The sequence below is a fragment of the Paralichthys olivaceus genome, chromosome 9, assembly GCF_024713975.1.
Source record: "Paralichthys olivaceus isolate ysfri-2021 chromosome 9, ASM2471397v2, whole genome shotgun sequence".
In the NCBI taxonomy this organism is placed as follows: domain Eukaryota; kingdom Metazoa; phylum Chordata; class Actinopteri; order Pleuronectiformes; family Paralichthyidae; genus Paralichthys; species Paralichthys olivaceus.
Window position 1 is genome coordinate 11,571,633 of NC_091101.1, and position 105,547 is coordinate 11,677,179.

At 42.0% G+C, this 105,547-nt stretch overlaps 4 protein-coding genes across 5 annotated transcripts; 3 read left to right on the top strand and 1 right to left on the bottom strand.

The window, feature by feature from the left end:
- The first annotated feature begins 3,102 nt into the window (after positions 1–3,102).
- On the top strand, positions 3,103–44,707 carry flt4 (fms related receptor tyrosine kinase 4). Its single transcript, XM_020079434.2, has 30 exons — positions 3,103–3,445; positions 18,652–18,748; positions 20,319–20,593; positions 22,763–22,908; positions 23,032–23,197; positions 24,697–24,836; positions 24,910–25,081; positions 25,884–26,001; positions 26,169–26,353; positions 27,304–27,469; positions 28,957–29,092; positions 29,623–29,731; positions 30,990–31,349; positions 31,877–32,023; positions 33,278–33,409; positions 34,189–34,295; positions 34,856–34,991; positions 35,479–35,583; positions 35,732–35,845; positions 37,143–37,231; positions 37,739–37,901; positions 37,986–38,080; positions 39,644–39,766; positions 39,943–40,054; positions 40,316–40,415; positions 40,640–40,745; positions 40,850–40,974; positions 43,085–43,205; positions 43,370–43,455; positions 44,356–44,707. Exons 1-30 carry the CDS (start codon positions 3,388–3,390, stop codon positions 44,564–44,566), a joined length of 4,200 nt encoding a protein of 1,399 aa, XP_019934993.2. The 5' UTR covers positions 3,103–3,387; the 3' UTR covers positions 44,567–44,707.
- Positions 44,708–45,531: 824 nt separating this feature from the next.
- On the bottom strand, positions 45,532–62,568 carry ergic1 (endoplasmic reticulum-golgi intermediate compartment 1). Its single transcript, XM_020083648.2, has 10 exons — positions 62,396–62,568; positions 57,158–57,219; positions 54,268–54,340; positions 53,672–53,766; positions 50,459–50,583; positions 49,480–49,584; positions 49,324–49,384; positions 48,965–49,065; positions 48,090–48,212; positions 45,532–46,889 (listed from the first exon to the last, which is right to left on the bottom strand). The coding sequence occupies exons 1-10, from the start codon at positions 62,413–62,415 to the stop codon at positions 46,782–46,784; spliced, it is 873 nt and encodes a 290-aa protein (XP_019939207.2). The 5' UTR covers positions 62,416–62,568; the 3' UTR covers positions 45,532–46,781.
- Positions 62,569–66,522: 3,954 nt separating this feature from the next.
- dusp1 (dual specificity phosphatase 1) lies at positions 66,523–69,832 on the top strand. Its single transcript, XM_020113110.2, has 4 exons — positions 66,523–67,144; positions 67,387–67,532; positions 67,646–67,865; positions 68,560–69,832. The coding sequence occupies exons 1-4, from the start codon at positions 66,736–66,738 to the stop codon at positions 68,913–68,915; spliced, it is 1,131 nt and encodes a 376-aa protein (XP_019968669.1). The 5' UTR covers positions 66,523–66,735; the 3' UTR covers positions 68,916–69,832.
- A 7,808-nt stretch (positions 69,833–77,640) lies between these two features.
- neurl1b (neuralized E3 ubiquitin protein ligase 1B) lies at positions 77,641–102,954 on the top strand. 2 transcript variants are annotated; one of them, XM_020084786.2, is made up of 6 exons: positions 77,641–77,814; positions 97,690–97,928; positions 98,010–98,343; positions 99,734–100,471; positions 101,129–101,254; positions 102,074–102,954. In XM_020084786.2, the coding sequence occupies exons 1-6, from the start codon at positions 77,730–77,732 to the stop codon at positions 102,319–102,321; spliced, it is 1,770 nt and encodes a 589-aa protein (XP_019940345.1). In that variant the 5' UTR covers positions 77,641–77,729; the 3' UTR covers positions 102,322–102,954. The 2 variants fall into 2 exon arrangements, with proteins under 2 accessions (XP_019940345.1, XP_019940353.1); XM_020084794.2 differs by lacking the exon at positions 77,641–77,814 and adding an exon at positions 92,627–93,194.
- Positions 102,955–105,547: the final 2,593 nt, after the last annotated feature.

The window sequence follows — 105,547 nt, forward strand, 5'->3', positions numbered from 1 at the left end:
AATGCATTCGCTTCATGGGTAATTAGTTGGTAAAAAATGTACATGCTGCTGTGCTGCTCCTTCATAATTGAAAGCTGACATGACCTACAACTGAAGAGAAATTTTGGCCGCAACTATCAAAACAAAACAGAAAAAAGGTCCACTTGAACAGAGACATCCACTTCAAAGTTGCTTGGCATGAAGGCTTCGCAGCACACAGGCCCATGGGTGTGAACTTGGGCAGTGAACAGCAGGCTACATGCGTGCACCACATCCTTCCTATGATCGTACCCGCGGATCTGTAATGTGTTTCCTGACCTGAGGATGGGCCGGACAGAGTGCTGGCACTTCAAGGACGGGTCCTTGAGTCCTCAGCTGTCTCTCAGGAGCCAGTAGGATTATAAACTCAACCCTTTTCATCTGGCGCATTAGGGGCCATCATGCTGTCCTGCATGACAAGTTATCGTTTTTTATGTTGCCTGAATGCTTATGTGTGCAGATTATTATTACACTGGACACTCAGGTGTTTTTATTGCGTTTTTGACCTTATTGGTTTTTACATTCATAATGAGATTTGGTTACTCTCAGGACAAAGCTTCGTTAGGCTATCAGCAAGATTGAGTGCGTTTATTTTCGAGGGCACTGCAGGGCTCGGACCAGGGGAACATTTTAATTACAACCATTCAATCACAGCATTGTGTGTTGAGGTCACAGAGGTGCATTGCTGTAAGAGATCTGAAGGGATACGCATTTCCACACAAAACACAAAATGTTCTTTTGACCCCTGTTATTCCGCACACTGCTGATGTTAGCTCTTCCGTTGCTCAGAAATCACAGAATAACAACACAGTCATACTGAGAGAAAAATATTTGTTTCGCAGTTGTCTTATCGACAGCTGCTTGATGGGGGTTTTCAGCACAGTGAAGGCACAGTCAGCAGAGAGTCTGGAGTCAGCCATTGTTGTTATTGTTGTAATGGATTTCCAGATACAGAATTCTATTGATTTTACAGTGCACTGCTGGTGCTAGAAAGCAGAGCTGCCTGGGATTGATTGCACTGGCTAGAATAGGCAAACTGGTTCTAAAGTGACTCCAACACACATCTGACTGGACTGGATTTATAGATGCAAAATACTCTTAATTAATGAAACACACACGCCTGCCACTGACATCTGTGTGGGTGTGTGTGTGTAAACACTGACCTTGTCACAACCAGTAATCCTCATAGAGACCAAATCCAAGTCATCAAGTGGCAAAATATCATTTCTTAGGTCCCGGTTAAAGGGTTAGCTATGAAGTCAATGCAAAGTCTTAAATGACATAGTATACTAAGCTCTATAGAACAGTCCACTTATGAAACCACATTTAAATTCACTAGGTCCAGATACCTATTTGGATCAGCACCAAATTGCACACAATGATAAATAGGTCCCCCACACATGTCTGTGGATGTGTGTGTACAGGTTTTTGCAGGATTGGTTGCATGCATTGTTTCCACCTCGTTTTCACTAATTAGTGATTTACAGATATGATTTGAAGCAAGCAAATAAGAAATCTCAAGTGTGTGTTTGTGTTTGTGTGTGTATGTGTGTGCATCTGTGTGCGGGAGAGAGAAAGAGTGATCACCCAAGTGCCCACACTTCATACCCTCTTTTGACTTTTCATTTCCCAGTGTATATGGTACATGAGTTTTCAATTTCCAAAATCTGTCTCTGTAAAATAAGACAGGGTTGACAGCACCTCATCGTTGGCACACTGTGCTCTTAGTACATGATTTTCATCCACACTCTGAAGACTCCCTGAGGAGGATGAACATGGGCATGGAGGGGGGGGGGTGAATGGGACTTGGACAAGGCTGGAGGAACTCTGCACAGTTAAGCTGTTGCTCCGAGTCATTGAACCATCTGACCCTTTGCAAGATTAAATACAAGCTTTTATAGAGCGACTCCCAGGGCCCCTCTGTTCAGCTTGTAGAATATGAAGAATAATTTGTGCTCTTAATAGGAAAAGAACCACTTAACTCAAATGAATAACAAGCATTTGATATAAACTGGTCAAATTACACTGCCATTAAAATGTGTCAGAGGAGTTACAGACTAGATCTATTTGACCGAAGGTAATATTCTTCTTATTTCCCTCCAGAGGCCGTGTCTCTGTTCTCTCAGGGTTGTTTGTCTGCCTCATGTGGTGACGACACTGACATATCCCTGTGGTGGATTCAGAAGAATTTCTGATTTTATTAAGATTACCTGCCGAACTATTTGGAGGCATTTGAAAATCAGAGGACGAGAATAATAATCGTGATGAAAACAAATCTGAAGCCTGCGCCCAAAACGTTTCCTACCCGTATAATTTTCTGAAAGCATCAGCTGGTGTAGACGTCTTCTGATTTTCATCACTTCTGTTCAGCACTAAGTGTTTATCAAGTTTGGATGTGTGTGTATCTTCTGTCTTCTTCCAGGAGGCATTTAAACACTCACAAAATATGAGAATAAACTCAATATCAAATGATTTGTACTAAAGAAATTCTGCTTCTCTTTCTGAGCATTATAAATTCTTTCATCATTGAAGCTGAACCGTGTGACCGTGTGTCCTTTATAATCATACAAAATGTATAATATGCTTATTGAAGGTATTAAACACAGAAGATGTCACAAATCTCAATTGATGCCCCCTATTATTCAGATGATATATTAGCATATATATAATATACAGATATAAAATGCTTTCCCAGTCTCGCTTATGCTCCATATCATGTTGGAAACATCATATTGCAATATTTGAATGGCTATCTATCTATCTATCTATCTATCTATCTATCTATCTATCTATCTATCTGTATTGATTGTTATATTTTCTATGATCATAAAAATATATATGTGTCAAAAACCATACAACCTATAATGCCTTGTGTTCATAATGAGATATTTTCCACCACCATCAGAAGTATGAAGGCGCCAAGCTATGTAAAGAGGGAACACGTGCACGCACGTACCACGCACACAGCTTGTTTTATGAACTGCATGGACGCGTGTGCATGCGCTCCAGTCACGAGCGCAGGAAAGGGAAATCATTGTAAATCCCATTGAGAGCCTGATGCATCCTTTAACCAAGCAGGAGGGAGAAGGAGTTGTTTTGACTCTTTTCCTCAGTTTCTGCTCCCTCCTCCTCTCTGACACACACACACACACACGCGCACACACACACGCACACACTGACTGACATCCACCTGAGTTTGTCCCCCCATCCGCGCACATTCATTCAAACCACCTCTCCTCTCTCGCTCCAGCGAAGTTAAAACTTGAAACAGCCTTGATTTCTTTCTTCCTTTTCTCTTCGTTGTTCTCACTCTCACATTAGAAACCTGAGGACTGAAGACTGCTGCTCTTCTGGACCGGAGATCTGGAGATGAAGACAGACTCTACGTTTCTCTGTCGGACTTGGATTGGATTAGCGTTTGTCTCAGGTGAGGAGGCTTCTCAGGCTCAAAGTTTCCAGCGCACTACTTTTTTACGTGGAGGTCGAGCTGTCTGTTGACTCTGACTTCAAGTAAATAATTGATGCTGTATTTAGTTTTACAGAGCTCAAAGTTTTATGCATGTTAAGCTGAGGGTTTAAACTGAAGCTGGGTGGATCCTGAATTTGAGACTTTTCAGATTTTTAATGACTTGTTTTCGTGACGTTGTATTCAGTGTAACTTCGAGGTTATTTTGTGATGCACATTGAAAAGTCCTTCAAATCCCTCATGTTTGCAAATAAGAAACATTTTTTGAAGATCCACTGAATTTACAAGACTCCACTTGCAGATAGGCACTAGGGGGAGGCATGCTGATATTGTGTTTGATAAAGATGCAGCCGATCATTAGTGATGCTCAACTCAAGCAGGAATAAACAGCAACTTTGTTTAGTTATTCACAGTTTTACACTTCAGTGTATGTGAGCCTATGTAGGTCAAGATTTTAAGAGGCAGAGTGGGAGTTGACTCTTGTACTGGACATGTGGAAGATATAGGGACCGAGAGGGGAAAGAGTCCTTCACATCTCAGAGTGGGGCCTTCAATATAATTTCATTTCTGTAAAGCAGGTAAAAAGTGGGAGAATATCACTTGTGTCCAGTATAAACCAATTTATTGCAAGGATTTCTGGGTTATTTTCTATGTGATCTGCCCCCACATCAGGGAACAAGCTACAACTACAATAACAGACTTAATGATTCTAGGCACTTTGTGTTAATTGCAGTTTTACATTATTTACTTGGAAGAGCGCCTTCTAATTCACTATATTACTTGGAAATCTGGCTGAGAATAGTTTGCAGTTTTCCCAAGAGACTGAATGTAGGGCTGGGCAATATGGCGGAAAATGATACAGAGATAATAAGAGATAGTTCATATCAGTTTATATCGATAATGATCCCAATAAATGTCAAATTATTATATATTTTCAGTTTAAAGACAGTGGATTTAAACTCGTCTTTATGAGAATGACAAACACTTACTGTGTTTGGACACTGTATAAGTGTTTTATCGATATACATTGTGGTTCTGTGGATGAGGATTGTACTGAGAATGTGTATGTTTAAGTTGTGCATCACTGATTTGTGTTGAACAGCTGTTTTCATAAAGACCAGGGAATATGTTTTAGAGCAGCAGACACCACATGGCTGCTCAAATCATAACTTCAGGGTGGAGGCATTGGGGCTCGCTCCTCTCATAAATATCACTGAGCTGTGTGCTGGGTGGGTCACTTTACATTCAGAGGAACAGATACACAGTGGCTCTGTTTTCAGCATCACAGAATCCATTTCACAGAATTCATTCCAATCGCTGACCTCAGTCACAGTAAACGTTATCGAGCCTCTGCGTTGATATAGATTTTCTAACGTGTGACTAATAGTTTTGAGAGCTGGAGGTCTGAGGTCTCTCTTCTCTTTTCACCTCGCTACGTGTTCTTTCGAGACGATATCCAAACCTTTGCAGAACCCAAAGCAAAGTAAAAACACACAAACTAGAGTTTCTGATTCGTCCACAGTGTGTGTCTTGGAAATGTGTAGCTCTTTCTGACAGTTGTGTCATCAACACAAACCTGTTTTACCTGCAGAAAGATTTACTTTTTTAACCCTGTTAATTAAGCCACACAGAGCTGCCGCCTTCCTCGGCTGATGCTTAACAGTTTAAAGAGGCACAATATCCTGGAGGCAGAAAAAACAATACTTTCATATCAGAGACTCACCTTTTTCAATTACACCCTCACAGTGTGAGTGCCACATAGGGGAGAGAAAGAGGCCATGTGATTGTGTGCATGTGTGTGTGTGTGTGTTTGTGTGTGGGGGGCTTTTGTGTGTAAAGTCCAGAACTGACCCAACTCAAATGTAGAGAAGCTATAAATTACCTTTTGTTTACCTTCTGACTTTTAAAGTATCTTGTTGAATTAGTTATCTGTTAGCTTTTTATTTATCAATAAATCTTTATCAAATGTTCAATTGTAACAGTCGCTCTAGTGGAAGACATGGTCAATAGAAAACCGAAATTTTTTTATGATAAGAAATAAATGAATCACATGTCACATATAAAGAAGTGAGGAAGTCAATTCAAACAACGGAACGAAGTGTTCTGCATTCAGTCACTGGTCCTCAAAATACTTTATCCCTCAAATGGTATCTTAAAATCCCTGATATGTCTTCAGCTCGGGGAGTGCGACATTTCGATCATGATGAGAGCCCTGGTTTCCCATCGTTATAATCAGCGGGAAGGATTGAAGGAAAGACTGCAGACCTGCCAGCCCACAAGTCACTGTCCTTGGTAGAGGGGGGGTAAACGCAGCAGCTGCATTTTTTGGGGGCTTTGAGATTTCACCCCGAGCCATTTTCTACCATCCTCCTGTCACGCTCTGTCTCTGGTTTGAATTAGGCTGGTTAGAAAACATTTATTACACAGCTACAGACCCTCTGCCTCATTTTAAAAAAGGACACGTTGGTGCATCTTCTCTGGTTGAGGGTACTACTTAAATGAGTTGTGAATCTGATTGATTCATCTCCTCTTGTTTGTGTTGCGTGGTAATTAACTGTTAACATTCCTAGTCAAAGAGGCCACATATGAAAGCAGCAAATCTTTCCTTTTTTTTGTTTAAAGCTGAGCTCTAGAGCCAAATGATCTTTGGCTTACCCTGGGTCTTGGGTACATATTGTTGATATTGCTTTTAGCAGAGTGTTTTCTGTACGCATACCTCTGCTTGATCAGATCATCCCAGAAATCTGACTCTTGACTTTGGGTATTATTCTTGTCGTCCACTTATAGTGGTTGAGTTGTTTTAGCCAACAATAGCCCCCTATTCTCAGCACTGATCTCAGGATTCAACCTCAGGACTCTGAGGAGCGGACCCTCGGTGTCTGTCCTTGAGTATCTTGTTCTATCAGCTGGAGAGCAGCTCGGATGAGAGAGGAATGCTGCTGCCGCTGCTCTGTGTGGGAAGCTCTCTGCAGTAAAGTCCAAATAAATAGGGAGTCCGGTGCCTCACTCATCACTGGCATGGCGCAGTAAGGCCCTTTGGGCATTCAGATGTCTGGTCACTCACTTTCTCATCGTGCTAAAGACCCAACACCCCAAATATGGCTAGAGCTGAGAGATAAGCTCTTTCAACACCAGCAATCTGCAGCAGAAGCCAAATATGTCTAAGCTGGTGTTAGTAAGTTGATGAAAACCATCTGTGGTATTGCTGTTGCTGGATTTCTGACCCCTTCATGTTTTCTGTGCCCAGTTTCTTGCAGCATGGCTCTTTGGATGGCACAGTCAGTTGGTTGGTCCAAGATGTGGGTCAAAACAGAAAATCTCAATAACCGCTGGATGTATTGCCATTCACAAAAATCTGTATTTCTTCAAGAAATAATTGCCTGAAAAAAACTCTATTTCTAATAACTATTACTATCTACTATATGGTTGATGATTGTGTTGGTGCGGCCAAAAACTTTGCACCTTTTCAATGTACAGTGAGCAGACACATCCTGAGGGAAAACTCAGCTCGCCACAGTTTGGTTCATTAGTTCTGAATGTCTTCCTTCACATGCCTCTGAGTGCTGCAGTACATTTCAGCGTTGACTGTCTGACCCTGCGTTAAATGGAATACTGACTGAATACCTGCTGCAGTCACATTGCAGTGCCACATTGCGCTCTGTCTCTTCTCTATGTCCAGATCTTTATGTGGATTATTCATTGCAGCTATTCACTTGAATGTTTTACATTACTCTACTACTGCTTGTTTCATTTGGTTGATATTGTTGTGCAGGTTTGCCCCCAAACATCTCAAAGTGGACATGTGTGTATATAAAGAAATCAGACTAACAGAATAGAAATGGTTTGAGCAAGTTGTCATGTTGTCATTAGATGGCAGACGTGTGTTATTTTAGTTATTAAAGAGAAGGCAGAGATGAGATATCACTTAGATTTTGGGCTTAAGACATATTTTATAACCGTTTCTCATGGGAGGTATTCATAGCGTTGGAATATTTGTGCAAAGAACGAAAAAACAGAGCTCAAACAAAGACTCCTTGCTCAACATTTCACAGAGGCCAAATCATTCTGTGAAATTAGTGATTGGTAGCTTCGGGAAACTACAGAAGTTATCAGACACAGCCTCCACCACCATCATTTCTTACAACAAAGTATGTTAAAGAATGAGTTACACAAAAAAATTGAGGTTTTGAGGTGCTCATTCAGAATCTTCCCTTCATGGTCACTTTCAGCATCCTGACAAATGAAATGAAAGGTTGGACACAGCAGGCTCCCTTTTAGCTCCAAGCTTTTCATTGCATTCTTCAACCACTCTTGCACACTAAATAACGATGCCGAGGAGGTCTGACCTATTGATTTTATTATTTTTTCCTCCTTTCTGTCAGGTTATGAGTTTCATATAGGTAGCAGAGAGCACAGAGGAATTCATTTTAGTTATGCTATGCTCACAGAGTGCTTGGACTATGCCTCTGAGTATATTAGCCCACACATGATGTTATAAGAGTGAGCATAATTAAGCACATGAGTGCTTTTAGCAGGAAGATGAAATAGGTTCTATATTGCTTTTTGGTTATGACTGACAGTGGACTTTGAACATGTTTCTGTTTAGCTTAACGTTTGGCAAGCTGCTACAATTTGGATTTTTGTTTGTACAACGAGTATTAGGGCCATGTTGAATAAATATGAGATTTTGAGAATCATTTTGTAAGATTACGAGGGTTAAGTCGTAATTGAGAGGAAAGTCATAATATTATAAGTTGTAATTCAATTAGAAAAATTCATATATCTCAAGAAAAAGACGTCAGATGAATAATATTTAGCACAGAAAAAGTCAAAATATTTTCACAAAAAAAAATATTGTGACATAACACCAAGGAAACCATGTACTCAATGGACCTTCACTCCCTCTGGATCCAAACTCTACAAAACAGTTTTTGAATAGCACACACACACACACACAAACACACACACACACACACACCAAACATTTCCTCCATGACTGTATGGTTACTTTTTCAGAAAAGACACAGTTTCTTGCACAATCTTTTCAATGTCTTGATATTTATTGTTGTACTGATGTGGCAAAAGTATTTTGTTATTACTGATAAATAACTTAACAATACAATAACATTAATTTTAACTCAGGCTGATCCTTTGATATTTATGATTTATGATATCTTTGTATCATAAAATTACAAACTTAATTATTGTAGAATTATGACTTTGTTCTCATTATATTTCAGCTTTAATCTTGTAAAATTATAACTTTACTAATGTTATGACTTTATTCTTATACTATTATGACATTGTTCTTGAAATCTCATTGTTTCCCCTTTAATTGGACCTATTACTAAGTGGTATGTTTAGGAGATGCATCACCAAATTAGAGAATCCAGAATAATATGGGGTTTGCAGTCACAGCCACGGATAACTTGAGTTGGATTTGTCTTTTGATGCACTAATGCAAAACTAATAACTAACTAATAGAGTGAAGTTACATTGTGCCATCTATTGCCTTTAATGGTTGATCACACATGTTCTGAGGGCAGAAACTGGATCCTGGGACATTTTGCCTATTACAAGGATATTACAACACACCAAATACGTTGCGTTGCTTAGAAACAAGCATCATTTAGAGCGCTTATCAGATTCAAAGGAGCCACTGTTGCTATCATGTGTCAGAGAGCTGTGTGTTGGAAGTCTGCATAGCATTTGTCTGGTCACTCACACCTCTTTCCTTGCCTTTGGAGGTCGCTTGAGGTTCATGGGAAAGGGACCATTGGCCAAGCCTGAGGAAATTGCCAGCTTCCCTCCTTTAGTTATTCAGCACCATAATTGTTGACCCGGCACTCCATACTTTGACCTTGTTTTCAGCTGCTGCATTGATTTAGCTCACTACGGCACATCTGACTTAGCAGCAGACACTTGTTTATTACCTAAATCAACAAGTAACAAGTGCAGTTAAAGTGCTCCTTAAAGCTTGGCCTCTGAACAGTCACAGCATGAGTTTTAGGTGCGTGCAAGTCACCACAACAGGCCTGGATCGCATTAATCTGTGGCTTGTAGTCAAAAAGATGATTGTTTTTTTTATCAACAGAAATGTCATCGCCAGGAGCCAAGACAAAGCATTTACCACAATATGCTATTGGTTTCTTTCTCAGCATGGGAAACCATTTCTCACTGATAAAAATGATGACATGCAAAAAATGAATAAAAGGTTCAGCAGAGAGGATGAGTTTGAGCTGTCCGGTGTGCCTGTGAGGCAGGTACAGGAAGATTTGGTCAGGGACACAGGAAGTTGGCCCAGATGGCTTGTTGTCACGTCCTTAATTTCGCTCCCCTCCTCTGGCAGGATGTTGGAAAGGCCTAACTCCTCCACCATCGGAGAGGACAGGGATGTCATCCTCCTCAGTGGTAACAATGAAATCAAAGCCAGGTTGGCAGTCAGTCTGTCGCCTGGCTTTGGCCTGGCCTTGTGTCCAGATGACAGAGGAAGTGGACTTAATTTCTCTCAGATAGAGAGAGAGGGAGTATGTTATAGCCTGGGGCCGACTGACTCCACATCCAGAGAGCAGGTCTGCTGCGTGGCCTGCCTGGCCTCCAGTCCCTCGCCGGACACGGGGTGTTTCTATTTCAGATGTCTCGGCCTTGGCCCTTTGCCACATACTGTGCCACTCAAATAACTGCGTAGCTCTATTGTCGCCCACACAACGCTGCTTGTCTCTGTAAAAAGTGTAGTTAACCTCCAGTTATGACATTTGTTGTCTCATCCAAGACTGTTTAAACCTTAGAGTGTCAGGGAAGTGCATATATATCGACATTCAAATGGCCTTCAGGCGTTTCACTCATGTATCCTGTATATAACCACGCAGCAACTGCACAAGTGCCTAATTACAATCCCTCTATCTGTGAAAATCTTTTGTATTTTTTAAATGACTCCCATGTCGCATCCTTTCTGCCAAACCGACGCTCTGGAAAAAGCTTTATTTGTTTACACAAGGTTCCTCTTTTCCTGTTCTGGTCACATGACTGATCAGAGACACAACTACAGAGGGAGCGAGGAAACACTCACGGCAACATCTCCTTCACTGTCCATGAAAAACGGAAGTGGGAGAATCGTGAACTTGATAAAGAAAACAGGAAATTTGCTCGCAATGAAAAACATTGTGCTGCCTTTCACACGGGCTTCAATGTAGCCCGGTGTCATACCCGTGGAGAGAAGCACGCTCGTCTTCATCTGTACCTTTGATGCTCTCCACTTGTATCTGTCAACTTGTCAGAGAAGCTTTGCATTTTAATTAGCTTAGGCTGCCGTATGGAAGTTAGGCCTCTCCCCAATGTGTGTGTGTGTATATGATTTATCCAGTTGTCCTCCATAGGCTCGGAAGTCCAGCTTCAGTTCTCCCTGACTGCAACACAGCCACCAATATGAGCCCTGAAGAGAACTCAGCATAAGACGAAGGTGTACATGTGCAGTGGATTTTAAAGGGATAAAATATCCTCTGTGTATACGACTGCAGTCCCAAGTCCTCACGTACTTGAGCAATTCGACATTTCATTTTGCCATAACCCCTAAAAATACCAGCACATAATGCATTGAAATAGAAACTATCATTGGCTCTGTAACGCTGTAGAGCTACTTTTACTTCCGGTTGTATTTTTTTCCCCATTGTTTTCCCATTTACAGCATGAGACAGATGTATGGCTGTTCACAAACACATCCAGCCATTAGTAGGGGCAGCAGATGTGGGAACAAGTGATTTGAGTTTCACATTTGTTTGATTTGTGTATTTTTTCTGCCACTTGTAACAAAACAGTTTTCCAGTTTTCCTTTTTATGACTGTTGTAGGTTTGCTTTTTTGTTGATAGGGTACAGCAGAGAATGAGACACTGGATGATGTGCATAATAGGTCTCTGGCTGGAGTTGAACAGTCGAACGTTACAGTTACATCGTATGCGTTCCGTGTGCTCATGATTTTCTAGATTTATGTCAGCTTTACTGTGCATCTGCATATGTTTTGCAGGAGCTGGGGGATTAGATTTTTCACCGTTATCAATATCACATTTCCAGCATATCTCACAGCACTAAACTGTTGGAGAACTCTGAGCTGCCGCAGCAGCAGCAGTCCTCTGCACTTTTGTATTCTGGCCCTTCAAACCTACGTAACCCTGAAGGTGTTCCTCTGGAATGCTGTTTAAACATTTTCTACTGACATGTAAGCAGTGGCACATCTTTCCTCTTTGTCAATCACGTATGTGGAGCTAACACATGAAAGTGCAGCCTGACACTGAAAAGACCAGATTGTCCTTGAAAAACTCTGTCTTCTGACACTTGGCTCACATATATAGATACATCTGGCACTTCCATCATGACAGAGGCACGCAGCACTGAACAGACAGAAAGGCCCAGATGTGTCGGATGTAGTCGTCTCTATATGATCACATGGTTAGCATGTCTGTTAACAACATAAACCAAACTGTTTTCACTGCCTCCTACTTATCTGAATTACATTTTACCTAAAGCATTTATCATTTCCTCTCTTTTATTACCGGTTTAAAACAAATCTCTGAAACGTTGTTTCAGGCCTCTTGACCCGCCACGTTTGGTTGACACATCCAGCTGGACCTATTGCATTGTACACACACACACGGCTCCCATAGTGAGAATGGGTTTTCACAACAACAGAGAAAAAAAAATTCTCAAGAGCAGTCATGTTTTTTTACAAGGACACGTTCAATTTCCCTCAGTCAATACCAAACCAAATAGCTTCCAATGAAGAGTTGAACCTTCAGTAATTGTCCCAGTCAGAGTTTAATTACTTTTGCAAAACCCCCAATGATCAGAGTGTCAGATATTATGAATGCAATGAACCAGATCGAAAAGTTTAGAAAGTCATCGTCATTTCAAGTGCTTGGAACATAGGAAATTGGCAACAAGATTAATAATATTTAGTCAGGGGCTGTAAATGATGCATTTACGTCTCTGAAGGAGTATAGACATGAAAACGTGCCTGTGTAATCATACGATAAAAGCAGGGGTAGATCAACTTTGGAAATACTCTTGTTTTATGTTGGGGGTTTTTCATTGGTAGAGGCTTGTCATCCAAACACTGTGGCTTATCTCTGCACCAGCAGCTGGAATGCACGGGAAAAAGAAGGGAACCCAGCTCAAATGTTCTTTTGGCTCGCTGCCCCGTTTTCACATTTCAATAATGGTCTATGGCAGTGATTTATCAAATCTTCAACAAATTAGGCTACACATGTTACTTTTAGACATGCCTTAAACTATGTGGACATTGGGCCTGTGTGAGGCAGAAGGAAAATATCTGAGGGCGCGCATGTGAGAATACAGCTGGAAAATGTCCGGAGAATTCACAACGATGGAGAGGGCATGTTGCCGCTGTTTTCGAACACAACACGGATACGAGACTGGAAGAAAACAAATATCTCTGGATGAAGGGGGAGGACGTCGATGTCGATATGCTGTAAAGACAAACACATGGAATTTCAGCAGCAGAATTTCCATGTCCTGCCCTCCTGCATGTGCTACCCACCCTCATCAGAATGATTCGGAAAATCTCCCGCTGCGTTCTTCATTTGTGAAAGACAAGCTCCGGGAAAAGTCTGGACCCAATGTTCCAGACATTTTCCAGAGTTCATGTTTGAAAACAGCTCTTTACTTTACATTACTTCCAGCCACTTTCAATATGCTGCCGCTGTGTTTTGAGCTTTTATTATGTATCTTTCTAACCATCAAGGCTTCCACTGACCTCCACTGATCCCTGCTAAGTTTGAAAATCAGTCTCGAATGAGCAGAGTCTGCAAATGTAGAATATATAATCATCAAATCGATTTATTTAGTTTTGTCACAGTTACATTGTTATTAAGGAGTTAATGCATTGTGCACTTTTCATGTCAATCTCCATTTATTAGCAAGCAACGGTAACATAGGCTGCCGCTGACAGAAATGAATGCAGACAAGCTGTCCGCTGTGATGAATTAAATAACTCAAGGGTGTCTCAAGAGTTTACTATTGATTGGATGGATTTTCCAGTTCTCGCATATGAATCGAAAACAGTGGCTGTGTGTAAAAATGGAAAGATTAGTTTCAGAAGAGCCTCCCTTGGAAATTTACCAGGAATAATCATATAAACTGGTGTGAAGGAGCTAAAACCTGACCATCAATAAAGTAAACGAAAGAAAATGTAGTTAAAACTGAACTGGAACATGTCGTTGTTGCAGCGCTGTGTGCAGAGAGCACTCTTCTAAAACAGCAGCTCTGCTTTCTCACTGTCCACCTACCTCGCTGTTTGTGCTGACTGGCCTCAGGCTCAGACTGCTGTTCAGGAACTACACTTCCAACAATACATGGAGACTGTCAACATTTTTTCTTACTTCACTATTAAATGGGTAATAAGACAAATGAGCTAATAGAGTGATAACGGTCAGCAATCTGTCGCTAAGCCCGGCAGGAAAGGTCATGGCAGGAAAATGTGTTTATTATCATGACAAGATACGTTATCAGCCACAAACTTGCATGAATTGATGTGTTTGGTTTTCTTTGGCATTCGCTTCACATCGCAGCAACGTGTGCTTCTAATTATATTTGACAGAATTCAAACAGTTACTAATGGGATTATGTTTTCTCAAACCATTTATGTAGCTGACAGGCTGACATGCCTTCATATCTGGTGTCTCGCAGATTGGAAACACAGCGCATACATCATGTAGCACATCCATATGGAAGATATTGACATTTGGCACCAGGCATTTTGATCATTGTGAAACATAGGGAGAGAACTCATAGCATCAAGGCTGAGCGTCTCCGACAGTATGTGAGGCGTAGAAGTGCCCTCTTCCCACCTCTCATCAATCTAGTGTCCAAACAGCAGATACGTCGGCAGCTGTTTTGGCCCGCAGCCATGTGTAGCCCAGCGCACATTAAGTTATGACTTTGTGGCACCTCCTTCAGCAGTTACGAGCGCGCTACTTAGGATGACAAATGATGTATAAGAGACTCCAAAGTCTTGACAAGTAATGTGCTGCACATTAGCCTCAAACTCACCCTGCAAATAGACCGTGTCAGGAGTGCAGAGCTCGGAGTACACCAGCGTATTTGTCATGAACTGTATCAGTTTGCATGATCTATGAAATGTTTTTCTCAGTTTGACTTTGTGTGGGTGTAGGGCCTTCTTTGCCCTCTGGAGTTTGACACCCGTGCTGCACTGTGATAGACATATCAGTTGATCCTATTGTACGTTGGATTGATTGCATTTCAAAAAGCCAAAGCTATCGTCCTCTTTTTTTATGGTAAAATGCTTCTCTTGCAGGTTTCCCTCCCAAATACAAACATGTTGAGGTCTTGTCTCTCAGGGTTTGCCAGTCAGTCGTGAATTTTCAAAAAATGGTTTACAATTTGCTTTCTGTCTGTCAGCGTGCAATTTCTCAACAGATTGTGAGAGAAGCATCAATCATTGAGACTTAGCTGCAGTCAGGATTTAGCTCAGAGCTCATCACTCTCAGTCTGTGCGATGGAGTCTGGTTCACTTTCCCATGAGCTCTCAAATTTGTGCAGAAAAATATAGAAAGTTATACAGGATCTGTGAAGGTGTTGTTACGCTATTACTGGAGGGTGCAAACATTTTCTAAATTCTCAATTACATTGCCTTTAAAAAATATTATGCTGATACACAGGATTACATTATTTTTCACTTAATTCCAAAACTGTCACAAACAAGTTTTTTCTGATCTTTTGAAGGTGAAGGAGGTCCAGCATTCACCTGTACAGCCACTTTCATACATGAACTTAATCCAGAAAATGTCCAAAATATTGGGTCAGGACATTTTACGAAGTTTGCCATTAACAAAGAAGAATGCAGCGGGAAACGGAAGTTCACAACAACAGGGAAATCTGTTCTGTCTGGGTAGAGCATGCAGGATGCAGGACATAATTTAAAATGTTCTACTGTGGATATCACATGTTCGTGTTGCATATCGACAATGATGTTGGCCCTTATGACCAAAAGCTCTCGAATTTCGTTGTCTTTCTAAATTGACATCTTCGTCTGCATCTTCAGCCTGTATGACATCTCTTTTTCATGAGACATTGTATATTTTTGTTTATTTTAATTCCAGACTTGGACATTTGCATTCTCACATGCAGCTCCTCCAAATTTCAAGGAAATGTCTGTAGTATTTTGAAAGCAGCTTATACTTCTCCTTAAAGATTCAACTAGGATGCAAGGAGATGAACTTTCATGCTTCCTGCCTGTGTGAAGGAAAACAGTGAACCTATGAGCTGTCCGGACACAAAAAATATCTCTTGGGGTCGGTGGGTGGATGGACAGGCTGTGCCGGCCACTGTGTTTGTCTTCACAGCATTTCAGGTGTGAGGAAGAGTGGATGTGTTGTGTTGCAGCGGGGTGGTGATGGGACTGAAGCTGGAGGCAGGGTCACATCTGAGCCGAGACAATATGTCTGGGAAGCTGCTTCTCCTCTGGGGTTATGAGTTATAGAACTGTGAAGGTTTAGGGAAGGAATAACCTGCTGTGAGCCAAGCTGGGAAAGATTCATATAATGCCACCACTTCCACAAATCCTCAATATGTTTGTTTTGTGTCAGTATGGCAATATTAGCTGTCACACTTATACTCAAGTGTTATTTTGTAGGTGGTATGGGGTTTTAGATAATAGTCCTTACATGTCTTTAATAACCGCACAAAGATAGAAACAGTGATGCTTGATGGTTTTGTTTCCTCAACAAGGCCTCAGGACAGCAACTCTTTTTCAGTCATTTTTGTTGGTAAATGTGAGACATCCATGTCACATGTGTTCATCTTTTCAACAAGAAACAAGGAAGTTAGTTTTAGGACATACTTGTGTTTTGATTTGTGAAACGTGGGAAACCACGATGTGTGATCAAATCTGAGGAAAACTTGCAGGGGTTGGACAACGTTTGGTCGCAGAAAAAAGGTCGTACAGAATTCACATGGATTGGTTGAATCTGAGTCAGTTGTTGTGATTGGGATATCACAATATACTGTTGAAATGTTTTAATGTGGGAAAATGCCCATTTGCACATGTTGTCATATCTAAACTCTCTACATATTTTATCTCTCTCTCTCTGTTTAATCCTCACATAAACAGTAAAGTGTGGAATCATGTTGCAGTGACTCCAGAAAGTCGATAATGCCCCAAAGAAATATGATTCATCCAGGATATAACACAATGCTTCAGTTTCATATGGTTAAAACAAATGAGATATAAAGTGTATATGAGTCTAGAGTTAGGGGGTGAGGCAATTCTCATTGTTTCTAGTCTTTATGCTTGTCTAGCTAACCACCTGCTGGTTGTAACTTTGAATGTAGTATTGACGGTGGGATGAATCTTTTCAGCTACATCTTGGCATATTTCTCAAAATGTTGATTGATTTATTTCCTATTGCCAGAGCGGTTAGCCTTGGAGAGTTGTGCTCGACATCACAAACATGGTGGAAACTGAGAAGCTCTCTCATCTTGCATGATATTAAGGGAAATATATAACACCCTTATTCACAATCATGGCACCAACACCTCGAAGTTTAAATTGCTTCGTAACCTTGGGCAGAAAAAGCACAGCATCAACATCTAGACTTTTAAAATTGCAGACAAAAGCCAGATGTTAGTGATTGTTAATATGATTGTTAATATGACCAGTGGAGAAGGGACTACAAGGGAAATTTGATCGTAAAATCGTACTCAAAGTTGAAAGCTTAATTTGGTTCTTCCTCATTGATAGTCCATCCATCCACCCATCCATTATCTATACCGCTTGTCCTGCAAGTGTCTCGGGGGGAAGCTGGAGCCAATCCCAGCTGATAATGGGCGAGAGGCGGGCTGGGCCCCCTGCACAGGTAGTCATTTATAGCACAGTTTTATTGAAACACGTTTTTGGTTATAGAAATCAAAAGTAAACAAATGTAATTTAATTCAAAATCAGGAGCAGCAGACAAGTGGTCTGAGTATTGTCATGTGTAAAAATGGTCGGCCGGTGTTTAATATCATTCTGGGTAATTTAGAACTTAAGTAGAAATACACCAGGTTGAAGGACAGTATAAAAATAGAAGCTTTTTGATCTGACTTGCAGTGTTAAAGTTTGTCATAATCACATTCTGTATATTGTCTCCTCCCTTTAGTCAAGACAACATTCTTGAACTTTGAGTTTCTGTCTGTTTGCAGTATTGGAGGAAACCCCAGGCCGATGAGTCTGGTTCCATTGGGACCAGCCTTTACTGTAAACATGATTAAGAAAATATTTACATAAGAAGAGCCTTGCTCTATTGTGCTCCCTGGGCAGCAGGATGTGTCAGAGGAATGAGCTTTGTATACAAGAGTTGCAGCTGTCCAGAACGCTGGGTTTTGATTGGCACAAGGTCATGACTGACTGTCGTGAACTGGCTCTTGCTGCTGATGTCTGTTGTCTGACCTGTATTACACATGTATGAAGATGCGCGAGTGGATAATGGAAAAAAAAAAATCTCTTTTGCACATGCCCCCTAGCACTGCCTTTCTCTTTCTGTGCAGGACAGAATATTGATTAGAAGTATGAAAAATATTGAATGTAGGCTTTCAGGTGGTAATGTTGCTGCACACGTATCACGATCACTTTCAGGACAAACACTCCACTGTGAGTCTGTGCTGCGTGTGTTTTCATCTCTAATGATATCCAGGTGGGGTGCAGGTCACAGTGACACTTTTATATATGATAGACTGTAGGTGTGTCTGACTGGGGTCTAACGGCACCCCAAGGGGACTGTGGGACGGTAATGACATTCAAGACTGGCCGTGGTAACCAAGCAGAAGTCAGTGAAGTGAATGCATTAGTTATGAATCAAGGGCGAATGTTCTTTGTGGCTATTCCAGAGCTCAGAGCAGCATCGCCTAATGCGTGGGCCTTGACTTCTCTGTCTGGGTGTTCTCGTCGCCAGGGAACTGGGCTCTTTACCGGCTTTTTGCCTCACAGCTTGTAAATGTAATGAACAACGTGCTATCTGAGCCGCTGTCGTGTCGGATTTCAGATTCCTGATGTGTTGCAGAGATTTGACAGCCTAACCAGCAGCTCTGTCAAAACCACTAGGTCCTGACTGACCTGTGTAATATGAATCTAATGCAGTTGCCTTGTTCACTCCCTCAGGTCTGGTGATTGGCTTTTCTATGACTCCACCCATCCTTGACAGCTCCAGAGGCGACTTAGTGATTCCAGTCTACGAAACGCTGACTATTACATGCAGGTACTATATGTGTGTGTGCACATTAACAATGTTATAAAACCAGATTTATAGTATGCAGAACATTGCAGTGGCTGTGTGTGATTTATTACATTTGATCAAGCACTAATTTGAGATACTTACATTTGTATAAACGTATTACACCTACACATTTCATTTCACCAGATACTTATGCTCATCTGCAATTCAGAGAGAAATATTATCATTTAAAAAGTTATTGACAGATATAGTCACTGGTTATTTACATAAACAAAGCTATTACAATGTGATGCATTGTTATATAGATTATATTTTACCATGGTTTCACTTACTCGCCTTAAATAAACAAGCACATTTGGAAAATGATTGATTGACTTATTGATACTGAAAATAATCATTAGTTGCAGCCCAATCTGAAATAGTTAGCCTCAAGCAACTATAACAGTAAAAGGTTTTTTTTTCCAGTCAAACAAACAAACCGAGAACTAGTGTGACCATCACAACATTGTTTTGGCCGATGTCCAAGCTGCTCTCTCATGGCTGCCGAGCACAAGAGGTTCACTTAACGGTCACTGGTGTCATTAATATCAAGGGTTTTCTGAATGTTTAAGTTACATGTTTAATGCAACACTTTTACTTGTAACTGAGTATTTTAAAAGGATGTTACCTTCATAAAGGATCTGACTACTTCATGCACCAGTGACTGCATTTTGTCTTTGTGCTCTGATGGAAAATAGTCGCATGAATTTTATTATGCCCATAATAACAGGTTTACTCAGAGACATTTATTGTCAGAGGCAATACAAAAAAGACCATATTCTATAAGACACAGTGGGATTTTTTGTTCTAAAACAAAGCCAACGATGATAATAACCAAGGCTATGTGAGATATGAATTCACTCATAATAACCATCCTTTATCCTTATGAAATCTCTGCTCCACTATCCACTGCCAAGATGTCATTCCATTAACCATTTTGTTTCTGTGCCACAAAAAAAAGCTGTCTTTGGAAAGCTGTCGATACCTTTGGACTTCTCCCAATGCTTGTCTTAAATAATTGTTTGCATTTAAACCTCAAATTTTCACCAAGCCCAAAGATCTTCAGGGAGAGGAAGTCAGTTCCATTTTAGTCAATTAAGTCTTCCCAGTGAACAATTTTCCAGATTCTAGATAGATGGACGCTATTCATAAAGGCTAGAAAATAACCCCCAGAATCTTTCCATTGCCCTCAGTTATTTTTGCAGATATTTCCAGTCATCACATTTTGGCACTGTCTGCAAAATGTAGACATTTGTTGTTGGCGGAGGCAGGTGGTGAAAGCACAGCTATCAGTTTTCAGGCAGCAATTACTCACTCATAGTGCCTCCAGGTTAACATGTCCACCCGTAATTGCATTTATGTGGCACAGCACAAAACAAGCACAGACACAGGCACAAAACTTTGTTCTCAGCTGTTACAGTTAAATGACAAACATGATGCCTTGGATCTTTTAATATGATTATGATGATAAAAAATAAATAAATAAACCGGTTGATGTTGATTTATTATCGTGACCCTGATTCTAATATCAAAATATGTTTAAAAATCTCCTCAGGGGACACCGCACTCTGGCCTGGGCCTGGCCTGATCAGACCCTGGTGGGACAGGAGCTAACCGACCGTCATGCCCAGCTGTCGACCCCCAGGGCCCCCGGGCAGAGGGTCGTGTTAGTCAGCGAGTGCCCGGGGCAGCCCGGACGGTCGTACTGCAAGAGGCTGGTCTTGAACGGCGCGTGGGGCAATGACACAGGGTACTATCGCTGCTACTACAAGGATGTCAAGGCCATTATTGACGGCACCACCGCCGTCAGCGTTTACGTCTTCATCAGGGGTGAGCTGAACTCATGACTCACTTACCTCGGTGGTGAATGAGTCATTTGAAGATGTCCTTTAGGACTGTTTCATTATTTCTCAAATTTTTTAAGGTGTCAGAGCCCAGTGCATAAAATGTTTTCAGCTCAGAAAAATATTTTTCTGTTGTTAGCAACTCAAGAAGGTTTACAGTTAGATTCCCAGCTTGGTTGCAATTAGAGAAGCAAAATTAGGTGTCAACGTGGTCGTGAATGGTTGTGTGTCTCTGCATGTTGGACCTGGCCTTTGTGTCCCCCGCTTCTCGCCCATTGTCAGCTGGGATTGACTCCAGCTCCCCTCTCGTCCCTCAAAGGATAAGCAGTATAGATGATGGATGGATCTTTTTATCCAGCTGTCATTCCCAGTCATTGCATGTCATCATGAGTCTGCAGCTTGTGGGGCCATCCTCAGAACTTGTTCTGTGTTTGATGAGAATGTGTTTAATCAGCTGCTTGTGCTGGTCTGCAGCTCTTTTGCTTGGCTGTGTGGACCATTTAGTCTTTTGCTTTTCTTTTCCTTGGGAGCTTCTCAAGAAAACCATAGCGCTCTTACCCGAAACACATCTCCTGTTTGAATATGACTTTAATATCGAAGCCACTCATGCGTTATTAGAAGTGCAAGTTGTTGATTTTGCCTCAGCAGCACCCTGGAAGCTGGCAGGATCAATGTTTCGGAAATTAGAGATGTAAAGCCTCTGATAAAGGTAGGAATGAGCAGTTCATTCACTTTTTCTAATTAGAGAAAGGATATAATATTCATATATAAGTATTGAAACATAGCAGCATCTCTCTCTTTTAACCCACCTTCTCATCAGGCTTTTGATTGTGATATCTTCAAATCTGATTAGACCTGCACAATAGTACAAAACCCTGTGTTTCATGGGCAGTGTACTCGCTTTGGCTCAATTTGTTGCATGTGCTATCGCAGAGTAGTAGATGGAGGAGTGGATAGAGAGACCGATGGTTGTCATGTAGGGGGAATCATGCTGACCGATCCACTCATGTGAAATGGCTGTTTATCCCTGCTGACAAGGTGCCAAAACAGTTTCCACAGATCTAACCAGGGGGCTGATCAGAAGCAGATGAGATTGTGGCCGTAAATTAGGCCCAGTGTGTGGGGAGATGAGAAGGTCCGCATGTGGATTCAGTTAGACGGGCAGACCTTGACCCTTTACCCCGTCTGTGCTCCAAACATACTGTCCTAAACACTCAAACACACATGTGAATGTACAGCAATGCACCAATGTATATTGGCTTGCATGCACGCACACAGGCACATGCAAACTATATAAACACTCCCTCTGACACATTTTCACCTATCCACACACACACACACACACACACACACACACACACACACATATACGTCATACTCTGCAGACTTGCCTTGCCCCGGGCTCTCTCCTCTTCTGAGAGTGTCTGCAGTCAAATGCTTACAGTGATTTACTGTGAAAAACGTACACTGTGAGAAGTTGTGTATTATTTCTATTACCTGCTCATATTGAGGCAGCCGCAGGGCAGAAATATAATCCTCTCGATAGGACTCTTTGTTCGCCCTCCATACAGCAGCTTGAAATTATATGCAGAGAGAAAGTGTGAGAATAATAAAGGGCTTATCGGAACAAAAAAAAGAATAAGAGAAGAAGTGAGCAGGTTGTAGTCATACAGAAGTTGCTGTCGGTGACAGTAAAGCCTGGGAGATTAGCATTTTAACAGAGGGCGCTCATGTTGTGGGAATATTGAGGTTTTGTCATGATAACCGATGGAATGTAAATTGGTGACAATCCCTGTGATGTTTATCAAAAAGCTTTGTGTGACAGTAGCTGAGTCTCTGACGATAAAATGATAAAGGTCTTAAAGGATAAAGCACAGGAGAGATATTTCCCACCAGCAAACATCTTGGAAGATTAAACCCCTTGGCTGTCTGTTTCTCCGCTGACATGTAATAGAGGCTCCTAATGCTATTTACTGTGTGGGGACAGAGTGAGCTGCTGCATTGCACGATAATCATGATAAAGTCCATGCTGTGCGTGTCATTATCTAGCTGTGAGATATCTGTCTGTCCGTTCATGAAGTTAACTCCGTAATAGCCGCCATTGTCTCGGCTACCATGAGGATTAACAACTTCCTGTTTCGGTATCTGCATCCAGACCCAGAGAACCCCTTCCTCAAGCGGAGCAGCCACAGCGAGGGCCACGGGAATAACCTGGGGACCATTTTGATCACCCGCTTCTCCACGTATGTCACAGTGCCCTGTCTGGTCACAGTGCCGGATCTGAACGTCACTCTCGTTGCGGTTTGTACAACACCACAGAGTCCTCTTTGTTTCTCCAGCTGAATCTGTCAATTTGAGCTTTAATTCACGATTTGAACTCATGTAATTTCTTTTATTTCATTTTTTTTACGTGTGTCATTTCAGTATCCTTTGCCTCTAGAGAGCAGAGGGATGACATGGGACAACAAGCGGGGCTGGTCCATTCCCAGACACACCATAGACAGTGCGCAGATGCTCCTTGGAGTCTTGTGTGTTGCTACTCTGGGCGGCAAAGAATTTCAATCTACCCACTACCTAATCCACACTACAGGTACACAAACACTATATTTACAGGGTTCAGTCTCCTGTGGTATTTCAGTCAAATATGGGGAATCATGAAAACCTGTTATAATATGTAACAATTCTTCTTAGAAAATGTCAAAGAAACGATTAGACCCGTAATAGATTTTGTTGACATGTCTACTTACATCATCCAAAATGTTTCTACCACAACCCAGAGATTTTAGCAGGCTCATATCTGCTTTACCCGTTACTTTGCCCGACTCCTCCGGTTTGAATGACGTATGCCAAAGGAAAAAAACACTCTGTTAGCCAGTTCGCTGTTTTTCTTTCCTCTGTTTGTATTGGTCACCCATTGCGTGCACCTTCAGTCGCCAACGCTCTCCCAGTAAAAAAGTGTAAACGCACAGGGGAACCAGGTGACTCAAGAAGATTATGAGACAAGAATTGGTGGCGAAGACGAGAACTCCCATGATCCCACGCTACTTCACAACATCATCAAATGACAATTTTTTTTGTTTGTTTTGATTAAGAGTGCCCTAGTGGCCAAAGTTACATAAGCTGCTTTCAGACATGTACTGAACTCTAGAGAGCCTCTGGACATTTTCCAGAGTTTCTGTGGCCATTCTCCTTGGGTGTGTTGATGAAGTATCCAACAGACGCAAAAATTAAACAAAATAAAGAACACAAATATCTCAGGCTGAGAAAGTGGTGCAGTACGGTTAGTAGACACAGAAGAAGAGAGTTTTTGGGTGAACAAACACACAATCTCTGCAGTGAGATAATATGTAACAACCTGCCCCCAGATCAGTAGATTTTAGGTGGTGCCCTCGTTGAAAGAGGCTTATAGAACCACATAACTCTGCATGGCCATTACAGCTTAACATTGTCAATTTGAAGAATTTCCTTTAACTTTTCATATGATGATGAAAAGAAGTATGAAAAGAAAATTGAGAGAAATGAAAGGAACAGACAGCGAGGCATAATTAAATTGCAGGAAATTAAGATGATGAGGCGAGGTTTTACGTCTCGTTAAGAGTGAATTCTGTGTGAGATCAGTCACTTCTCACTTCAGACAGCCAAAGGACACATATAGTGTACCCACAAAATTGCTACATCAGACAGAGGAGAAACTGAGAGTGAGGCTTTACTCAGAAAACTAATGGAGCATTTGAACCACACAGTCTGCCGCACAGACTCATGTGTCCAGTGACTTCAAAGATAGGTGGCTTGAATATCAGACATCTTGGCTCTGCTTTGTTAGCTCTGAGCTTCTCTCTCTTATCTTGAGCCTTTGCTGTATTCCACTTTCATTTCCCTCGCTGATATACAGCATGGCACATGAATAGACACAGTGTGAACTTTTTTTATGGTGGGATGGCTCCTGTGGTCCAAAGGAAAGTCACTTCCTCCGGTTGAACGAGGAAGGAAAAACTGCTGACGATGTCACCGTGACCTCTCTCACTGTTCTCCTCCCTCTGTCCCTCTGTTTCTCCCTCACCCTTTTTTCTTATTTTTTGCCCCGGACAGGAACTCAGATTTACAATGTCAAGCTGTTTCCTGAGGACCCAGTGGAGCTGATAGTGGGGGAGGCCCTCACCCTGAACTGCACAGCGTTGGTGGAGTTCAGCACAGGGGTGGCCATTGAGTGGTCGTACCCCGGCAAAGAGGTACGTAGCAGCAACTGTCATTTGCCTGAAGTAAATGAAAACCTACGTTTCAGAGTCTGTTTCTTCTCACCAGACAAACAGCTGGGTGGCCACGAAGCCCTATCGTGAAATTCTGTCTCACGCCACGGAGACTGTCAGCATCCTGACCATCCACAGTGTGAATGTCACAGACACCGGCCCATACATCTGCAATGTCACCAGCATGGGCGGAACTCAAACCCAACAAACTCAGGTCATAGTTTACGGTAAGCACTGGCTCTGAAACATCCATCATCCACATCCACATTTACCACCAGGCCCTTTATTTCATATCAGCCTGTAGGCCTAAATGTCATATTAACCATGGGTATCAGTAAATACATATTATCCAGTGAGATGGTACAGCAGGGCTTTGATCTAAATGCTTAATGGTTACAATATGCTAACATGCTAACACTAAGTAGGTATAATGTTTACTATGTTTTTATTTATCTTCCTGGATATCTTGAATTTCAATGTCATGTGGTGACATTGACCACAGACCATAGACTGTGTATAAAGATGGACAACGTGTCTCACTTCCTCCCACTATCCAGAAATACATATTCCCCAGGCCAACACTGCCACCCCAGCATTGGTAACTTTTAAATTTGGTTTAACAATAACACAGAGTAACAGTCTTTGTTATCATCAGCCTTGGTCAAAACTACTGATGCTACATGAAAAAAACCTTCAGAGCAGTGAATTGAGCCGTGGATTTTGCTTTAGCTTTTCATTTGGATAAACAATTTAGCAATATAGGCTTGAGGTTGACTCGCAGCATTTTCGTAGCAAGTGCTGAAATATCCATAAAAACAGAAGTTACTGGACATCACATGTGTGAATAGATTGGATATGTCTATCGATGTTTTGGACAAATACTTGTTTAGTGCTGTACCCTGGGTCCCAACCTTCTGCAAATGTAGAATGCTTGATGCATAAAAGGTTTTCAGTGGAGTGCTAAGCTTTGATATTCAGACTTGAAGCAATATCGACTTCATATAAACATTTAAATGTATCTTTCTCTAGAAAGGCCATTTATTAACCTCGACTACAGGAGTGGGCCCCTGGTGGAAGTAACCGCTGGCCAGAAGTCCTTCAAATTACAAATCAATGTGTCTGCCTACCCCACGCCTGAAACACAATGGTAAGATCAGACTGTCTGGTGTATCCATTAAATGTTATGGGCCAATTCAAAGAGCATAATTAGGCCTCCTATAGCTGAGGTTTACATTTTACTTTAGGGCAAAGCACCTCAGCAGGAGTGTGTGTGTGTGTGTGTGTGTGTGTGTGTGTGTTTGTTTGTGTGGCCAGGTATAAAGATGGAAAGCTGATGAACCATCGCCCAGAGTTAAAGATGAAGCGGATGAGGATTCACCTGAACCATGCTTTGGAGATTAAAGATGTTTGTCAGGAGGATTCTGGGATCTATATGGTGGTGCTAAGAAATGCAGCTGCTGCGCTGGAGAGGAGGCTCAACATCACACTTGTCGTCAACGGTAACTTGTGTTTCAGTCTGACTCACACCATTTGTTCTGTGTACAGTAATTGTGCAACAGATAAGTTTCCTGTCACAAAACCAAGGTCAAAGCACATAAATTGGAGCTGTTACAGACACAGTAATGGAGGTGTAGTGGTAAGTGCTTGGCCTTAAACAAATCCTGATGTTCTGTCGTGAGGTTTGGATCTTTTTTCTCACTTAACAAAAGATACAGAAAAGGTTAATGGTGACAGATTCAATTGTAATCGGCCCTGTTGATTTTACTGTTGTTCCGTCTTAGAAGTCAATGCAAAAAAAGGTTGTTTTTTTATTTTATTTGCACAGCGTGTTGGTGTAATCTGTTGCCAAATTTGTTGTCTTCTTGTGCATTATAGTTTTCAGACATTCAGGCTACATCCACACTATGTTGTATTCTCAAGAATGTTGTTTAGAATGGACTGAAGTTGAGACATTTGACAACAGACAATAGAGACATTTATCATGTCATATTTGTCAGTCATGCCTCGACCACTAGCTGATGCATTGTGCATAAGAGATTTGCCTCATCACTGTTAAAAATAAATCCTTGCACTTGCTTTTTACCATTGCTGTTTTTTATTTGCATTGTTTTCTGCAACTAAGCAACCAACTGCAAATGGTTATTTGATTTGCATTTTCAGTTGTGTTATAAACAGTTTACTTCTGATACAGAGCTAAATTACTAATTTGGATTTTTCATTTTGAAATTATCATTATAAAATTAAAAGGAATTTGTATGGATGTAGCCTCAGACCAAAGCACTATGATCATTTCAATGTCACATAGCTATGAATGGAAGTAATGGGAGTGATAACTTGTCGTGGTGGTTGTCCTGTTCTGCTCTGTGTGAACATGAACTGGGACAGGTCGATTGCCCTAAATATCATGTGCGGCTAAATGGATGAGTTAATTGCATCTCCTCTTCCCCAGAGCCCCCACAGATCCATGAGAAAGAAGTGGCAGAGCCGTCCAGTCCGTACCCAAGTGGCAGCAGCCAGACTCTCACATGCACCGCCTATGGTCTCCCAGCACCCAACATCAGCTGGCAGTGGAGGGCCTGGGGCCCATGTGTTCTCAACAGCACCCGAAGCAGACAGTAAGAAAAACTTCTCTCACTCTCAAACTCAGGACAGATTTCTTTCTATTTGGAAACTTTTTTTAAACAAACGTAGGAGTAGATAAGGTTTGATCGAGTGGGATGCAGTGCGTGAAGGGTTATGTGAGAACCAAATAACAGGAAGAGGTCAGCGTGAAATTAGTGGCTCAGTGAAGACGAAAGGGAAGCGACATGGAAGATAGAGCTAGTGGAGAAAGAGAGGTGGAGGTGGATGAAAAGAGAAAAGATAGAGAGGAAGGTGGAGAAGTAAATCCAGCAAAGTCTGCTGCACACAGTAATAACAGAGTAATAGTAATAATATCCCTGTTTGATCTGCCATGGTTCAGCTCTATCACTGCAGTCTCACTCTCACATACACACACACACACAAACACACACACACACACACACACACACACAGACACACACACACACACACACACACACACACACACACGCTATTGTCAGGTTTTGCCCCAGGGCTTTTTCACTCCCCTTTTCCCATCACTGCTGAATCCCACAAGATGATATAATGGATTATCTCGACGGGCAATATAAAATTGATTTAATTTATTTCCTTTTCCTTTAAGCCCCAGTGTTGTGGCCATTGTCTACCTGCACTCTGAATATCCTTCAAATATTCACCTGACCCCTCCATCTTCCTCCAAGGCTTAATTTCTTAAGTTATTGCTGTTTCCTTGACCTTTCCATGTGGGCAAAAATCAACACTGCGCCCGGCCTGTCCTCATAGATGGCACACACTGAAACACACAACAACTTCAGCTGCAGTCCAGTTTGTGATCTGTCTGTGCTCGGTACATCTAATATGACATTTCGTGGGCGCTGACTGACGCACAGCTGTGTTGACCTTTTCTAGTCGATGAGAATTGAAGTCTTTTTTATTTGATGGTCAAATGTGTAGTGGAGGAATTTCAAACAAATCTGTCTTGGGTCACAGCAGCCTGTTTAGTGCACCAAAAATCCATCTAAAAAATATGAAGCTAAAATATTGTAGATACAGGTACTATCTTGACGTCATTTTGTCGTAGTTATCAGGATGGAGCCATCGTAGTGACGTCCCACCGATACATGGATATACATACTGTTTGTTAACTATGAAGCGAATAAATGAGACTGATCCTGGCCTCTTACTAAAGCTGAGCTATGCCTTTAGGAGAAAACAACATTTCATTTCATGTTTCATTAGCTCTGCTGTGATGTTCTCACTGAGGATCTTCATAATAGCAGTTGATACTGTAGTTTTTCCATTGGTTGCCAGGACACAGCATAATTGCCTTGGCTTTGGGTCATGAGCTGATGCACAGTTGTGAAACGCAATCCAGAGAGTGGCGAAAATATATTTCTCATAAAACCCCAGGATGTCTGGTGTGATGTACTTCTGAATTCTCTCCCTCTGCCCACTCTCTGCTGTGCATGTCGATGAGGGGACATGTCACGAGTGTGTCTCCCTTTCTCTATCTCTCCAGGGTCCGACGAGACAGGAAGGGCAGGAGTGACGGGATTGCCGACTGTCAGAACTGGCAGGACATTAACTCAGAAAACGCAATGAATGAAATCGAGGCTATTGAAACGTCCGTGGAAGTGGTGGATGGGCAAGAAAAGGTTCATTGCGGACATTTGATTGTCTCTGTCACTGTTTATATGCATATTCAAATATATATAGGGTTTGAATTTCTGTAAAAGAATGACAGAATGTGATCAGGGTACAACCTGGATAAAAAGATCTTTATGTAAGTGGACTCATCCATGAATTGTGATGTTTTTATGTAAGCGTCCCAAATTCTGAGCTCCATAACAAAATTTGTCAATCAAGAGCCATTTCCACAGTAGAAATATTTAGAACAGTCTTCCTCTGCAGCCTTCCTGTGTGGACTGGTTATAAACACACCCAGACACACATACAATACACATGCCTGCCAAATTACCACATGAGGACATACACACATACACACACTCGCCCTGATGTTTTTTCAGTCGCACCTGAGTGAGTTCACTTCTCGTTGGCTCGTCAGCACAAAATCTTTTCTGTGTCAGCTCACAAAGACTCACATGACAATGAACCTTACTTCCTTTTCAAAACATGTGTCTTTCTAATTGAATTAAAATCTCATCCACCCTCTGTCACCCCACAGATAGTGAGCAGGCTTCAGATCCACAACGCCAGCGTCTCTGTCATGTACAAGTGCTCTGCAGAGAACAGGGTCGGCAAAGACGAGCGGCTGATCTACTTCTATGTAACCAGTGAGTGTGCTGGGGCTCCCTCCAAGCCCTCTCTAATGCATGTATTTATCTAGGTCTGAAATATCTGCCTACACCCACAATACAATGGAGGTGAATAGAATTTAATTCGTGCTGCTCACAGCCTTAGAAAATTAGATTCAACCATAGTCAGACCCAACATTACTTACAGTTTCTTCAATAGGACATGTATTGATTATTTAATGAGCTCAGAAACTGCAGCCCGAAGCAAGAGTGACTGCTTCTCATTGTTTAACTCACCGAGCTCAGTTAGAAATAAGTTAATATTGAGTCTCAGATTTTGTGCTTATTGTTAATTTTTCATAATGGTCCCCAACCAACCAACAGTGAACCTACATCAATAACTCTACTACTGCTCGAGGTAAAACTAGAACTTGTTTATTTATTTTGTGTGTATTCATGAAAACATTTTTTTTATCAGTATCATCAGTTTTGAATTTAAGCTTCAGTATCAGATAAAACGTGAAGATCACTGTGATTAATGTTGTAGTGGGTGCGGTAGTTGGGACAGCAGCATGTCTGCCCCTGCAAAAGCAATAGTAATGAAAGCTGCTCACAGTGAGGTTGGTCTTCAGGTTATTCAGAGTAATGTTATGTTATGTTATGTTTCCAAACCCATCCATTTGTTATTGTGAGGTTTTATCCTGATCAGAGAGGAGATCCAGGATTTTCTTTTCATTTTCTTTAACATTGTGAAATGGTGCATTTTTCATGGAGAATAATTAATGGATTTTGATGAACAAAATCAGGCGTGTTTAAGGGGATTCCAGGTTCGGGTGTGTTGTTTGCATGTTCTCCCTGTGCGTGTTTTCTCCAGGTAATCTGGATTTGTCCGATTGATCTTAGATTGATTGGAGACTCTAAATTGACAGTAGGTGTGAATGGTTGTATCTGTATGTTGGCCCTGTCATAAACTCCTGACCTGTCCAGAGTCTAACCCACCAATTTAAATGTAGTTTCATGAGGGGACTGTTGGGCCTTGGCAGAGGTATGAACCCTGTGTGCCATTCTAGTTGTTGAGATTTTTAAAAGCCATTCATTGCTCTGAGCACCACAAACAAATATGTCATTGCTTATTATTTCATTAGATTGCAGGGGGAAATCTCAAGATGAGAATAGAAAACCCTTACTACCTGTTGAAGCAACACTTGAAGTAATACTTGTCATGAATGTCTAGTGCACATGCTTCTAGTTGTAAGTCTACCTAACCGTTTCACCTGCCCTTTTCTCTAACTTCAAGCCATCCCAGAGGGCTTCAGCGTGGACGTCCGTCCCTCAGAGAACCCCTTGGAGCAGGAGAAAGTGTCCCTGTGCTGCAGCGCTGACAATTACACTTATGAGCAGCTGCAGTGGTACCGCCTCGACCCCCAGGCCCTGCAGGATGAGCAAGGCAAGCCCCAGGAGCTGGACTGCAGGAGTGTGCATCTCTACGCAGACTCGCTTGATGGCCAGCTCTCCTTCCAGGAGCCCTCCAACAGCTGGGTCCTGGACTTCACCATCCCCTCCGTGCAGCTGCCAGACGAGGGTCATTATGTGTGTGAGGCTCAGAGCCGGCGCAGCGGGGAGAAACAGTGCCTCTTCAGATACATCTCAGTCAAAGGTTAGAGATAAAAGAGACGAACGCCCCAGACACACACATCCCACATCGCCGGCGTGGAGAACAGTCACTCCAGCAGCAGCTAATTATAGAGAAAATCTCAACCTTTGGCTGCAGAAACACACGCACTGTTTCACAGAGGAGCTGAGGCAGAGATGTTGTAGGCTAAAATACACTCACTCACAAGAGAAGTGCCCACGCAGCCCAATACCCATGTCCACACAAAATTGAGAGAGAGACCACCGAGTGTTTGCACAGCCTCATTATGGAATAGCAGAAAACAGGGCTGAGAGTCTGTAGAGTCGAAACGCACAAACCAATCCATTTTTCATTCATGATGTGTTTTATAAGCTTACATCAGTGCCTGAAGCATAGACGTGCATTTTAAATGGATTTTTTGACTCTTGCTCTTTCTTCAGTCCTGCGAGGTCCTTCAGTAAATATCACATACATACGAGTCAGTGAGTTGATGTCCCTCGTCCTTCCTTATGCTCCATCTCTGTCTTTTTGTCCCCTTCCTTTCATTGTAGCCCTGGAGGCACCTCGGTACAAGCGCAGCCTCACCAATCAGACGGTGAATGTGACCGAGTCCCTGCGGATGGAGTGCGACGCAGAGGGCAGACCCCTGCCCCGCCTCTCCTGGTTCAAAGACAACCAACCTCTCCACCAAATGTCAGGTTCGTGAAAACACCTACACAGGTGACACACACGTTTACACAACATTGCAGCCGCCCACCTGACAACCCAGCAGCTGCATGCACACAGACACACACACACACACATGCTCAACAGCTGATCTTAAAGTTTGGCCCTCTGGATCTTGATTTAGCAGGTCTCGTATCCACCCATCGGGTTAATGTGTTCAGGTCAGTTCCCAGAAAAATGATGGCTTCATATCAGATGAAAGAACAGATGTTTAATAAAACAATAAACATTTTAAACTTAGATACCGACAACTTTTGGCAGATTTGCCATATTTCTTTTTTGTTATAATTTCCATAATGATGAACACATGATGATAACACAACCACCACACACACACACACACACACACACACACACTCTCTCTCTCTCTCTCTCTTGTACTCACAAATACAAGTCAGAGATTGGACTAAAACTCAAAACAACTGAAATCACAAACTTGAACAACTCACTCCCCAGATCCAACCTGAGCGACTAAACGTGAGTCATAGATATGATTTGATCTGTAGGTGATATGGGGATGGAGAGCTATTGAATGACGTACGTTGGCCAGTGCATTTCAACTGCTCAGTCATAGGACAAGGCAGGAGGAATCATTCCGATAACTTAATACTCCCCAACCGTTATCCTAACCCTGACCTAAATCTAATTCTAACCAAGAATTAACCCTCAAACTGCTCTTTGAAAATGTCCTCACTCTGTAAGGTCTTCAATCAAAATGCGCACACAACCACCCACCAGCTCACACACACATTCTTACTGTTGAGACAACATGTCATGCAGAACCAGTGACACATACATGTGCGGGTGTGTTTTCTACACAAGTGTACATATGCACATACACGCACACACACACATAAAAACCCTGCAGGCCGATGGATAAGGCTCATTAGTTTTCTCCGGGTGCGTCTCCTCTTAACATCTGAATGAGCTGAGGAGAGGGTGAGAGGGGGAGGAGAGGGGGAGGAGAGGTGGTCAGCATGGGTATGAGCGACAGCTGTTGCTTTGGGACGTGTGGCTTGACGTGCAGGACGAGGGGATTATAAATGAGAACCGCAGTGACGTCCAGAGGTGTGATGAGAATTGAAGAAACATTGCTGAAAATCTTGCTGGATTTATGATGTGAGAGGTAAAAGGGGTGGCAGCGAGTCACAGCACATTGTTTCATGTGTGTGTGTGTGTGTGTCTGTGTGTGTGTGTGCTACTAATCATCCCGTGCCTCCTCGCAGGGATCCAGCTGCAGGATGCAAACCGCACTCTGAGTATCCAGCGGGTGCGAGAGGAGGACGCCGGGCTTTACACCTGCACAGCCTGCAACCAGCGTGGATGTGTCCACTCCTCAGCTGCCATCAAGGTCATCGGTGAGACAGCCAAACACACACACACACACACACACACACACACACACACACACACACACACACACACACACACACACACACACACACACACACACACACACACACACAAACACTCTGCTTGTACTTTTATCTTTGTTGACACTTGCCCCTATACCTTAACACCCACTCATCACAACTAAACATCTGACCTCAGCATCTTAACCCTTTGAAGGATGTGTGTGAAAGTAGGGACACTACATTCCCATAATGTCCCCACTAGCTGGTCTTCACAGAGATAGAAGCACACTCAGACTCGGAAATATACAGAGAGCGACTGTTAAACACAATCACAGAAACACTTCTATCTGCTCACGTGCTCTCACCGCTCACATGTTTTTCAAGTTCACTCAGGCTTAAAACCCCAGTCGCATATCTTCTCACACACACACACACTGAGCACAGGTCTGGAATTCACCTCTCACACGTACGTTTCACTGGAGCTGTAACCTTTATGCATTTGTGCCCCTGAAAGCAAAGTCATCGACTGCTGCAACATTTCACATTCTAAATAGATAATTAAAGCGGTTTGCTGGATGCAGTTTCATAATGAAAGCTGAATGCAGGATTTTTGATCACATTAGGGTAACTTAAAGATTTCATCTGCAAGAACCGACTGCAGCAATAGTTTGTGATACAGCACCTTCTACAGTTGGTAAAGAGTAATATCATAAAAGAGAGAGCATTTTCTAAAAAACATATTTGCTTTTAAAAATGACTTAACATATTTTTTTTTTGTCAAGGTTCCAGTGACAAGGCCAACGTGGAGATCGTGATCCTCATCGGAACCGGAGTCATCGCCGTTTTCTTCTGGGCCCTGCTCATCGTCATTTTCTGCAACGTGAAACGGGTCAGGAAAAGGCCACTTCTGTTTTCTGTGTTTGTCTCTCATTTGTGAGAGAAACTGTCAGACCATGATGGTGACACTTTAACCTCTGGCCCACAACACGTCTGTCAGCGTTTGAACACAACCTGTTTGATGTCAGGGAGAAGAGAGTGTGTAATTTACTGTGAAGAGAGGGCTCCTGATATCTTCTGGGAACGAGCCCAATTAGTCGCTGTTACACGATCGGCTCCATCAACCACAAGAGTTCCCCTAATGAGGCTCAAACAGCTTTTTATTTTTCCACACTTGTCCCAAAATTCACTGGGTAGCACCATCATTATCAAATTAATTTAGAGATTCTCCTCTCACTCACAGCATCTCTTTCTTTGAGTGTCTACTTCTACATTTCCTTTGCCCATCTGACCTTTTCTTTCTTTTCCACATTCATGATTTTATTTTTCTGCCGTGCATCCACTTCCTCATTTATTTTTTCAAGCTCACTCGCAGTTCAGCCCAGCATTCCTCACCTTACGCTGCCACTCTCACTCTATTCACTCTATTCTCTCTCTCTCTGCGTATTGCAGGTTAACCCTGCAGACATAAAGACGGGCTATTTGTCCATAATCATGGATCCGGGGGAGGTGCCGCTGGACGAGCAGTGTGAATACCTGCCCTATGATTCCTCGCAGTGGGAGATCTCCAGAGACAGACTGCGACTGGGTGAGCCACGGGGGCAAGTGGGAGAAATAGAGGGGATGGATTGATGAATGGTCAGACAAAGAGAGGGAGGGAGGAGGCGTGTGTGTGAAGGAATATCAGGGCGTGGAGGAGATGGAATAGATGTATGAAACCAAATTACTTTTCCATTTCCAGAATCCTTAATGGCATGAGGTTGGATTGCAGCCAGCTGGGCAAAGTGCTGCCAAGTAAAGTGCTAATGTTAAATATGTGCTCATTCCTAGCACAGCTTTTTTTTAAATGCCCTGAGGAAAAGCATCTGTTCCACAATTGCAACTTATGGGAACATGTTTTCCAAATGCTGCAATTCAGGTTATAATTTCTCTCCCTTGTGTGTATGGATTCCAGATGCATTTATATTTTGCAACTGTTGCAGCAGTGTGTTTTCCAGTGAGAACAAAAAAGCAAACCTGGGTCAAATATATTTGTATATATTATTTATATATTTTTGTTCTTTTTCCTGACATAGGAAAAGTTTTAGGTCACGGAGCTTTTGGGAAAGTAATTGAGGCATCAATCTACGGCATCAGCAAGAGTAACAGTTTGGACACAGTGGCTGTCAAGATGCTGAAGGGTGAGATTTGTCTTCATGCTCTTCAAACTGTGTATTATGAGAACTGCAGGAGAAATATGTATAGCGTACTACGACTAGGTTGATGTGCATATATAATGATAAAAACACATGCAAAAATAAACACTTCGACTCTGTGTGCACATTTCAGATGGAGCCACAGCCAGCGAGCACAAGGCCTTGATGTCAGAGTTAAAGATATTGATTCACATTGGAAATCATCTGAATGTAGTGAACCTGTTGGGAGCTTGCACCAAACCAAACGGTGAGTAAACACATTCACACTGATTACAGGTTATGTACCATGTCCCATCCACTAACATGGAGGAGGCAGGGTTTATTACGTATGCTGCATCCAGCGACATACAACAGTAACTGACTGCCTGGGGACATATGCTCTGGGTTTGAGCGTAAACAAGTAGAAGGATGAAAAGTTTACTTGAGTCGGAGTACACTCTGGAATATGAACAAAATATTCTATAAACAACTCATGTCAACTCAGGTGTTCAGGTGTTCAGGTGTTTGTGTACACCTGAAAAATAACTGCAGTACTGTTTATGTTGTTCTTGTCACAGTTACTGCTTCTATCTATCTCCTTTGCCCCTGCAGTCATTCTGTTGTGAAAGATATATTGTTATGATGCTGGTATCGTCACATAAAATAAAACATCAGGGAGTGTTGTACCTTTTCTTTTTTTTGAAGACATACACCTACAGTTTGACCTCCTCGGAGCAGTGCTGCTGGCGCTGTTGTTACTTCACAGCGAATTCCTTTTTCCTTTTTAATGAAGTGTTTACATAATTTCGTCTGCCCCCTGCAGCTTTCACACAACTTCTCTTTTTAGCAGCCAACCACATGTGAAAGTACAACAGCTGCCTCTTTGTCCCCTCTTTGTCCACACATCAATCTGACCCATAGGGCACATTTTTGAAGGGTGTACATCTGAAAATGTTTATGCTGTTTACCTTAAACTAAAGCAGCCAGGCAGATCATCTCAGACAGGAAGTGTTTAAAGAACGCAGCCCTGCCCCATGACTTAGAATATAGTGTGAGAGAAAAAATGAGTTCCTCAACAAGAGGCAGAAATCATGTTAATGTTTTTTATCAAGTTAGAAATAATGTAAAATGTGGGAATTCAATTGTAGATTTTTTACTGGGGGATTGAGCCACAGTAGAGGTTCTGTGGATACACAGGCTTGACCAATCAGGAGTCAGTATGAACTGTCAATCATGATGTTTCATTCTGTTTATAGCATCAAATAACTGATAAAAAACAAATTCACTGATTTGCACTTGGACATACATCAGTGTGATAACAGAGACCTAAGACCAGAAACCTTTGTTGAACAAAATGATTTGACATGAACTCTGACCTTTTTAGTTTGGTCTGTGTCCCATCCACTAACATGGAGAGGGCGTGATTTACGTCCTGTGCTGCAAGATACTTTGGCTTCACTTTTGAGGAGACATAATCTTGTCCATCTTTATAAACATTCCTGTCTTGTATCTATGTTATGATTAGATAAGAAACCAGTAGATATTCAAACTGTCTGTATCACCAGGTCCACTGATGGTAATAGTGGAATACTGCAAGTATGGGAACCTGTCCAACTTCCTGCGAGCCAAGAGAGAGTTCTTCCTCCCATACAGGGTATGAAAACATTGACGTGGCGTCTACTCTTTTATATTTGTTCTGCAGTGATAATGTGTTGGCAGCTTAATCTTCAGAAATAATATTTTTTATGTTCACTGATAAATCCGTCTTTCCTTTATTGAGCAACACTCTTAAAAACTCTTTTTAACTCATGACCCATTTTCAGACATGAACTTAAGAAAAAAAACTCTGAAATCTGGCTGTCTTTCCAATTTGACATATCAGCTTCTTCTTTGTGTATTTCACCTCTTTTTCATCCTAAGATTATTTTTTTTCAGTTTTGCGTCCGTCACGGGTTAGAAACACGTCCACTGTGACATGCTCACAGAGTTTTATTTTCCTTCTGTATTCCCTCAAGGGTTCACTCTGGTATTTTCTGGAGATTTTACTGAGGGGCTGGCAGGAAAAACTCCAGAAAAGGTGTAGAGCAACTGACTAAGACACGACCTCAGTGCATGTGTGAATTTGCAGCTTCGTTCTCTTGCTCCCCCCCCCCCCCCTCAGGATCGCTCTCCAAAAACTCAGAGCCAGGTGAGACGGATGATCGAAGCGGGTCAAATGGACCAAAGAGCTCATCAGCCACCTTCTCCGCCCTCCTCCCCTACGCTCACAAGTCCACAGCCTCCAACATCCAACACGTCCAATCAGAGTCCTGCTGTGGATAAAAGTGAGTTACACAGGAGTCAATTCCATAATTTATTTTCAAGTCTGAAATGTGGCTTCATGGCAGCCTCTCTCTTCCTCTCTCCAGTGGAGGACTTGTGGAAGACTCCTCTGACGATAGAAGATCTAATTTGCTACAGTTTCCAGGTGGCTCGTGGGATGGACTTCTTGGCCTCCAGAAAGGTTAATTGTCAGCGTTATACAGACAGTGTGTTAATGAGCTGTGATGAATCGCTGCGGAGGTCGGCAGCAGAGACAGGAGGTTGTAACCCGCATCATTCAGCTTCTCGGTGCTTTGTTAGTTAATCACGTGACCATTTATAACACTTTTATATTTGAATGTGACAAGGAAGCTTAAATTAAAATGTATTAAATCAAGACTGATGCGGACTCCTATTGAAACATTATAGTGAGCAGTGCAGAACAACTTGCCCCACTCTCACAGAGAGACACTGGCTTTGTGTCAGCAGTGGCAGTGATTGCGTAAGACTGCCACCAGCAGAGGGCAACAATAGGTTGTAATTTATTGTTTGTCATTTTATGCTACCATATAATTTGGTAAATTGCTGTTGTGTCATTATAGTCTCGCAATGCAATGCACCGTGGAAAGAAGCTACCCACAACAGCAAAACATTAGAACAACTCTCAGTTGTCGGCACCACATCAAACTCATTACTAGATTAAATGAGGTTGGATTCAAACTGCAGAACATTTGAAAAGTCAAAGTATAGATTTAATTCAATTAAATTAAACGGCCATTTCTATATTTGTATAATAAAGGTGCATCCAAAGACAAAGTAAAAGGAGTCGGTCATTGTGATTAAACTACAGAGAATAATCACCTGAATCTGCTGCTGCAAATCAGCTTCCAAAACCCAACGTGCACACACACACATATATATATATCTTATATATAGAAAGATAGATAGATCGACAGAGATATAGATAGATGGATAGATCGATGTATAAAACTTTGAAACAAAGTAAAATATGAACCCGTTTCACGTCTCATCAGATCTCCGTCCTTTGATGAGGGTAATTACATTTAGTGCATATTCTGAAATCAGCTTTATTTATTTATTTAATTCATGAGGTGATTATTTATATCTATATTCAGCTGCAGTCTGTCTGTGTGTAATGAATAATGGAAATTCAAATAGTGAGAACTAAAGCAGCTATAAGTGATAAAGGAAGCTGATGGGACGCTGTGAGCTGACTGTCTGGCCCCCTTAAGGCGAGTTTACGTGACAGCTTTGTGAATGATGTCAGGTCTCTTGCAGTGACTCCACAGAGCTGAGACACAGTCCAGTCATTAATTGTTACAGGGACACACACACACACACACACAGACACATACATATTTTAAGGCAAGCAATTATTAAACTTCTAATTTGTTAATTACTTGTTCCAAATCATATCTGTAAATCACTAATTAGAAAACAATGCATCCATGCAATCCTGCAAATGCACACACACAAACACACGTCTCCCTCTAGTTGAGAGGACACACATTGATATAATGCATCCCCTAGTCCCTAACCCTAATTCTAACCCTAACCCTAAAACCAAGTCTTAACCCTCAAACAGTCCTGAGTACCAGACAAAATGTCCTCACAATGATAATATTGAAACAAAATTGGCCCTCATAACCATAGAAAGACACACACACAAACACACACACAGACACACACACCTACCTGTCTGCAGGGTTATGACGCATGTGTGGTTATGTGTGTGTATCTGCAGTGTATCCACAGAGACCTGGCCGCCCGGAACATTCTCCTGTCTGAGAACAACATTGTGAAGATCTGTGACTTTGGCCTGGCCAGAGACATATACAAAGACCCCGACTACGTCAGGAAAGGCAATGTACGGCATGCACACAGGTTTATCATCCATCTCCGTTTACTGCGGGGAAACATCAAACTCCTCTTTTTTGTTGTTGTTCTTTTAAACCACGCATATAATCACTACATTTAAAGGCAGGTGTCATTTCTGCTTACGTAACCGTCTCGTAATGTCCCGTCTGGTGTTTTAATGCTCAGGCTCGGCTGCCTTTAAAGTGGATGGCTCCGGAGAGCATCTTCGACAAAGTGTACACCAGCCAGAGTGATGTGTGGTCCTTTGGAGTTCTCCTCTGGGAAATCTTTTCACTGGGTAATGACAAAATCAAAGCACGTTCATTTCATCTTTTAAGAAAGTCATTTAGAGGAGCAGAGTTTCGGTGCAGGCTCATCTGGAGTCGCTGTTTAAATGTCTCTCTTCCTGCCAAAAGCAATTTGGAACTTATCCTTTGTTAACATTTAGAAGGAGAGTGAGTCATCATCGCCGCTATCCAAAAACATCAACTTGCTTTTCCCATCCCTGAAATTCTGACACATTACCCGAGAACCCGTCTTCCTTTCTGTCCACCTGCAGGTGCGTCTCCGTACCCGGGGGTACAGATTGACGAGGATTTCTGCAAACGATTAAAAGATGGCGTCAGGATGCGAGCACCAGAGACTGCCTCCCCTGAAATGTAAGCACACATTTTCATTTATTCGTTTTCTCTTTTCTTTTCCTGTCAAATGAAGATTTGTTGCCCTGAGTCCATTTAATTTACTTGAGCCCCATGCTCATAAATATTCAGTGACTTCCGAGGACGATACAGTTTGATCAAACATTCAGGTGCTTCACTGAGTCAGGGAAGTTGAAGGCTTCTTGTGTCATTGATGTTGTGATGGTGCTGCCCTCTGCTGGTAGATACGGCATCATGCTGGCCTGCTGGCAGGGTGAACCCAAAGAGAGGCCGACCTTTCCTGCTCTGATGCAGATCCTGGGAGACCTGCTGCAGGACAACAGTCTACCTGCAAGTTCACTGCTGCACACACGTTCATCAGAACAAAATCATTTCTTTTTTTATAAGTTCTGTAAAGAGGTTTGACGTGTAAATCTTCTCGGCCTTCTCTTCAGGATGGGAAGGACTACATCCCCCTGAATCACTCACAGAGCTCAGAGGACGATGGGTTCTCACAGGCGTCGTCACGGCCTGCGTCTGAAGAGGAGCTGAGAATGGCCTGCAACACTCTCCCCACCAGGTACTAATATATTCTCCTCTGTTTTCCTTAAAGGCTCAGGACCCCAACAGTATTTTATTAATAAGCTTCTTGCTGTTATTATTCAGTCTTCTTCTCAATGCTTTAAATTAGGATTGACTCAGAGACTGTGTTTGAAGAGGGACGATATGACGGCTCTTCAGAAGTGAAGCCAAAGCGTGGCTGGCTGCAGTACTGGTCATATATCCAGCCTCCTCCGTGTTTACAGATAGAACGTGGGCCAAGTTAAAAAGACAAAGAGCATGTTGAATAAGGATGGTTGAAGGTAGTGTTTATCTCACTCGTGTTTGCTCAAGTGCTGATTTTTGGTTTTAATAAGTTATTTAATGCTATAAAAACTGGGTGAATCGTCATGATTGATCTGGCTACGGCCCAGACTCTGGCTCCAAATGGCGGCGTTTGTATCTGGGATATTTTAGCTTCATTTCTAGGTCGTGGGAGGTAGTGGAGACATGTCGACCATCTTTAAACACAGTCTGTGGTTGGATTTTTTAGGAAAAAGGTGATTCCATGTGCCTGTGTCAACAATATCAATGTGATGACAGTTTCAAAGTCATTTCCCAGAAAATAATCTCTCTCTCTCTGTGATAACATCTAAATGTACCTTGTGCTGTGGTGATAAAAACTCTTTGCACCATAAAACCATCACAGCTTAGCGTTTTATAAGAATTCCCTCTTTGCACCGAATCAAACCTTTCACTCTCTATTTCAAACTTACATGTTCAGTTTCTTACAGACTTTATTCTGTAGGTTTAAGTAATGATTAGAAAAGCAAAAGATATTAATTCCATGGAAAAGAAATGGTTGTTTAGAATGAAGTTCACTGTCAGGTCTTGAAAATGGAAAATATGATCTGTAATCTTGATGTATTTTATGTAATGCATGTTTGTAGTTTTAAAATTTGCTGTGTATCTTGTGTGCTGAATAGTTTTCAGATAATTCCTTTACAGATAATTAATTTTTGAGGAAGAGAATATCACACAGGAGTATGTTTAAAGAAGAAAGTCACACCGCTAAAATCTTTATTAATTTAAACAAATTGCTGTTTTCTACTTGCCTGCATCATATTTGTCTATATACATATACACTGCTCAAAGGAATTAAGGGAACGCTTAATGTCACAGTATAACAGCAAGTCAGTTCAATGTCAGGGATATCGATCTGTCCATTGAGGAAGCACAAGTGACGATGGATCAGTTTCACCTGCTTTGGTGCAAATTAAAGTGACAACAGGTGCAATGGAGAAGTTAAATAAAGACCCCCCCCCCCAACAGGGAATGGTTTTGCATGTGGTGGCCACAGACAGCCGCTCTCTCTTTATCCTTCCTGACTAATTCTTCTTTGAATGGCATTTGCCAGAGAACACCAGAACTGGCAGGTCCGCCATTAGCGCCCTGTTCTCTTCACAGAAGAGAGCCGGTTCACACTGAGCACATGTGACAGGCGTGAAAGAGTCTGGAGAAGCTGTGGTGAATGTTATGCTGCTGTAACATCATCCAGCATGACCAGGTTGGCAGTGGGTCAGTGAGGGTCTGGGGAGGCATATCTTTGGACGGTTCCCTGACTGATGTTAGTTACTGGGATGAAGTCCTCAGAGAGATTGCCAGACCTTATGGTGGTGCAGTGGTTCCTCCTGGTGCAGGACAAAGCCCGGGTCTGGGAGGAGATCCCCCAGGACACCATCCGCCAACTCATCAGGAGCATGTCCAGATGTTGTCGGGTGTGCATACAGGCACATTGAGGCCGTACACAGTACTGAGTAACATTATGAGTTGCTGTGATAAAAGTCACGCAAGTTGGATCAGCCTGGAGTTTCAGTATTTTCCTTAGCTTTTCTCTATGATTTTTGAATCCAACGCTCAGTGGGTTCATGATTTTGGTTTTCATTGACTGTAGTTATGTAATTTTGCTCCCAACAAATTTTAGAATGTAAATCAGTAAAGATTTTCAACTTGAATAATTTGTTCATCAAGATCAGATTTGTGATCCCTTCATTTTTTTGAGCAGTGGAAATAGTCACATCCGTCCAGGTTTTCTTCTCATCTTTCTCTTGGCATTTGGATTGAATTGATCTGATAATCTTCCTGACCAGGTATTATAACTGCGTGCCCTTTGCCGGCTGTGTGTTTGTCGGACCCTCTAAAGTCTGCCAGCCCACAGTGAAGACGTTTGAAGAGTCGCCCCTGGAGATGCACCCACATAAAGCTCCTCAGGTAATCTGCTTATCACTTGTGGAAAATGTGAACCGACTGGGGACATTTTCTATACAGCACTGGAGTTAGGGAATGTTCCCCTCAGATAATTTACATGAAATAGCGGCGGGGTCGACTAAATGTCATTTCATTCACATGATGTCAAACTGTTTGTCTCCTCCCAGGATAACCAGACGGACAGCGGGATGGTTCTGGCCTCTGAAGAATTTGAGAGAATTGAGCACAAGCACAGGGGTGCCGCCTCCAAAAGGTTATTCTTCAAAAAAAGCAATGATCGTTTTTTAATGCGGAACAGTTCCACACTTATCACTCACTGTGTCAGGTCTGTCAGATATCTATTTTTATAGATGCTACACATCAAAGTCAATAAGAGGAAACAACCGCTATCTACTTCTCGGAAACATGATGGGTTGAGTCAGTCACAGTGAAACTACTGTAGATTTGCAAATGATGTGAGCATGAGCAGAGTCTTGATTTGTGCAAGAACAAGTCTGAGTCATTGAAACACACAGGACTCATTTTTAGAATTACATTTAACAGCTCAGCACTTGAAGTTTGAGTCAAAAGAAACAAACCAGCTGCTAAAACTGGAAGGATCTATACTATCCTAGACTGAATTATTCACTCACATATTTTTAACAATATTAATGATAATACTACGAAGAAGAATGGACTTCATTTATGTAATATTTTTGTTTGATGCTTTAAAGGAAGAAGCAATGAGAGCTAGAATGACAGAGTGCATCAGTCCAATCAAGCTGGTTTCACGCAATCATAGACATCAGTCTGATTTTTCATCAAGGTCTGAATTATTCTCTGGGACTTCTTATCTCACACTGTTAAAGATAGTGAAAAAATATTCCTGTATTCGTACCCTAATCTGGATCCTGACCAAAATTGAACGTGTTCCTGACACCCTGCAGCCTTCTGAGTTTCATGGAATAAAAATGAAAGATTTAGAAGCTTGAGAATTAGTTTGTCAAAGTTTAATGAGAAGGGTAATATGAGGGCTCGGAAAAAAAATGCTTAGTCACTCATAACCAGTTTAGGGAGGTAAGCACAGGTGACGTGATCATGCCTTTTTTTGTCCCAGATGATAAATGTGATATATCCTGTTCCAATGAGCTTTTTATTTTTGTTCTGTCCCCAGTCGTATGGGCAGCAGCAGCAGCACAGAGCCTCTGACGGCCTCCCATTGTTCCCTGGGCCGAAGCAGCGATGCCAGGCACCGTCCCGCCTTCTTCAGCCAGCTGTCAGGACAGACCTTCTACAACAACGAGTACGGACACCTGTCCGAGGAGGGCTTCTGTGACTTCTTCTCCTCGCCAGACGCCCCCCGTCTGGCCTCCTCCAATGTTTAACCTTATCAAAGATGCAGCCTGAAAAGAACTGAAGGGGTTAAATGAAGGGGGCTCAGGTCGTGGGAGGTGTGTGGGATTTACTAACATCCCAGTGTTGACATGTAACTAGTCATTTATTAATGATCAACAGGTTATTTTGACCAGATCTAAACTCTACTCATCTCAAAGTTTGTTCTGTGGCCTCAACAGACTCAGCTGTGTGTGCCTGAAGTTTATCTAACCAGCCACTGGGTGGCAGCATTACAACAACAACTCACCGAGTATTGTCTATTCACACATTTATATTTTTTATCTTTTATATTCAGAGTATTCTGCCTATATTTGTACAAATTATGACTTGTATGGGAAGAAATAAAAGTTTATCTTCTTCTCACTCTTCTCTCTATCATTCAAGCATAAATGTTCCACTGAAGTGCAGCTTTTAAGAGTAAATTTGCAGTTGTCATGTGGTGACACACCCTGTGACTATCCATGTAATGGACCCGTCCATGACAGAGGCAGATATTTGTGGTATCCGTCATTTAGTGGAGGTGGAGATGCTGATTCACAACACCTTAAGCAAGGAATAGGTGACGGAGGTAAACAGAGGGATGTAGGGCAAATGAAAGAGTGACTCACACTAAGCAGCTCTTATCAGAGCTGGACATAAGCATGATGACAGCTGTGGCAGCTTAACACCCTTTTACACAGTCGCATCACAAATGACAAGCTGCAGGTCGTGGAAATGAGCATCTCGAGTGCAAAGTACATTTCATGCAAACACAATTACAGCCAATATCGCTGCGTTAGTGTGATGAGATCAGACGTTCGTCAACGTTCCATTTTCAGTTTCTGTAAATGATTGTTGTGAAGGGAACCTGGAGACAGTTTGTATACAGTCATAAAAGTTTGAATCCCTTTCTGATTTTAAAAGAGATCCTTCTTTACGTAAAAGAAGTTTAAAGGAACAAATCGACAACAGTCAGTGTCTTCTATGGTACCTTTACTTGAGGAACACATAGCGTTACAGTCATTTGAGAACAAGAAATGGATGACCTTTGTAATAGAAAGACCAGTTCTGAGGGCTTGTGATTATCACCGTCCTTGATCAGAAAAGCTGTGCTGACAATAGTATAAAAACAACAAAAAAACAATGACTCAAGAGGAAGAAAAAAAACATTTGGTCTACAAATTCTCTCCTTACAAAACCAAACTTCATTGAGTAACTCTGTAAATAAGTTTGTGTACCTTGAAAAAAAATTACATTTATCTCAGCAAAAACTATATTTACTCAAATTATTCCAAGCACTGAAATGAAATGGAAAAAGTCAAAACTAGGACCTTTAACAGCGTTGATGAAATGTATAAATGGAATAAGAAGAAATCAATGACCCCCTTTTATAAAAAGAAAGAAAATGCAGATACAGTAGCTCTAACATGAAGGAAAGAAAAACACTGGTTTTAGTGGCAGTCACTGAAACAGACTAATAAGATCATAATCCTCTAAGATGGAGCAGTAAACCTAAAGGCACAGTTTTAATTTCAAGAAATAAAATGACAGGATGGATGATATAAATCTCATGTTATGTAATGTAGTTTTGTGGTACAGGTACAGTTTTACAAAAAAAAAAAAAAGTACTTCCTTCAAATAATCAGTCCCTTTTTGCAGTACTGGGGGAATAAACGCAGCACAGTTAAAGTGAGATTCAAGAACAATAGATCGGTCTGAAAATAGAAACTCGTAGATTTTGAATTCACCCCCTTTTTTAATCTATAAATCATTGAATTGAAAATGACTGAATCCATGTTGCACAGATTTTTGTCACACATTGACCGTCAGCACAAATCCCAGCTATTTTTTGTTTTACTTCATTCTAAAAATATATCAGCCTTCAAAAACACCCATACTGCTTGAACCCTGTCACAAGATACTTCATCTCCACAGTAACAAAAGAGCTTTCCTCTCCTCTCCTCGCTCTGGAAACACAGGAAGCGGACATGTGATAGTTGGTGTCCACACGTCAGTGGAGCAGATGGAGCCTGAAAGGAGCTGCAGTAACTGAGATGCAGTAGTGGCGTGTAGCCTGGTAGTTACATCGAGTGCCGGAGCCACTTCATAGGTGATACAATCCCCCCCCCTCCAAAGAAGTTGCTTCAGGCAGGACTGGATTTAGCTAACAGGCTAGCAACTTTGCACTTATAAATAAGACGTGTTGGGGGATGTGAGGAGTGATCCTCATGACATTTTCCCGATCTGGATCTTCTTCCAGGCCTCTGAAGCGGTGAATATACAGGAGTCGATGATGCCTGCCACAGTGAACGTCCCACCAACAATAGCACAGATCTGCAGAGAACAAAGCAGTCTGTCAGTGTCGAGGTTTAAAAGCTTCACGTTATTTTCCTGGTTACGAACGGCTCAATATCAGCTGGCTTTAATCAAAACAATAGTTTACACTCACACCTCACAATGTGCTGGAATTCAGCAGAGCTCTGTCGCTGCTTGACTCACAATCTTTCACCATGACTCACGATCACAATCCAAAGCACAGTCATCTCCGACCTTAAGTCACGATATAATTAACACTAAAAGACAAATAATAGTGTACATCATCAGCGAAGCAGCCATTTTACTTCTGACCGCATTGTCAGTCAGCAGAAAACTTTCCTGATGAGGTGGTGTTGGCAATAAATTCCACAACACACAGGGTCAGGTGGGAAGATGAGTCACAGAAGAGGAATTTAAAGAAAATATAGACTTGAATTAGTTTTAAAGTTGCTGTAGAATCATTTTGAAAGCTTTTAATAGCTGTTTTTATGCTGCTTTGAAATCGATATTTTACTTGTATATTTTTATGTCGGGTTAGGTTCAATATTCTGATCTTACTCTTCTTTGTTCAAATCTAAGATCCCCAAAAAGATCTGTCATGAGAACAGGATCTTTCCTGTTCTCATGACAGATCTTTTAAAACAAATGTACGTAATTGTGAAAAGAGAAAAACTTCAGTAGTTGTCACATTTTAAGTTTTGAATTTTCACTCAATTTGTAGTAAGACAGAGTTGAGTTCGAGTTTGAGTTCTTTTGATGAAATTGTTACTTGCTATGAGTTGATGAGAGCTTCAAAAAGTGAGACGATAAATGGAAAGAACCAAAACACCCTAAAGGGGAACTGCAGGTTTGAGTGATAGTTATATATACGTCTGTTCCACATAATAAAACATTACAAGTCTACAGCTAAACTAGCAGCTCAGTGAGGCTGTAGATAAACGTACACACATATGATAACAGTGATGGCTAGGAGGAATGTTTGCCATGTTAGCATTTGTTTTCCAGGTATTTGGTCAAAAACCAAAGTATTAGACATTTTCAACTTGATGGTGGACAGCAAACCAATTATCCAGGGTTAAAATAGAGAGTATAAAAAAGAAAACCTTCAGTGTTTACAACCCCAAATTCCCCCATTTCGTTTTTAAGACTTTAAAAGCTTTTTAATTTAAGGGGTTTTGGCCACATTCTAGTTCCTGGCAAGAAGGTGAATCCACTCACTGTTGTGACGAAGCGGTAGAAGGGCTGCCTCCTCTCTGTGTACTTGACTGTGATTGGACTGAGGTCATATCTGAACCAGATGGCGGGGATGATCCTGCCTGTGTGGCTGTACGCTACATATTCCTGTGAGGGATGGAAAAAGAGAGCGTGTTATACATTTTTTAGAGCCTCGATTTAATGAACAGTGTGGCAGTAATTCCCATTAGCTTTAAAAAAATCTATTTAGAGCAATTAATAACTTCCTTCTTACCGGCAAGGGTTGCAGTGGTGGTTATTAGTCATTAGAGTATTGGTTTTGGGTTAAGTCACACAAAGATCCTGAATGATTACGCACAAATGAGTGCTCAACTAAAACATCTAAAACCCAGATGAAGTAAGCAGGAGGAGGTTACAGTGTGTTTTGAGTAACAGTTACAGGATGTGATAACGGGGCAATCCAAGTTTCTACAAATCCCAATTCTGCTAAACATTACAAACTGACAATAAATTAAAATAAATTCAGACTGTTGTTGAGGTGCAGGCACCGATGTGTGCCTCAGCTGGACCTTTATTTACGCTGGCGATGAGGTTTTTGAAGATTTTGCTCAGGCCCTCTTCCTCCCTGCTTCACAGCTGACCTGCGCTGTTATTACTCGAAACCCCAAACTCAGCTGTCAGTGAACACAATTCCAGGAAGTGTGTTTATGGTTTGTTGATAACCAAGAAACCTTTCCAGTAACCAGGGGTGAGCTTTCACTTCTGGGTGAGTGCATAAGTTATCGTGGCAAAAACCTGCAGGAGCCATATGTTGGGATGGTCATGGTGCTTCCATGATACGTATCAGGACATAAGGGTATGATCTAATGGGAAGGATGGTAAGATCAGGGAAACAGCACCTTGTTGGCTACGGTGTACTGGTAGGAGAACCTCTGTCTGCCTGAGAGGTCTTCATACACTGTTGGAACAATCTTCAGTATGTAGTCATGTGAGGCCAGAGCTGCAGGGGGAAACAAAGTTATTTTAATAACAAAAGTGCTGCTTCAGTGTCCAAAAATGGATTTAGATGTGATCATGATGCAACTGGCTGGAGTCAAGTCTATCTGAGATGCAGTGTCAGCTGCGTGAATCAAGTTTCGACTCAGTTTGGTTTCAATTGCCGGCCACTAGGTGTCTCATTTCTTAGCACCACTCTGGCAGCCTTAAATAAATGTCACACAGAGGTTCTGATGAGTACGTGTGCTGTGTGTGGACATACGATTAGACGAGAGCTTGTCAGCCCCTCCCAACGCATTGAAGGCTCCTTGCACTTTTTGTACCTTTGGGACAAAACAGAGGGAGGAGACGTGTGTTTGGTCTCGTTACTGCAGATCTTATCAAGTGCTCTACGTGGTGTTTTGTTCTGTGACCTGACCTGAAGCTTTTCCCCAAATGCCAGCTTGTGGATGGTGTGGGTCATGTCGGGGCTTTGGGGCTGCGCTGTGGCACTGTGTGTAGAAACGTGGAAGTTTCCTGGTACCTGGAGACAGACAGATGTGTGGTTAACAGTACGGGCACACATTTAGTTAACTAATGACCAAGCCGGATTACACACACACGCACGCACGGCTGGAAACTAAATGGTCCATGCCTCCGGAAGACAAATCTACCCACTTTAACACGTTTCACATATTATTCCACAAGCAAGAGTGTTGAGTGTACATCTGCTGGGTTAATCATTTTAAATGCACTGGAAAGACTGACGCACAAAGCGGTGGTGGGACACGAAGGACTTTGCGGGACTCACACTTGAGTGTGCTGTCAGAAGTAACTGAATCTCTGAGCTCTTTCATTTAACATAACTCAATTTAGCAAGAGGAGGAAGCAGGTCGGCCTCATTTGTCTCAGACGGGGAGGGGATCTGCCCCTATGTTTAACTCAGGTCCAAGACAAATACACATCATGTAGTTCGTGGGCTTAGGTCCCACAATCTGATTCATTATATTGTAATTACTGCACAAAAGTAAGACTGTTGCCATTTTGTGTGTGGCAGCAGCGTTGCCAGATGTACAATAAACATAGTTTTTGTACAATAATCTTGCGTCTGTACATTCAAAAATGCCCAATTCCCATAGTATATGATAATTTAATAGTTTAGTGACAGTATTAGGAGTCATAATAATCAGTATAGTAAAATATAGATCCTACGTTTGTGTTTATGCATTCTTCTTGTCTTGATGAATGGGCATATGGACCATGTGTCTCTTTTTTTTTTTTTTCACATCTTCTCTCACGCAAACTCAATCATGTTTGGTGGATGATGTAGGAGACGGAGACAGCGATGCATGCATTTCCCTTCTGGCAAAGCAGTGTGGCGGTCGTTCTTCTTCTGCACTTATGTGATGGAGACTTACTTTGTTGATGGTGAACTCTCCCTCAAAGCGACAACCGTCCCCCTGGTTGAGAGGGACCTTCATCGAGTTGTCTATGTGACCGACCTCATGGCGGCCCATCTCATCCTGGATGTCCAGACCCACCACTTAAAGAAATGACAGAGACAAGGAAGAAAATTATTTAATGAATGAGAATGAAAATTAAATAAAATATCAAACAGTTTCCTCTGCCAGATTCAAACTTTATTTTACTAAAATGAGTCCATTAGTTAACTAATAAAACTAAATAAATGACTAAATAACATTTCAGAAAGCAGATAAATCCCTGAAACCATTAACTGCAACCAACAACTTATTCATTATGGATGAATCTATTCTTATTATTCTCAAATAACATTAGAGATTATTTTAGTCTAAATGACACTTTTCTGTTTTTCATCTTTGAGTACAATGCAATAAAAAAGAAAAATGAAATCATAAGTTCTCAGTGACAAAATTAAGCATGAATGTCAAAACAAACATCTGCAGACTATTGGTCAGAGAAAGACGTCACCATCCTGTGACTAAACTATTCATCTGTTAATTAAATAAGTAAATGATAGATTTAGTGATGACGAGAATATCATTTGCTATTTTGTTAACATTCCAGACAAACAGTCACATTTCTATCAACAGAGAAAGATTAAGAGAGAAATCCTCGATATGGCTGCAGAGTGTGGCGCAGAGAGTAAACACACAGAGTCCAAACAGACCCCCTCTCGCGGTCTGTGTTTTTCCATCTAGACTCCACCGAGCCCCCCACCCCCCTTGCACGCCGCTGTGCGCTGGCACACTGACAGCGGCTGGTTTTCAGAGGCTAGCCTGAGCTGTGTGTTGGTGGAGGGGGGGGGGGGGGGGGGGGGGGGGTCTGCTGGATCTAAAACCTCCACATGGCGTCTGTCTGACCTTTGACATTCAAGACAAATTTGACCCACCTCACCCCCCACGCCGTCAATCCTGATCTCAAAATACAGTGGGCGAATGTAAGTGAAGTTGGGCCCGAGTGAGGGTGAGAGCTGCTTGTTTCTCCTTTTTAAGACATTTAGAACTGGAAGTGAGTTTGTGTAAAGTGACTGGGGAGGGAGAGAATTATTATAAGCGTATTACACGCGGTTCTGCTTTTCCATGAAGTCACAAATCAAGACCTGGCAACCTGTAAAGGTCAGTGGAGGAAGAGTGGAGAGGAAGTGTTTAACTTTGGAACACCGCAGAAAAGCAGATAAATAATGCCAGGCTTTCCATGATGATAATCATTTCTCTCTCTCAAGTAAATTTGTAATGGATGACAACCTGTTTGGAGGTCTGGAAAATGAACTGGTACAATATTAACTCGCAGGGAGACGGGTTGAGGAGCTCATTACATGCAGCTGCTCTTTGGTTAGACCGACGTGTTTGGGCCAGTTTTTAAGAAGGCCCCACATTTCTGCAAATAAGAAGTTTAAATTCTGCAAATAAACAAAACCACCATACACACAATCATCAAGGGCTTAAATTGGAAACAGCGGGGGACGACCTTTGTTTAGGCATGCCATGAGCCAGCTTGTCTAAACACATGGCCAACAGCTGTGTCTGCATGCCGCAGCCTCACACGCTCAAATCTGGATTTTTCACACAAGCATTTATTGGCTTTGCCATTTTTGGATATCGTTCGAACTGAATGAGCGTGTGTGTTTTCTGACGCTGCCAGAGCCTCGCCGGTGTGCGCGCATTGGATGTGGAGTGTGTGTGTGTTTGATTTGTCCCTGGGCATAGTTTCTGCAGGGTGTCATGACGAGCAAAATAACCAGTGACTGCTCTCCGCCCTGGCTCATTTTGAAGCGGCCTGCCCACTGCTCTGACATCGAGGGACAGAACACGAGCCAACACAGGCAACTTTATGACAATCTCAGATCGCAGCTGTGAGGCAGCACAGGATACAACAGAGGGAACACAGATCAGAGGTTTGGTGTGGTGTTGTGTAACCCGGTACAGACCTGGTATTAAATACATCCTGAGGGATCCGATCACATGGAAGTGAAAATTAAATGGTCTGTATTTATATAGCAGCTTTTCTAGTCTTGGTGACCACTCAGAGCACTTTACAGTACAGTTCATTACCATTCACACACACATTCATACAGTGCATCAATGAGCAGCCCTTTTTTTTCATTAAGGGGGGAATTTAAGGTTCAGTATCTTGCCCAAAGACACTTCAGCATGCAGATGGGGAAGACTAGGATCGAAACCGCCGACTTTCTGGTTAGAGTACGACCGCTCTACCCCTTCAGCCACAGTCAGGTCAGTCTCAATGCCTGAGAGACAATCACAAAGCGTCCTGGACCATACGGGAAGGACCGCCCACTCAGCTGACATTTCTGACTCTTCTTAGTGTTCATATGTTAATTTGTTTGTCACCACAGCCACAATATAAACACTGATCACCACATACTGTAATGACTGATGCTTTTCTTAAATTGGTTAACTCTTTCTTCATTGTGCACATTCACTCCCTCTTGACTCCACTTGCTCGCTCGGCCTTTATCTATCTCTCTCTCAAACGCACTAACACAGAGACTGTCAACAGACACATCTGTAAACTCAGACTGGGTAAAAACAACATATTTTTGTATTTATGTAATTGTTTGCGTAAAGAACAGGGAAGTGAGATCAGATCACCAGTGTTCACGGGAGGAGACACATTTAAATGCCAGATATGAAGAGATGAACTTATGTTGTCCACCTGCGATCAGATCTCTCAGGACGGATGTTGATACCAGTTCTGAAAAAGGGGCCTCACACCACATTTGGAGGTGGTTTCAGACACATATTGCCACATTCCTTTTGCTGTGTGAACACAAATGCTTCATGGGCCACAAAAACCCATTGACTACTGACACATCCATAAACTCAGACTGGGTAAAAACAACATAATTGGATCTTGAATCAAAGTGGTCACAAGAGGCACATTCAGGACACATTTTAACCGCGTGAATGGACACACACACAACACTATCAACTTGTGATCAAATCTCTGAGGACAGATGTTAACACCAGGTCTGAACAGGGGCTAAGGAGCATTGAGTCTATTCTTTAGAGCATCATTTTATTTCTGCTAATATGTTTAATGATGAGCGAGTGCAGGAAAAACAGTGAGAGAAAGATAAACAAACAAAAGGGAAGTGTAATGTAGAGAGTTGTATATGTATATATACTCACAATCACAGTGTAAGTTTGGCAAACTGATGTTTAAACTCACATCTATCTTCCCACCACTGTCTTTATCAGGATCATCCACATACAGTTCATTTACACTGTGAGGGACAGAAAGGAGAGAAAGGTTAGAGAAGCTGGAACCAAACTCCTCTTGAGATGTGGGGGAAAAAAGCCAATTAAAATAAGAAAGAGTCAATCTCCTGCACAGAGAACATGTCATTTACACTAAACAGTGAAGGAGTCATTTTCTGTTCTATTGCGAGGAGAGAACATTTGTGTATCTCTGTCAGGGTAATTTCCTTTCTGTCACACCCTCCCAAACTCATCCCTTATTACACATCGCCAGGAGGTTGACGCATACACAATACCAATTTCCTGTAAGAAAATTGACCCCATTCATTGGTTACAACACAGAGTACAACATAATGTGGGCAATAACATTTGTGATGAAGTTCCTGTCCTGTCTATTTCAGACAGCATGTCCTGTCTCTTTGTGGCAACAGGAGGGACTCTCTATGCGACTGTAAGACTGCGTTTACGGCTACAGGATATTGTGAGATACATGGTTGCTGGGAGGGATGTGATTGTGAGATACCTACATTTCAGTGGCTATGAATCCCGTCAGCTCAGACAGGAACAGGAAAAGTATGAAGAGGCAGCAGAGAATGGAAACTGCGGGCAAAGAGGAAGAGAGTTATATTGAATATATCTTATATATCAAAGTCACAGCTGAGCTTAAGAATGGCACGTCTTTCACATTCATCTCAAATTTCATGGACTGATGCATGAGGCTCCCCCAGCGTTTAGGAATGGCTGAGCTAAGATACTGAAATTAATGAAATCACAGCAACCGTGACATTTTTTCCTTAATAGCTGTTTTACTGGCGGTGTCAAAGCTGCCATTACGCAGGTTTTTAAGGATCCTCCTACACTAATTACACATTAAATACCAGCACAACAGGCAGCCATGACACCATCTCTGCTTCAAGAGAGGTGAGCTCATGCTACGAACGTCCTACAAACAGCTCTGTCTGAGTTTCCTTAGAAAAACCTTCACACAATCACCGGAGAAGCTCCACACTGAGGGGTTTAGACAAAACTAGAAAGAAACCAGATTATTAACATTAACCTTAAATGTTAGGTTTTTTTATTCAGTCTGAGCCTAGATAAAGTCTGAGTTTATAAAAAGATGAAGCAACGCTTTCATTTTACGTGTCAAAGTAATTGACAAACTAACCATACGCCTCATGTAAAACAGTCATGTGTTTACGGATATGAATATGGAAGGAGCTGATCTGTGTCTAAGCAACTGTGGTTTATCTGGTATGGCAAGAGTGTCAGTAAGAAAGCCCTCGCTCAGCAGGAGAGACGTGTTTACATGACAACTGTCTCGTGTGCTCACAGTCATGTGACCTTGTGGTTGTCCGGGCGTCAGAGCCCTACTTGTGGTTGACAGAGGCTTTACAGAGAGTCATGTTTAACCAACAAACAACAGGGAGTGTCACTATGACACACAGGTCACCAAATCAAGTTCATCAAAAGCTCTGTTGGCTTCACAGGGTGCAATAATGGAAAGAGATTACTAAATATGAGTGTGAAGGGCTGCTAATAAGTAAATGAGTGTTGTTTTTATTCAAGCTCAAAGGCAAACAGGCTCAAAGATTGATTTCAACAAAAGCTTTTTTTCTCACGGCTGTGACACAATGAAAAGGATGTAGAGTAACAGCATGAATCAGTCTGTGACATACGAAACTAGCACATTGCCGTAATCAGAGGTTCTCTCTTCTCTTCCAAAAGCTCATTTTCCCTTCACAGCACAATAAAAAATTACAAATCTTTTGTTCTGGTCATCAAACCTCAGATTATTATGTCCACAGCGAGAAGGGCTCTGGAAAACCATGGTAGCAAAAGACCAGAGGTATTGTTCAAAGTAAATACCTTAAAACTGAACCCATAGGAATGTGACCCTAAACCACAATAACAAAAGCAGACCAGGTCAAATATTTGGCCTTTTGTGAAAAGGGGGAGTCTGGTTCTGGTTGAACCTGAACCACGCAAATCAAAATGTTAGTGGAGCTGCGGCGGACGAAGAAATAACAGTCGCCCAACATCCAAATCCACCGAATGCGCTCACCCCTAGACAGAGGATGGAGACAGGAAGGGAGTCGACTGCATACAGGAAGAAACTTCCATCCACTTCCTCATGGGTGGAAACCGTGTGTATATCTTTAGCAAATTCATTCTCTTTCCTGTCATCCACAAAGGTGTTAAGACTCTGTAAAACACTGCTCACTATTGTGAATTCTGTCATCAGCTTGGTGCTGACATTTTAGTCCTCGCTGTCATCAGCTGACCAATGAGTAACAAAGCTGAACAATGACAGATGAGCCCAAGGTGTGTCATCAGGTGTTTTGTATGCTATTAAACAGTGAATAATCAATACCATCCCTGATTACACAATGACTTTTTGGTCACAAGACGGAAACACATGACCTGACAGGAAAAACCATTCAGATTTCCACTGATGACTTCTCAGGTGCCTGTGGCAATGAAAGAGCGCAATCGTTAACATTCCTACCATACTCGCTGTGCTCAAACATGTACTGATCAGTACTGACTGACTCTGTGAGGATGGACCACCAGGACAAGCAGGTACTTGAAGTACAGCTGTCATCTCTAGGTCACTTGTTGGCGCCATTGAGGAGCCACTGGGTTTAGGATAAAGTAAATTGTGAAATGCACATGAATATCAGTCTATTGAAACACAAACAAAGCTTCAGGGAGGATTTTGGAAAAATTGTTTTTATTTAAATTTTTAAATATGCTTGTAATTCTTTTTTGGCTGTTTTGGTTTTGATAAAATATACTATAAAACAAAATGCTGTAAGCATTAATATATACATATTTCATACATATATTATATATTTATTTCTTGCCCAGTTAGATAAAAAAAAAAATAATGATAATGAATCAATTGTAAAAATGACTGATTGTGCTGTAGCGTCTTAGCTCGGCTTACAATGAAGACTATAAACAGCTTGCTGGCTCTGTCTGTACACAAATATGACCACCAGCACAACAACCACTCACCAATACATCACATTTAGTTTGTTTAATCTGTACAAAATTAAAAAAGTTTGAAAACCACAAGAAATGTAATGAGACTGTTAGCTTTGGACAGACTCAGTCGAAGTTGTTTCTCCTTTTTCTGTCTTTATGTAAAGCTGAGACTTGACTTTCTTTAGCATGAAAGGAAAATAAGCCTGGTTTAAGTTAGTGACAGAAGTAGAACTGTATTTAAATAATGTACACAAACAACTTTGCACATTGTTGTACATTTAATTTAACTATCTTTGAAGAAGCGAAGTACAGATTTCAAGAACATATGTGGACAACTGGATGACTCAGACTTGATTTATCAACACATCAACAAAGAACCAAAAACAGAGCCACGTATTTTTGGCCTGAACAGTGTGAAGAACTACTCACTGAAAGCTCCTGTGTATGTGGGCTGGGTGAGATCTTTTGGCACTTTCCTGTAGATATCGAATCTGAGGAGAGAGGGGGAGAAAAAGAAACAAAGAAAAAAGAAGGAAAGGCGGGGTGAGAAGAAAAATAACAAATGCAAACACTACGTGCTGAGAAAAGGAGCACATTCTGTACCCGGCAGGCTTTGCAATATTACAGAAGACTGGTGGAATGTTAGCTGTGGACCACGGCCATTACACATAACAGGTCCAGACAGCCAGCTGCAACACACACACCTTTGTACATCTACATTCGTGAGGACATTCATTGGCATAACGCATTCCCTAGCCCCTTATCATCATCAGAACTAAATGTCTAACCCATACCCTAACCTAAAACCAAGTCTTAACTCTGAAACAGCCCATTAGAAGTAGGACAGAAAGTGAGGACCGGCCAAAATGTCCTCACTTTCCCAAAATGTCCTCACTCTGTAGGTTGTAGGCTCAAAATTGTCCTCACAAAGATATCTGTACAAGTACACACACACACGCGCACACGGTTACACCTCTTCCTTTGAATGTGTGTTCTGTATTCTGACCTGACCACCCCCCCCCCCCCCAAAAAAGGTTTCTCACACTCAAAATATTCACAGAAAAACAAGAAGCCAACATAAACACAGACACAAACAGATGAAAAGACACACACACAGGAATATAAACACAACTGTACTTCAAACTTTCTTTGGCACGAAGCGGAACTTGCAGGACAATGGAGCAGAGATGGATTCAGTCTGACAGCCGACTGTAGATTTATCCTCAGTTATATCTTCCACTTAATATCTTCACATCAACTTAGATGGTGAAGAAAAAGATGGAATTGTGTGCAACTCAGTGAATCAGAAGCGGAGGAGGATCGTGACCACCTGACACGACCAACTATCCTCTTGTGAAATGCTGTTGTTGCCTATTTGGGGAGCCGAGTAGGGGGGAAAACTACTCAACACCGAAACTATTTAGGTTCACGAGTTCTTGCGCATGTCCTTTTTGGGCAGTGAAAGATTTTCAACCCCAAACTCCATCGCTGACTGCACAAACGCCACCCACTTTTTCCCTACTCATTTCCCCTCACACACTCCCTCTCTCTCTCTCTCTCTCTCCTTTGTTTCCACTTCTCCTTCCAAACACTCACAAGAAATGATCGCAGCTGATGCGAACTCGGGGGGGGGGGGGGATTCTTGTCCAGCTTCAACCGTGCTGCTTCTCTTGTTTTGGTTTTTGGTTTTATCTACTACACGAGCAATCCCTGGATCCTAAACACCTCAGCCAGCTTCCTATCATCTGCTCTGCCTCTCTCTCAGATTCACATCCATCTATAACTACCTGCACACATGTCCCATTAGTATTAGATGTGCTAAAAGCTGGCCTGGCAGGATATGTAGGGCAGGGAGGGGTTGCCTGTATCGGGATCAGAATAGATTCTACAGTAACACACTTCCTCAATGATGAGCTTTCATGTGCAGAGGCTGAGTCTCCTTCCTCACATGCCCTCCACCCAGCCATGGTACTGATCCCTTGAGACAGCCAAACAGGTGGAGCACAGTGATGTAGCCCTGCTGTTACGTGAAAACCTTGAAACTCTAGTTTTCAGATCGGGGATTGCATCCTCGCCAGACGACCGTGGGTTCACGACCTGTGTTGTTTGGGAAACTGTGTCCACACTCTTTGTTCGAGCTCCAAACTGCAATATGTGGTCAGAGTGGTCAGGAAGGAAACAAAAGGTTTGTTTGTTGAAATGTTGTCAAGCCGATGAGGTGACGTATTTACACTGCGTCAACTATATGATAGACTATAGAAAGGACAACATGTCTCTTCAAAACAGTTTCAGTTTCAGGGCTTCATCTCTATCTGTATGTAGGAGTACATGCACATACATATGGGTGAGGAAACGAAATCTTAGTCATGTGGTTTGAACCGAGATGGACTCTGACGATCCTTGTGAACAGTAAATAGTCTCAGATTGATGTAAGTAGATATGCAGGGTACATCTGATAATGACAATGACTCATCACAATTTCCATAATGTCAGCATTTACAATCAGACAAATAAATACATACATACAAGAATTACTAAAAGTTGAATTCATGTAGGCTGTATTGATAAAGAAGCTTCTTATATTGTGTATGATCTCATCTGTGACTTCAATGGTAATAACATCTGTTCATTTAGTCATATTACAAAAAGCATTTTCTCCGTATTTCAATGTAACATTTAAACTATAGTCATGTATATGCAGTTGTCAATAATATATAATTATAGACATTCATGTACATTTACAGTTGTGAACATAAGCTTACAATATGGTATGGCATCATTTACAATAGATTATAACACAGTATTAAATGAATTAATTTAAATATACCTCATAATACACTAAAGTTATTATGATAATTGGTGTTATATATGTGTTTTGTGAAATAAGAACCACATTGAGTGGGTCCATTCAAGTACTGTACCACATAATTAAAACAGTAGTGATGTAATTTATATTTTGTAAAATATATTACATTTAATCACACCCTTCTCAGAAGTTCCCAGCAGACAGTAAACTTAAACAGTCCATGAACACCTCTGACACACTTATATATTTAGGTTGATGAGAACTCAGTTTCACTTTAATTTCCTCCGCTCAGAACATTTTGTATTCATGAATATTGATGTTGAGTCTCGAGAGTTCATCTCTTGGTCTAACGCTGACGTTTGTAATTTCCTGCATTACAGTCAACACGTCTCTATCCGTCACTTCCCACTGCTCAGTCTTCTGTGAAAGGTCGCAGATGTTTTGTGTCTGGTGAGGACGCCGTGTACCAGTATCTCTCCTCTGACACCGTTAAATGAAAGCACAGGGGCCGCTTTTGAAAGAAGGCGGCCTTACTAAATGAACAATATCTCGCAAATGAGTCAGAGTGAGTCAATGTTTCATCCGTTCGATGTGCTGCTCTTTGTTAACGGACAGGTTTAGATTTCCTCTCACATGTGATCATCTCCCAGCACCAGCTTCAACATAACACATCTGCTGCTCTGTAGGTTTCAATTCAAGTCATCTGCTGGCAGCGTACGTCAGGTATCAAACAAACAGTCACCCATCGCTGTCAGGTTTAAAACGTGTGACATGTGTTGACAAAGCTCTGACAGCATCCTTACTGAAGCTCTAAGTCAACAGCATCTCATAAACACAGCAGCATCAGGTGGAGCCAAACCAAATAAATGATGTAATCTGAAGGATGATTTAACTTCGGGATAGAAGCCTTTCAGTTATTCACTCATTCATTCAGAGGAGCAGCTGCTCAGGCGTTATGAGTGAGGTTATGCTTATGATTAGATGCTGATCGTTGTCTGTGCAGTATGTTTAATCATATCCTAGTGTTGTGGCCTTTTTAGGAAATAGTCCAAGAAAAGAACCAGCTCAGAACATGAGTCTGACTTTCAGTCCATATTTTACACTACACAATAACATGTGCATCACTGCCTCACTACAAGAAACTGTTGAATAATCAAGCAAAATTCCCAACAGGGATTATAGAGTTCTGAGCTTTTAAATAATAGAACGTTTCTACCAAACAAACCAAGACTGTCTGACATGATTATAGCTGCAGGCAATAATTTTCTGTTGAGGGACTATTCAATAAATTTACAAATCATTTTGGCTAGATGCAGTTTCACTTTGGCTGCACCAAAATAGTATAAATGTTACATTTTTAATATTAAAAGAAGAAAGATTCTATTCCAAATTCGAGATGCAAAACCAAATAATTAATGACTGCTCCCACATAACAAACACTTTGTTGTGACGGTAGAATGAATTTCCTTTCAATTCAAATTAGGACAAAAACAAGAAAACACTATATTAGATACAGCACTTTAAAGTATGGTGTCTCTATAGAGTTTCTGGGTGAAACAACAGGTTAGTTGGTCAAAGGAGTCCCAGGTGTTGTAATATCAGTGTTGCATGATCAGGGCATCGAGACAGCGACGCATCGAAACAAAACAGGAACTCTTGATGACCTCAAAACAGATTCACTGTCAGGAAAGCGCAGATCATCATCACACCAGATATAAACAAGATCGTTTCATAAATTCAGTTGCTTATTGCAACACGGCTGTGGTCTGTCGGAAAGATCACAGCGGATGTTTGAGAGATCGACAACAAACAATCATTATCAGTTACCAAGGTTACATCAATAAATCCCTGATATAGTTAAATATTAAACAATATAAAACAGAGACAAGCAGCAAATATTCACATTTGAGAAACTAAAGGAAGTAAATGTTCAGCAGTGATTATTCAGTTCCTAAAGTTAAGATTAAACTATTATCAAGATTTAGAAGTTTTCTACAAGTGTGATTACTAACAAAAAAATATTCATTTTAAACAGGACATCATACAATTGGCAAAACCAATTATTACTAAGGGCCTATATCCTGGACTTTGTGGCTATTTGGCTTTTTTTGGCAGTTTTTATTCTTGTAGACTAAACAGTTCACTTAAAAAATGACAGCTAATTACTACCTGTAACTAAAACCAAGTATTACCCATTATTTTTAATTTGAAATGAATAGTTTGCAGTGTAATTTAAGGATCGAGTGTCCTTGACTATTGTGATCGTGACATACCAGCAGTCAGTATCTGTCCCTGTGAGCACAGAGCAAACATCCTGCCCTTTATTTTGACTTGGGTGTGCTCTATTGACAGTTTCAACAGCTGACTGTCCGCTCTGTGCACAGACACCACAGACCACCTGAATGGTCTGTGGTGTCTGTACACACGTATTGCTCCCACTGTTTATTGGAGGGTACTGAGTCTGAATGCTTTGACACATGTGTGTGTGTGTATTGATCATCTTTGATTTGTAAGTAAGGCTGGAGTCAGTGTTGACAGTCTGTAACCAACATGCCCTGAGGTGACGTCTAATAAGGAAACGTGAGGACATGTTCTGCACATGCGCAGAAGGGAGCACCAACCCTGAGCATCAGTCCAGCGGCTCGACCATCACTCTGCAGCCCACCGCCCCCCCCCACCACCACCACCACCCAGCGACAACGTGGCCCATTCATGCCCGACGTGAGGCAGCTCTGCTCCGGCTCTCACTCGCCCCTTAGCCGGCCTTTAATTCATCCGCCACAGCTCAGCTCACCGACTGACCGACCCCCGCCACCGTCCCTCCACAGCCGAGCCCCAATGAACGGACGCCCCGTACTCACCTCCTAACATCGAAAGGCATGGTGTTGGCGGGGTGCTCTGAGGGGGAGGGGGTCGGCGGACCAGGCTACAAACGGCACGGATCTTCTCCTCAACGCTGCCGCTCGTTCATCGGTACCGGGTTGACGTCAGCTTAGGACGCTTTGCACAAGCCCATTGGCTGAGAGCTACTTCCGGTTCGCTGATTCTACTTCCGGCAAGAGCCGTTCGTCGGTTTTTACTTTTTCTTATAACTCGAGTGAAGAAAACGATCCGTTTTCAGAAATATCGTAAAAACCCATTAAAATAAAATACTGCAAATAATACTTTAAAACAAGCTGTACGTCTGTTCTTTCAGTCGTTTTTTTCTTTCTGTGAAGCACTTTGTAACTTCATTTATACCACACTTTTCTTAACAAATTATATACTATTTGTATATAATAATAAAATAGTATAATTACATTTAAATCTTAATAGACTACAAACTATATATTGATGCTATCTGGAGGGATTTCTTTTATTAAAACACTAAATAATATATTATGTTTTGTTTATTGTACCATGTGCAAGAAAAAAACCATTAACGTCATGGTATTACATTCTTCCTATTAAGAATATATAAGTATAAACATTTAATGGTTTATAACACACTTTATTTTAGTTATGTACAGGACATTTTTATACATATTTGAAAACATCAATTGTATCATATATTCTCCCATAAAAACATATTTTATAATATTTCTAGTGTCATTATGTGTTTATACAGCTGTCTTACTAATGGGTGCTCTCACGTGGAAGTGTGGTTGATAATAAAATTATATTACCTTACAAGTACATTGTAGTGTTGTATGTTTATATACCGTTTAGAAATGATATATATACAGGGAGGCATGGTGTGAATCATTAACAATTTCATATTTTATTTGCTTACTTTCACATGCAGTCCTGAGAGAATTCATGATTCATCTGTGGTACAGGAGCAGTATAGGCCATGACAATACTTTTCCATTTCCCCAGATGTTAAATGCACAACATGATAACATCAAACAGTAGCCCAAAGTACACATTCTACCATAACTACTGTAACAGTATAAACACATGGTAGTCAAAGAATTATGAATATTGTCTTTCTCTTTTCTTACACACTCATTGTGAGCCCACATGTGATATATGTTATGATTGAATAAGTGATTAAACTTGTTGTTTTTATTTTGTATATCCATACACCAATGTTACTTAGGCCCTTGGGTTAGTGAGGATATGTGACAGCCTCAAACTGCAGGACATAAATCATGTAGCCTTTTCGAGAAATTTGCCTGAAGCCATTTTGTCATTAAAGTTCCTGCTGTGAAATGTCTATCAACTGCACAGTTTGGCTGACACAAAAAGTCTTCGCACATTGTCAGAATTGCACGCAAATAATTAATCAAGATCAATAACATACCAAACCTGAAGTGATGTGTCAGCAAGTTACTTCTGCTTTCACCAGACTCAAAAATTAAGAGAAGGAAACCAAATGTTTTCTCAGCTGATGTATATGCCATGCTTTGTTGTGGCAGAAATATTTATCTATCTAGAAGATCTTTATGTTTTTTCTTACAGAAACGTGAGGGGGGTTTTTTGGTTTCCCAAACATACATGCAGTATATGAAATGAAACAGATGGTTGACAACACATCTGGTGTTTAGACACTGGACAAGAGGATAAGCCCTGTGTTTTCCCACTGATGGCTCAGCTGTTGCCAGTGGTGACAATGACAGTAAATAGGCAAGGGGGGGGGGGGGGGGAGCAAGTGACAGCAAGACCAGACCCCAGGAAATGCCTCTGTCATCATCTGTACCACTTCCCTTTCTGGACGAGAACCACAGTTGGTTGAGGACCATAATTATGGGAAATAAAAAGAGAGCCAAAATTTGGACTCTATTTTCAGACCTCAATTTCAATATTCTGTCACACAACCGAAACACTATTACACAGTCTGGGAGATTTGCACTGATAGATATTGTCACCTAGGGAACAGGAGTTTTTGTGTAACTGAAATGTACAGATTGATATTTATAGTTTCTCTTCTACTTCAGTTTTTTCTAATCTATGAGGGTAAGTGAACATTTTCTGCCACATCATGATGTTTAGAATTTGATTCTGGCTGTTATTGGTTTATGCTCACCTCTTACATCAGGTGTCTAATTTCCTTCCCACGCAAGTTCATAACTTCATAACATGGCTCAGGGGGGGAGACGTGTTCACAGCAAGCACAAAATGTTTTGGGACAGACTGTTTTCAGAGCCCGTTTGACCCTCCTTCCCTGTGTAGTGTGTGTAACATTCCTGCTTTCTGGCATGAGCCTCACAGTTGACTCATCTCACAGCAGTGTGAGGTTAAACCGGCTGGAGAGTTTTTGCACTCTGTTGTGATTGGTTGAAGTTTCTTTTTCGTTTCAGATTGCCCTCCCCTCCCCCTCTTCCTTTCTCACATAACACATCCATCTTCCCTTTTTTGCTTGAAGTAAAACACAAAACAGTGTGGATGAGGATCCACCTCGCTTGTTCAAGTTACTGTCAGGTGAGAATGACATCACGGCCTGTGGTGTATGTCGTCCTAATCTCGGGACCAAAAGCAGTTTAAAACTTTAACAGCAAAGTCCTAAATACAAACAATGAATAACATGTTTAAGACAGTGGGATAAATCAATGTGAGTAATGAAACTCTAATGGGCTTTTGAATGGAGGTCATTGTTGCTTCCTGTTTTTTTTCAGTTTGCTTAGTAAACATTTCAAAACAACCCTTGGATGTTTCTGCTGTGTAGTTTCAAGACACACACCCTCCTGTCCTGTAAACGATCATCCGTCGCCTGTAAATAATCATCCTCCTGGTTCAGACAGCAGTGTTGTCAGCACTGAGTCAGAAAATTACTTGCCACCAAAAGGGTTTCCCAGGGTCATTGTGATCATTGTTTTTTTCAATTTAAATGTATGATTTTTTTTGGGGGGGGGGGAAACCACCTCATCCATTTGTTTCAATGAGGTCACAAATGAAACATAATTTACAGGTCAGGAGATCTCCATCTGCTGTTGTCTTCCTGGTAGACCAATGTTTTTGTTTCTCAGCATGTGGAAATTTACTGGACTTCAGATTTCTATACAGTGATTAACTTTTATGGTCAGCCTTTGCTCTCGGGGCATTGAACACTATGTACCTCTGCCCAATAAAAACAAAGAATAAACTTTTATGGCACCTGTGGCAGATATTTACTTATTATCTTGTTATTTGTCAACTCTCAGGTGAAGAGGCAAAATTGAAATCCAATTAAACACTAACATCATGGAAAATTTGGCAAATTCCTTATTTGCTGACTTACAGATACTTTATACAAACACTTGATATTAAATATAAGATTAGATATTATTAAGTGTGACAAAAGTATGATAATTATGAAAACAATAAGACTTTCTGTAACAGGATACGACAAAATAATGCTGATGTTAATATCCAATAAATGAATATTTAGTTGAAGTAACCTAAACATTAGAATAGAAGTGTTATGAAGCTAGAATAAAAATGAAAATTTTACTAACTTTAACAAGTAAACAAATCTAGTGACAGATATTTGTAACATGTCCACTCACATGACATATATGAGTCTATGGAATGTGGAAAAAAAGGTTTGGGCAGTGAAGTTATGAGATCATCAGTGTATGACTAAATTGGTATGTTTCAGTCATTTGGGCCCTACCCATTAAGTAATGGATCAATTCTGTCTCTGAAGTCTTTGACCTGAATAAATGAAGTAAAAAATGTGTCATAGGAACGTTTCTGTAAACAAACGTACAATACCTTTGTACCACTTATTAATATTATTTACATTCATTGGTGTGAACGGGTGTAAAATAGAAAGAGAAGAAAGGCAGACAGTAAGAAAGAAAAAGAAAAGTAGAAAGAAAGAGAGAAAGAAAAGCCTCTCTCTCCCTGTTTCACCGCGTGCCCGCGTACGTGAAAAAGTGCCGAAATCTCTCGCACGTGCGCGCGAGCTCCGCCGTGTACTTTGAGGCGGGCGGTTTGACGTCAGTGCATCTGGCACGGGGCCAGGAGGGGCGGGCCTTGACGTCAGCGGCTTCTCATTCACAAGCACGAGCCGTATATAAGCGGCAGTCAGGACGCTCACTGACAGAAGCGCGTCACCATAAAGAAGTTGTGTGGAAGTTTGACGGAAGAGGCGCAGCTGCCGGATACAAACAAGAAGAAGAAGAAGAAGAGTGTCACACGTTTTTTACTGGTTTTCTTCTTTTTACGAACCGTAAGAAAGGAGCTTCAAGTGCCACAGAGTAGCTTTGGAAGAGAGTTTAGCTGCCTCTCACGCTTTATGTATCTGGATTTACTTCTTCTATCCCGCCGTCCTACTATGGTCATAATGGAGGTCCCCACCATCGACTCTGCGTCCCTGCGTGCCTTGTTGGAGCGCGCCGTCCCGGGCTGCCTGCTGCTGGACTGCCGCTCCTTCCTCTCCTTTAACTCGTCGCACATATCGGGCTCCACCAACGTGCGCTTCAGCACCATAGTGCGCCGGAGAGCCAGGGGGGGTCTCGGACTCGAGCACATCGTCCCGAACGAGGACACCAGGAACCGGCTGCTCTCCGGAGACTACCAGTCCGTGGTGCTGCTCGACGACCGCAGTTTGGACTTAAGTCAGGCGAAGAAAGACGGGACGCTGATGCTCGCTGTCGGCGCTCTGTGCCGCGACCCCTCCGGAGCAAGTGTTTTCATCCTCAAAGGTAAGAAAAAGTGTGTAATGGTTCACAACACAATCGTGTTACTGTGTCTTAACGACGGGACAACAAATGTGGATTACAGCTGTCACCACACCAGCTGGTGTTGGGAGTAAGCGGTGCTCCAAAATAGCCCCATGAGCAGTTGTCACCATTTTGGAGAGCCGTGTTTAAATGTGGATGTGTCTCTGTGCTGTCTGTGATCTGTGATCTGACCTTGCTGTCTTCTTTTCCATCTGGTTTTGTAGGTGGGTTTGACACATTTTCCACAGAGTATCCAGAGATGTGCACCAAACCCTCCCCTCCTCAAGGTCTCAGTCTGCCCCTGAGCTCCAGTCACCCTGGGAGTGCAGACCCAAGCTGTAGTCCATGCAATACCCCTTTATACGATCAGGTTTGTGTGTTTTTATTACAATATAACCTAAGAGTCATTACTTTTTTCTCTACCTGATGTTCTGTCATGGAGCCAATGTTGACCTGGTTGTGTTGTTTATTTTTTGCTTTTAGGGCGGCCCTGTTGAGATCCTGCCTTTCCTGTACCTGGGCAGTGCTTACCATGCCTCCAGAAAAGACATGCTGGACATGCTGGGGATCACCGCTCTGATCAATGTCTCTGCCAACTGCCCCAATCATTTTGAGGACTCCTTCCTCTACAAGAGCATCCCCGTGGAGGACAACCACAAAGCCGATATCAGCTCCTGGTTCAATGAGGCAATCGATTTTATCGGTGAGTACATCCGCTGCTTTTTACGCCTTCCTCCATCAACTGCCAAATGTGATCTCCTGTCACAGCTGTTACCTCCTAAGCCCATTGGTGGCCAGCAACACAAACACCCAACCCCCTACCCCCTCTTACTTCACTTCAATCCTTGACTCCCGGATTTAAATTTTAAAAAGTTCCCTCCAAAACTGACCAGCTGGCTCGGCACAGGCTCCCCACTCCACCACAATGGCAGTTACATCATCGCCACCTCTGAGGCGTAGATAAAAGGATGCCCCCTTTTAATGAATCGTAAGGCAGCACCCCCCCCAAGCTAGCTCCGAGGTGGGCAGGATGGCTGGGCTTGAATAGCTCACTCCACGCCGCTCTTTGTTCTGGCAGAACAAAAGGCGATTTCTCCTCACTCACACTGTCGGCCTTCCTCCCAGATCAATACCCCCAGCAGGGGTCTGTTCCCCTCCTTTGTCCATTCAGACTGCCCCCCCTTTGGGAATAACCCCCACAAGCTCACACCCTGCACCCCTATTAACTGTGTTCCTGTGTTATAATGAGCGCTCTTAAATTTAAATGGGAACTAAAAGTGTTGCTAGTACCTTTTTGAGTTTGTGGTTTCCTGTCACTGGTAGCGTTATAACCTCAGCTTTTCAACACCCCACAGATATGTACTTTGAACTAATCTTTCTTCCTCTTTATCCCCCAGACTCGGTGAGAAATAAAGGTGGTCGTGTGTTTGTGCACTGTCAAGCTGGCATCTCCCGCTCTGCCACTATTTGCCTGGCCTACCTCATGCGAACCAACCGTGTGAAGCTGGACGAGGCCTTTGAGTTTGTCAAGCAGCGTCGCAGCATCATCTCCCCCAACTTTAGCTTCATGGGGCAGCTCCTCCAGTTTGAATCGCAGGTCCTGGCCTCGTCCACGTGCTCCTCAGAGGCGGGAAGTCCGGCTATTGGCAAGAGCTCCACGGTCTTCAACTTCCCCGTCTCCATCCCTGTACACACCTCCGCTGGGCAGCTCTCATTCCTCCACAGTCCCATCACAACCTCTCCCAGCTGCTGAGGCCGGTGTGGGCGACACAGACTCTGTTTGGACTTGAGCAGCACCTCACGAGTGACTTTGCACGGAGCACGGCACAACACACAGTCCTGACTCTAATTCATTTTGTGGTGATGCTGGTATCACCAGGCAGAATGTGAGCTTTTGTGTAAGATCAGCACATTTGACTCTGATCTGCTGGCCACATCACTGTGGGTCAGCCTTATAATTTCAAGGGGAAGTTTGATAACTACCAACAAGCAGTATTGATGTTAAAACTCCTTAATGTGAGTGTAAAATCCTGGATGACTTGGGATATGACTGAAAAATTTGTTGCGGTTATTCCCTAAGAGGAAACAATGTGTATCTGAATATTCTTTATTCGAAGGACAGCTTTTTTAATTAAGGCAACTGCTTTTGATAATCACAATCATTTTTTAAAAATGAAACAATTTGGAGAGAGCTAACAGTTGTCTCAGGAATATCCTCTGTTGTCCAGTTTGCTGTTTATACTGGGTAAAGAAACCCTGTTGTGCAAAGCGGAAGTTGCTCCTTCATCTAACGAACAATGAATGTATCCCCATCCCTTCAGTGTATATGTGGCAGAAACCTTCATGTTCACTTTGAGAGTTGTGTGGGGTTGCCAATACAAATGCCAACACCTGACTTTCGAGACATCATGAAACGTTTATTGATTATCCTGCCGTGTTTGGGAAACCGACCATTAAATACCTCATGTTTCTGTACTGTGTACTGTGGCGCTGAGGCAGACGGAGCCCCAAAAACTACTAACATGGGGGGCCTTGTAGTCTTCAGCGACTGGATTCTGACATATTTATTGAACTAAAGTAATATATTTCTTTATCATATCTATTTTTGCATATGTTTGTTTTAATTATGTTGTTTTTATACTGTTTAATAAATCTCATTCAACTTTTGTACTCAGTCTGAGATCTGCTAATTCTTTCCATCTTTTATTATTTTCACAAATAATGCTCTGCAACTAAAAATGTTTTGCATTGATTAATTACTTAGTTGCCCAAATACGAAATTCTAAGAAAAAAAGTCCAAGTTGATGTGATCAGGTTGCTTGTTTATTCCGACTTAGTCTCAACTACAGAATATTATAGAAAGTAAAGAAAAAAGTCAAATGTTTGAATCAATGAAAATGTCAAATCTTGATGTTTTCTTAAATTCCTGATTTTTGTTTCATCAGGACAGTTGCTGCTGATCAGCAAAAAAATCCTGAGAACTGAAAAATAAGTATCTATATATTTTTTTTAAGTTTAGAAAGACTAAAAAGAGAATAGAAAACATAAGTTGGCCTTCTGGCATGTCAGAAACCTCTTTGTACCGTTCTGTCAGTTAATTCTATGCGATGGAATCCCATCATATCTGCACAAGGATTTTTGTCCACATAAGACGCATGATGTCATAGAAGCGGCCATTGTTCGGACCACGCTCCCTCTCCATGAACCCATCTGAGCCTGGGGTAACAGCAGGAGGCCTAAAGAATCAGCCAAGGATCCCCTCCCTCCGCGGCCACAATAGGAGCAGCTGCAAGGCGTTTGGGAAAAGTGTGACAACTAAAGCGCTTTCAGGGCTCAAGCACCGGCCCCGTGTCGCCCTGCCTCAACACACCAATGGGGAGGTGGGGATGGAGGCGGCCGTGAAAGGGAAAGGAATATGTTAGGGTTGCAAATTAGCCTAAACATTGGCTGTGACCTTAGTTTGGGTGTGAGAAAAAAAATTCCCCAAGAGATGATGACCATGATGATTTCCTCTGGCCTTTACTAGTAGAAGCAAAGATTTAGGGAGCCCTGACACATTAAGAACATTTTCACTAGAAACACCTCGAAACTGACAAATGAAAGATTCTATCTTTTGTTGACATCTGCTTCTTATCTGCCAACAACACAAATGTTTTTCTGTGAAAGAAGACATCATGGTGACGATGCCTCCGTCGTGAAAGGCTCATTCATTACCTCAGCGGCTTCCTCTGAGAGGCTGTGGTTTTTGGTGACATATGTGCGACCCCCACCCCCACCAGCCCACCCGCCTTTGTGTCTTTAGATTTCCTGTTGTCAGGAGGAAGGCTGGCAGGAGTGTGTGTGTGTGTTTGGGTCTGTGTGTGTGTGTGTGAAAGTCGTTAGGTGTCTTTTATAATCTCATGAGGGTGCTCCGGGGGGGAAAAAGGCCTTCAATTGCCAAGTCTGGGACATCACATTGATTTTTAGGGTGTGTGTGTATGTGTGGGACACAACGTCAAGGTGTGCTCAGAATGAGGCCGGATTTTGAGACAAGCTGTTTGATTACTGTAAAGGGCAAAGTTAAGTCTGGAAGTTTTTTTTGGCTCTTTCTTAATGTAACCTCACATTTTCGGTGTGTGAGACAGTTTTAACCATTACATCATTTGCCTGTTTCACCATGTTGTCAATTGGCTGTTGCATTTAGCAGCTGAGCTCTGACTCAACTTCAAAGTCATTTTAATTAACATGATCCTAAAGAAACAATGGTTATATAACGTGTCAGACTCTGCTGATGTGGCAGGAAGAGACACAGCCCCACCCCTCCCCCTTTACATTATCTACGTTGTTTTGGTTTCTTATCCCTTCACACCAGTTATGTGTAAAATACTCATAAATTTGAAGGATGACAATGACATTTTAGTGTTAAATTCAGTCAGACATGCAAAATAATCCACTAAAGTAATGTAATGTTCCTAAGTAGGCCTTCAAATTCAATACAGACTCAATTAAGTGTCTCAGTCAAAATCCCATAATTGAAGAATAGGTGAAGTAACTTAGAAAAACCCTCAGTTGTTAATTATATTCACTTCCCTCTGACGAAAATAAAATAGAGCATCAAATCACCATTGTCAATGTGGAACAGTTCAAAGAGGAACATGGTTGAACACACACATACACGCACACACACACACACACACACACACACACACACACACACACACACACACACACACACACACAGTTTAACCAGACCTCCTGTGTGAACTGGGAATGTGACTGCTGGAGTAATTACACCTCTCACACTTCATCGTACCTTGAAACTAGATTAAGTCTCACACACACACACACACTGTCTCTCACACTCACAGTGTACTGGGTGAGAAGATTTAGTCCACACATTGATGTCATGGCAGAATTCTCACCTGCAGTAAATCTGTAAGCGGATTATGACTGTGACGGGGAGGCCTTTGTAACATCCCGTGGCAGAGCCATTGTAGTGTGCTGTTCCAAGCCTTACATAAATGGAGAATGTAACCCAGAAACACACATACACACACACACACACATACACACACACACATTCTTCTACTTCTATCTCTGTCCCCAAACCTTAAGCCTCTCTCTGAAATGCCTAACCTAAACAGCCCGTTGAAAGAGGGTCAGAAAGTGATGGATGACCAAAATGTCTTAATGTTCCCAAATTGACCTCAAATCATAATTTCTACGTTCAAAATGGTCCTTGCAAAAATATCTAATCATCAAATATTCTCTGGACATTGTTATAAGATCTTTGTTTTTGAAAACCCCAGCTATGTTGCAGATTTCATGTATAAACCGAAGACAAAGACAGAGACAGAGATGGGGATCTGCGTGATAAGCTCTTAAGTTTTTTTTTCCACCACTGCTGATAAAGAACTGATTTTCTGCCAAACGCTCTGTATTCATGACATTCCGGAACAAAGCTCTAGCAGAAACCTTGAAGGAGAAGCCAGATGAGCTGCTGTTTCGTGACAGGAGCCGAGATGAGGTTGGATCAGTGACATGATAGCCAAAGACTTGTATAACTAAAGGAATGTCCGGACATTACATATGGCCCCAGTGAAGCTGCTTATCCTTGCCTGCAGGTCTCCTCTTTCTTTAACAACCCTGTCAGGAATGTGAGATGATGGTGGAAGATAAACGCTGTTGGATCTAAAGGTGTGTGTGGATCACCGACTGCTCACACCAGCCAGAGGATCTCTACAGATGCTATATGGTATATATGATGTGTACATGATTGTTCCACTTGGTCAAATATAACAACTAACAACTTTGAGTAACTCTAAATCATAAAAAAACATCAGATGTATTTCCATAAAAGCCAATAAATAAGACACGTATGAATCCCCGGTGAGCCTGGTTCACTCCACTGACTCGCAACACAGCCTGTATTTTTCCACTCACTGGAGGTGCAGGGTTGTGTTCACAAGCAGAAATCAGATCCTGTGTGGAGTATTCAAGGAATGTCTGGCATCCTGTCTTCTACACTGACTGCATTGTGGCAAGATGAGGTCACAACCGAAGAACATATATGTGAGCAGACTGAAATCGCAAAGCTCCAGCAGATGTGTTGGACTGCTAAAATGTACAATTTCTTTTTTTGTATGTTTACATAAGAGTGTCTGGGTTTAATCAAGGTTTAATCAAAAACCCGCTATCACAAAAGCAAATATTGGAAAAAACTGTGGTCAAACATAAAAGCAAAAACTATACTGTACAAAAATAAAACACTTTGGTTTATGATCCAATTTTTGAGGTCAAAAGGAATTTGTGAGTTGTTATTTTTTTCCTAAGCACAGAAAAAAACGTATTTCTCTCAAAGTGTGACCATAACTTAGTTTAAACTAGTGCGGTGACCCGATTTAAACGTGTCTGTTTGGAATGGGATTTTAAATAGGCCTGTGGTGATGCTGGCTGCAGCTTTTCTTTCTGAAACTGTAAAAGTGACCTGGACCAATTGAGCAGCAGCAAGTAAAGCAGCAACTGGTCCACCAAACCCTGAAACTGCACCACAGCTACTGCACAAAGAGCCGTTCCCCTGTTTATCCAAAGTTCAGTGAAGCTCGACTCAGTACACAGGAGCCTGAATTTGGAGAATCGGTAATCGTTGCCGTGATTGACAGTGTGACTTATGTTAATGAGTCCTAGCCGCCGCTACAGAGCGCGGGTCGTCTGTTTATTCAAAGTTTATTAATAATTCATGTTGACACTGCACTTCCCTGGGTTCACAACAACACACATGGTAAATGTGAATCCGATAAGATGAACGGTTCTACAGATATACAGATTTCTGTGTTTCTGTAATTATTTGCAGTTTCATAAGATACAAGATATCAGCTGTAAGATTACTAGATACATCTGGTTTTTTTGAGTCTGATGACACAGCACTATCTCTACTCAGTGGGCCTCGGGCTGGAAGCAATATAATGCCACACTCAAGATGTCAAAATTTGCCGCAGATGTCGTAAGCAACGTTAGCAACAACCAGTGTCTGCAGAACTGGACTGAATGAAATTGAGTGGGAGACTATTCTATACAGTTCACTATTGACAGTCTGGTGAACTCCATACAATGCTAATGGTAAATGTTTTACATGGTGAGTTGTGAAAGTCTGAGTTGTGACCACTGACCCCCACTCCCTCTCCCGTGATGTGCAATTGTCTGCACGTTCCAGATAAAAACCTCCTCATCTTGTCAGTTGTTGTGTTTGCTTGGTGTTTAAAGCAGCGTGAAGCCTCTGATTTGCTGTTTGATTTTGAAGACTTTCTGGTAGAGATTGTTGACAAAAACGAAGCTAAAGTGCACTAACATTACATGTCTCTGGGCAAGAAAAAACATGAGACACCCTGCCTTTAAATCATGACCCTCTTCAGTTAGTGTTGACACAAATACTGCAAACAAACTGCCTCAGACCCCACATGACTGTGGAATGATTACTTCTCTACTGGTCTTATGGGAGGTACTCGTAACAGTACAGCAGTTCTTCATGAAAACAGCGTTAAATAACTGGACCAACACAGTAAAGGAAGCTCAATTATTCAATGTTTGTTTATTTAGCAAAGGTGATTATTGATCCTAGTCTTCCTTGTGCAATGGTGACAAACAAGCTCCAGACCCAAACAGCAGCTGTCCCATGTACAGACACTGTGTGATGTATACAGTAGTGTTTGTAATGTCAGTGCTGCATAATTCCTGCAAGTTCCACAAAAAACCTGTAACACATAACTCATGACTGATGTTATATCTTTAGAGTTCAGATTTTACTTATTAGCTGCATCATCAGGCTCAAGTGAACGGATGAAGTGTGTGTTGAACACATCCTCAACAAACCACATCCAACGTGGTCACACTGTGCGATGTCTCCTCCATGTTCCTTGGATGTGAGCGCCATCTAATGGATGACATTGTGTATCTCCACTGAAATGAATATATTTAATAATGGGAACAGAAAGTACAGCCTGCACAAAAACCAGTTCCCTTTAACATTCAGAGTTAAACAGGATGTTGCAGGGTGGTCTTATGACACAATCAACTTCCCATATTGACTTCACTCACCATGTGATCAGAGGCCTTGGAGGCTCAAAGCTAAACATCTTTGTCTGAGGAGGTTGAGAAATGATCAGTGCAGATGTAGAAAAATCCACAGCTGTCAACACAGGATATGCATTTTGTGTGTGTTCACATCAGCTGTTGAAACTTTAGGTTCAATAAATGATCGTGAGCCTGACAGAGGAAAACTGCTGAGCTGGAGAAACAGGCTGCTGTTGGTCAAACTGATTCTTATTCAAAGTGTTGACTTTTGAGCAGTACTGTTAATGAGTAACACTGCTTCAACCAGCACTTCAGAGGGAAATGTGACCACTTGAGCAACCTATATTCACTGACGTGAGAAAAAACATTAATGATCAACTTCTTTTTTTAACCCCTGACGTATTCAGTTTATAATTAAAAAAAGACAACACAGGCCGTGTAAAGTTTGGTTCCGCTTCAGAAGCTGGTCACATTAGACCCTTCCACTATATTTAGATGGAAAGTTGGGCTGACCATTGTTCACATTTCACACGTCAGAGCAGAAAAAGCCCTGGTGTTATTAATAACAATGATAATGGCTGCAGAGCATTCCACACAGACATATCAGCTGCAGGTCTGTGGCTTCACACTCATGGGAACCTGGAACACAGCCATCATGGCTTACAGTATTTTACACACAAGTTTTTCCTGCCATGACAAGATCAAATGAAACATTTTTGAATTCTCTCTGACTCCATTAGGAAGGTTATGTTTCTGTCTGTCTGTTTGTTTGTTAGCAGTGTTACACAAAAACGACTCAACTGATGTCCTTGACATGGTTTTAATTGTGTGGAGGGGTGGGACATGACTCAAGAAAGAAGCCATTAAATGTTGGTATGAATCTGGATCAGGGGTCAGATCCAGGAATTTTCACATTCTTTATCTATTTTTTCTTTTACATTTTAGTTTTAAACTAACACGACTCTCAGTAGAGAGCAAACCTCCATCAAGACCCAACAGTCCCCCTATGAAACCACATTTAAATTTACGGGATCCAGATTTTTATTTGGGTTTCGCAACATTAAAGAAAGTGAAAAAACAATGACTGACCCAGATTCAAACAAAAATTTGATGGGTTCTTTCTAGTCATGCCACCCCTCTACAAGATTCAAGATTACAAACTGATGCAGGTAAAAACATATCCTCCTTGGTGGAGGTAATAACAGATCTTCACAGCAGGCATTTTGACCTTTAGTAGGAAAAACACAGGACATAACATCAACTATTGCTCCGTTGCATCCAAGTGTCTTTGACAGTTTGATGGTGTAGCAACACTTTTATGTGCTTTGGAACCACTGCTTGTTTGTTCTGCCGTTCTTTGTCAACAGGATTATGCAAGAACTACTGGATAGATTTCCATGAAACTTGGTTGAAAGATGGAACACGGTCCAACAAATCCAAGTTTGGTGCCGATCTGGATGATGCAGCAGATCTAGAAATTGCTTAACCCTTTCTTTAACAGAGTGAGTTAAGGCTTTTTGAACATTTTCATATATTTTTTTCATGGATCTTGATGAAAATAGTCAGGCATATTTACGAGACTGATTTGGGTGTGTGTTATGTAGTAAAGATTCAAATTTGAATGTGGTTTCCTAAGGAGACTGTTGTAAAACTGAATAACCTTTATAATATTTTACTTATAATACTTATAGAACTTGTAGTAATATCTTGAATACAGTAATTTTTCAGACAGAGTCATAGATAAAGGATCTAAACATCCTTCAATGGTTTGATACCAGAGCACTAAAACTGATGAAGCTTAATGTAAGTCAGCCATCCTGAATTTTCTTCTATTTTAATAAGTGTAGAATGTTTTCATTTATTTTGATTCTCCTGTTTTTCTTATCTGTAACATTTTTTATTTATTTCTGTATCTATGCTCAAATGTGGTGTGATCATCAATAGCATTTAATTGTTACTTATTGCACCTTGTCACTGTGTCAAAGGTGCTGTATAAATAAAGTCAATCATCATTATTGTTATTATGACCAACTGCCTTTAAAAATGATGAATATGATCATAACAACATTTAGCTCAGTTCATGTTTATAGTTTAATTTCATTGTAATTTCTTTGTATTAAGTACAAATAAAGTTTTTTTCCTCACAGCTGCCAGGTCGCGCTCACCCCTCAAGGACACTGACGTTAACGTAGAGCTGTTAACACTTATGTCTAACGGTCTCACACGCGCACACACGTACACGCACGCACACACAGAGAAACACGCACGCAAAGTGCACGTGGCAGCGTCCTCCATGCGCAGGCTGCATGTTATTGGACGGATTGAAGAGATAGCAGCGGCCACGTGCTCTTGTTTACACGTCTTCAAATTTCTGGCGGGATTTCGCGCTTCGTTACTAAAACAAAAACACCCGCACACTGCGACTGACACGAGGCTCAGCACGGCGGGAGATCAAGCTCACCTCCATTCACCCCGGTGATCTACGATCTCAACCTGAAACGTTTATAGGAAAGAAAACATGGGAAACAACCAGTCGTCAAACCTGTTCCTGCCCGTAGACCTGTGCAGTTTACCTGTGGCCAGCAAAGACAAGAAACCTGAGGGTGAGTCTGTCCCACCTGCTCCTGTCTGCGTGTCTTCACTTGGTGGGAAACTTACAGCCGGTAAAACACAATCTAAATCAGAGGAGTAATAGGCAGGTACAGGGTTGAAGTACCAGAGGGTTGTTTGAAACGTCACAGCAAAACCTGTGTTGTACTGCATATATTAGATACATATTATTAGTATTAATAATCGGTTGCTCTGACCTCACTATAAGTGCATCGTTGTGGTATTGCTGTAACTTTAGCCCATAAACAGTGTTATTATATTCCATTTTTATTATACTTTACTGTGCTATCTTGGTTAAAAAATAACTTTTATGCATGTTTACATCATTACATCATGTTTACATCATGTAAGCAGTGCAAAAAGGCAAGACAATGAGGACTTGTCACTTTTGACGTCTTCTTTAAAGGTACAGTGTGTAAGATTTAGGTGACAGGGATCTATTGGCAAAAATCCTGTGGAATAATCCTCATGATGTTTTCACTAGTTTGTTTCATCTAAATTATATGGACTGTAGTTTTCTTTACCCCAGAAAAGGCTCTTTATATTCAGATACTTTTTATTTACATGTTAGGCGTCCATGTTTTTTACATTAGTCCAGACTGGACAAACTAAACACCTTTTGAATTTTTATGACAATTAAAGGCTGCCACAGGTTCTTTTTCATGTTTGGAAGGGAAGGGTGAGGTGAGGGGTGTTCAGCTGCAACATGCAACTTCAACACTAGATATCACAAAATTCTACACACTGTACTTTTAAGGTACAAGTTCAAATTCATTGTATTATATTCCTTCTGCACATTACATTCCACTGCTGCAGTTTTGCTCAGAATAAATGCTAATATTGATATAAAAAGTGCAATGATATCAAAGTACCAGTAATATGAGATACGTGAGCACAGTGAGAAGAATAAACAGAATCACCATTGCTATCACACGTGTACAAATGTACGATAACTAATAACTTCACTTCAGTCAGACAACTCACGTTCAACTGTTTATTGCAGCATTAGAACATAGTTTGTGTTTGGCTTCTAGGCTCTGACTCAATCCCTCCCTGGATATGATTACACAGATATGATGGGAGTGACGAGCAAATACTTGTAACCCCCCCCCAAAGGCTACAGGTGGTTGCTGGGGTGGTGGAGGGGCTGAAGCGACTGGTAGCGATACTGCAGCAGCAGTACGAGCGAAGGGCTTGATGGGAAATTTCAATCTGCTTAAATAGGCTGCCTAATAATGTGGGTGTGTATAATAGATGATTGTGGAGAATGAGGTATGTCACATGATGTATGTCACATGATTGGAGCAGCGCAGTTCAAGTTGGCTGCCTGAACTAGCTCGCAGGGTTCTCTCCATTTGTTGAGAGTTTTATTCTCTATTATTTGTTGTTTTAGACAAGAGAGGAAATGCCTGTTGCTCAGTCACTGCTGCACTGGGCCCTGTGTGGCTGGGAGAGGTTCACAGAGGCCTTGTGGTGATGTCATAGCTTTCCCAGGCTCCTGTGGGGTGATGGGAAAAAAGAAAAAGACAAAATGAGTGTGAGAATAGAAGAAAAGGAAGCCACAGTGGATAAGAACCAATGTAAAAAAAACAAAAGGACGAACCCCTACTATCTATTTATCCATGCAGCTATATAACGATATTCCTGGTTTATTATTATTCATTTTCTGAAAAAAACACAATCCACCGATTTAGAAATCAATATAGAAATTGTTGGAATGTGGTTAAAAAAAAGTTTTCTAGTTTTCAGATAATATAAACTTCTTTTGGTTTAATGTTGCCATATTTTTAGTGTATCCACGTATGATAACACCATATATTTATAAATAATATATATTCAACTCCAAACTAAACCACATATTGAATCTGATATGGATATAATAAGGATTCAGGGTCTTGCACAATGACATTTCAAATAATAATAATTTTCACTTAATCTTTTAAACATATGACGATTGACCCACTGGAACTCCTTCTTTTCATACATTTTCCTAAGCACTAGGTGGCGCTACTATGTAACCTTGACATCCACAGTGGGGGGAGGGCCAGTAGAGAGCTCAGCACTGGCTGATCTGACTTTGGCAAGTGAAGGGATGAGTTCACTGGATCATTGTAGCCAAGCTAAGCTCTTCCATCATTTGTTCTCCCTGGCTGTATTAGGTCATAAACCAGTAACACTGTTTCTATTTAAACATCCATTGTCCCTAATGTTAACTTGTGCTCTGTGAAGCAACAGTGTATGTTTTCCTCTGCGGTTCAGTGGAAGTGGTCGCTTACGTCTTGTTGCCTGAAGCAACAGGTGTGGTTGTGTAATGGTCGTCCAAGGTCTGCTCCTATTTTTGAAGCTGCTGCAGGGCCTGTCTTTGAAGAGGGCCGCTGCTTAATATATATATGTTGGAGCTCTATATCAGCGCTGTCTGGCACTCGCTCGCTCAACCGTGATGTCAGCAGAAGACCTGATGAGAGTCGTGGGTGATTGGAGGAGTCATAGAGAAAACCAGAGGCTAGAGTTTCAAGTCGGGCTCGATCTGTAACACAAGGTCCATCGTCACCCATCTGTTGTTTTCACATCTTAGTTTGTGTCATGTTGCATTGACTACCTGCAACGTGCTTCTGATTGGAAAGTGAAATAACAATGTGTCCTGTATATGTGTGTGTGTATGAGAGAGAGAGAGAGAGAGAGAGAGAGAGAGAGAGAGAGAGAGAGAGAGAGAGAGAGAGAGAATATACGACCTTGGCCACTTCTCCTACACGTCATGATGGAACTCTTGGGTGGCATAAGGGGAGGCAGTTAAACATTCAGCACCATCTTAATTATTCAACACTGCTTGACTGCGTGCAAGTATGTGCGTGCGAGTGTGTGTTTTTGTGTGTCTGTGACAGTGTGAAAGAGAAAGAAAATGAGACTCATAATTATTTTATTAGTAATGTTCCCTGAATATATTATCACCTATGAATTATATTTACTGACGGGGAGGTCTGTAAGTGTCAGAGCAGATGATCTTCAGTTTTAAGGCTGAATCATGTTTTATGAACGGATCATGACAGTTGTGTTCAGCCTTTGTTCTTATTGAGGACGAAGAGGTTGAATAATATTATTGATGATTTATCAATGGAAGGGTACTCAGTTGAGCTCATACGTCTGCCAACGCTCAACAATCTACACATTATTGTTTAGTACAGAGACTGAATATAAAGATGGACGACATGACGGCTCTCCAAAAGTGAAGCCAAAGCATCGCTACCTGGTGTCTGCCTGCAGTTTAGGTTATAAGTGCTCTCTCCTCCATGTTAGTGGATGGGACGTGGACCAAATTAAAAAGTCATTACAATAAATTTCTCTCAATGATCCACACCAATATTTTCTTGCCTCATCAGCTTGGCTTCACTATTGGGCAGCTGTAAACTAACCAAGCATGTGTAGGATTGTAGTTTTTGCACAACACTGCTAACAAGCAGTTGTTGAAGCAGTGCTAGTGGTAGTAGTATTTGGTATTATGGTGATCTCTCTAAAGACACTTAATCCTTAAAACCAATGCCTCAAACACAGAGATTTTCAGTTTTTACAATGATAAAAAAAAAAGAAAAGCAGCACACACCCACAGAAGCTGGAATCAGCAGATGTTTTGATGTTTTGCTTGATAATCAATTTGAAAGATGAATCAATTATCAAAGTTACATCAATTAATGATTTAATTGCATCACCCCTATTTCATATCTTTTAGTCACGATAAACCAGCCCTGTTTTCAGTATGACTGATGATGCCGCGCATAAAAATTACTCTCCCTCTTCCATTAACTGTGGCGAATAGAGTCACTCCTCCCAGCCCCTTCTGAGCTGTGTGTGCTGACCGCAGATCTTCCTTATCACAATCTCAGCTTCCTGCTCTGAAGTTATAGTTCAATTATGTTTCCTGGTCCTTTCACTCCTGTCTTTTCACCTTGCTTCCAAACAGGGGAGAGAGTTTGGCTGTTCCTGGAACTGCAAGCCGGACGTTGCCCATAAAACCTTGGCCTAATGTGTGGAAGCACCTGATAAGGGTATTAAAGTGGCAGAATTACAATCGCTGACAAAGACCTGTATGTGAGAGCCAGATTCACTGTCCTAATGTGTGTTTGTCAGAGTCTGGTGCTCAGTTTCATAATATCCCACTGATTCAGACAGAAGCTGAACTGGAAGTGATAATGGACGGGCTCTTTTTTTGTGCTTCTTGCTGCTAACAGTCCTCTGACATATTAGATACACTTTAAGAAAGGAAGTTCTCATATTTACAAGTTCCAAAAATAGCCCCGTCACGCAGCACTGTCGGTATATCAGTGTCCTGTCCGAAGCGGGGGGCCCCAGCAGAAGTTTCCCACACGTGTCACAGGCCAATGTCATGACAAGAGAACGAAAGAGAGAGAGCGGGAGGGGAAGGGGGCCAGGGGATGGGAAGAAGGGAAGATTAGCGCTAAGAAGAGGGGGGAAAAATAATGAGTAAGATAAACACAAGCCTACAGAGTTGTGTTTGAAGGAGACAGGCGCTAAGGCAAAAGGGACTGGATGGTGGTTGACCTGATGGCAGTAGAGGGACGTGGAGAACAGGAAAAGGGGCACAGATGGGCGGAAGCACTCAGCAGTGTAGAAGTGCTAAAGGTGAACGAAGTGTCTGTGAGAGTGACCCCGATGTTTCCCTCTTTCAAATCAAATGCAAAGCGTTATGTAACTAGAAGGGGGGAATGTTTATGGTGCCAGCGGCTTCTGATGAAGGGGGACACACACAGATTCCAGGACTGTAATTCCTACCTGTTGCTCTGTTTGGTTGTTTACCTGTTTCAACACATTGGCTGCATACTGTACATTGTAATGTCCCAAAGTGTCCCGGGCATGAGATCAGCTTACAGAGTTCCCATGGGCTCATGTCCTTCCATGACAGTTTGTGTTTGATGTCTGGTATGCGCTTCGTCTATGAAGTGAGTTTCCAGATAGTGAGTAGTGTGCAATCCAAGTTGGCTTGATTTCGATGGTGCTGGAGCGAACGGTTGTATTTGCTTATTGGCAACCACTCCTCATGTATGGCCTTAGAATAATGTAAAGCACCAACACATTATGCAAAAATGTGGTTAATTACCAAGACCCAGTCTGCTTCTCTGAATGTTTCTTATTCAAACAGTTTACTTGAATGTCAATCAACCATCTCACATTGCTATTAAAAGAACACAGATGGAGTAATTCTCAATTTTTTTTAATTTTCAGTCCCTTTGATTCGACTTAAGGCAATACAGGGTGAGGTTTATTTTGGTTTTGGACTTTATATCTGGGTCGGCCAAAACAAGCTGATCTGAATCATAGCAAAACAGAGGGCGCCTGGCTCTCTGCCCCTGATCTGTCTCTATTGCTGCAAGTCAGTCATGAAGAAGAAGAAGCTGTTTTTCCATGTGCATTGTGTATTTTCCTGAGTCATTGTCTGGGGATGTGAAGATAAGATGGGAACACTGCTAATTCTCTGCTTCTGCTTCCTCGATCCTCTAAGTGAACAGCAGTGACAGTGATGGATGTAAGATCAAGAAGTAAAGACATGAAGCCTCTTTATTCGAACTGGATCCTTTAGAAAGAGAGGTGCATATGAATTTGTTCCATTTGCAAATGACTGAGGTATGACAGACTCTCCACACACTGTCCGAATTTGCAACAGTGATTAGCGATCCAGAAGTAATACCCAGAAGAAGAAGGAATCCTAGATGTGCTCAGTTAAGGGCATCTGTCCATAACAGCAGAGGAGTCGGTACGCATCTCAGCTTCAACTTTCTCCATAGGAACCAGGGATGGATGGCAGCTGTTTCCCTGGAGACCTGGACTAACAATACCCGCTCTCTAATTACCTACGCCCACCCAAGTCAGCAGTGAGGCAGGGAGCGTGCCTCACCTCGAGACCCTTGGCACAGAAACTGCGAGTGATTCTTTGACTTCATGTCGCAACTTTGCCTCTGAAATAATCAGTGTAAGAAAAGATGTGTAAAGGCAAAAGGGCAGCAGCCGAGGACATGAACACTGGAGAGGAAACGAGACAATGCTGGCATGACTGTAGAGCTAAGATGACAGGTAAAAAGTTTATTCACTGAAGATAGAACTGACTCCTCTTTAGGCATGATAGATTTTGGCCTAGCAACAAAGCCTAGCAGCCACTGAACATGTAAGGGACAGTTAGAAATGGTCTGATACCATTTTTCCTTTCCTGATACCAATACCTGAATTTATGTATCGGTCTGATAACAGTGCATTTAAAAAAAATAACTGCTGTATGCTACTAACCCTGTATGTAAGTGATGATTGCTATCATTGTTGTATGTTGTATATTGTATGGCCTGGCAGAGGTTACACACTTGAAAACAAATTCATATGGTACATGACATGTAACAATTTTACTTGTTGGACTTTCTAGCATGAAATTCTACAGAACACTGACATTTTAGCTATCTTTAAAGCTACACTACCGGACTCAGTACCACAGTACAGCCCAACTGCTCTTTAGGAGTGACAAAGAAGTGATTTTCTGAAAAAGAAAGTTCAATAGATGAAATAAATATACAGTAAAGACATGGTATCGAATCTACAAATATAATTTTTGCACTGGCCCAACCCAGTTATTCGTTGATATTGGAGGCACTGGTAGCGGTATTGGAGCATCTCTGGTGTGGCAGTATATCAGTGGCTATCGTGGTCACCACACAGGACGTGATTGTTGGTATGCTACATGGAGCGACCACGGTTATTTAGGTCGAAGCAAAAAGAGCTGCAGGCGTTGAAATTGCCCTTGTCACAAACAGGAACAGCTTGTTACTACCAGGCCTGCTGGTGCACTGCTGCAAGGGGCTTAAATGTCTTTTATGATAGTTGACATGAGTGACTTGTCCACCCACAGCTCTGGAAGGGGAGGTTCTGCTTAAGTCCCCCAGAGTGTCAATTATGTGTCCTTGATGCAAAGTCCAGTGGTGAAGGAAAATTAGCCTTGGTTTTATTTTGCTCGATTTCATTTGCTTTTGATATGAGGATCTGTTTTTGGAGGCGAGCCATGGTTACAATGCAGAACCTGTGACGATATCATGTAAATAATAACGATTTATCATCAGCCATAACATGAAACCAAAGGGAGTTACTTTGTTTTGATTACAGTTCATTCTCAGACGCCAATAAATTCCACACTGGCAACAGCAACAGAGTGCTTCTATGACCTTTGACACTCCAGTCTGATTTTTCTGCCTTCTATGGGAAATTCGGAGCGGAACAAACTGTGTCTCACAGAATCTCTAGAGAGGAACAGAGAAGGGGCAACTGGTAGAAAACCCTCACATCCAGCTCAAGACTGTGTCACCGTCCCAACTGCGGAGGAATAAGTGGAAAGAGAGTCTAGTTGGACGGAAATATGTTATGTATGCTGTACCTGGACCTCTCTGCTATTCCTATATGCCCTTTCCTCTGGGCCTGAAAGAAACACTAACAATAACACACTAATGGTCAGTATATAAAATGACAGCTGCTGGCTGTTCTGCTCTTAAACTTCTGGCACATCGTGCAAACAAGTGGAATCTTTTCTCAAACTGAGATTTTGTCCCGGCCTGTTGTTGAAAGGGGGCTTAGAGTTCTTTTAGCGTACCGAGGGACTGCACAGGGTAATAATAGCTAAGGCATTTTGTGTCATAACCCGAAAGCTCTCAGTGGGTCGTTGAGCCCTTCGCGGTTTTACATCACCAGGGGTGCTGCTGCTTGGTGAACATTTTGTTACTTCGAGCAACATGTCAGAAATGTTCAATTGTTTCTGAAACACACTTCATCTGCACTTCCCGATAGCCATCAATATATAAAGTCTTCTGAAAAAACAAAAGCCGGTATCTCTGGCCCCACGCAGGAATGTATTCAACAACCAGTCATTCCATTCAGTCTGAATGATTGGCACTGTGCTGGAGTCGTCAGCCGGAGAGACGTACACCACTGAAGCAGACACGAAGAAGTTAGAAGTGAGCTTCTAACAGTTGTCAGACGGTGCATGTTCATGTGTTTTGGGGGTGCAGCTTTTACAAGAGGGGTGGGATGTATTGTTGCATATTTTCAGTGTATCCTGCTCTTGCTATCTTTTCTAGGAATTCCAATCCTAGCTTTAATATTTGATTTGGGTAACAAGAGTGAAATCCTTCATGTTTTCAGCTGTTGTTGTTTCTTGTAGTTATTCCATGAAGTTAACTGAGGAAATACTTGAGAAAAAATAATTGCATATGTTGGTTGAGTGTTTATTGCCTCTTAATTGCGTCTGTGTGCAGTTAGAAAAAACACTTTTCACCCTCGCATTATAAAACACTTAACAAAACAAGAGTGAAAACTCCAGTTCTACTTGTCTGGAACATTAACTTTGATAAACTGTGTCTGTAGAGAGAAATTATTTTACATGATGAAAACATGAATGGGCAATAACATGAAGAAATTGATTAATTGGTGAAATGGCTCCTGCTGAAAAGCCCCAAACTGGGCTACTCAGCGGTTCCTCAAAACCGCTCGCGTTGCTCTAATGAGATTTTGGATTCTTTTCTTCCTGAATATTTGAGAGTGAAGCCATTTAGAGGTTAGCATTTGGGAGCTCAGAGGCAAATTCTGACAAGCCTTAAATTGCTTGGGAAGCGATTTCCTTTAGAACTGTGTCATAAATTCTAATGATGTTAACAGGCTTAATTGGGATCTTCTTAACTATAGGTTTGTTGTTTAATGTATACCGCAAGAATTCACTGCCCCCCCACCCCACCATATGCCTGACAGGGTTAATATGACTCCGGCACAACTGCAGTGATGCAAAGAAACGCTGCGGGTCAACAACATCCACCCCATCGTCATAATATTATACCACAAAAACACACACATTTATGCCATTATACACGCACCTACATAACTTTTATTTTTCATCAGCTATTGAAGAATGATTGAAAACATATAGCATTACCGTGAACATTTTAGTGGTCGACCAGAATGTCTATTTCTGGAGTGTGCCTGACAAGCGGCGTTGAGGAAGTCCAACGCTGATTGTGTGGAGTAACGTTAAAAGATGACAAAGACCTTGACACGGACACCGGTCGAGACTTTCCTGTCCCTCTTTGCCCAGAAACTGGACACCAAAGCTGTGATTAGTCCTCTGACAACTGCATGACTCCATGAATTTTTCCACCACATCAAACTATCAACCCATCAACTACTGTTGAGTCACTGTTATGAAAAGACATTAAAGAACCGAATTCTTGCATGTTTTTTCGTCTGAATTGCGGATATGAAGTCATTGCTGCATCTCATAAAACTAAAGAACGATTTTGAGTCATTACAGGTCGTGCATTAGAGAAAACCTTTATTTAGCCTCAGTCTTGAGATGCACTTGTGTCCGAAGCCACGTTGCAGAAGGCTTGAAGAACTTGGCTGTGTTGTTCTGGGCTGAGAGTATTTCCTGCATCTCCTTCGGTGGTGCATCCGCTCCTCATCTCAGAGAACACAAAGACAATAGAACAGATGGAGGAAGAACACTGTCCGTGCATCTGGTTTAATGCATTGAAAGGCCATTTTTAGCACTCTCCCACTGACAGAGGGGCCTAAAACAACATTTTAGAGGAGCCGGGCCACTGTTCAACTCTGGTAAACTGAAACTATGCAACATTTATCTATTGACAATTTGCTTTACATTAAATTGTTAAACATGTTAAAACATATTTTCTATGTGCCATAAAGCTGCAACGTCCAGCTGGGGAGTTTTGTCTCATGTCGTAAACCGTGGTGGCTCAAAACAAATTAGCATGTGTCGTATAGTCGCTCGCCACAACTTGCTCTACATGCACGAAAGCTCTTTCTCTGCCAAACAAACAACTTAGGCTACATCCATATTACTAGGTTTGAGTCTGGAAACAGCATTTTTAAACTAAAATCTTCTCTGTCCAGTGGAGTGAGTGTTTTGGCTCCATCTCAGTTTAAGTCCCTGTACATACTAACACGTCTGAAAACGCACATACCTGACCACTCATATACACTGGGCATATGTGTGCCTGCGTAAACAGGAAGGGCCATGTAGGGCTGAAAGTAGTTGTAGTTTATCATACATGTTGTGTTCTGGTAACCGAGGCCAATGCTGGTTGTTTTCTTTTGAAAGACGGTCCTGCGATAGGAGCCTGACGATTGTCTACATCATATTTTCCAAACATCTAGACTCTAAGTGTCTAAAACTAGTAGTTTTAGAGACGCTAGTGAATCCGTAGCAGAGTTTATGTGTTTTTAAATGAAAATATAGTTTCGTAGATGTGGCCATTTACTTACTTTTGTCTGGAACAATCAGCTTCAGGCCTCCAGCAGATGGAAATGAGCTATTTCCATAAGAACTGAGCAAAGCCCAAACACCATGGGATAAAGTCAAAGTCAACCTTGATTTTAGAATTGCAATTAAGATGTTTAAGATTCACTGAGAAAAGACTGGATAAAGTGACGTTATTAGAAGTTCACGTTATGGTGAAATGACTTGAACTTGCCTAGTGGCTGCTTGAGGCTATATGTGAATTTTAAACCGATTGAAAAGTGGTGGGAGGCTCTGAGAAGCTGTTTGCAAGAGGATTATTTGTCTAAAATTAGCAGCTTTCTACTCATTGTGTTGTTGGTGCAAAATGAGGAATAAGTAATTAATTTTAAGTATCAACAATGTTCGTTAAAGTGGTGTCTGAAAACATCCCAAGGCCCTCAGAAAAACTCAAATTAATTGAGTAGAGAACATGAATAAAAAGTTAGAAAACACTGATTGTTTATTTTCTGCAGTGCTGTGTAGAGTTCGTACCAGCGGCAGCGCTTCCTTTTCCCAATTTACACCGTTTGCCAGTGATTCACTCCGCAGCTGTGTTTTTAATTTACTGAAATCTGAAATTGCAGAAGTGAAACCGAGCATGCATGCATTTTGTCTGCTAAAGACTGCCACAGCATTCAGTCTCATGATCTAAGGATTCTGGAAATTAGAACAGTCTGTGAGGGCACTGAGCACATGGCAAGAACTCCCTCTAAAATGGCTGCAATTAAAGGCAAATGTTGTGCCGTTGCTTTGATTTAAACATAAAAAAAAAAGAAAGACAGTTTTTGGTTCAATTGTGTTTCGTCCTATGCGTGAGGGACTTCTTTTACTGATACAATGGCAACAGCCGAACTCTTAGTGCATTTTTTGAAAAGCAGGTGCTTGACTCTGACGGCCCGTTAAGAGTCGACCTAATGAAAAGACAGGAGCGCACATTGGAAACAGATGTGAATGCACTGTAGTAGAAAACAGCACTTGAACAGAGAGAGGTGACCAGGAAAACATTGTTGTATGAATGTGGCTCATTGTGCTGGCCCATGTGCGTTTGATGGAGATGGTTGTGTTCACATCGAAGGTGGGTATGACTCACTTCATCCATTAGATCAGTGGGGTTTGGACAGGAGCCCTCCCCTGATACTGAGACCACCGCACACAAACCCTCCCAAACGGCCATCTGCTCAGCATTTCTCCTCTGCCTTTGAGTCTTTAAAGGGAATTAAAATACTGCAAATGTAACACTTTGCTCTCCAAGGAGCAGTCACTGCGCTGCTCTGCGTGGCAGCAGTCACACTGCTGCGGGCCAACTTTCCTGGAGCAAACGAGGCAAAGTCTGCCCTCTTTCTCTGGAAATAACTTGGGTTTGCCGTGGAGGCCCTTTGAGATCGCTGCATCACAGATGCTTGCAGAAGACCGTATACATTATGGTTCATGTTCGCATTCCTGTTTGCATCCAATTAAATGAAAATAGATGCAGCTTTTGTACAGTGTTGCACTCTATGCCCCTCAACTAGTTTTTGTGTGTGTAAATCACAACCCTGGACCGATCGCTATTCACACATCCCACTGACTAATCACAACAAAAATCTCAAGCACTTGCCAGACTGTGTGGCCACCTACTGCAGTAGTAGTGAAGAATGTACACTGAAGTTTTGCCAAGTTGTGTCCTCATTCTGTTTGTAAATGAGTAGTCAGAGCAACTCCCTCAGTCGGTCTCCACAACAGCTTCAAGAGGCGACTTGCTGTCAGAGCCATCACACTCACGCTGGATATCTGTGTTAACAGCGTCCAGAGGTCAGGGCTGAGGGCAATGCCGAGTTGTACTTTAGGTTTTTGGCTGAGTATGATGACGACCGCTGACACGCTGTCTAAACTAATGTACCATTCCCCTGTCCACAGACAAGTTGAGTGTGGTCAGTGAGGCCTTACTGCATATCAGATGCTGCTTTCACACATGAACTGATGTCCTGATATTTCCTGAAATTATCCAGGGCGGTATATAAGAACGCACATGTCCCAGTCAGAGGCTCCTGACATCGGACATGGAACTTTGCCTGCCAGCCCCCTAGTAATACAGCAGGATTGACACGTAGAAGATGCTGACAAAGATGTTCACTTGGAAAGACCACTAGATTCAAGAGCTTTTGGACCAATGCTGGTGTCAATGTGCCACCCTTCATCTGAATGGTCCCAAAGGGCAAATGCAGAAAAATGTCTCAACCTAATGTTCTGGACATTTTCCAGAGTTCATGTCTGAAAACGGTTAAAGAGGCATGAAAAAGCTATATCACAAAGACGCTCTGCAGTTCATCTTTAAGTGCTATAGTATGTTACATAGCGTCGACCACATATGGCTGTAATCTTAAATAAACAGTTTGACATTGCAGGCTTATTCATTTTTTTGCCCAAGGCTAGATAAGAAAACCGATAACTGTAAATATTTGAAGCTACAGTCAGCAGCTGGTTAGCTTAGCTTACAGTAAAGACTGGAAACAGCCAGCTTGTTTGTTTCATCCATATGAAAAACAGTGTAAGAAAGATTTGTTGTGTTTTTGTTAACGGTGCTGTGCTGGATTATTTCTTGGCCGAGGGCTGTGATTCTCTGGAGTCTTGTTGGAACCCAAAGGAAAACTTCAACTTCTTGTTTTCAAATTTCAGATGTTGAAGGAAATATTACGTGTTAATTACCTTAGCACACATTCGAGACAGTCTTCATTGCAAACCTAAACTTTATGCAGCTCCATTGATGATCTCATCTCACAATCCAAAAACGCCAAACTATTCCTTGGACATCTCTCTGTGTTGTTGAATATTTCTGCAGACAGCGTCTTGGTGGAAATAATCCTGAAACTACAGTTCCGTGCCTACGGAATAAAATCAGCCGAGTGATCATTATTCTGTCATCAGCGCACCATAGTCTGTGCTCAGGCAGTAATGCAAGCATCAGGGGAAGCAACACTTGTTACTGCAGCTCGGCTGTGTTTACAGGGAAGGCTTGATTGCAGACTCCATCGCAACCTCATATTCACTTCCTGTGTTAATCCCCTTTGCCATGGCAGCTCTTTCTTTCTGAGGCAACGGTGAGGGCGTGGGGGGAATTTCACTTCTGCCTTCTCCTCACCCCAAACACCATTCAGCCGGGGCTCACATAAGGAGCCACCATATCCTGCAAAAACAAACAGCGTTGAGGAGGTAGAAACAAATGCTTTTGTCTCTGGGTTATATTTAGTCCCAGCTCGCCTTCACCCAAACGCCAATTCTCACGAGACTGACTTGCCCTGAAACTGCATTGGAACGAAGCAGATCATATATGACCTTGTTGGCGGCTGCAGTAGCCCAGGAGCACTTTTCCTGTGTGTGATATGGATCATAGCAGTGTAGTAAAGCTGCATGCACGAGCCGGGGAAATGATCCTCCAGCTCTGTCATATGTTTTCCAGTTAGTCACAGTCCAAGCAGCAAGGAAGAATAACTCACACATCCACATTTTCATGCTTTTCCAGGTCTCTGCACGCAGCCTTTGAGCAGAATGTTGGACACACAGCTGATAATGAACGCTCCAGGCTAGTGTTGCAAGATGTACAATAATTATCAGATTTGTATGATAATTTTGCCCTCTGTATGATGTATGATCAGTAATGGCAAAATGTCCATGATGTACAACGATTTGAACTTTTTGTGCCACTTGTTATTATTAGTTGTAATCTGGATAGCAAAATATGGCTCACGTCTGTATTTACGCATCTCTTCTCACGTGACGTCTTTCCAGCCAATCATACTTGTGATGATGAGCGTGACTCATGAGCACGACGACAGTGTATGCTTAATCACATGAAACTTTTCATGCGACAGGACCGTTTTGCACCACATTTCTCGCAGCAGTGTTTCAAAACAACTTCATTTCTGAATCTGCTTTACGACACAGCTTTGAAACATCTGTATAAAACTTCCCATCCCTACTCTGGTCACGTATACTATGATTTCCCTCAAAATACGATCATTATAAGCTTCTGCTACGATACTTCTACATTTCCCATCTGGCAACGCTGCTCCAGGCCCTGTCTAATTCTCCACTATGGGAGATCCGCTGTACGGGCACTCCCTTCTCTAATGGTCTGAGTCCTCCAAGCCTTGCAGGCCATGGCTCCTCAGAGAGCGCTGTGGTCCAGAAGACAGGAAACAGCTTGAGAGAAGCCCAGCAGTCAAGGCTACGGGAGGGCAGACGATAGGGTGGGGTGAAAAAAAAGAGGGGATTTCCTCACAACGTTCTTGTACTTTTATCAAATGTGTAAATACGTGATTTATCTAAAGACGATCACCTCCCTGTATGTGATGGCTCTGTATTCCAGTATGGATCTGTCCTTGAAAAAAAACTGTCCACATGGAGGAATCAATATTCATGGGAAGTCTCTTATCTCTGGGTATCAGGTCAGTTTTTAAATCAATCAAAGAGGAAAAGATCTGTTGGGGGGGGGGTTGCTGAAATCATTATTGTGTTATCAAAGTTTTGCACCAAGCTCTCTTGCAAGACCCCCCCTCTATATGCAAATGGTACTGACAGACTTCCTTTATGAGCACAAGCTGGATGTTTTTGTCCCCGGCTGCAAACTGATCACAGGCTCTGAGTGAATTATTAAAAGAATTATTCAGAGGCTGTGTGATGCTTTTGAAGGAGGTAGTTGGTGGTGGAAGTGGAGGGGGGATCTCTGCTCACTGTGTCTTTAAAGTCGTGCAGAGGGGAGCCTGTGATACTGAAAAGAAAGGAGGGGGCTGCTGCCAGTGCGCCAGTCGGAGGTGTCCGCCTGTCGCAGCGGCTCGAGGGGGTTGACATTAAGGAGACGGACGGAGAGGAGCGCGTCCAATGCTTCGGCGCGGAGATACGGCACAACCCGCTGGTCCTCACACCGAACCGGATCCAGGCAAACACACACACCAGACCCGAGTCTACACGGATGGACAGAGGGACACCGCAATCCGAATTAACTTGTCAGCCGGTGCGAGGGATTTCTGGACACAATGGGGAACGCGACACCCAAACCCCTGATAGGTGAGACCTGTTATTGCTGTGGGTGCACGCACACGCATGCACGAGTGTGGATAACGCGTGTTCCTCCATATACTTCGCTCTGCGCACAGGCGCGCTTTCCCATCACGGGAGAGCCGAGCGTGATTCTCAGGGAGCGAGTCCGAACATAGAAAGCGCTCCCTGAGAATCTCACTTCTTACCTGTCACTTATACAAACCTAAATCAATCACGCAACTTTATAGTAAATAGAAAAAATATATTGATGATCAGCTGAAAGATTCGTCAATAAATGTTTCTAAGAATCAATTGGATCAATCCTCACTAAACAGCCCTTAATCCGAATATTATCCAGCAGAGACACTTGTAAAGTCCACTGCATCTAATGTCCGTTTTCCAAGCGACTTCATTTCATCACCTCAGTTTCTGTTCTGTCTTTTTCTGTGTCGCTACTGTGCTGCACTCTGCTGCCTCTTTGTTTTCCTGTTTTTTATAACGTGCCCTCATAACTCCGGCTTTAATTTGACACAGAAATACATCTTATGAGTTTTTTTGTCATATTTGATGTTGTTCATTTCACAGATGGATAGGGGACTTAATTGATCCCGATGGGAAAACCACACATGACTCACAAAACAAAAGAAACACGAGGACATATGAGAAAATAGTATAATACAAATATAAAATACTAAAATCTCTATTAAAACTGAACTTACACTAAAAAATGTGATCTATATTGCATGATGATATTCTGTAGTTATCTGCGGCATCAAGGCTTCTTTATGTAAATCACAACTCAGAGTGAGAATTACTCCTGCATGGGACTCAATTGTCGCCCCCAGTTTTTGCATGAAGCCGTATAAGAGCTCTATGAAAACACTTTCCCATTCCACCTAAAGCACATTACTTGACAATCAGCTCCCTCTTATCACTCTGATTTAATGTCTGTCACACTCCCACGCCCCCAACAGACCCAATCTGCAACTCAATGATGTGGTTGCTGCCACCGGAGCCAGCTGACACAGGGTTTGGACCGAGAACAGTTAGTCACAGAGGAGCAGAAGCAGCCCGGCTCCTATTACTCGCCCGGCATGGTTTCGATTAACATGGGCTTAAATGAGTATCTGTGTTTTATGGTTCTCTAGAAGAGATGGGCACAGTAAAGTGTGTTTTTATGGGTTAAAGCTGGACGCCAATGTGCCATGAAGAAGTCATTACACCAGGTTTCAAGTGATGTCACTGAGACATTCTTACCATGAGACTCATGTTTGCAACTCGCAAACAAAGATGTGACTAAACAGACCCTGAAATTTCCTTAAGAACCATCGATGTCCTCGGCAGTGAATGACTTACAGCATGATGTGATGAACACATGCAGCCTAGAGATACGAGGGAAGAAAAAGCCTGATCATCTTGTGGTCAAAGATCTGTGCGAGGAATGCACAAAATCAGTTTTACATCTCAAGAAGCTGCTCCTTGGCACAGTGTTGTGTCTTGTGCAGTCTTATGATTGCACGTATTTGTTATTTTCCCTTCATTAGCAGCACAACAGGGAGACACCATCCCCATTACCCAACTGTTTCTTTCCTAAAATGATTGAAACACATGAGCTCCAGCAGAAATACAGTGTAAATGTGCATATTTGCTTTTTGACAGGATCAGCCTCCAGGCTCCAGCTAAACTTTGCTCGTAACCACATATCCGATCAACTGACTGGACCATTCGTTGCGTTTTTGCTGTTCTCATGATTCTGGTGGTCCTGAATATCCAGGGACCATCTGGTGTCACTGACATTACCCCCGCTGTTGACTTAGCCCCAGTTTGTACGTCTTATTTGACTCACGGACCTAAGCATCCCACTTTTACCATCTGGTATTTCTCGATTCTTATGGAAGAAGCCACATTTCCATGTATCCCTTTTCTGTTTATGCAACACTAGAAGATAATAAAAGCTTTTTTTATTTGAAAATAGAACAGAAAGTTACATAAATATAGAAAGATTTAGAGATGTAGAGTTTTTTTTTCCAATACAAAGACTTCAGTGTTCACCAAAATGCTTCGAGTGCATCGTTACAGTCTGACAAAAATATTCAGAAAACATTTGCACAACAGATTTTTTTTTAACATTTTGAAACCTGTGTGTTTAGATTTATATTTATTTCCGAGCTGTAGTCTTCTTCTTCTTCTTCTTCTCGGCTACTTCATCTTCCCCGGCTTTGTTGGTGCACTGCTACGTTTACTTGGCACATTACTGCCACCTGTAGATCACACTAGTGAAACAGTGTGAAAACTTTGTCTGAATGTGTGTCGCGCCTACCACGTGCACAAGGCTAGTGAAGTGGCGGCCCATTCATAAAACGCTGCTCCGCCGTGCTACCAGACGTTCTCTATGTCTAAGTCTCTATGGCGACGGACAGAAAAATCTTTGAGGATTCTTGAAAATATCCTCAAAACAGCTGTGAGTTTTTATTCCAACGACAAACTGCAGTATTTTCCAAGGATCGATTTTATTTTTCAGCCAATCTGAAACTCGGACGTAACAGTGATATGCGGTGGGCCCAAACTGGGGCGAACATTGGCTAAGCTGTGAGTTGTCCCTCGCTTCCTGAACTATTGTGCTATGCCTTTCAACTAATAACGGCAATTGTCTTTATCGGTCATCACTGTTGGTCCTTTGACTGCGGATTCAAACTACATCACTGTCACAGGTGAGCCTAAAACCTGTGGACTTAGCCTCCTCCCCACACTTTAAGGGATATTCTACTCCCTCAATAGCTAAGTTCTCTGAGCAGAAAGGAGAAGGGAGCGCCCGCTCATCGTTTGAAATGTTACAGATGTTCCTGCTCCTGCTTACAGTTTAGAATATAATCAGTGATAATGTCTCATTTAGGAAATGTACTGTGGACAATTTCACTGAGTTATTGTATTTACGGCAGCTCTCAGTGAATTTTAAATAGAAACGTAATCAACCCCTGAGGAGAGGAGAAACGTGGCCGCCAGTTTTATACCGTAAACACCCATCTGCAACCTTAACTTCATTTAATATTCAACCCCAACAAGTCTGATTTAAGTTGCTTTGTCTCATTTGATTTCTGATCCTTGCTAATTCGTTTTGTGATGCTCATCAGGGAATTCTTTTGCCTCAGTAGGAAATTAACTCCTGTGAAGACCAAAAGATAAGGCTCTTTTTTTATTTGGGCATCTCTTAGCTGACGAGGGCACTGTGTGTTTCATTCTCCACTTCTGAAGATAACTGTGGACGGATGAAAAGGGCCATTCAGGGTTTGTTTATGCTGTAGGCCAAGGGTGTGTGTAGCCCATAAATAAGACGAAGGCCTATCGCGTCTGTTCTCCACTTCCTGTTGATATTTGGTGTGTGTTATGTTTTCTCTCCCCTGTGATACTACTAATATAAGCTTTGCTCAAATCTGATTTTACATAAGACAAACATCTCTTTTTTTAGATGTCCCCGCCTGGACTTACCTCGCTTCATTTCCGTGATTTAAACGTTTCGTAAGGTTGTGGTAAGGGGACTGATTTGGGACAGTTTGCTTTTTCATACGGTAAATCCTAAAAGGGACTATTTAATGTGCTTTTTGGGAGGAACAGAGAGGTTCATAGTGTCAGTGTGGGAAAGGAAGTGTGTGAGACTGTGGTCTCCTTTACATAACTGGCCTCTGCCCTCTAAACCAACTGCCATGGGCCACTTGCAAGCGAGTCATTGTGTGTGTGGGTATGTGTGTGTGTGTGGGTGGATGTGTTTGCCTCTTTTTTTTGCTATCACTAATAGCATTACTATTTTGACCTTGGCTGATGACTCACACAGTGTTGGAAAGTGAAACAACTAAATAAAGTCGTTTGACACAATGGTTACCGTAAGAAGCTTTCAAAATCAGGACATTGTAAAAGATTATACAACATTCATACTTACAAACAGCAGTGTGTATTCAGGCTGACATTTCAGATTTCTATGACTTAATAATAGATCCAGCAAAACAGTTATTTTTGCCTCTAAACCTCTCACATGTTTTCATTTCGGTAAAAGGTTCAGATGATCCAATATCTTGTCCAAAATCAGAGATGAAGATGATAACAGTCTGAAAACTGAAAACATGTTTTTTTTTCTCTTTTTGCCCATTAATCATCTGATGATCCCTCAGATTTATCTGGTGTGTCTGTTATTAAAAGCTACTTTAAAAGTTTGAAAGTAGCTGGTATTATCTAACGATGGTGTAATGTACATAACAATTACCAAATCAGTACTTTTACTATAATATTTTTGCAACTTTTTATTGTGGATGTTTTTTCAGTAAATAGGATTACACATGGATGAGTTTAACTTGTATTGGATTGTTTTTTTTCATTGGTGCATTGGTACTTTTATTCAAGTAATGGATTTGAACGCTTCCTCCACCTCTCACGAAAGCAGCCCTGCTCTTCACGTTGGCCTCTTATTTACTTGATTGAAGCACTGATGGTTTTCTCTTCTCTCTGTGTATCTCTCCGTTTGCACCCACAGATGCGACTCTGCAACCCCGCCCGGTGGCCAGCAGGCCGTACTACACCTTGCCCAACACTGGTGTGGAGAGGAGAACGTCCGCTCCTCCGGTCAGCATCAATGTGGAGTCGCCCCGGTTTCACCCCCACGCCAAAGGCAAGAACATCCGGCTGGACGGGCAGCTCCGCAGAGCCACTCGCAAAAACAGCTTCTGTAATGGCATCACGTTCAGCCATCGACCTGTGCACCTCTATGAGAAGGTTTGTTTCGTCCCTCTATTTGTTTTTAAGGTGCTTTTATAATAGAATAGAAGTGTATTAATATAATTGACCTCCATTCAGGTGCGTCTTCGTCTGAGCGGTGTGCACACGGGCTGGAGCGGAGCTCTACGCTTCGGGTTCACCAGTCTGGACCCCAGAGAACTGGTCGCCACTGACATCCCCAAGTACGCTTGCCCAGACCTGGTGACCCGGCCCGGCTACTGGGCCAAAGCTCTGCCAGAGAGACTGGCCTTGAAGGACAACGTTCTGGCATTCTGGACCGATCGCCATGGAAGAGTTTTCTACAGCATCAATGAAGGAGAGCCCATCCTCTTCCACTGCGGGCTCAGCATTGGCTGTCCTCTCTGGGCCATCATAGATATCTACGGCATCACTCAGGAGGTCACGCTGCTCGGTAAGATCATGTTTACTCACTCTACGGAAACTATAAAAAAACTTTTGACATGACTGCGGCTGAGTAGATGAATAGAAAAGGGAAGTGAGAGGGAGAAGTTTCACAACTGACTGCTTCTTTACACAATACATCAATAATAATCACAAGTATATAATTATGGATTCAATGTGATCTGTATTTTGATCGAGAGCACTGTCACCTCACAGCAAAAATCCCAGTTCGTGCGTACTGTACTATTGTCCTCCACACACACTGTTTACCTGTGTGCAACCAAACCCTGCTCAAACATGTTAGGTCACACTAGAAAAAGGAAACCAGAAGGTGTCTGGCTACATATTGTCTCTCGCCTACAGATTCTTTATATTTACTTACATAATTTGTCAATAGAGATTAGCATGTCTACCTGTGTCTGCGTGGAGTTTCTCTGGGTATGGTTACTTCCCATAATACCCATGCCTATAGGGTTTATTGGGTTAGATTGATTGGAGACTCTAATTTCGACTTTAGGTGTTTCTTAGTCTTTGAGTGACAGCCCTGCGATACCCTGCCAGCCTGTCCAGCACGGACAGTCTCTCGTCCACTGTCAGACCTTCAAAAGGATACACGGTATAGATGATGGATAGCAATGAAAGCTATTTTTCTAGTGTAAACACATTTGCAGCAAATTTAAGCATCTTGCTGAGGGTTGTGAGAGCAGCTGTGCCTCAAAGCTCTAAGGTCAATATAGAAGAAGTCTCTAAGTTAGATCTGAGTTAGTCGAGAAAACCAGACCCGTACAGACCATGCAGCAGATCTCATCCAGCAAGTTCACCCTCCGTGCTTCTCTTTGTAAAACTCTCTCACCATCACTTTCCCGCGCTTTGTCGCACTCTCCCTCTGCGCCTCCCTTCCCCTCCACCCCTCTCTTTCCCCGCGGTTCCCTCTCGTACACACGGGGTGTGTTTATGTTCAGTCGGTCAGGAGATATGACCATGTTTGGTCAAGACGGCAGATCCCAGAGCTTTGGTGGCGACGGCAGTAGTGGTGGTGGGGTGGGGGCTACTAGCCCTTGATTTGTTTATATCACAGAGAAATTCAGGCCTATAACCCGCTTTACAAATGTGTCTGTGTATGAGTTTGGAGAGGTCATGTCAGGGAAGAAGGGAGGAGAAGTAAGGTGGTAAATTTTGAATGTCAAATAAAAATTTTTTTGTTCTCTAAACCTCCACAACAAACATCACAATTAGATCAACATACAAACAACTTTTTTCTTTGTCCTCTGTGAGAATAAACCAAATATCTCTGGTCAAAACAGTTGAATAATCAATTACTTGAGAAAAGAATCTCGCTTGTGACAGATCATATGATGTGTTGTCCAAGTCACGTACTTTGTCGATCTTCTCCGCCACAGAAAGCACGTTTGCTGAGAGCGTGGGCTCCAGCTGCCTGAGTGCGGCCCGCCTGAGCGCCTATCTGCCCCAGAGTAACCACGACTCGGCCAATTACAGCAACAATCAGCTGGAAAACAACCAGACCGCTGCTGCCAAGATGGCCAACCTCCAGCTCAATAACTACACTCAGCTCATCCCCTGCTGCTCATCCACCTCCTCCTCCACGCCGTCCTCATCTGCCTCCACTGGATTCAGCGTCCCGCGGGTGGTCAGGGGCCTCCCGTCCCCGCTGGACAATGACTTACACTTTCACCCCGTCCGCGGCTCAGACGTTATACTCTCTGCCGACCGCTCGGCTGCCTGCATTCACTTTCTGGACAGCAGTCGGACTCTGGTGTTCAGCGACCGGCCGCTGCACGTGGGTGAAACCTTGTATGTGGAGGTAGGCCACTTGGGCCTGCCCTACTTTGGGGCGCTGTTGTTTGGTTTAACGTCCTGCGACCCAGCGAGTCTGCACGCCGGAGACCTGCCGGCGGACCCCGAGGTTCTGCTGGACCGTAAAGAGTATTGGGTGGTGCACCGGGACTTTCCCATGCCTTGCTCTGGAGATGTGCTCAGCTTCAGCCTTCTGCCCAACGGAGAAGTGCACCACGGCGTGAACGGAGTGGGACGGGGCAGGCTGCTGTGTGTGGACTCCTCTCAGGTCCTGTGGGCCTTCTTCACTCTGCACGGCGCTGTCAACAGACTCAGGATACTTGGTAAGATGAGCATGTTGGCTAAATAATGTACACATCAGGGTGATATCAAAAACCACAACTGAACATTTATTTATTCTTTTGACCAAAAAATCTTAAAACAACTATTCCTTTATTTCTATTTGTGTAATAATTATAATTAGATTGGATAGTTTTTTTCAGTTGCATTGTGGGTAATGCAGACACCAGGTTTTGACAAAGAAAAAGATTTGTACAATTCTAAATAAAATGTTGAAAGCTTTAAAGCTAACATCATAAATGCTAATAAAAGACACACATTCATTCTACTCTGGAATCTCCAGCAATTTACTTTTTCCCAGACTGAAGGAATGCAGCTGGGTAGTTTTGGTCTGCGTGTGTCTGTTCAGCTTTGAGCTGTGACCTATCTGTGCTACTCCCACTACTCCCACATAAACTCCTAGCAGCTCACATCCCATTCTCACTGCTCTCTGATCCAACAACATCATCTTCAAACAGAGACGGCGAAAAAGAAAATCATAAATATGCAGATCTAATCAGCGTCAACGGCTTGAACTCTACGGGGTTACATTCTTATCAAGGACACATTGTGTTGAAATGACGACAGTTAATCAAACACACTGTCTGGATGCCACCTTGACGTGTGGGGTTTGTTGACGTGTATTCATGTTTGTGCCACAGGAACTCTGCAGTCCAGTCCTCCCTCCACGTCCCCCAGCACTTCTCAGAGCAGCAGTCCAGATGACAGTGACTCAGACCTGGCGTTCAGCGTCAACAGATCCTCCTCGGCCTCTGAATCCTCTCTGGGTACGTTCCTGAATGTTGACAACATGCTCACTGCTTCAGTTTTTATAGAAACACACACGAGGTCACAGCAGGGAGGCTCTCATTAGGAAGAGCTGGTCATTCTGGTCATGGGAAACAGCAGATATCTTTAATCATGTCGGATTTTGATTGAATTCATAGAGCTGTGATGATTACACAATGAATGAACACAATGAAAATGTGAACCAATTTATAAACAGCCTTTTTGTTTCTTCGAGAAGCAAAACAAAGATTCTCTTGTATCTGCTTCTTAAATGTGGAAATTCACTGCTTTAGTAAATTGAACAGTAGCAATGAATAGTCAATTAATTGCTTGGTCATTTAACAGAAAATTTGAGTGTTATTTGATTGTCAATGTGTCCTTTTATTTGCTTCTTAAAGAAACAAAACTAAAAAGTGATCATTTGCTTTTTAAAATCGTACATCGGTTGGTTGCACAAGATGTGATGACACACATTGGGTTCTAGAAACTTGTGACTGGCATAGTCGACATTGATCAATTATAACTGCGACTGAGAAAAATCTTCCAATTAAGTGATTGGAGTCACTAGTTGTAGCCCCAGTACATACTTCTTTTGTTAAGTCCATAAAAATTCAAGATTTAAAAAAGATATACATACATAAATCACACTCCAGTAAATCACAGAAGATAGAGAATAAGAAATAATGTATGTAAAAACAACTGTATATCTGAACCTGTCACATCACTCATACCAGCTGTATACAGGACTTATCTGTGCACATATTTCTGCGCCTCCTGCATTTTAACATCCACATTTCTTTTTCTCTGTCCTCCTCCAGTCACCGCTCCAAGTTCCCCTCTCAGCCCTCCCGTCTCCCCAAGTTTCACTGCCTCAGATCTGCCCTCTGCTGGGAAAAATGGCGAGTGCACCATCTGCTTCGACCAGGAGGTGGACACCGTCATCTACACCTGCGGACACATGTGTCTGTGCAACGACTGCGGGCTGAAGCTGAAGAGACAGATCAATGCTTGCTGCCCAATTTGCAGGAGGCCCATCAAAGATGTAATCAAGACTTATCGGCCGTGATGGGCCAGATGTTCAGACAGAGGTGCTCTGACGTCTGTCGCTGGACGCCACCTGTTTCTCCTTCTCAGGCTTTGATGGACACAGAACTGAACCGGCGTTTAGCCACATCAGGACCTAACTGTGCCTACATATCCATTTAGTCTGTATGGGTCAATCATATCTGGAGGTAGAGCAGGATCTTCATAACACAGAACTGTGACAAAGCTCATCATGACACATAGACTGCACATGAGCTTCTATATTTTGGCTAAAGATTAAAAGATGAACCATGTGCTCCTCCTTTGTATTTTCCATGTCTTTGCTGAGCTGTGAACATTTTTCTCCTAACCCCACATCGCCCTAGATATATGTGTGCTTCAGCAGAGTATGCGGACCGTAGTCTACGAATTCTAGTGCCTTAGATTTTGTCACATTGTGTGTCCGAGTAATCATGCTAACTACCGTAGCCATATTTCAGTGTACAGTAGTGAGAGCGTGTGGTGGGAGAGGCGAACAGATACAGACTTTATGCAATAAAGGGCGTAATAGTAAGTGGAAGGATGCAGCTGAATGTGTTTGGAAAGAATAAAATGGAGAATCTGTTTTTTGCACCTTGAGAGATTAATAAATGTGGAATATGTGTGATTTTAAAAATGTGTCAATACTTGAATAATTATAAGACTGATACAACCCTCAACTCTGAACGTTACATACAAGCTTTATTTAGCTATAATAATAATATTAACAACACTGTAAATAATACTTATAATACTACCATTACTACTACTACTACTACTACTTATAATAATAAAGTAATAAAATAGATGACGTGACTGCTACCTGAAAGTAAAGCCAAAGAGTCTCAGTCGCCATCTGGTGGCTGGCTGCAGTACATGTCGTAAACTATTTTTTTTCAAATGTTGAATATCATAGAAAACAGTGAATAATATCATTGATACAGCTTAATTGAGGGTTCTACATCCGTTCAGACAAAACCAGGACAGACAGTGTATCCTGCGCTTTTTCCAATTTTGTTTTGATGCAACTTTATACTATATATATTCATTAACACTGATTCTGCATTGGCTTTGCAACCGGCAGCAGCCTTTATTACGGCATGTAACTCAAAGATCCATTTCTCTTCAGTCTCTTTTCTTTCATTTCGGCAGCATCTCCATACAGGGTCGTAAATAACAGTTCCCTGTCTGCTCTTAGGATATCTCTTAAGGCACTGATGAGGCAGATAGTCATAACAAACAGCCCGAGAAACTCAGTGTAGACACCTCAGCTGTAAGGTAAAGGTTTGTCACAAGTTGAATTTAATCACACGGACACAGGGCAAAAGGAAAATTCACAGTTGACATTGTGACATTTACCTTGAAATAACGAAGCAACCTGAGAGCCGTAACAACGTCAAGGCCCGACAGTCCCTTCATGAAACCATATTTAGATTCAGGATTTTTATTTGGATCTGCACCAAGTTTCCACACACTCATAAATATCATTCCTATAAATGTGCCTCATCAAGATCCATGAATTTTTATTGTTATTATTAAAATTCCTGAATCCGCCCCTTGAAATGGATCTGCACCTTCCACTAAGTTTCGTGTAAATCTGTCCAGTAGTTTTCAGGAGGTGGCTTGTAACTGTAGATATGTAGAATTTAAAAAGTTGTACCACTCTGAATTTGTTTTGGTTTTGTAAACGGCACAGCAGAAATCCCACATTTTATGGACAAAGTAAACTTCAAATTAGAAAAAATCCTCATATAGTGAAATGAGCCAAACACTCCTTATATCTTTAAGGAGCTTCAATTTAGGTAATTTAGGATCCAATAAACAGCTTTGAAGAAAACTCATACGGTCGTCAAGCGATTAAAAACACAAGGTTTCTCCATCACAATCACATTTTATTTAACCCGGGAACCATTGGCTTTTATTTTCTCCCTGCAGAGACAAACTCATGATACTGCAATAAAGAGGCATCAGGCTCAGTAAAGTGAAGCCTCTGTTAGAGGAGATTCAATTTCCTCTTCCATCAAGACAGAGATTTCTTTCTCCTCTTTCTGCAGAATAAAAGAGATTGAAGTTTATTGTAACACATGCTGACATGAGCTGCTGAGACATGTCAGACCACAAAAGAAAGTGTGGTTAGATTTTTAAAAATGTGTAATGTGCTTTGACTAGACTTTGCTGCAGGCGTCTTCATGCTTGATGGTGCTGGTTAAATAGGTGCAGCCATCTCACACACACACACACACACACACACACACACACACACACACACACACACACAAACACACACAGAAATAAATGTGTCATACTTGTTGGACAATAAAGATATTTGATAAAAAAGCCTGTTTTATTTATCTACTCAGTTCTGTTACATCACAAATGTCATACATGTAATGACAGAGTACAGCAGAGTAGATCAAGACCCAAACCAAACGGAGCTTGCTGTCTGTTCTCTGTGTCTGGAATAAGTCTCTCTAATACCAGGAATCTCTGTCCATTCCTTTGTCCGCCCATCCGTCTGTCTGTCTTCATTTCATCGGATTCACATTTTGCACGTGTATTGTGAAGTGCCCAATGAAATGAATTTTTAAATTTGATGTAATTTTGATACATGATACGTTCAATATTAATTAACTTAGACAAGTGACCAGTGCTCTGTGGCAGCAGCTGTGATTCGTCAAAGCAACTGAACATGTTATTGTTCACGACAGTAGCATGTTCACCACAACAGCGTCTTCAGGAAAGTTAATTCTCCAGTTCAGGGTTCTGCATAATCAATCAAACTGCAACCAGCATCACCACAGGCCAAAACAAACAGCCCATTAAAAACAGGCAGGTCTCGAACAGGCACTGCACCAGTTAAGCACAACTGGTATAACAGCAATGAGAAATAAGCTCCATGACATGGATTTCTACTGGTGTGCATATGTTGTGGTATTGTATGTCACATGCACTATGAGTATCAATGCACACTGTGTGTGTGGAATTTCACATTTCTGGTTTCGGTTGTCAAATTGAAAAAGACTGACTTTGGAACAATTTTGACTTTGTCTCCACAACAAGGCTCCTTCACAAAGTCTCTGCACCACCCTGAGGGACATGTTGGTCTACAATAAGTTATCTATTATCTCTGCTCACCAAAAGTGAAGCCGGAGCGTTGATATTGCCTCCTGGTGGCTGGCTGCAGTATAGGTCATAAACCCCACCCCATGCATGTTAGCAGAGGGGACATG

Bases quoted from the DNA above. Each gene is read 5' to 3' on its own strand.
- flt4 (XM_020079434.2), top strand. From the start codon at position 3,388: ATGAAGACAGACTCTACGTTTCTCTGTCGGACTTGGATTGGATTAGCG. The intron at 20,594-22,762 runs GTGAGCTGAACT...ATCTGCATCCAG, and splicing joins CGTTTACGTCTTCATCAGGG to ACCCAGAGAACCCCTTCCTC. The intron at 29,093-29,622 runs GTTCATTGCGGA...GTCACCCCACAG, and splicing joins TGGTGGATGGGCAAGAAAAG to ATAGTGAGCAGGCTTCAGAT.
- ergic1 (XM_020083648.2), bottom strand. From the start codon at position 62,415: ATGCCTTTCGATGTTAGGAG. The intron at 57,220-62,395 runs GTGAGTACGGGG...CTCTCTCCTCAG, and splicing joins ATGCCTTTCGATGTTAGGAG to ATTCGATATCTACAGGAAAG. The intron at 48,213-48,964 runs GTGCTGTTTCCC...CATCCCTCACAG, and splicing joins AGTACACCGTAGCCAACAAG to GAATATGTAGCGTACAGCCA.
- dusp1 (XM_020113110.2), top strand. From the start codon at position 66,736: ATGTATCTGGATTTACTTCTTCTATCCCGCCGTCCTACTATGGTCATA. The intron at 67,145-67,386 runs GTAAGAAAAAGT...CTGGTTTTGTAG, and splicing joins AAGTGTTTTCATCCTCAAAG to GTGGGTTTGACACATTTTCC. The intron at 67,866-68,559 runs GTGAGTACATCC...TTTATCCCCCAG, and splicing joins TGAGGCAATCGATTTTATCG to ACTCGGTGAGAAATAAAGGT.
- neurl1b (XM_020084786.2), top strand. From the start codon at position 77,730: ATGGGAAACAACCAGTCGTCAAACCTGTTCCTGCCCGTAGACCTGTGC. The intron at 98,344-99,733 runs GTAAGATCATGT...TCTCCGCCACAG, and splicing joins TCAGGAGGTCACGCTGCTCG to AAAGCACGTTTGCTGAGAGC. The intron at 101,255-102,073 runs GTACGTTCCTGA...GTCCTCCTCCAG, and splicing joins GGCCTCTGAATCCTCTCTGG to TCACCGCTCCAAGTTCCCCT.